Here is a 144,179-nt window from a genome sequence, read left to right as displayed (position 1 = left end):
TTATGTCATTAAATGAAAAAACACACTTATATTGTCCATATACTAGAGTCACTAGAATGAGCAATGGCCAATTCTCTTTAAATTGCAAATCTTGTGCAAAAAGTTACTATTTTCGCCTGTTTTGTCATACGGTTGTAAATTCAATGAACTATGACTTTTAAAAAGAGCGCTTACACTGCAAAAATTGTGTCTAGCATGGAGACATGTCCTCAGTAGACATGTCTTAATGTAGTGTCTTTGTGCAAGTCACATATCATAACCACATGTCTTGTGGTTAGTCATGACTTTATGCATATGAGTCATGTCTAGTTTAGAGACATTACATATGAAATTGCGATAAGACACGACTCGAAGAATTAGTGACTTGTTAGAAGTCACGTATTCGATAATGTGTCTTTAATTAGGACATGTCCCATTATGCTCTTAATTAAGACATGACTTAAGGCGAGCTACATACTTTGTTGATGTCTTGTAGCTAGTCATGATAAGCTCATATTTTTCTCATTACCGCAGTAAAATTGAACGCCCTAGATTTGTTTCGTTTGGACGGTGTGAACAAAAACGTGGTGAATTGTGGTTACCACACCGGAAGTGTGTGTACTATGCTATGGGGCATTGTAATTGTGGTTACCACACATTGTTATATACGTTTTTGCTTCTCATATCAAAACCGCTGGCGCAATACAACTCAAAATTTGGGAACATATTGTTTTAATGGTAGCTAAGTCTCAATGTGAGATAGAAAACAGAAAACCGGGATCACGCTTCTTTAAGGTCAAAAATGCCATTGCAAGACGCCATCATTACGACACAGTTACCACACAATCGTGTGATATTAAATCACATTTTGCGGCATAAACGCACGATTAAGAATTGTATTGATAATTATTGTATACGCTTCCGTACCATCGATATAACAGCATTTATGCTAAACGCTGATGCAACATGGACCGACATCCCATGATACATTTCGGCTGCACCTTTCGATAATGGTGAAAACACGCTTAAGTCCCGATGGAATGTATGAGAGACACACGAAGGCTTTAAATAAGAGGGAGAAGACTTATATACAGTATAGAAGGTTAAAACAAAAAGGTTTTGTCACGACAATGAAATTGAAGTAAGCGATCTTGCTTCAGTCGTTTGAGGAGTTTTCACACGCATTGTTTTGCTTCCAACTTATTCAATTATTATTGCCATTTGAATGTACATTTATCGACACGATTTTCCATGAAAATTAGTAAGTGAACTATCTTCCGGGGACTATCTTTTATCCAAACGAATACCACTTGGAACAACCAAATCTGTCAGCATATGGAAATGAAACTACATTCATTGACCATGTTCAAGAAAGGAGCAGTGAAGCCAACCTTATGTGGGTTGCTATCCAAAACCATTATCATGATTATGTTCAAAGATTGCCAGGCAACAAAGTTGGTCTTTTACAAGGATAGTGTTAAAGCGCAATGAATGCTGGGACAATTAAATATCGACCTCTTATGCGATAAGCTAGGATACGCACAATTAGCATTTATTTCACCTGTTTCACTGCAATATTAACCAAAATAATCGAAGTCTTGTTTTTTGCGGCATAAAAGAATACTCCATGCCACGCGCCATGTATGGCGTATATCACCTGCATTTAGGTTTTCTTGCGTCTTATTATAGATGCTTTGATGTGCACGCAAATCAGCTGGTCTTTCAGTTGTTTCATAAGGCGCATTATTCCGAGCAGAAAAAGAAGTCCTCGAAAAATAATATTCTCATTATTTCGAACGTCTGGGTTTCGAGTGATTGGGTGAGTGTTTAATTGAGTAAGTGAGCAATCAAACAAGCAAAACGTAAATAGTTAATTAGTCAATTAGTTATAGTCAGTCAGTTAGTCGGCCAGTTTATTATTAATAGGGTCCCAAATTTCACTTCCATGACCATTCTCTAGGCTAGTAAGGTTTGACGATTGCCTTTTAAAAAAATTAGCCCCATGTCCCTCACAAAAATCCCGGCATTTTTCGCTAGAGGCCAAAATCCAGCGCCTTTTCGAAAAATTAAGTTTTGAACCAGAGCACCTATAATCATGCACAAAGACACTTTTTCGGATAAGTCGACCACAAGGAATTCGATTCTGACATTATTTTGACATTAGGGCGTCATTTTAACCCAGAAATCCAAGATGGCTGCCGGCGCTATCTTGAAAATATTTAACAGTAACATTTTGAAAACATTTAAAAAATATTTTTGTAGTGGGTTTCAAAACGTTTTCATGACCTTTATATAACCCAACATTAAAGACCCATTCAGTGATTTCATTACCATTCAGTAATTTCAAAAATTAAAATTGTTTATAACTTGCTTTAAAAGTGAAGGACAAGTCATTCAAATTGTCATTTGGTATTTTTGAAGTGAAGAATTTGGCAAAAAACGAAGAAAACAGCAGTTTGGCGAAGTTGAAGCCCCATTCAAATACACATAGCTAATTTCGAGTAGGCCTATCTAAAGTACAGATTCATGTAAAATGTCTTATTTTGTCTTAACTACATGGCTTTCGACTGAACCACTAGCAGGCTATGTTAGCACATCTATGACAATGACAAAGGTACCAAAATCTGAATTTTGATGAATTTTACGATTTTCCGGATGAGCAAATCACTGAAGTTTTTATCAAAACCCAAACCCAAAATATAACCTTTTTTTAAATCGTTTTAAAAAGGGTTTGTGTTTGCTGGGAGGTAACGGTAAAAAGACATTGATTGACAATAATATCTCTTGTAACAGGTCTTCCCGTCTATCCCTCTCTATCTGTATGTCTCTCTTTCTTTCTCTCTCTCCTGCCCTCCCTCCCCCTCCCTCACTCCCTTCCTCCCTCCCTCCCTCTCACTCCTCTCTCTTTCTCTCTCTCCTCCCTCACTCCCCCACCCTCCCTCTCTCTCTCTCGCTCTCTCTCTCTCTCTCTCTTCTCTTTCTTGATAAAGAAGAACAAGAAGAACTGAATGAATGAAAGAAAGAAAGAAAGAAAGAAAGAAAGAAAGAAAGAAAGAAAGAAAGAAAGAAAGAAAGAAAGAAAGAAAGAAAGAAAGAAAGAAAGAAAGAAAAAGAAAGAAAGAAAGAAAGAAAGAAAGAAAGAAAGAAAGAAAGAAAGAAAGAAAGAAAGAAAGAAAGAAAGAAAGAAAGAAAGAAAGAAAGAAAGAAAGAAAGAAAGAAAGAAAGAAAAAGAAAGAAAGAAAGAAAGAAGAAAGAAGAAAGAAAGAAAAGAAAGAAAGAAATGAAAGAAAGAAAGAAAGAAAGAAAGAAGACTTAAAATGTGCTACGAACAGGCATCATATAATGTGAATTCAATATTGTTGAGGTATGACTAAAATTAAGTTATTTATTTTATAGTTTTGATTTATTTTTGGTCTGAACGTATGGGAAGTGAAAGATTAATTGCAAACATTAAAAAAGTAAAAGCCTTTGAAAAATTGACAACATCCGTGATGCTTTATGTATTGTTTGTACTAAAAGCTTGTTTTAAAAGATAGCGATAAATCAAACGAAATATTCATGCCAATTGCCAATCCAAGAACGTTTGAAATACATAAAATCACTTGACAAAATCAAAGTTAGAGTGGTCATGTTTGAAGAACAATGCGTTGATTATGAAATTAAAAAGAAGCAAGAAAGAAATGAAGGAGATACGCATGTGTATAAGTTTTTTTTAGGATAAGAAAATGTTCACAGGTGGTTTTGAAGTCATTGGTTGAAGCCACAAATTTTGACAATTTTTTAAACATTTGGCCCCCTCCCTATAGGAGTCACGTTAGGGGTCAAGAGGGGTCAAAAATGAAAAATTGTCCAATGTCGTCAAGAGACATTATCATACATTTTGAGCTCGGTTAAAGGTCAACTGAGGTCAAATTTTAAAACAACCTTCAAATTCAACAAACAAGATGTCAAATTGCTCGTCTTTGCACATAGATTACCAATATGGTTAAATATTTCCAACATCTGCATTCAGTTTTGAGTTATAAGCTTTTGTTTCAATCCGAGTCCAAAAATGATAAATCGATCAATATCGATCAATATTACAGATATTTACTTGGTTGATATTCAAAATGATTATTCTTGCCTATACCTATGTACCTGAGAAGTATCAATATTATGGCTCTTTTGGCTTCCAAATTATCTTATTTAAAAAAGTTTAAACGATCATATCTCAAAATGTCAAATATAGACTTGCGGTCTTCTTGCGCTCAGGTCTTTGTAAAAAATATGAAAGTTTTATCCTTCTACGGACTGTCTGCAACCTTAGTATGTCTTAGTTTTGATGTAGCTGGCGCTCTTCAATGTAATTGATGTAATTGATGTTAACAAATTCTGTTACTTGTGTCGTGTTTGAAAACTTGATTGGAACCCCTTGACCCTTAAAAAAGACCCCAAACATGCTCATATAGGGGGAAATTAAACATGCTTCAAATGCACTAAAAGACATGTCAAATTGTTCGTCTGCATGGCGTAAGGATCACAAAAATGTAACATATTTGCGCGTAGGACATATACCAAGTTATGAGGCTCAACAGGTCGAAGGTCAATTTTCATGTTATACAGGGTAAAAAATTAAAGTTGCTCCGATTTTCGTAAAAATGGATGCAAACTGTTCCTCAAGTTCAAGGGATTCAGAAAAAGAATAGTTTTTACTATCTGCGATGTCAAGTTCAGAAGATAGATGATAAATAAATGCCATTTCTTTTGAATCCTATGCAATCCTACATATATTTTGACTCTTTGCTGCAAAAAATGCTAACTAGACATCGCAGATAGTGCAAACTATTCTTTTTCTGAATCGACCTGTGACCTTTTGTGCCCCATAACTTCTCAACTATTAATAGGTCGTATACGCACAAACATTGGATTTCTGGGACCCGCTGGACCAGACGCACAATTTGACACGTTTGAAAGTATTATTGGAATAAAATTAATTTCCCCCCTATACGATCCTATGGGGTCATTTGGATTGGGGGGGTCTTTTTGAGGGTCACGATCTCACCGTCTCAAAATATTGCTTGGCAGACACCATATTCGAGTTCAGCATATCCAAATTAACAAAAAAAAGCTGGTTGCCAACTTTTACGCAAACTTACCGCTAGGGACAAGATTTGTCCAAAATAGAATTTCACATGATGATTCACTTTAATGTATTGAAGTTTATACTGGTGTGGTTGTTGGTGGTAGTGTCGCTGTTGGTGGTGGTGGTGGCTAATAGCGGTAATGGTTGGGGTTGGTGTTGAGGTTGTTTACTGGTATTGGATGGTGTGATAGTTTAGTGTTAGTGTTGGTGGGTAATGGTGGTTGGTGTTAGATGGGGTGATGGTGTTAGTGTTGGTGGGTAATAGTGGTTGGATGGGGGTGATGGTGTTAGTGTTGGTGGGTAATAGTGGTTGGTGTTGGATGGGGTGATGGTGTTAGTGTTGGTGGGTAATAGTGGTTGGTGTTAGATTGGGTGATAGTGTTAGTGTTTGTGGGTAATAGTGTTTGGTTCCCTTAACATGTTCTTATTGGTATTGTAATTTGTATTTTAAGATGCGCCTTCAAAATGTAGTTTTAAGTGGTAGTATTAAGGGATGGGGTATGAACGTTTGGACAGTATTTATTGTGGGACATTAGAGCACATCAGACATATCGAATTGCATTCTGAATACGAAGAATGTCCTTCTGATATCAAATAATTTTGATTTTTGAAATTCGCAATGTAATACACATTTTATGGCAAATGATTAAAATTGATATTTAACAGTACTAGAAGTAAACTTTATAAATCTGATGATTTATACTTAAATTGTATGTAGGTGAGATCCGGGATGAAATGCCGACGATCAATTGAAAAATTTGACCTTTCATATTGAAGATAAGGATTTTTTTTCCAAAACACCAACAAAAATTAGGTCTTTGGGGAAAAAAAATCCATATCTTCAATATGAAAGGCCAAAATTTTCAATTTATCGTCGGTTTTTCCTCCCAGCTACATACACTTTAAGAATATATCATTAGATTTATAAAATTTACTTCGAGGACTGTTATATATCAAAAATGTGCAAAATATAAAATTTTAATAATTTGTCATATATCGTGAATTTCAAAAAATTCGATATGTCTGATGTGCTCTCATGTCCCACAAAAAATACTGTCGAAACGCTCATTCCCGATTCCTTAAGCTATTTTGTAAGCGCTCTGAGCCTTATGGAAATTGCGCAAATGCTCTTTGTATTGTATTATTGTATATTGTTGGTGTTGGTTGGGGTGATGGTGTTAGTGTTGGTGGGTAATAGTGGTTGGTGTTGGATGGGGCGATGACGTTAGTATTGGCTGGTAAAAGTGGTTGCTGTTGGATGGTGATGGTGTTAGTGTTGGTGGGTAATAGTCGTTGGTGTTTGATGGGGTGATAGTGTTAGTGTTGGTGGGTAATAGTGGTTGGTGTTGGATGGGTGATGGTGTTAGCGTTGGTGGGTAATAGTGGTTGGTGTTAGATTGGGTGATAGTGTTAGTGTTGGTGGGTAATAGTGGTTGGTGTTAGATTGGGTGATAGTGTTAGTGTTTGTGGGTAATAGTGGTTGGTGTTGGATGGGGTGATGGTGTTAGTGTTGGTGGGTAATAGTGGTTGGTGTTGGATGGGGTGATGGTGTTAGTGTTGGTGGGTAATAGTCGTTGGTGTTTGATGGGGTGATAGTGTTCGTGGGTAATAGTGGTTGGTGTTGGATGGGGTGATGGTGTTAGTGTTGGTGGGTAATAGTGGTTGGTGTTGGATGGGGTGATGGTGTTAGTGTTGGTGGGTAATAGTGGTTGGTGTTGGATGGGGTGATGGTGTTAGTGTTGGTGGGTAATAGTGGTTGGTGTTGGATGGGGTGATGGTGTTAGTGTTGGTGGGTAATAGTGGTTGGTGTTGGATGGGGTGATGGTGATAGTGTTCGTGGGTAATAGTGGTTGGTGTTGGATGGGGTGGTAGTGTTAGTGTTGGTGGGTAATAGTGGTTGGTGTTGGATTGGGTGATGGTGTTAGCGTTGGTGGGTAATAGAGGTTTGTGTTGGATGGGGTGATGGTGTTAGTGTTGGTGGGTAATAGTGGTTGATGTTGGATGGGGTGATGGTGATAGTGTTCGTGGGTAATAGTGGTTGGTGTTGGATGGGGTGGTAGTGTTAGTGTTGGTGGGTAATAGTGGTTGGTGTTGGATTGGGTGATGGTGTTAGCGTTGGTGGGTAATAGAGGTTTGTGTTGGATGGGGTGATGGTGTTAGTGTTGGTGGGTAATAGTGGTTGGTGTTTGATGGGGTGATGGTGTTAGTGTTGGTGGGTAATAGTCGTTGGTGTTGGATGGGGTGATGGTGTTAGTGTTGGTGAGTAATAGTGGTTGGTGTTGGATGGATGACGGCGTTAGTGTTGGTGGGTAATAGTGGTTGGTGTTGGATTGGGTGATGGTGTTAGCGTTGGTGGGTAATAGAGGTTGGTGTTGGATGGGGTGATGGTGTTAGTGTTGGTGGGTAATAGTGGTTGGTGTTTGATGGGGTGATGGTGTTAGTGTTGGTGGGTAATAGTCGTTGGTGTTGGATGGGGTGATGGTGTTAGTGTTGGTGAGTAATAGTGGTTGGTGTTGGATGGATGACGGCGTTAGTGTTGGTGGGTAATAGTGGTTGGTGTTTGATGGGATGACGGCGTTAGTGTTGGTGGGTAATAGTGGTTGGTGTTTGATGGGGTGATGGTGTTAGTGTTGGTGGGTAATAGTGGTTGGTGTTGGATTGGGTGATGGTGTTAGCGTTGGTGGGTAATAGTGGTTGGTGTTGGATGGGGTGATGGTGTTAGCGTTGGTGGGTAATAGTGGTTTGTGTTGGATGGGATGACGGCGTTAGTGTTGGTGGGTAATAGTGGTTGGTGTTTGATGGGGTGATGGTGTTAGTGTTGGTGGGTAATAGTGGTTTGTGTTGGATGGGGTGATGGTGTTAGTGTTGGTGGGTAATAGTGGTTGGTGTTGGATTGGGTGATGGTGTTAGCGTTGGTGGGTAATAGAGGTTGGTGTTGGATGGGGTGATGGTGTTAGTGTTGGTGGGTAATAGTGGTTGGTGTTTGATGGGGTGATGGTGTTAGTGTTGGTGGATAATAGTGGTTTGTGTTGGATGGGATGACGGCGTTAGTGTTGGTGGGTAATAGTGGTTGGTGTTGGATGGTGATGGCGTTAGTGTTGGTGGGTAATAGTGGTTGGTGTTGGATGGGGTGATGGTGTTAGTGTTGGTGGATAATAGTGGTTGGTGTTTGATGGGATGACGGCGTTAGTGTTGGTGGGTAATAGTGGTTGGTGTTTGATGGGATGACGGCGTTAGTGTTGGTGGGTAATAGTGGTTGGTGTTAGATGGGGTGATGGTGTTAGTGTTGGTGGGTAATAGTGGTTGGTGTTGGATTGGGTGATGGTGTTAGCGTTGGTGGGTAATAGTGGTTTGTGTTGGATGGGGTGATGGTGTTAGCGTTGGTGGGTAATAGTGGTTTGTGTTGGATGGGATGACAGCGTTAGTGTTGGTGGGTAATAGTGGTTGGTGTTGGATTGGGTGATGGCGTTAGTGTTGGTGGGTAATAGTCGTTGGTGTTTGATGGGGTGATAGTGTTAGTGTTGGTGGGTAATAGTGGTTGGTGTTGGATGGGTGATGGTGTTAGCGTTGGTGGGTAATAGTGGTTGGTGTTAGATTGGGTGATAGTGTTAGTGTTGGTGGGTAATAGTGGTTGGTGTTAGATTGGGTGATAGTGTTAGTGTTTGTGGGTAATAGTGGTTGGTGTTTGATGGTGATGGCGTTAGTGTTGGTGGGTAATAGTGGTTGGTGTTGGATGGGGTGATGGTGTTAGTGTTGGTGGGTAATAGTGGTTGGTGTTGGATGGGGTGATGGTGTTAGTGTTGGTGGGTAATAGTGGTTGGTGTTGGATGGGGTGATGGTGATAGTGTTCGTGGGTAATAGTGGTTGGTGTTGGATGGGGTGGGTGTTAGTGTTGGTGGGTAATAGTGGTTGGTGTTGGATTGGGTGATGGTGTTAGCGTTGGTGGGTAATAGAGGTTGGTGTTGGATGGGGTGATGGTGTTAGTGTTGGTGGGTAATAGTGGTTGGTGTTGGATGGGGTGATGGTGATAGTGTTCGTGGGTAATAGTGGTTGGTGTTGGATGGGGTGGTAGTGTTAGTGTTGGTGGGTAATAGTGGTTGGTGTTGGATTGGGTGATGGTGTTAGCGTTGGTGGGTAATAGAGGTTTGTGTTGGATGGGGTGATGGTGTTAGTGTTGGTGGGTAATAGTGGTTGGTGTTTGATGGGGTGATGGTGTTAGTGTTGGTGGGTAATAGTCGTTGGTGTTGGATGGGGAGATGGTGTTAGTGTTGGTGAGTAATAGTGGTTGGTGTTGGATGGATGACGGCGTTAGTGTTGGTGGGTAATAGTGGTTGGTGTTGGATTGGGTGATGGTGTTAGCGTTGGTGGGTAATAGAGGTTGGTGTTGGATGGGGTGATGGTGTTAGTGTTGGTGGGTAATAGTGGTTGGTGTTTGATGGGGTGATGGTGTTAGTGTTGGTGGGTAATAGTCGTTGGTGTTGGATGGGGTGATGGTGTTAGTGTTGGTGAGTAATAGTGGTTGGTGTTGGATGGATGACGGCGTTAGTGTTGGTGGGTAATAGTGGTTGGTGTTTGATGGGATGACGGCGTTAGTGTTGGTGGGTAATAGTGGTTGGTGTTTGATGGGGTGATGGTGTTAGTGTTGGTGGGTAATAGTGGTTGGTGTTGGATTGGGTGATGGTGTTAGCGTTGGTGGGTAATAGTGGTTGGTGTTGGATGGGGTGATGGTGTTAGCGTTGGTGGGTAATAGTGGTTTGTGTTGGATGGGATGACGGCGTTAGTGTTGGTGGGTAATAGTGGTTGGTGTTTGATGGGGTGATGGTGTTAGTGTTGGTGGGTAATAGTGGTTTGTGTTGGATGGGGTGATGGTGTTAGTGTTGGTGGGTAATAGTGGTTGGTGTTGGATTGGGTGATGGTGTTAGCGTTGGTGGGTAATAGAGGTTGGTGTTGGATGGGGTGATGGTGTTAGTGTTGGTGGGTAATAGTGGTTGGTGTTTGATGGGGTGATGGTGTTAGTGTTGGTGGATAATAGTGGTTTGTGTTGGATGGGATGACGGCGTTAGTGTTGGTGGGTAATAGTGGTTGGTGTTGGATGGTGATGGCGTTAGTGTTGGTGGGTAATAGTGGTTGGTGTTGGATGGGGTGATGGTGTTAGTGTTGGTGGATAATAGTGGTTGGTGTTTGATGGGATGACGGCGTTAGTGTTGGTGGGTAATAGTGGTTGGTGTTTGATGGGATGACGGCGTTAGTGTTGGTGGGTAATAGTGGTTGGTGTTAGATGGGGTGATGGTGTTAGTGTTGGTGGGTAATAGTGGTTGGTGTTGGATTGGGTGATGGTGTTAGCGTTGGTGGGTAATAGTGGTTTGTGTTGGATGGGGTGATGGTGTTAGCGTTGGTGGGTAATAGTGGTTTGTGTTGGATGGGATGACGGCGTTAGTGTTGGTGGGTAATAGTGGTTGGTGTTGGATTGGGTGATGGTGTTAGCGTTGGTGGGTAATAGAGGTTGGTGTTGGATGGGGTGATGGTGTTAGTGTTGGTGGATAATAGTGGTTTGTGTTGGATGGGATGACGGCGTTAGTGTTGGTGGGTAATAGTGGTTGGTGTTGGATGGGGTGATGGTGTTAGTGTTGGTGGGTAATAGTGGTTGGTGTTGGATTGGGTGATGGTGTTAGCGTTGGTGGGTAATTATAGTGGTTGGTGTTGGATGGGGTGATGGTGTTAGTGTTGGTGGGTAATAGTGGTTTGTGTTGGATGGTGATGGCGTTAGTGTTGGTGGGTAATAGTGGTTGGTGTTGGATGGGGTGATGGTGTTAGTGTTGGTGGATAATAGTGGTTGGTGTTTGATGGGATGACGGCGTTAGTGTTGGTGAGTAATAGTGGTTGGTGTTGGATGGGGTGATGGTGTTAGCGTTGGTGGGTAATAGTGGTTTGTGTTGGATGGGATGACGGCGTTAGTGTTGGTGGGTAATAGTGGTTGGTGTTGGATGGGGTGATGGTGTTAGTGTTGGTGGGTAATAGTGGTTGGTGTTTGATGGGGTGATGGTGTTAGTGTTGGTGGGTAATAGTGGTTTGTGTTGGATGGGATGACGGCGTTAGTGTTGGTGGGTAATAGTGGTTGGTGTTGGATGGGGTGATGGTGTTAGTGTTGGTGGGTAATAGTGGTTGGTGTTTGATGGGATGACGGCGTTAGTGTTGGTGGGTAATAGTGGTTGGATGGGGGTGATGGTGTTAGCGTTGGTGGGTAATAGTGGTTTGTGTTGGATGGGATGACGGCGTTAGTGTTGGTGGATAATAGTGGTTGGTGTTTGATGGGATGACGGCGTTAGTGTTGGTGAGTAATAGTGGTTGGTGTTGGATGGGGTGATGGTGTTAGCGTTGGTGGGTAATAGTGGTTGGTGTTGGATTGGGTGATGGTGTTAGTGTTGATGGGTAATAGTCGTTGGTGTTTGATGGGGTGATAGTGTTCGTGGGTAATAGTGGTTGGTGTTGGATGGGGTGATGGTGTTAGTGTTTGTGGGTAATAGTGGTTGGTGTTGGATGGGGTGATGGTGTTAGTGTTGGTGGGTAATAGTGGTTGGTGTTGGATGGGGTGATGGTGATAGTGTTCGTGGGTAATAGTGGTTGGTGTTGGATGGGGTGGTAGTGTTAGTGTTGGTGGGTAATAGTGGTTGGTGTTGGATTGGGTGATGGTGTTAGCGTTGGTGGGTAATAGAGGTTGGTGTTGGATGGGGTGATGGTGTTAGTGTTGGTGGGTAATAGTGGTTGGTGTTTGATGGGGTGATGGTGTTAGTGTTGGTGGGTAATAGTCGTTGGTGTTGGATGGGGTGATGGTGTTAGTGTTGGTGAGTAATAGTGGTTGGTGTTGGATGGATGACGGCGTTAGTGTTGGTGGGTAATAGTGGTTGGTGTTTGATGGGATGACGGCGTTAGTGTTGGTGGGTAATAGTGGTTGGTGTTTGATGGGGTGATGGTGTTAGTGTTGGTGGGTAATAGTGGTTGGTGTTGGATTGGGTGATGGTGTTAGCGTTGGTGGGTAATAGTGGTTGGTGTTGGATGGGGTGATGGTGTTAGCGTTGGTGGGTAATAGTGGTTTGTGTTGGATGGGATGACGGCGTTAGTGTTGGTGGGTAATAGTGGTTGGTGTTTGATGGGGTGATGGTGTTAGTGTTGGTGGGTAATAGTGGTTTGTGTTGGATGGGGTGATGGTGTTAGTGTTGGTGGGTAATAGTGGTTGGTGTTGGATTGGGTGATGGTGTTAGCGTTGGTGGGTAATAGAGGTTGGTGTTGGATGGGGTGATGGTGTTAGTGTTGGTGGGTAATAGTGGTTGGTGTTTGATGGGGTGATGGTGTTAGTGTTGGTGGATAATAGTGGTTTGTGTTGGATGGGATGACGGCGTTAGTGTTGGTGGGTAATAGTGGTTGGTGTTGGATGGGGTGATGGTGTTAGTGTTGGTGGGTAATAGTGGTTGGTGTTTGATGGGGTGATGGTGTTAGTGTTGGTGGGTAATAGTGGTTTGTGTTGGATGGGATGACGGCGTTAGTGTTGGTGGGTAATAGTGGTTGGTGTTGGATGGGGTGATGGTGTTAGTGTTGGTGGGTAATAGTGGTTGGTGTTTGATGGGATGACGGCGTTAGTGTTGGTGGGTAATAGTGGTTGGATGGGGTGATGGTGTTAGTGTTGGTGGGTAATAGTGGTTTGTGTTGGATGGGATGACGGCGTTAGTGTTGGTGGATAATAGTGGTTGGTGTTTGATGGGATGACGGCGTTAGTGTTGGTGAGTAATAGTGGTTGGTGTTGGATGGGGTGATGGTGTTAGCGTTGGTGGGTAATAGTGGTTGGTGTTGGATTGGGTGATGGTGTTAGTGGGTTGATGGGTAATAGTCGTTGGTGTTTGATGGGGTGATAGTGTTCGTGGGTAATAGTGGTTGGTGTTGGATGGGGTGATGGTGTTAGTGTTTGTGGGTAATAGTGGTTGGTGTTGGATGGGGTGATGGTGTTAGTGTTGGTGGGTAATAGTGGTTGGTGTTGGATGGGGTGATGGTGATAGTGTTCGTGGGTAATAGTGGTTGGTGTTGGATGGGGTGGTAGTGTTAGTGTTGGTGGGTAATAGTGGTTGGTGTTGGATTGGGTGATGGTGTTAGCGTTGGTGGGTAATAGAGGTTGGTGTTGGATGGGGTGATGGTGTTAGTGTTGGTGGGTAATAGTGGTTGGTGTTTGATGGGGTGATGGTGTTAGTGTTGGTGGGTAATAGTCGTTGGTGTTGGATGGGGTGATGGTGTTAGTGTTGGTGAGTAATAGTGGTTGGTGTTGGATGGATGACGGCGTTAGTGTTGGTGGGTAATAGTGGTTGGTGTTTGATGGGATGACGGCGTTAGTGTTGGTGGGTAATAGTGGTTGGTGTTTGATGGGGTGATGGTGTTAGTGTTGGTGGGTAATAGTGGTTGGTGTTGGATTGGGTGATGGTGTTAGCGTTGGTGGGTAATAGTGGTTGGTGTTGGATGGGGTGATGGTGTTAGCGTTGGTGGGTAATAGTGGTTTGTGTTGGATGGGATGACGGCGTTAGTGTTGGTGGGTAATAGTGGTTGGTGTTTGATGGGGTGATGGTGTTAGTGTTGGTGGGTAATAGTGGTTTGTGTTGGATGGGGTGATGGTGTTAGTGTTGGTGGGTAATAGTGGTTGGTGTTGGATTGGGTGATGGTGTTAGCGTTGGTGGGTAATAGAGGTTGGTGTTGGATGGGGTGATGGTGTTAGTGTTGGTGGGTAATAGTGGTTGGTGTTTGATGGGGTGATGGTGTTAGTGTTGGTGGATAATAGTGGTTTGTGTTGGATGGGATGACGGCGTTAGTGTTGGTGGGTAATAGTGGTTGGTGTTGGATGGTGATGGCGTTAGTGTTGGTGGGTAATAGTGGTTGGTGTTGGATGGGGTGATGGTGTTAGTGTTGGTGGGTAATAGTGGTTGGTGTTTGATGGGATGACGGCGTTAGTGTTGGTGGGTAATAGTGGTTGGTGTTTGATGGGATGACGGCGTTAGTGTTGGTGGGTAATAGTGGTTGGTGTTTGATGGGGTGATGGTGTTAGTGTTGGTGGGTAATAGTGGTTGGTGTTGGATTGGGTGATGGTGTTAGCGTTGGTGGGTAATAGTGGTTGGTGTTGGATGGGGTGATGGTGTTAGCGTTGGTGGGTAATAGTGGTTTGTGTTGGATGGGATGACGGCGTTAGTGTTGGTGGGTAATAGTGGTTGGTGTTGGATTGGGTGATGGTGTTAGCGTTGGTGGGTAATAGAGGTTGGTGTTGGATGGGGTGATGGTGTTAGTGTTGGTGGATAATAGTGGTTTGTGTTGGATGGGATGACGGCGTTAGTGTTGGCTGGGTAATAGTGGTTGGTGTTGGATGGTGATGGCGTTAGTGTTGGTGGGTAATAGTGGTTGGTGTTGGATTGGGTGATGGTGTTAGCGTTGGTGGGTAATAGAGGTTGGTGTTGGATGGGGTGATGGTGTTAGTGTTGGTGGGTAATAGTGGTTGGTGTTTGATGGGGTGATGGTGTTAGTGTTGGTGGATAATAGTGGTTTGTGTTGGATGGGATGACGGCGTTAGTGTTGGTGGGTAATAGTGGTTGGTGTTGGATGGTGATGGCGTTAGTGTTGGTGGGTAATAGTGGTTGGTGTTGGATGGGGTGATGGTGTTAGTGTTGGTGGATAATAGTGGTTGGTGTTTGATGGGATGACGGCGTTAGTGTTGGTGGGTAATAGTGGTTGGTGTTTGATGGGATGACGGCGTTAGTGTTGGTGGGTAATAGTGGTTGGTGTTAGATGGGGTGATGGTGTTAGTGTTGGTGGGTAATAGTGGTTGGTGTTGGATTGGGTGATGGTGTTAGCGTTGGTGGGTAATAGTGGTTTGTGTTGGATGGGGTGATGGTGTTAGCGTTGGCGGGTAATAGTGGTTTGTGTTGGATGGGATGACGGCGTTAGTGTTGGTGGGTAATAGTGGTTGGTGTTGGATTGGGTGATGGTGTTAGCGTTGGTGGGTAATAGAGGTTGGTGTTGGATGGGGTGATGGTGTTAGTGTTGGTGGATAATAGTGGTTTGTGTTGGATGGGATGACGGCGTTAGTGTTGGTGGGTAATAGTGGTTGGTGTTGGATGGGGTGATGGTGTTAGTGTTGGTGGGTAATAGTGGTTGGTGTTGGATTGGGTGATGGTGTTAGCGTTGGTGGGTAATTATAGTGGTTGGTGTTGGATGGGGTGATGGTGTTAGTGTTGGTGGGTAATAGTGGTTTGTGTTGGATGGTGATGGCGTTAGTGTTGGTGGGTAATAGTGGTTGGTGTTGGATGGGGTGATGGTGTTAGTGTTGGTGGATAATAGTGGTTGGTGTTTGATGGGATGACGGCGTTAGTGTTGGTGAGTAATAGTGGTTGGTGTTGGATGGGGTGATGGTGGTGTTAGCGTTGGTGGGTAATAGTGGTTTGTGTTGGATGGGATGACGGCGTTAGTGTTGGTGGGTAATAGTGGTTGGTGTTGGATGGGGTGATGGTGTTAGTGTTGGTGGGTAATAGTGGTTGGTGTTTGATGGGGTGATGGTGTTAGTGTTGGTGGGTAATAGTGGTTTGTGTTGGATGGGATGACGGCGTTAGTGTTGGTGGGTAATAGTGGTTGGTGTTGGATGGGGTGATGGTGTTAGTGTTGGTGGGTAATAGTGGTTGGTGTTTGATGGGATGACGGCGTTAGTGTTGGTGGGTAATAGTGGTTGGATGGGGGTGATGGTGTTAGCGTTGGTGGGTAATAGTGGTTTGTGTTGGATGGGATGACGGCGTTAGTGTTGGTGGATAATAGTGGTTGGTGTTTGATGGGATGACGGCGTTAGTGTTGGTGAGTAATAGTGGTTGGTGTTGGATGGGGTGATGGTGTTAGCGTTGGTGGGTAATAGTGGTTGGTGTTGGATTGGGTGATGGTGTTAGTGTTGATGGGTAATAGTCGTTGGTGTTTGATGGGGTGATAGTGTTCGTGGGTAATAGTGGTTGGTGTTGGATGGGGTGATGGTGTTAGTGTTTGTGGGTAATAGTGGTTGGTGTTGGATGGGGTGATGGTGTTAGTGTTGGTGGGTAATAGTGGTTGGTGTTGGATGGGGTGATGGTGATAGTGTTCGTGGGTAATAGTGGTTGGTGTTGGATGGGGTGATGGTGTTAGTGTTGGTGGGTAATAGTGGTTGGTGTTGGATTGGGTGATGGTGTTAGCGTTGGTGGGTAATAGAGGTTGGTGTTGGATGGGGTGATGGTGTTAGTGTTGGTGGGTAATAGTGGTTGGTGTTTGATGGGGTGATGGTGTTAGTGTTGGTGGGTAATAGTCGTTGGTGTTGGATGGGGTGATGGTGTTAGTGTTGGTGAGTAATAGTGGTTGGTGTTGGATGGATGACGGCGTTAGTGTTGGTGGGTAATAGTGGTTGGTGTTTGATGGGATGACGGCGTTAGTGTTGGTGGGTAATAGTGGTTGGTGTTTGATGGGGTGATGGTGTTAGTGTTGGTGGGTAATAGTGGTTGGTGTTGGATTGGGTGATGGTGTTAGCGTTGGTGGGTAATAGTGGTTGGTGTTGGATGGGGTGATGGTGTTAGCGTTGGTGGGTAATAGTGGTTTGTGTTGGATGGGATGACGGCGTTAGTGTTGGTGGGTAATAGTGGTTGGTGTTTGATGGGGTGATGGTGTTAGTGTTGGTGGGTAATAGTGGTTTGTGTTGGATGGGGTGATGGTGTTAGTGTTGGTGGGTAATAGTGGTTGGTGTTGGATTGGGTGATGGTGTTAGCGTTGGTGGGTAATAGAGGTTGGTGTTGGATGGGGTGATGGTGTTAGTGTTGGTGGGTAATAGTGGTTGGTGTTAGTGATTGATGGGGTGATGGTGTTAGTGTTGGTGGATAATAGTGGTTTGTGTTGGATGGGATGACGGCGTTAGTGTTGGTGGGTAATAGTGGTTGGTGTTGGATGGGGTGATGGTGTTAGTGTTGGTGGGTAATAGTGGTTGGTGTTTGATGGGGTGATGGTGTTAGTGTTGGTGGGTAATAGTGGTTTGTGTTGGATGGGATGACGGCGTTAGTGTTGGTGGGTAATAGTGGTTGGTGTTGGATGGGGTGATGGTGTTAGTGTTGGTGGGTAATAGTGGTTGGTGTTTGATGGGATGACGGCGTTAGTGTTGGTGGGTAATAGTGGTTGGTGGATGGGGTGATGGTGTTAGTGTTGGTGGGTAATAGTGGTTTGTGTTGGATGGGATGACGGCGTTAGTGTTGGTGGATAATAGTGGTTGGTGTTTGATGGGATGACGGCGTTAGTGTTGGTGAGTAATAGTGGTTGGTGTTGGATGGGGTGATGGTGTTAGCGTTGGTGGGTAATAGTGGTTGGTGTTGGATTGGGTGATGGTGTTAGTGTTGATGGGTAATAGTCGTTGGTGTTTGATGGGGTGATAGTGTTCGTGGGTAATAGTGGTTGGTGTTGGATGGGGTGATGGTGTTAGTGTTTGTGGGTAATAGTGGTTGGTGTTGGATGGGGTGATGGTGTTAGTGTTGGTGGGTAATAGTGGTTGGTGTTGGATGGGGTGATGGTGATAGTGTTCGTGGGTAATAGTGGTTGGTGTTGGATGGGGTGGTAGTGTTAGTGTTGGTGGGTAATAGTGGTTGGTGTTGGATTGGGTGATGGTGTTAGCGTTGGTGGGTAATAGAGGTTGGTGTTGGATGGGGTGATGGTGTTAGTGTTGGTGGGTAATAGTGGTTGGTGTTTGATGGGGTGATGGTGTTAGTGTTGGTGGGTAATAGTCGTTGGTGTTGGATGGGGTGATGGTGTTAGTGTTGGTGAGTAATAGTGGTTGGTGTTGGATGGATGACGGCGTTAGTGTTGGTGGGTAATAGTGGTTGGTGTTTGATGGGATGACGGCGTTAGTGTTGGTGGGTAATAGTGGTTGGTGTTTGATGGGGTGATGGTGTTAGTGTTGGTGGGTAATAGTGGTTGGTGTTGGATTGGGTGATGGTGTTAGCGTTGGTGGGTAATAGTGGTTGGTGTTGGATGGGGTGATGGTGTTAGCGTTGGTGGGTAATAGTGGTTTGTGTTGGATGGGATGACGGCGTTAGTGTTGGTGGGTAATAGTGGTTGGTGTTTGATGGGGTGATGGTGTTAGTGTTGGTGGGTAATAGTGGTTTGTGTTGGATGGGGTGATGGTGTTAGTGTTGGTGGGTAATAGTGGTTGGTGTTGGATTGGGTGATGGTGTTAGCGTTGGTGGGTAATAGAGGTTGGTGTTGGATGGGGTGATGGTGTTAGTGTTGGTGGGTAATAGTGGTTGGTGTTTGATGGGGTGATGGTGTTAGTGTTGGTGGATAATAGTGGTTTGTGTTGGATGGGATGACGGCGTTAGTGTTGGTGGGTAATAGTGGTTGGTGTTGGATGGTGATGGCGTTAGTGTTGGTGGGTAATAGTGGTTGGTGTTGGATGGGGTGATGGTGTTAGTGTTGGTGGGTAATAGTGGTTGGTGTTTGATGGGATGACGGCGTTAGTGTTGGTGGGTAATAGTGGTTGGTGTTTGATGGGATGACGGCGTTAGTGTTGGTGGGTAATAGTGGTTGGTGTTTGATGGGGTGATGGTGTTAGTGTTGGTGGGTAATAGTGGTTGGTGTTGGATTGGGTGATGGTGTTAGCGTTGGTGGGTAATAGTGGTTGGTGTTGGATGGGGTGATGGTGTTAGCGTTGGTGGGTAATAGTGGTTTGTGTTGGATGGGATGACGGCGTTAGTGTTGGTGGGTAATAGTGGTTGGTGTTGGATTGGGTGATGGTGTTAGCGTTGGTGGGTAATAGAGGTTGGTGTTGGATGGGGTGATGGTGTTAGTGTTGGTGGATAATAGTGGTTTGTGTTGGATGGGATGACGGCGTTAGTGTTGGTGGGTAATAGTGGTTGGTGTTGGATGGGGTGATGGTGTTAGTGTTGGTGGGTAATAGTGGTTGGTGTTGGATTGGGTGATGGTGTTAGCGTTGGTGGGTAATTATAGTGGTTGGTGTTGGATGGGGTGATGGTGTTAGTGTTGGTGGGTAATAGTGGTTTGTGTTGGATGGTGATGGCGTTAGTGTTGGTGGGTAATAGTGGTTGGTGTTGGATGGGGTGATGGTGTTAGTGTTGGTGGATAATAGTGGTTGGTGTTTGATGGGATGACGGCGTTAGTGTTGGTGAGTAATAGTGGTTGGTGTTGGATGGGGTGATGGTGTTAGCGTTGGTGGGTAATAGTGGTTTGTGTTGGATGGGATGACGGCGTTAGTGTTGGTGGGTAATAGTGGTTGGTGTTGGATGGGGTGATGGTGTTAGTGTTGGTGGGTAATAGTGGTTGGTGTTTGATGGGGTGATGGTGTTAGTGGTTGGTGGGTAATAGTGGTTTGTGTTGGATGGGATGACGGCGTTAGTGTTGGTGGGTAATAGTGGTTGGTGTTGGATGGGGTGATGGTGTTAGTGTTGGTGGGTAATAGTGGTTGGTGTTTGATGGGATGACGGCGTTAGTGTTGGTGGGTAATAGTGGTTGGATGGGGGTGATGGTGTTAGTGTTGGTGGGTAATAGTGGTTTGTGTTGGATGGGATGACGGCGTTAGTGTTGGTGGATAATAGTGGTTGGTGTTTGATGGGATGACGGCGTTAGTGTTGGTGAGTAATAGTGGTTGGTGTTGGATGGGGTGATGGTGTTAGCGTTGGTGGGTAATAGTGGTTGGTGTTGGATTGGGTGATGGTGTTAGTGTTGATGGGTAATAGTCGTTGGTGTTTGATGGGGTGATAGTGTTCGTGGGTAATAGTGGTTGGTGTTGGATGGTGATGGCGTTAGTGTTGGTGGGTAATAGTGGTTGGTGTTGGATGGGGTGATGGTGTATAGTGTTGGTGGGTAATAGTGGTTTGTGTTGGATGGGGTGATGGTGTTAGTGTTGATGGGTAATAGTGGTTGGTGTTGGATGGGGTGATGGTGTTAGCGTTGGTGGGTAATAGTGGTTGGTGTTGGATGGGGTGATGGTGTTAGTGTTGGTGGGTAATAGTGGTTTGTGTTGGATGGTGATGGCGTTAGTGTTGGTGGGTAATAGTGGTTGGTGTTGGATGGGGTGATGGTGTTAGTGTTTGGTGGGTAATAGTGGTTGGTGTTTGATGGGATGACGGCGTTAGTGTTTGTGAGTAATAGTGGTTGGTGTTGGATGGGGTGATGGTGTTAGTGTTGGTGGGTAATAGTGGTTTGTGTTGGATGGGGTGATGGTGTTAGTGTTGATGGGTAATAGTCGTTGGTGTTTGATGGGGTGATGGTGTTAGTGTTGGTGGGTAATAGTGGTTGGTGTTGGATGGGGTGATGGTGTTAGTGTTGGTGGGTAATAGTGGTTTGTGTTGGATGGTGATGGCGTTAGTGTTGGTGGGTAATAGTGGTTGGTGTTGGATGGGGTGATGGTGTTAGTGTTGGTGGATAATAGTGGTTGGTGTTTGATGGGATGACGGCGTTAGTGTTTGTGAGTAATAGTGGTTGGTGTTGGATGGGGTGATGGTGTTAGTGTTGGTGGGTAATAGTGGTTTGTGTTGGATGGGGTGATGGTGTTAGTGTTGATGGGTAATAGTCGTTGGTGTTTGATGGGGTGATGGTGTTAGTGTTGGTGGGTAATAGTGGTTGGTGTTGGATGGGATGACGGCGTTAGTGTTGGTGGGTAATAGAGGTTGGTGTTTGATGGGGTGATAGTGTTAGTGTTGGTGGGTAATAGTGGTTGGTGTTGGATGGGGTGATGGTGTTAGTGTTGGTGGGTAGTAGTGGTTGGTGTTGGATGGGGTGATGGTGTTAGTGTTGGTGGGTAATAGTGGTTGGTGTTGGGGTGATGATGTTAGTGTTGGTGGGTAATAGTGGCTTGGTGTTGGATGGGGTGATGGTGTTGATGGGTAATAGTGGTTGGTGTTGTGGTTGTTTATTGGTGTTGGATCACAGAATTCTAATATACACAAGAACCGGTCATCCGTATACCGATGCGTGGCCGCAAACGTAACCGTCCCGGCTGAAAAATGACTCAAAAAAGGTACGGCAAGAATTTTTCGCATCACGTACGTCTAAGTTCACTTTTCAATGTGCAAGCTGTAGTTAGGATAATGAAAACGACTGGTAAGCAAGTCTACTAAATTACCTCAAAATCTGGAAAAAAATGGCCGACCATCGCCGGACCCTTTCCAGAACTAATACAGCACATTTAGCCATTGTCAACATGGCGGGTCATCGCCAGGAATATTTTCCTTATATAAAAAACTAACACCTCCGCTATATGGTATTTTACGATATAACATGAATTGAAAGAAAAGTGCAAACGTTTTTCGTGTTTCGAATCGGACGAGTGACAAAGCTCTAATGACGTCATGATGCATATAACGTAATCGTCATTAATAATTAATTAGGTAGACCCAAATATGGAGGTATCCAAAAGTATGCTAATTCGAAGTTTAACGAATCAGAATACGATCCTGGTATCCAATTCTATGCAAATGAGTTGAAGGAGGTTACGTGAACATGTACACTAATTCTCATCTAGCTTTACTAAAAGATCTTTGTGTTGGATGCGGTGATGGGCGGTGATGGTGTTAGTAATGGTGATGGTGATATTAACGTGTTTGGTGTTGGTGGTGGTTGTAATAATGTGGTGTTATTGATGGTGCGTATTGTTGTAGTTTTGTTGTTGGTGTCAAAGAAGAAGCCCCACCAGATCAGTTCTTCTAGGGTGAACCATGGGTGAACCAAACCTGCCTGATTATCAAATTAATCAGTGGCAATATTATCTCTGAATTTGACAAATGCTGATGGATGTTTTAATTTTATTGCATCAATTAGCACATGTCAAATTCAGATATAACTTTGTCACTGATTAATTTAATAACCAGGCAGGTTTGGTTCACCCCAGTAGAACTCTGTCGGGGCTACCTCTCTGGTGCGGTGTTGGTGGTTGCGGTTGTAGTGTTGGTGATGGTGGTGGTGATAGTGCTGTTTATGTTGGAGGTATAATCTATACTTTAAAAATCTGAAAATTTAAAAATCTAAATGTTTAAAAACCCTTTTTTAAAACAATGAGAAAATAAAAGAAAACTTCGTGAGACATTATTTTTGTACAAAATCTCTTTCTTTTGTATGAACTATTTAATGATCTGTGCTTTGTACAGGCAAATTATTAAAGTACACAAACAGACATAATAAACAAAGAGCTATACAATTATAATAATTAAGAAATGTTATATTAATATTTTTCCATTTCAAAGGTAATACTGCATTTGTGTACAGAGATAAGGTACAAATGAGAGGATATTGCTACCATAGGGCTTTCTACCAACCCGTCTTAGTTTCTACTCGGATTTAAGGCTATTCGGAAAATAGATGCCGTGTATCGATTTTGCTTCACTGAAGCAATTACACATTTTCTTTGTGCACACTGAAAACATCTTAATAATTTCTATAGATTAAGGGGTGGGGTATGAACGTTTGGACAGTATTTATTTTGGGACATTAGAGCACATCAGACATATCGAATTGCATTCTGAATATGATGAATGTCATTCTGATATCAAATAATTTTGATTTTTTGAAATTCGCAATTTAATATACATTTTATGGCAAATCATTAAAAATTGATATTTTTGATATTTAACAGTACTTGAAGTAAACTATATAAATCTGATGATTTATACTTAAAGTGTATGTAGGTGGGATGAAAAGCCGACGATCAATTGAAAATTTTGACCTTTCGTATTGAAGATATGGATTTTTTTTCCCAAAACACCAAAAACAATTAGGTCTTTTTGGGAAAAAATCCATATCTTCAATATGAAAGGTCAAAATTTTCAATTGACCGTCGGCTTTTCCTCCCTGCTACAATACTTTAAGAATATATCATTAGATTTATATAATTTACTTCGAGGACTGTTATATATCAAAAATTTGAAAAATATCAAATTTTATAATTTGTCATAAAATTTGTATTATATTGTGATTTTAAAAAATGAAAATTATTTGATATCAGAAAGACATGCTTCGTATTCAGAATGCAATTCGATAGGTCTGAGGTGCTCTCATGTCCCACAAAAAATACTGTCGAAACGCCATAAACGCTCATTTTAGATCCCTTAACATATCTCGTTATGATAATTAATGCTTTATTGTTTTAAATCGTTGATTTTTGATTTTTTGTTCATATCATGTTAAAATATGACAGGTCAATAAAATACATTGTTTCATAATTACCTACTTTTATCTAAAATAAGAAAATGTTACTTTTGCATTTGTTTTTAAGCGATGGGGTATGAACGTTGAACAGTATTTATTGTGGGACATTAGAGCACATCAGACATATCGAATCGCATTCTGAATACGAAGAATGTCCTTCTGATGTCAAATAATTTTGATTTTTGAAATTCGTAATGTAATTACACATTTTATGGCAAATTATGATTAAAAATTGATATTTTGATATTTAACAGTATTTTAAAGTAAACTTTATAAATCTGATGATTTATATTTAAAGTGTATGTAGGTGGGATGAAAAGCCGACGATCAATTGAAAATTTTGACCTTTCGTATTGAAGATATGGATTTTTTTCCCAAAACACCAAAATAAATTAGGTCTTTTTGGGAAAAAAATCCATAACTTCAATATGAAAGGTCAAAATTTCCAATTGATCGTCGGCTTTTCCTCCCAGCTACATACACTTTAAGAATATATCATTAGATTTATAAAATTTACTTCGAGGACTGTTATATATCAAAAATGTGAAAAATATCAAATTTTAATAATTTGTCATAAAATTTGTATTATATCGTGAATTTCAAAAAATGAAAATTATTTTATATCAGAAAGACGTTCTTCGTATTCAGAATGCAATTCGATATGTCTGATGTGCTCTCATGCCCCATAAAAAATACTGTCGAAACGCTCAAATCGCTCATTCCAGATCCCTTAAGTTGGACTAAAATAATATACATTGGCAATGCTATAAGGATATTCTCCAAGTAGTCTTAAATCCGATGTAAACTACAATCGCTTACACAGTAATTGTGGAAAAGACTGAATTGACTACGAAAGTGAAAGCTGTCCAAAAAAGGGAGGGCACGGTGTAAGAGATGACAGGGGATTGAAAAGCTGCCGGATAGTAATCATTGTAGAAATAAATCTAAGGAATCTTAAGGTGATTCTGACAGATTTTGCTGCATAAAAAGCATTTTCATTAATTAGTTTTAATCATTTATTTTTATATATCACACACACCGGTGTTAACAATTTCACCAAATAAAAAGGGAAAAGTACAGAATATAGACGAAGAACTCTAGAGAGTGTTATATAATTTAAAATCCCGGTAGCCATATTGCAACTCAATCAAGCCTTATAAATTACAAAATCTTTTAGAAAGCTACACAAAAATGAGCTCATTATTTTACAAAATACAGTTAATCGTGCGGAAATAATTACATATATTCAACTTTGAGACAAAAAAATATGGACATTTCAATTGTGGCCTTACTTCTTAAAATCGTGCAGAAGTAAAACATTAAAAAACCCCTTGGATATTTTTAGAGGGTTGTCATCTACAGCGTTTCTAGATTGGAAAGTAGCCTACGACTAAACCACATCAGTGTCAAATTAAAATGGATACTTAATAAGAACAAGGTAAACGTATACCGAGAATATTGCCAAAAATGTGGATTCATTTATTTATTTATTTAAAAAAAAATTAAATTACCGTAATATCTATTGGATCAATTTTAGAGCAGTAAACCTGGTAAATTGCTAATTGATTTTGTTTTTATAAATTAGTTAAAAAATAGTTACATTACAACATTTTTATTTAGCCACGCATATGTTTTCCTTTGAAAATCTTCAAATATGAACCATTTTAATTTGACTCTGATGACCACGTTTACAAAGTCAGGCTGCTGTATCCAAACTAGTGGAAAGACAATTGGAGATTTTATTTATATTTACAAACCTACTGCCCCCAATATTCTCATAATCAAGGACCCTTAATAATAATATAGTGTACAAAATACGTCGTCCCAGCTCACAGAGCATGGGTATATAATTGTATAAACAAGTCTTAATTGCCTCGATCTTGGACTTCAAGATGATGATTTACATAAAGCAATTGTTTGTTTTTTTCTTACTAGACTACAATAACAAAATCGATGAAAGTATGTATTAATTCAAATTCAAATCACTGGAACTTAATAACACTTGTTAATAATTATTTATGGAAAAATGAAACATTATCAACGTAATCAACGCTGTCCCAAATCATTCAAAACGTACTAAGACATTTCTACACTGGTGTAAACACGTTAGGATATCGCTTCTCACTGTTTTAAACTTAAAATAATTGATTGATTTTTCAAAGTACTTTAATTGTTATTGCTGTTGATTACTACATACTTTCATCTCTTAACTTTTTTCACCAAACTGAGAACCCAGCTTGATGTTTTATGCAGCAGTGTCCCGGCCTATTCAGTCAATAGGATAGACTCTTTTATCTTCTTATAGATAACCTAAAATCTACAAATTACAAGTTTTTAGTAATAACTTAAACATGTTAAATAATAAAAAATAACTTTTTACTTAACTGCGCTCTTTTGGCTGCACCAAATATAACACATATTACACATTAAACATATTCATCAAATAATTTGCATTTCAATAGATAATGTTGTACCCAAGATAGAGGGTATGATATTAAACACATAATATAATGATCATCATTGCAGCATCGACCTTTGACCTTATGATTTGCTTGACGCAACTTGGGAAGGATTTGATGTAATAACTGAGGATGGGGATTCGTCAATTATCCCGACTTAGAGGTAGATGCACGAAAAAATAACGAAATTATATTGGTAACTGATGAGACCAAACATGTTTTTGAAGGTAGCTAATAAGTAACATAACAAGTACATCGCGTGGTATTTGTTGGATAATCAATTCAATGCTAATTCGTTTGGTCAAAATCAAGTGTGGAATGTATCAATTTAAACCGCTCATTACAGTTTAAAGCACAGACACAAATAACCAACTTTGCTGCAAATTTAAAAAATAGGAAAAAAAAAGACATAAATATTGCAACTTTAGTGTTGACAAGACGATTTTACGCGGCGAACAATACCCGTATTAACATAATACTTTATAAACATAAACATAAACATCAAAATAAATAATGAAGGTGAATGCAAAGAACGCATATCACATAAAACGTGCTTTTTTTTAAAATACAAACACGTGAAGCCAGTTATGACATAAGTCTTCTGGCTCTCACCCATCGGTTGCAGAGATTAACAAACAAAATGCTTTAACTCGGACGTAATGTTGGAATGCTTTAAAAAAATCAAGAACGAACTCGAAGTAAGTAAACTAAAATAATTCGTTTACGATAAGACAAAATAAAAAACGGCAGCTAGTTTGTCTTTTCAATAATCCAACCAAGCCAGCTTTTGAAATAAATACAAAAGGAAGAAAAAATGTGATCGTGTTTTCCCCTTAAAACACGCTCGTAAAACGTGAAACACAGAAGATGAAAAACTAGATATGCTGCGGTCTTGAAAGACCACGAAGTCCAGTCGTGACCTTAAAATGACCCCTGATGACCTTGAAATGACTTTGGACAAAATTTTATTCTCGTGAAAAATGTAGGCACTAAGTTTAATAACAATATATCTACTAATATAATTTGACCTTCATTGACCTCTGATGACTTTGAAATGACCTCGGGATCACATATAATAGTTATCATTTAAAGTGGACAAACTTTAAAATTGTACCCCAAAACAGACCCCTCCCCATGTTTAAGCCAAATCTGATTATAACCATACATGCACCTATAATGCTAGGGCCTTTTTGGCATTATTCTGATGATCACAGCACTTAATATCCAGCAAATAATGAATTTTAAGGTAATTTTCAGTAATCAACCCTATTTGACCCCTGCATGACCTAAAACTCAAATTCTGTGTACACCCCATAGACACCAGCAAATGTCAATTCAAATGTGTCAGTCGTATCTCTGTACCATGTAATCTGCAGGAAAAGAAGCATTATTATTAAGGTTATGTACCGGAAATACCCTTAAATGACATTTGACCTCAAATTTGTGTACACCCTATAGGCCCGGCTATAGCCAAGGTCAATGTCCAAATCTCATTACTGTATCATATAATCTATTAGCCAAAATTACTCATCCGTGACGTTTGACCCCAAATGAGTTCCATTTAATAATACGGTATTTGACCACGATGCGCGAACCTGGAAGCTTTGCTCAGTGCAAGGTTCATCATTCTGCAGGATCTTGTTGTCCAACCTGGTCTCAAGCATGCGTTATTCAGTCCACCGTTATCGTAGACATGGTAGACCGTTCTCTTGTATTAATATAGGCAGTTTATTCCATCAAAAACATGAAAATGAAATTTTGTGGATGTGCTTAATATAGCATGACGACATATTCTTAAGGGACAGTGTAAGAGACCACGTTGTGAAGTACGTGTTTTCATCCAAAAATGAAGCACAAAAACAATAAAATACATAAAAAGAGTTTTCCAATAAAATTTCATCATATACAAAAGGTTTTCCATGGCACTTTTTTCAGTTCAAGAAAAAAATTGCCAAAGTTCAATGTAATGTCTGTTTTTATCCATAATAAGTGCCTATGTGTGACGGCACGTGACCGTGTGGATGTGCCACGTGACCGCTGGGGTAGATATTTGCGCTTGGTGATGACCAATAGGAACCATGTGATCCAAAAAGTCCAGCCCCGTTGGTTGATGGGATAGGTGTCCCAACAAAGTTCAGTTTGCTTGTGTGATGATACCCTTGTAGGTATGATAAGTCGGACTGATACCGGTAGACACTGGGGTCTGCCTGAACGGGTTGCATGGCCTGGGCAAGACCGGCAAAATCAAACTTGTACGCATATCGTTTTCCATGCACTTTCGTCATGATGTTCCTGTCATAGTAATATCGGAGAGCTCGGCTAAGCTTGTCGTAATTCATGCTTGATTTGCTTTTTCGTTCACCCCATTTTCTTGCTACTTCATCTGGATCTGTCATCTTAAATTCTCCATTGGTTCCTTCCCATGTAATGCAGTTTGAATTAGCACTGTCTGAGAGTAATTCAAGTAGAAATTGCCACAGTAGGATCTGACCACTCCCTGGAGAAAAGACAAAAGCAAATAAACGTATAATTTAGTTGCAAAATTCATATACACATTTATTGTATTTATACTACTCTTCTTCTTCCTCCTCCTTATCACTCATCATCATCATCATCAGCAACAGCAATTATGTATCATCAATACCACCAGCAGCTAATCAGCATCATCTTACGTCCTTTTGAAACATTAATTGTGATACAACAAACGTATACGGTCATCTATATATTGTTCAGTTTTTAGGATCATAACATACGTAATTAATTCTGTAAGAAAAAACAACAGTTACTTAATAAGTTAAGGTGGTACTACGCCACCTCTCAAAAAATAATAGCACGCTGGTAATAAAAGTTATGTATATTATAGGGGCAAGGAATCCAGTTACTACACTGGAATTTCAGTGACTCAAGACAAGCGGTACGTTATTTATGATAAGAAAAGAGGTACCGCTATAGAATGTACCTCATTTCTAAACATGTATTTAAGGATTCCAACTATACACACAAATAAACCTGCCTCGCGTAAAGAGACTGAGAGAAAAAAAAATATAGTAGCCACGCCTAACCTACTACGCCTAACTGCAACACCAACCCTATGCCCATGAATGAATTCCTAACCCCAACTCTAACCCTAACCCTATTTAAAACTGAAATATGTAGCATATGTGAGCAATGAAAACAAAGTTACAACATTAGCATCGATCACATACGTTTACTGTTAATGCATCAGTACTATCAGCAGTAGATAGCAAAATAATTCCGAAATAGTGTCAAGTTAATAACACGTTGTATATAGTTATTGATTTTGTTAAATATCTGATAAATTATTATTATCCCCATCAGAATCTAAAATGATGATATGCATAATAACATTAACATTAAAATATAACAGTTTTTAACGGACTGTCTGCAACCTTAGTATTTTTAAAGAAAGTTTTGATGTAGCTGTGCGCTCTTCAATGTAATTGATAGGCAAAATCTGTAACTTGTGCCATGTTTTGAAGTCTCGTTAATCTCAGGATGAACCACTTTAATGTTTATGTATCAAAGTTGTCATTGGGCTATTCCAGTTGAAATACACACTACCCCTGTGGAAGATTGTCGAAATATCTTCCACAGTGGGAGTATGTGTTTCAAATGTAATTGGTCAAACTTAATCATTTTGAAACCCATACTCCCTTGTATTATGGCATTACATATATCTTCTACAATTGGTGTAAGTTTTTCAAATGGAAGTTACCCAATTATCTATTGTATTTAGAATTTGTACTCCCTCTGTGGAAGACTTTAGCTAAATCTTCCACTGGGGTAGTGTGGAATTTAAACGGAACAGCCCATTTACTGGTTGTTTTTAGTGGTAGTGTGTTCGTGTCGCTGATGATGTTGGTGGTTGATAACGGTGGTGGTTGGGGTTGGTGTTTTTGATTGGTGTTGGATGGGGTGATGGTGATAGTGTTGGTGATGGTGGGTAATAGTGGTTGGTGTTGAGGTTGCTTACTGGTGTTGGATGATGATGTTAGTGTTGGTGATGGTATGGTGGGTAATAGTGGTTAGTTTTGAGGGCTTTTTATTGGTGTTGGATGGGGTGTTGGTTTTAGTGTTGGTGGGTAATAGTGGTTGGTGTTGGATGGGGTGATGGTGTTAGTGTTGGTGGGTAATGGTTGGTGTTGAGGTTGTTTATTGGTGTTGGATAAACACCAATAATGATATAAAATTGGATCAATTGAGCCCATATTTATTGGTCGAGCTATGAGTTTTAAAAATATTGGACGAGACGCAATCGAGTCCAATATTTTAAAAACTCATAGCGAGACCAATAAATATTGGGCGTAAAGCATCCAATTTTATCAATATTATGTGTTGGATCCAATATTTTCACACACTTGGATTCATCAAAACATAATATTGGTGCGTATTGTTGTAGTTTTGTTGTTGATGTTAAGGTTGAGGTTGATGTTGTTGTTGGTGGTGGGGTAGTGTTGGTGGATGCGGTTGTGGTGGTGTGAGCTGTTTGTGTTGGAGGTGTAATCTTTACTTAAGTTTAAAAATCACTCCTTTTAAAAACAAAACGATAACCAATGAGACAATAAAAGAAAACTTCGTGAGACATTTTTTTTGTACAAAATCTCTTTCTTTTGTATGAACTATTTAATGATCTGTGCTTTGTACAGGCAAATTATTAAAGTACACAAACAGACATAATAAACAAAGAGTTATACAATTATAATAATTAAGAAATTTTATATTAATATTTTTCCATTTCAAAGGTAATACTGCATTTGTGTACAGAGATAAGGTACAAATGAGAGGATATTGCTACCATAGGGCTTTCTACCAACCCGTCTTAGTTTCTACTCGGATTTAAGGCTATTCGGAAAATAGATGCCGTGTATCGATTTTGCTTCACTGAAACAATTACACATTTCTTTGTACAGACTGATAACATCTTAATGATTTCTATAGATTAACATATTAATTAATACTTTATTGTTTTAAATCGGTAATTTTTGGTTTTTGTCCAAATCATGTTAAAATACGACAGGTCATTAAAATACATTGTTTCATAATTACCTACTTTTATCTAAAATAAGAAAATGTTACTTTGCATTTATTTGTAAAGTTGGACTAAAATAATATACATTGGCAATGCTATAAGGATATTCTCCGAGTAGCCTTAAATCCGATGTAAACCACAATCGCTTACACAGCAATTGTGGAAGAGACTGAATTGACTACGAAAGTGAAAGCTGTCCAAAAAAGGGAGAGCACGGTGTAAGAGATGACAGGGGATTGAAAAGCTGCCGGATAGTAATCATTGTAGAAATAAATCTAAGGAATCTTAAATTCTGGCAGATTTTGCTGCATAAAAAGCATTTTCATTAATTAGTTTTAATCATTTATGTTTATATATCACACACACCGGTGTTAACAATTTCACCAAATAAAAAGGGAAAAGTACAGAATATAGACGAAGAAAGAGAGTGTTATATAATTTAAAATCCCGGTAGCCATATTGCAACTCAATCAAGCCTTATAAATTACAAAATCTTTTAGAAAGCTACACAAAATGAGCTCATTATTTTACAAAATACAGTTAATCGTGCGGAAATAATTACATATATTCAACTTTGAGACAAAAAAATATGGACATTTCAATTGTGGCATTACTTCTTAAAATCGTGCAGAAGTAAAACATTTTCCCTCTTTTAAAAACCCATTTGATATTTTTAGAGGGTTGTCATCTACAGCGTTTCTAGATTGGAAAGTAGCCTACGACTAAACCACATCAGTGTCAAATTAAAATGGATACTTAATAAGAACAAGGTAAACGTATACCGAGAATATTGCCAAAAATGTTGATTAATTAATTTATTTTTTTATATTAAATTACCGTAATATTTTCATCTATTGGATCTTGGCAATAATTTTAGATCAGTAAACCTGGTAAATTGCTCTCATTAATTGATTTTTTTTATAAATTGGTTTAAAAAATAGTTACATTACAACATTTTTTTTAGCCACGCACATGTTTTCCTTTGAAAATCTTCAAATATGAACCATTTTAATTTGACTCTGATGACCACGTTTACAAAGTCAGGCTGCTGTATCCAAACTAGTGGAAAGACAATTGGAGATTTTATTTATATTTACAAACCTACTGCCCCCCAATATCCTCATAATCAAGGACCCTTAATAATAATATAGTGTACAAAATACGTTGTCCCAGCTCACAGAGCATGGGTATATAATTGTATAAACAAGTCTTAATTGCCTCGATCTTGGACTTCAAGATGATGATTTACATAAAACAATTGTTTGTTTTTTCTTACTAGACTACAATAACAAAATCGATGAAAGTATGTATTAATTCAAATTCAAATCACTGGAACTTAATAACACTTGTTAATAATTATTTATGGAAAAAAATGAAACGTTATCAACGTAATCAACGCTGTCCCAAATCATTCAAAACGTACTAAGACATTTCTACACTGGTGTAAACACATTAGGATATCGCTTCTCACTGTTTTAAACTTAAAATAATTGATTGATTTTTCAAAGTACTTTAATTGTTATTGCTGTTGATTACTACATACTTTCATCTCTTAACTTTTTTCACCAAACTGAGAACCCAGCTTGATGTTTTATGCAGCAGTGTCCCGGCCTATTCAGTCAATAGGATAGACTATTTTATCTTCTTATAGATAACCTAAAATCTACAAATTACAAGTTTTTAGTAATAACTTAAACATGTTAAATAATAAAAAATAACTTTTTACTTAACTGCGCTCTTTTGGCTGCACCAAATATAACACATATTACACATTATACATATTCATCAAATAATTTGCATTTCAATAGATAATGTTGTACCCAAGATAGAGGGTATGACATTACACACATATAATGATCATCATTGCAGCATCGACCTTTGACCTTATGATTTGCTTGACGCAACTTGGGAAGGATTTGATGTAATAACTGAGGATGGGGATTCGTCAATTATCCCGACTGAGAGGTAGATGCACGAAAAAATAATGAAATTATATTGGTAACTGATGAGACCAAACATGTTTTTGAAGGTAGCTAATAAGTAACATAACAAGTACATCGCGTGGTATATGTTGGATAATTAATTCAATGCTAATTCGTTTGGTCAAAATCAAGTGTGGAATGTATAAATTTAAACCGCTCATTACAGTTTAAAGCACAGACACAGATAACCAACTTTGCTGCAAATTTAAAAACTAGGAAAAAAAAGGACATAAATATTGCAACTTTAGTGTAGACAAGACGATTTTACGCGGCGAACAATACCCGTATTAACATAATACTTTATAAACATAAACATAAACATCAAAATAAATAATGAAGGTGAATGCAAAGAACGCATACACATAAAACGTGCTTTTCTTTTTCTTTTTATACAAACACGTGAAGCCAGTTATGACATAAGTCTTCTGGCTCTCACCCATCGGTTGCAGAGATTAACAAACAAAATGCATTAACTCGGACGTAATGTTGGAATGCTTTTTTCAAAAACAATCAAGAACTAACTTGGAGTAAGTAGAACTAAAATAATTCGTTTACGATAAGACAAAATAATATTTAAAACGGCAGCTATTTTGTCTTTTCAATAATCCAACCAAGCCAGCTTTTGAAATAAATACAAAAGGAAGAAAAAAACTGATCGTGTTTTCCCCTTAAAACACGCTCGTAAAACGTGAAACATAGAAGATAAAAAACAAAGTGCTTCGCATTTCGGAAACTAGCGTATTGGCTAGGCCGTATGCTTAATAACTACACTTCCGTTGAGGAAATACCGCTCGTTCACTGCGATTTAGCCTATGATAATGAAAGACTATAACAGTCATAAAAAGCTCGCCTTTACCACATAGCTGCTTTGTAAAACTTTACTCCATTATGATTAAGATGATAATAATACCCTGATAATATTACATTATATTGGAGCTCATGTTGAAATTTAATATTCTTTTCACCGATATTTCTGCTTTGTGCTTCGTAAAAAAGAGGCTTTTAAATGCATGAACACATCGTGTTTATATTGAGTGACTGCGCGGTATTAGCGAGGAGCAGCTATGAATTGAATGATGTAAAGAAGGCATTTACGCGAGCAATTTCTGCCATGTCTGGACTTCTTTTTTCATTACGCTTTTCCATTTTAATGCACACGTCCTATCGACCGAGAGAAATGCTTTAAAAGCAAGCCAATTAATAAAAAAGGCGATCTTATTATTACTATTTTCCTCATATGTGATAATATAACTATAGTCCTGATTTGACGGCTCAAGTAAGTGTTTTTGTGTTTTTCATATGGATTATTTTACGCGTTAAACGGACAAATAGAGACGCTCCTATTTGATTGAATCGAAGATGCTCCTTTATTGGGCATATCAATTTGACAATGAGTAAGCGCGCTTGTTGGAATATCTTGTCATGATCAACCGATGAGTAGGTGTGCAAAATGGAATGGCCTGTCATAATAGTCATCGTTTAGCAGATCGTAGCATTTGCATTATAGAATCAATTTCAAGTGACTATGGCATTTAGAGGTGGTAGTCAAGCCAACAATAATAATACCATCATTTCTTTCGGATGGCGATGCCACATTACGCTAGCGGCAATTTGAACAAAAAAATGCCTCTGGTATACTCTAGATAACCCATTTGCATGAAAATCTCGGCGCCCGAGAAATTTATAACAATTTAAGTTTAATCATGACCCGTGCTACTTAATTATAACACAGAGTATATATACTCTGATCATTCGCTACGAGCTCAAATTATACTCATCTTAAGTACACAGTTCTCTCACCTTCATATGATTATGCATTCATAGAATGACCTTTGAATGCCTTGGGTACAAAACCTCACAGTCAACTTAGAAGTAAAGTGATTATAAAATTGATGTAATTGAACTCTGACGTTAGGTATGAGACATAATTTGGCTCATGTCATTATAAATTATAGAGGTCGATGAAATCAAATGTTGGATTGAATCGTTGCGCTTCTGGCTGAAATAAAAGTCAAGTGTTTTAAACACAGATTCCATTTTATAATACGGTATTTGACCACGATGCGCGAACCTGGAAGCTTTGCTCAGTGCAAGGTTCATCCTTCTGCAGGATCTTGTTGTCCAACCTGGTCTCAAGCATGCGTTATTCAGTCCACCGTTATCGTAGACCGTCCGTTCTCTATAGTATAGGCAGTTTATTTCATTAAAAATGAAACGGCATGTGTTTGATATAGGATGATACCATATTAGAGACCAGGTTGTGAAGTAGCCTACGTGGAAGGTTTTATGTTTTCATTCAACAAAATTAAGCACAAAAACAATAACATATACATAAAAGAGTTTTCCAATAAAATTTCATCATGTACAAAAGGTTTTCCATGGCACTTTTTTCAGTTCAAGAAAAAAATTGTCCAAGTTCGATATAATGTCTGTTTTTATCCATAATAAGTGCCTATGTGTGACGGCACGTGACCGTGTGGATGTGTCACGTGACCACTGGGGTAGATATTTGCGCTTGGTGATGACCAATAGGAACCATGTGATCCAAAAAGTCCAGCCCCGTTGGTTGATGGGATAGGTGTCCCAACAAAGTTCAGTTTGCTTGTATGATGATACCCTTGCAGGTATGATAAGTCGGACTGATACCGGTAGACACTGGGGTCTGCCTGAACGGGTTGCATGGCCTGGGCAAGACCGGCAAAATCAAACTTGTACGCATATCGTTTTCCATGCACTTTGGTCATGATGTTCTTGTCATAGTAATAGCGGAGAGCACGGCTAAGCTTGTCGTAATTCATGTTTGGTTTGCTTTTTCGTTCACCCCATCTTCTTGCTACTTCATCTGGATCTGTCATCTTAAATTCTCCATTGGTTCCTTCCCATGTAATGCAGTTTGAATTTCCACTGTCTGAGAGTAATTCAAGTAGAAATTGCCACAGTTGGATCTGACCACTCCCTGGAGAAAAGACAAAAGCAAATAAACATATATTTAGATGCAAAATTCATATACACATTTATCGTGTTTATACTACTCTTCTTCCTCCTTCTCCTCCTCCTTTTTCTCCTCCTCCTCCTCCCCCACAGCAACAGATAACAGATAAAGGATATTATCCGTATTTTGTATTTAATGATTTCAACTATACACAAAAATAAACCTGCCTCGCGTAAAGAGACAGACTCACAGAGAGAGAAAAAAATATTACTAGCCACAAAAATATTCAATATTTATACTCCTCGCAATTCGAAGTTAATTGTCACAGCACAAACGTTGACAGCTCGTGAAGTTTTATTTAATTTCCAATGTTTTCCTTTAATATGTGATGTTATGAGTATGATATTGGGAAGATGTCATGTCGGAATTGAGCGGCGGAAACGAGAGGAAACAAAGGCTGTTTGTTACAGCTACGGGATGTCATTGCGGTAAGGGTCTTCACTCTGCCATTATCTACGGGCAAATAACGGCAATGAATTAGCCTTCTGCAACCTGCACGAGGGAGGACTCATAATTTATCTGATGACGATATTAAGAATATTTTTTCTTTCGATTTTTTTCGTTTGATCTTTATTTAGAATCTTATAAAAGCTCTTGACTGTGTACAGACATGACAAGTATATGAAAACGTGGTATAGGGTTTAATAAACGCATGTTTCAAAGATTTCCATAATAGAGAAAATAAGCAGATTTAGACTATCAGTACTTTTGTAACAATATTTCAGGTGATTTTTTTTGTTAAAATTAAGAAATTCTAGAAATATATCTTAATCAATTCCGACGTTGGTCTTTAAAGGTTATATTCCCAAGAAAAGTAGAACCCAATTAGATATATGTCCGCAATGCGGCTCTTAACAATACGTAATGTATTGAAATCAGGTTGGTTGGCACGTACAGTTTTATCAACACTCCATACCCTTTAGCTTTCCTTGCGATTATTGGTATACTTAAGCCCCTAAGTCAGATTTGTGGGTAAATATCCTTTAACCCCATGAGAACTACCTGCCGATTGGTCAAAAAGAAGTTTTCATTATCAATTGGACCAATCAGCAACATTGTTAGAATAATTTCATCACGCAAAAAAATTGGGGTGAATTATTTTCAAAGCTCCATTCTGATTGGTGATTAAAGTGAAGATATCATGTAATTGACCAATCAGAGGCAATGTTAGATCGGCAGGTAGTGCTCAGGGGGTTATAGACTTATAACTCAAGAACAACTGAACCAAAAAAATATTCTTGAAGGTATTTATTAGCTTTGTATGATACAATTATATAGAATGTTCTTCTTGTCAAAACCAAATACAGTTACTGACCTGACAGTTTCGGCCATCATCGGAGTGATGGTACTTGGTCCTTCCTTCTGGTTGAAAGAATCCATATGGATTAGAAAGTGAGCTCCAAACACCATGAACAGAGATGAGGGGCCCATTTTCTCAGTCAAGTATATGATCCACATCTGAGTGCTAGTGTGCCCTCTGTTGGTGACCAATCAACCAGAAGGAAGGATCAAAATACTATCACTCCGATGATGGCCGAAACTGCCAGGTCAGTAAATTTATTTGATTTTGACAAGAAGATATTTTTACTCATTAGGACGCATTTTCCATGTAGATTTCAAATAAATAAATAAATTTCGGTATTTATAGCGCTTTATCACATACCTCGGAGTGTTCAAAGCGCTGTAAATATGACACATACAATGAGGAATTCTGAAAAAATAATGTCTTTTTTGATGTTTTCGGTTATCGCGGTTATGTTGACTAAAGAAGAGGTAATAAAAATAACACGAGATTCAACCATCGTCCTCTTAACCGGGTGAAGTAGTTGGTGACGTTAACGAACATACTTTCCAATCTCAAATATTTGATTCCTCTAAAATGGAATCAAACTCTATGTTTTTCTAACTCGACATTTACGATTGCCTATCGCCGCCGTGGATGATATAACTCTTATTGGCGCTCTATGTTGAAATAAGACAATTTTTATTTGACATGAATTCTCGATATTATATCGACTAGCGAGACAAGTCTAATATCTTCATAAGAAATATTGCGACAATAAATAACGCGGTGCAGCCTAGACATAAACTTCTATATCTCTGCCATAATGTAATATTATATAGTTGATTAATATAACGTTATGAAAGTTTTAAGATCAAAGATTTATTCAATATGCGAAAGGAAATGGCGGAAAGAAGCGACTTCTAGATTAAAATGTCATTGCACTCTGCCAATTATTTGTGCCATGAATAAGTCAAGATTGGAGCATCTTTACTTTTATATATTGTTTCTTATCTTAGACAAAAATACAACACTCACGTGGCTTCTTATAAATCCCTTGTGTTATAGTATCAGCTCAAGGCTCATCATGATGATTATCATATTGACTGATTATAAAATAAAATGCCTAATTGAGAGAGTTTGAAACTAAATTTAGGGACAATTCGACGAAACATGGGGCGATATAATGTAAATGTAAATTATTCTGGTATTCATGAAAACGATTTGGGGTATACTTAATATTTGTGGTAACATAGGTTATAATCTATATCTCAATCGATGTGCATTAAACGTTTTATTATATCTTCCTTTGTTTTTGTAATGCATTTGACCAATATTAATATAGGCCTAGTTAATTTTCAAAAGTTTATAAAGACAATAGCGTTATGGTATAAGTCAACACTGCCCCAAGGAGTATTAAGATCTATCATAGCACGTGCAATTACTTCACAAAACCATTTAATTTTTATGATAGAATATATAACTTGGTTAGACGCTGATATTATCACTGTATACACGTCTTTGTACAGAGTAATATTTTGGTTATAATTTCATCGAATATGCTATTGGTTAGCGCATTATGACTCCAAGCATTCTACTTGGTATAGCGATATATATTGCAACTTCGCTGTTATCATTTCTTAAATGAACGAACCTCTTAAATCAGCTCGCATCAGCATCACTCTACATACCGTACTGTATCTCCTAAAACAATGCTAAATGAAATTTTAATAACTTTGCTCACATTTTTATTAGATTTTACAACCCTAACTCGAGCCTGTAATTTAAAGCGATTAAGCATGTTAAGCAAGAACAATCGTAGCTAGTCAGAGCGCAATATACGTGTGTCCCGCAGGTATATGCCCCCATATTGTTGTCTCAAAGTCACTGCTGATATACAAAGCGCTAAAACTCATAGCTTTTACATTTTTTTCCTACTCCACCGAGTAAAAATACTTTTCTTACTTTCTATTATATTACTCCATCCCCACAGCCATGTTTTAATTCATAGAGTACAATGCAAACAGTAGTCCAAACATTGCATCCAAGCGAGTAAGTTTGCAAGAATTATAAGCGGCGTCTGGGCTAAAACACCCGCGTAGATATACGTGTAGTGCCTTTTCTAATTTCACCTGGGCTATATACAATTTTCACCATCGATATGATATATCAAAACTTACCAACATTACAAAAGAGTATCATGAGAACAACTGAATCATTACTAGGTATGTTTGTACTAATTTGTTTGTATTTTTTGTATAAAATTGCAAAAATGTAAAGGGAAATAGGAAGAAAGTGTCTGTTTGCCAATTATTTGCATTTTTGACTAGCGTCTAAAGGGTTAAAAGAAAACACAGAGCTCTTTGGCTCATATCAGCAGAAGATTTCGGGCTATTTGCAGGGATTACACCGACTATTTTCACGAATTTATGGCTACTGGGTCTATTACAATATGCTACAACGCGTTTTCAACGGTGTTTGTTGCCATAACACCTTAAGACCTGTTTTTTGAGCGATTTGGAGTCAGATTTCATGTCCTGTTTTACCAAAACTATTGATAGCAAATTATGCATCCATATGAAATTTATTTTGGCCATGATTGTGTCCAAGAACGCTTTAATTAATGTGGATACATAATTATTTATGTTACCTTTGGACACATTCTGTCTATCCCATGTTTTTTTTTATCGCAATCCTTGTATTGTATATATGGTAATACCAATATTTTTTATTTTGATTTTCTATGAGTTTAATTGATTTGATATGCTTTAATTTGAGAAACAAACAAAAAATAATAATAATGATGTTCTTGTGAAGTTCATGCACCATGCAATTTTACCATGCATGGATATATATACACCCAAATACCATAGAAACAAACCATAATCATCAATTACCATGAGTTTGGGGTAATTTCATCTACCACTCATTGCCGCTGAAGAAAACAATATGCTCACTCCCCGTGACCGACACAATGTAAATATATCTTGATTTTTATAAATGTTTTGGTTGATTTGTTGCAAGTTTGCAAACAAAAAAAGTAACAAAAAAAGGGTAAATCTGAATGAAAAGGCTAAATCCATTTTATGCTTGACTGGCGATGTATGGATTGGCGTGTTTTGTGGTTTAATTTGAAATGATGCTCGTGCCTGCCACGCGCAGTAACTATTTGGATCCGATTAAGAAGAAAATGTGCTTTTATTATCACTTTTGATTTTTCATTACAGTCTAGACCCCATTTTAATCCGAAGTCGTGAAATCTGACACCATCCGATGCATAACGGTGCACATTTAAAAGGATAAACCCCAAATCTAATTATCTTACATGGTTATTTTAAATGGACTCCAAATAGGACGTAATAAATGCTATTTTATATCACGGAACCCAAAGCAACATCCAATTTATGTTTTCTAAAAGCCCGAAAATTGCTTCAAATTTTATTGAAAGAAAATAATGCGTCAATTGTATGGTAGAATGCCGTAAGAATGTTACTTAAAATTGTTACTCTATCAGCCCAGAGCGTAACGTTCTATTTGCTTGTATTCTCTACAACGTGTCTAAAAAAAAGTAATGTTTTTATGCCATTGTTTCCAGTTAACATCACCATCACGAAAATGATAACCACGAAGCTGTTGAAACTGATCTGGGTATTAAAACACTGATTGGTATGGCGAACAAACGATAAATACATAAATTAGCATTCAGTTTCTTCGTGGGATTTCAACACTTATGTTTTTCATTATTACACTTTCTCTTTCTCCGTTTTTACGCCCGTCCCAAAATATTCTTCTCTTTCTATCTCTGTCAAGCGTCCTATGTAATCAGACAGAGCGTTTTCCCCTCAATCAGTTTTTTCCTTCATTTATTAGGAATCATTTAGTTTTTCCCCGTTTTTTCTGGGATATAGTATATACAGCCTTTAGAGTAACTAGCAATCACTGGTATATCTCTAGTTTTACATTATCCCAAAACCATATATAGAGCAAACCATTGGCAACCATGAGGATAATACACACACACATACGAAACGTGTGGGTAATAAACGAACCCCGAGGCACTATGGGATATATAGTGCCTGCCTGCCACCGAGCTTTTGATGTAATGAAAGTGAAAAGTCTCTTTTCTTTAATTCTTTGCAGACGAGATCAAAAGTAAAATGTTGAAAAAAAAGAACCGTAGATATTGAAGATATCTAAAGAAATTAATCTACAAATAACCATCTATTATACTTCTTCCGAAGTATTTTCATACTATATCAAAAATTGCTTAAAAATTAACAATTTAAATCATAATTTTCATTAAAATTTCAACTATAGATAATGGAGATCGTTTGCTCAATTTGTGTGATGCTATACGGTATGTGCTGCCGAAATGTACCAAATTCCTAATGTTTTACAAATAGGCCTGATTTTAAAAGGTCATATCTGTTGCTATCATTTTGGGGGTCATTTTGATGATTTCAAATAAATTATATTTACATGATATCGCAAATGTCTGACAAATGTTATTAATTTCGGGGCTGTATAGTATACATCCCCTGCATATAGAGGGTTAGTGTACATGGCAAGAAGACGGCGTATGGATGGGAGCGATATAAAAGTCAGCAAGATTGGCAGGGCCAAACGGGAAAGGGCGATAGTTAACTTCCTTCCTATATTAACTTGCCATTGTATACGCCAGGTCTCAAGCTATTCGCCAATGCTATGTGACCGTATAGTATACCATGTAGTAGAAACGCGCTGACAACTGCCTCATTGGCTTTTCAACAACTTGTTAAAAATACAAAGATTTGGCAAAAAAATACAAAAAATATCTAAAGTAGAAATGGTACGCAGAAATCGTGATATCGAGTCGAAATCTCCTTTTGAACATGAAGGGAAACGGCTCAGATTGGGACTTCAAGACAAAGACGAAGATATAAAGAAAGCCTTATACAATAAAGTACATCAAGGCAGGTTTGGGGTTAATGGTTGAATGAAAGCCGGTTCTTCGCATTTAGCCTTGGTTTGGTTATCAAACACCGTCTTTCTTATTTAGCTTCTCTTTTAACGACTCGAGTTGTCTCATAAACGTCTAGATTGAAGCCAATTTTGGGCTCACTGAAGGAGAAAGAGACGAAGTGAAAGTCGAAATACAGTCACAACAAAACCCAAGCAAATTGAAGTGCAAAATAGCAGAGGTATAGCTAATAATAACCCTCACTATGTAAAGAAAACGCACAAAATGCAAAATGGGATAAAAGAAAATGAGAACGGTACCTAGAATGATTGTATGCAAAGATTGGTATAACAAAATAAAAAATAAAATAAGCACAAACATGCTCAGTATTGGCTTAATAGCATTGTATGTTTACAATAGGTTATTTGCTGGACAAAATTGAGATTTGTAAGACTTTTATATGTGATGAAATTTATATAGTGATGCGTGAGCTAAGCATTAAGTGCGAAATAGTGAAGCTAATAAGTGGGTGCCCTTAAGCTTTGAGAAGCGCGGTAGTATAGAACTTGCTGCTCTGATTTTACTGTAGTGTTAAATGGAAGCGTAAGATGCAACGAGTTGTGTAATTTAGGAAAGAGGGAAAAAAGTGCGTGTCTTTGAGCAAATATCCGCTGTAGGAAAACCTATTGAAAATTGCGAATAAAGGAAAGCAGTGAAGAAGGCATGTCGACTCACGCATCAGGGCGGAATAAAATACTCTAATACGGGGTGTGAAGGAAGACGAAAACATAGGCCTACAATTTCCTACCCATGCCGTGTTGATCCGGTTTCAAATCAATCCATCCGAAATAAAATATTCTGATTGGTGTATTGTAAGATCATTGTTGTTAGGATATAGTGCAATTGCGTGTATTGCGCGTATTGTATAACACGTTCGGTACCAGACAGTGCATTTATATGTAATTTACTAGTTACGGCAAATTCTTCTTGTTTGAGTTCAAGAAAAAAAAATGAGGCCAAAACTTAATCGAGAGTAAAAGTAAATAAGGCCATCCTTTCCTTTTCTCATTTTGATTTAATCTTACTTAATCTAATCAAGAAAAACAGTCATTTGATTATAAAACAAAACACTAGTCTTGCAACTACACCAATTTTGGTGCACATCACAATTTTAATAACCATCAAAATGTGATTGCTGTTTTAATGAAAAGAAAACGCCGGGTTCCCGTCGGCGATAGTCAAAATCATTATAGCCTAGCCCGGTGTTTATCGGGAAAACATTTAGAATAATTTTGAAAGGGCAAATTCTCATATCCCTGCCATGAAAGCGAACAATCATATGTCAGACACAATAATGGGAAATGAAAACGAATTTCATCCAAAATTATATTTCCTCAGAGCCACTCATACCTATGATAACATGGTTAAGTTTAGAAGAACAGCAGTCAATGTTTACATATATTATTTGACGGTTATTGAAATTATCTACACCGTGTGTGTCATTGCAGTGTGGAGTTTTAATAAAGTCTATCTAGCTCTTCAACCTCTGGACCGAGAATGGGAATGTTTGTACTAATTTTAATGTCTTTTGTCACTGATTTCAGCTTCACTCATAAAGCTACTAAATGTAATTTTTGAAATAATTTTAGTTAAAAAATTACATTTCAATTACAGAGCGAAAAAGGTTATTTATTGGTAGTGCTGAGCTAATTGTTCACCAGTCATATTCATTTTTATTTGTTATTAGTAAACGCGGCGGCTTTTTCATTATTAAAATTTTCAAAGATGATATTAGATATTATTTAAAGCATGTTTTTATGAGATGCTGCAATGCTGTATATCCAGTCATTCACCGAGCCATATGTGTATTTATCATAAGCCAACTCAAGGATAACAAAAATGACTTTATGATTACCGCATTAAGTCATCATAAACGACTGTGTCATGAAACGACATCGTTAGTTTTTTTGACATTACAGTGTATGATAAATTGATATTTTCTGCTAACCCATTTAGGGAATAAAATACGAACGCGAGAAAAAAAGCCCGCTTTGTAAGTCACGATGGTGATGTTCTAATTCTCTCATCAGTGCCACGACTCGTAACATTATCACCATCTATTGAAGAACACATAAAGGCAATCGACTTGAATTCGTCACATTCGCCGTACATTATAGCACGTTTTCAAGTACTTTAAAAGCCCAGTCTCTTTGCTGCGACTTGATGCGCCCAGCCCCTTTTTTCTCTCTCCATTTCTCTCCATTTTTCAAATAGCCATCTTATATGTATATTCTATATACCATAGGTAGCTCGCAATGCCGTTGGCGAGAATGCCGCCACTTGTACCGCAGGCATAGTTGATATTTGACATGCGAAAGTCACACCGCAAAGCGCCGTGTGCATGTGTTAGCACTGCTTGCAGGCAGCTGTATGGGTATAAGGAAAGCGAGAGAATAGCACCTTAGTCAATCTATGCTATTTGGAACTCTCTTTTCCCCCCACCTTATGCCTCGGGGGAAAAGAAAGAAAATGCTATGTTATCTAGGAGCTCTGATTCCGTCTTTCAGTCCATACGCGCGGGATGTGTTATCATAGAGAAGTCATGCTAACCTTTTTATCACGTAGGTATGAGTCTTGAAGTGAATCGCTTAAGGACTGGTATGATTTGAGTGTAATAATGGTTTTATCTTTGTAGTAAGCCCACAGTAGAAAGGTTACAAATATGTTGGATTTCAAATGAATTTGTCGGAAAATACACAGAATTTTAAAAGAACGACAAGAAACAATTGCAGTTATTTTTTTACTAAATAAGGAGAGATAATTAGAGATGGAGAGAGGGGGAGAGGGAGAGGAGAGAAAGAGGAGTGGGGAGAGAAAAGAGAGGGAGGGGCAGATATGGGAGGGAGAGGGGGAGAGGAGGGGAGAGATAGAGAGAAGAGGGGAGGGATATAGAGAGAGCATTAACAACAAAGTCACGTTATAACAGTATAATGCCAACATTGATAGTAATGTAGTTTTACCACTTGTCGCACTACCATTGTTCAATACATTTCCTTTTTCCCAAACACTATAACACTGCATTTATGTATACACTCCATGCCTATTTGGTTCTAGAACGTACCCCCTCCCCCTCACCTCCATCCCACCCACCGACAAACAAACACCTCTGTGCATGATGTGGGAGAGTTGGAGAAAATAAAAGATTGAAAAAAGGAGAGGGAAAAGAGAGACTATGTGTACGGAGGGGAAGAGAGAGAGAGAGAGTGAGTGCAAGCAACAGTGAGGGGAAGAGAGGGAGAGAGAGCGAGAATAAGAGAGAGGGAGAGAGATAGAGAGTAACTCAAATCAGAGAGTATAAGCGAGAGCTATATAATATTGGTATAAAACATCAAAGGCACTGCGAGCGCGGTTGAGTGCCACATTAAATCCATGGAGGGATCCATCATTTGATGTACGCTTAGCTACACGCAACAGATAAGAGATAAATGGTTGGTTATAAGAGTTGGAAATAACCAACATGTCCGACTCATATCCATACCGGGGAACTTGAAATGAATTTCTCAAAGACCGTCGATTTCAATAAATTGGCTTAAATTGGAGTCAATGGTGGAGTGTGCTTGTGAGGCGTACAACTAGGAAAGCTAAACACGGGAAGTCCGTCCCGGATGCAAGGCTATGTACCATGTCGGCTTTTGACTTTATCTGCTACTGGGCCATATACCTACACGAGCATTTTATTTCTTTATTGACAAAAAAATAAAGCAATAAATTATCAATATAAATTTTCAATACGGCAACATTTTGCACAATTGTAGAAAGTAGTTTCCTTTAAAAGTATTTCAATATTTTTTTAGAGGTGTCCTGTTTTTATCATAATAAAAAAACTTGACATTTTCCATTTGTGTTTTTTTAAAATGGAAACACGCGATATGGACAGAAACCATTTATCATTCATTTTGCAATCTGCTCATATATCTTTTCAAAATGTGTTTATACAATTTTACCATTTGTCTCCAACTTTGAATTTGTTTTTAATATATTTTTCTTGGTAAATGTCAATCTGGAAACACCCAACATTAAAATTACTCTATTGTTAAAATATTGTTTCGAATAAAAATATCACATATCTCCAAGTGTAAGTGTTTTAATTTAAAACGTTGCTTTAACTTTTTTTTTATTCACTTTTAAAAAATGAAACTGACTCAATTCTTGAAATATACGACTCAAAATTAATTTTCGAAAAAAAACCCCAGAATCATCAAGTAACGCGGGATTTTTTCGCGAAGGTTAATTCACGCCATTGGAAAAACCAATACTGCCTAATAAACATAAAATGATTTTGATATAAATCGACACTTTAATGTGCTACACCAGGGCGTTTCACCCCTTTCTCCGAACGAACGATCGTGTATTATGAGTCTATATGCCGTACTATCTTCAGTAGATAGCATACACGCGTGCAAGTGTTTTAATACAATGGAGCGATTTTTATATATGGCAAGACAGGCTTGTAAGCATTGAAATCTGTCTTTGTCTTTACCATGAGTAAACATTGACCTCAATGAACACGATGAATGAATGAATGAAAGCTTTCTACTACATGCGCTGCACCGATTTGGGCTATAACTTGGTATAATGATTTAAGCTTAAATTATGGCATAGGGCTATGGAAATGTTGTTGTGCAATTGTAATAATTATGTTGAGTTCTGGGATATAAAACTATAGCAACTAGTACTAGTACTTTGAATTCACATTTACGGTTTATTATTATAGAAACTTCAATGTTTTGAAAATATAGATTGCAGTATTGTATTCGAGAAATGAAATGAAATGTGTATCTTCCTTCATTTTAAGATCCTGTTGTTTATACAAAAATATACTTTAATCGCGAATCCTAGCAAAGTCTGACTTTACAATTCTTTTGTAACATGTAATATTCAAAAGGTATTGTTAATTTATTAATTTTTCATGTTTGTTTGTGAAAAACTACCGATAAATGTTTTTGATTATCTAACCATGTCGTTGGCATTTGACCCTCATCCTCGTTCAGTGAAAGGGTTAATATAATATGGGTAATAATGCATGTCACAATATGGCGATGGGAGCTGGCTATTTGCTTACTGTAGTCACTTAGTAAATATAAGGTTCACTGGCTGCCTTACCGATTATAACATATATAACAGACAGAGGAGCAGAAAGGTTTAACCAACCAAGTTTTAGTTTGATTAACTACTATTTAAATATTATTCACATAATTTAGTACAAAGCAGAAAATTTACATTCTGTTTAAATAATCATTTTTAATGAAATTGTAAGGAATTGCATGGTGAAATTATTTCATAAAATAAACATGATAAAGTGTAGCAAGCTTCACGTTATTTGAGTGAAAGCAAGAACAAATCACAAAAGACTAGAATGCGGTATAGGATATTTCACTGTTTATATGAAAATACATTAACATCATCTATCAAATGAATAAAAAAAATGTCAGCCGGCAGCTTTTACTGAGACAGTTTTATGTCAATAACCTGTCAATGCAGAGTCATAAAGATAACAAAGAGACGATAATTAGAGCTGGGAGTTATTCAATAACATCACATCAATTTGCTCATCACTTGAAAGCTTTCGAGTAGATCATCAAATCAGTGATTTTATCATGTAAATTTAGTTTTAGATTTTATTGTGAGATTGATATTAATATTTGCGACATGCTTGAAATATATTATGTGTAGCTCTTTTTGTTTTAATATTGGTAATGACATAGTAATATATAGCAATTCTGAGCCACGTGTACAGATGCCAAAGAATGAATGGTAAAGATGATGTTGCAATATGAAGACAATAAGTGCTTAAAAATAAATTAACTTACAGTAATACCTGTAAGATTATATTAATTCAATTTAGAATGCTCCATATTGTACAATTCATTTTATAGATAATTAAAGCAAAAAGTTGCAAAATATATACAATCGTCAAAACCGTGTCATATTGGCTCAAATCAAAATTCAATCAATAAAGCCTCAAATAAGTATTTTTTTTCTTTAAATTTTCATAGTTTAAGTTTAAGAGGTGGATCAGTATTTTGCAAAGTAAATTGACCGAGGACTTAAAGGTTCCCCGTGGAATTGCCAGTCTACTGTGCTTATATCATCGTACTATGCCATGAAGTAGGTCGACGAGCAGATGACCCTTAACAAGTTGATAATGTTGTTTTATAGGATTGCAGGCTAAGGATGGTCAGGGCGGATCACATCATCAAAGATATCCAAAGAGAAAGATTTGGACATATTGTGTGGATAAGATTGCTGATATCGTTTTTTATTCACGTCTTAAAATGTTACTGAGTGTATTTGATAAGTGTGGAAAATGAGCATATACAAAAGAAGGGCAACATACTTTTGAGCAGATTGCTTAAAGTATAATCTCACGATATAATCTTGACAAACCATGTTAAAAGACAAACACCTGAACATCATGGATGCTTACGAACGTTCAAACAAAGCTCTTGGCAGCATGTCTTTAAGTAAGATGCTTGAAATTAGCGTCTTACACGAGCATGACGATCATGGTGAAAACCCAACATCTAAAGCCTCCTAACCTTTCTTTTAAAAATCCTCCTCTTATTTATAGAAACACTTTAGCATCCGTGACGATGAAGATGGGGCAATAGAACACGCAATGCATGGTCTCCTCTTGTAGACGACCGTAACTAAGATCTGCCCTGCTTTCTTCATCTTATGTTTTGATTATCGTTTCTATGGTTACGTGATGCTTGTTGTGTACACTTTAGATGCACGGGATGTGATTGATGATGCAATGGCGTTTTATAATGATCTTTCTTCTATAAGTCAATGGTTGACTTAATATATACCAGATTTAGAACATACAATCAGATTATGCAATTTGCAAACAGTCTGTATTAATATAAACATTTCATAATTGTACTGTTTCGTAATTTGGAGAGCAACCTACTGTTTCGGTTTTCTCTTATTTTAGAATGAAAGAAGAGAGTAAAGGAACATTAAAATTGCATAACGATTCATACATCATCCTCTTAATCACGTGCATCATTATCACTAGACACCATCCTTAAGAGGAGAAAACAAAAGTGTCATCAGCTGCGCGTTTAACATCAAATTTAGCACCGGGTCTTTTACGGGGAGAATCAACCACACCCTGCGGGTAGATGGCAAGAAAACACACCCGATAAAAACAGCCACCCTCTTTTTCTATCACTACTCCTCGCAACACACTTCTTCTCCGTAACACGAGCCGTAAAGAGTCGGAGCTGCGCGCATCAATGTACTCTCATTGAAAGGTCTGATGGGTTTATACGCCTTAAGGAAAATTAAACGCGAGATTTTACAAGACTTGAACAAAAATGACTCACCCCTAACCCGGCCGTTAAATAACCCGTAAGTGAATCAAAGATCTCTGCAATAATGTGAGCAAAGTCTTGACAATTGGCCTGATTCTTACACGGGGAATCAAGTAAGGCTATGAATTTAATTTTAACAGGAATGCTCAGAGACGAAGTCGTGTGAGAAAAAATCTATCGGAGGTTGTACAAGAGAAGTGAGCCGCGATCTTAGGGGTTTGTGTACGGTTTGTCCACGATAAAAGGTATATTTTTCAATATATTTTGCTCTCCCCCTTCAACATAATCGATCATGCTCGTTTTTTATATTATACTATACATGTATATGTTTTAGAGATGCCTTACGTTGGTAAAATAAACCGGATTAACTCAAAACACAGTTAATATTTTGGGGGTAAAATCTTTCTCAAAATATCTGCGCTTAGATTTCGAATTCGGTGGGAAAGGGTTTATAGATCCCTATTGCGTATACATACGATGACTATTGAGCTTACACATCGTGCACATGAAGAGTGGATGTACTAGCTATGCTATGGATAAGGAGGAGTTGAGACTTGAGTCTTCTTCAACAATAACCAAGATAACTCGGCCTAGTTTTTAAATGTTGTTAATGTCTTAAATAGTGTAATGATGCCAGCTTTTCAACAAGTGTTAGGGATTGGGTATGCGTCGAAGTAAACATAATCAATGGTAAACGTATGATTAATTTATTGCTATTATTTGGGTTTTTATTCTTTACTACAGATGACAAGGATGGAAATAATTCAAAAGGGAGTTGATAAAAGTCGACTAAGTTGGCCTCTGTAAGCCCATAACAAGTCAGGATCTTTTTAAAGTGGGTTCTTTTTCAGGAATATACCCACAGGCCTGCAAGCAGTGGGTCCTTGTTTTTCAGGAATTAAATACAGTATAACAGCTCAAACCAGGCCTGCAAGCAGCATATATTCTGAATAACGAAACACAAGATTTTTACTTACTTAAATCTGTGTTGTTAATAAGCAGACCAGGTCGTGCATCGGTGGTTCGTAGAAGAGGGATCCACAGAGACCTCATAAGACAAAAACATCACCCCACTTTAGGGTCTCAGGGATAGGGTTAAAAAGTTGAGACGTTTGTCTTAAATGTTTTATATCACTGAATGAAACCTCTGGCTACGATAATGTTTATGTACAAAATATTTCTGGCAGAGGAATTCGTTGAGCAAAGATATCGTGAAATTTGAATTTCGGTCTGGTGCACCAGAACGAAATTACAACGCAATCTATGGAGCAGTGTAATACACATAATCATGAATCCAATGTTAGAAAAGTGTCCACGGGCCAAATATAAAAGGCCTAAATAAAAATGTCTCCACATTTTTTTCCTCGCCTTATAGGAACCAAAAAACGCGAATAAAATCTAAAACAAATGGAATCAACTAGAAATTTTGCTAGCTCAACCAGAATACGCGCAATATGATTTTTCAATTTATGGATATGTTTACTGTATTTTAATTATCAAATGAGTATGTCATTGTATTAAAAGTAGGATGTTTTCAAGAATATTAGGATCATATACCTGACGCTTTATATAATGAAAAAGGTGAAGAAACCCGGATATTTAGGTAACATGACGATTTAACAATAATTTTGACATAAATGCAACATGAATTAATAAAATGGTAGTTTTAGATCTCTTTCAGAACAAATGCTCTTAGACCTTTTAACAAGATTTTGCTCATTTTGAGGCCAAGAGAATCTGTGTAATAAGAGTTTACCGCTTAAAGAAGTCCTGGTCTCATGTAGAAGCTGTAGGCATCAGTATTTGTAGGGTTGACATATTCTGAATAACGAAAAACAAAAAGATGTGCGTTTTTTGATACTTTAGCTTAGATTAAAAGCGTGATTTACAAACATTAATTTGGTTTAAACGTTATTGCCCTTAAGTTCGGGTAATTACAATGTATTAGGCTTATGCATAATAAGCAGACCAGGTCGTGCATGTGATCGGTGGTGCTCCGAGTAGAAGAGGGTTCTCCATCGTACTGTGGTTAATGTATAATGGAAGATGGAGACCAGTATTTGGGTAGATGTAGCATTTAAGACAAATCACCATTATGCAAATTATGTGAATTCGCAACTTTCATTGGGTCAGGGTTCGAGTATTATAGGGTCTTTTATTGTTGACATCTCAGGATAAACGGGTTGAAACTTGGGTTAGGTTTAGAGGACGTTTGGAAATCTTTTAAATGTCACATTTACAAGTACCTTTTGCATAATGAACTGAATGATGTTGAATGTGACTAGATGCATATCAAAGATGCAATATTGACCATTTTTAAAGATATAGCTAGTGCTATTTGTATTCGTAGGTAATAACATGCCACTCAAAAAATTATCACATCACAATATTGCAATCTTTTAATTATTTCAGGAAATCAATCAATCAATCATGACTTTTTTAAATGTTAGATGATGTACATACATTTGTTTTAATTTACACGGATACAATAAGTGGATATTTTTGATAATAGGATATCCCTCTACACAGATGCAACCCTTGCCATATATGCATATAATAAATCAAAGTCTTGTTACAGTATGCATCATATGATAAATATTGATAACAATACACTAAAATTCATCATATTTAACACTTAATAATGACAATTCTTTGAATAATAATTTGAACAATATACTTTCCGAAAAATCAATAGTATTAAAAGCACATTGGCAATACAAACAAAGAAGTAAGTTTAAAAATATATATTGGGGAAAAATGAAATGAAATAAAAAAAAATGGTCTGTCTGTCAATGTGACAATACACCCTAGGGCAAAGCGCTTTGTTGAGACTTCACTGGCAGTTCAAAAATACAATGAAAGCAATAACAACACAAATTATACAGCAACTATAGACATGAAACCATGCAGAACAAACTATACACAAAGTCACTCACCCACCCACTTTTTATTATCCAAAACCTTGCATATAGTGTTACTTACACGGCCAAATCAAATGGTAATTTCTGACAAAAATATTGAATGCAAACTATCCTGAGGTTTTCATTTTCCCCTTATGAATAGGTAAACACTGCGATGAATTGATTTAAAAGGCCTTTGTTTGCAAACAATGACTCCGCTAATAGCCTATGGTAAAAGCGCCCTCTGATGACGAATGGGCTAATATTGGTGCTGCGTGGTGCTCCCGGGCTTGTAAGACTACCTTAAACATGATTTGCCCAAATCGATGGATGCTCTTCAATATACACAAAAACTAAACCATGGGTTGCTCGTGGACAAGTGTGATTTTATCATACTTTCGGCAGGCGCAGATCTAAGCTTTAACTTTTTCCACATAATAATAATAATATTGGTAGTTACAACGGAATTTGGTGCCCGGCATTGATGCATTACTTTTGTAAGTTTAAAAAGAACATAGCCAATTTGATCTATGTATCCCGGGGATTAACAGAGGCTACATCTTCAGTCATATCATAGTTCATTTGATTTCAGTGAATCAGAGGTTGGTGCCCAGAATACATTGCCATGACAGCATGTTTGAGAAACACATGGTTATTTTCAGAAAACATCACGATGGGTTTATGGTCAAAGAACAAGATAAGCAAGCCAATTTGATCTTTTCCCAAGCATTTAAAATATCTATTGTTTAACACCGACTTTTTAACTTTCTTGGGATTACATTACCTGAGGCCAACATCTTCAGTCATATCATAGTTCATTTGATTGATTTCAGTGCTATATATGGTCATATTCATAATAATAGTCATGGCATAGGCCTACGGGCTACAACATGTATTTTTCTTACAACAGTACCATTCTATAGTCTATAATACCATATTACCAACATTATAAATTTCATTTTATAACATTCTTCACACGCTGTTTTCCCGTCATTGTGTAGTAAATTTTAGTCCCATCATTACACGATATACACTATAAATGCAACAGGTTCCATTCCTATAGGCAAGATAGTAAGCCTTCTGTTCTCATCCTATTATTAAATTATCATTGTAACAGTGTATACCCACACCAAATACAAATACCATAATTCTTCCCTCCAATTTGATTATAGCAGTCACGAAATCGCCCATAAATTCTTCGCAACACACATGATATGGGCTCTGATTCGATTAAAGAGTCCCGCGAGACACGCCACTAAATTGAATTAACTTCACTGATTTCTCAAACGCAATGCACCGTGACACAATGGGTTTTCCATTTACAGTGCTGGCGTTGAGTTGTGCGTGTTGTGTGTATGTGCGTAATACCGGTAGCTACTTGCTATCTACTGCTGATAGCAAAAATTGGTATCGTCCATGTAGTATTACCGGTTGTAAAATTAGCTTACTGCTGCATTTTTAAACACAAATCCTCAGTGGTGGATAGATGAATGAAAATAAATAAATGATTATATAAACAATAACAAAAACAAAATAAATAAATAAACAAACAAACAAACAAACAAACAAATAAATAAATAAATAAATAAATAAATAAATAAATAAATAAATAAATAAATAAATAAATAAATAAATAAATAAATAAATAAATAAATAAATAAATAAATAAATAAATAAATAGTTAATTTCAGCCTTGTACTTTAAGTAACATTCAAATAAAAAAAATAAAAAAAACCAAACTTACCGACACACCTATGATGACGGTAACTTAATAATAAAGAAGAAACTACACAGAAACTTAACTATACTTTTATGATATTACTTCACTTTCTTACCTGTATTTGCCAGTGTTCTGCTGGTTGGCCCGAAGACTTGATAAGGATCTGGAGAAACAGGCGGAGAATACAAAGCACACGATGAGTATAACTTATGACTATTGTAACCCATTGTAAGACAATATGATGCTAAACTGTATAAAAATGAATCTAGTTCCTGAGACTTGAAGCTTTTCTAAAGACGTCTTGACTAGCAGCAATCTTCCAACCAACTTGCCTTGGAGTCAACCATCTACTGAATCCTGGCTGGCTGACTGACTGAATGACCCACGTGTTTCATTGTGGTTTTCATTGTTAGTCAAAGTTAAGACGCAATTTTCTTCAAGCATCACCGACTACTTATTTAATATGCATCATCGTTTAGTGCGTTCAAAGAATAGGTGATTAAACTAATATGCTTAAGGTTTATTTACGTAAAAATAGGAGTTTCTATGGTATGATCTTATTGTCAATGATAGTGGTCGCTCGCGAGGCCAGCCTCCTTCGCGTGGCAAAGTAATAACCGGACCCTATTGTTAAATTCCAAATATTTACTTAAAACTTTTTTACATGAACACAAAGAAAAGAGAGCTAATAGACAAGGAAACAAAGATGTAACGCCCAGCCCTATAATTTCGGACAAGATTAAGGATATTGAAGGGATATTTTTGTATGATAGGAACCATTAAAATTGTAAATGATCTCAAAGCTGATTATCTCTGCAACTTTTCGATTAAGGCTTGATACTTGTCAATTTAATGTGATAAAGATGGAGTGACAATGATCCCCTTTGGGTACGAGGCTATTTAGGTGCCATAGTGCATATTGGAGCAGGTGGTTGAGATAGGGTTGCGACTGCTTGATGTTGGTATATTTTGATATGCACAGAAACAGGTGAAACTAACACAAGGACCTGTTCCAAGCGAGATGGCTTTTTATCTTTGAATCAAAATGGCTGCCGTCATCACTTTGTGTCAAATCACGAAAAATCGGAGTGAATCATGATCGTATGACAAGAAGAAAGAAGCAAAGTTAAGAAATTTGATGGGTCTGGTTTAAAAATCATTATCTTTAACTCTTATTCGTAAAAAAAAAAAAGAAGAAAAAAAAAAAGCAAAAAAGAAAAAAATTCTTTATTTATCTTGGAAAAGGGAAGATAACAAGTGAAGTTGTTACTGAGAAATTAGGAACCAGGTCAGAGTGTGTGTATTCAAAGTCGTCAAATGCCGATCTTTCTGTGCCTTTCTCAATAACAATATAAGTAAAAATCAGTTAAGCGTATTTTCTTTTTTAAAAGGAAAAGAAACATACAATATGCCTTTTAACACGTTCAAATACTGATTATAGAGCTTTTAAAACATGTTGAAAGTTTTCTTGGCAGTCCTTTCCCTTTCAGCCCCACAAGCAAGTGTTAATATGGTTTAGTGCCTCGATAGTATTTTGTCATAGCTTTCTCATCTGTCTCTCTCTCATGGGGTATGCGACAGCGGATTATACGCCAAGATGAAGATGCATTAAGTGGCCTTGACGGGAATGGACAGGAACACTCTGAAGTGCTGTAATATTATTGTTTGTACTCAGTGTGCCGGCCTAGCCTAAATAGAGGGATGCTGCTAAAAACGCTATTGCAAAGAGTTTTGTTGTTGTATACATGTATAGTATAGTTAGTTGTAATGCTTTCCATAATACATTCAATATAATTATATCTAACCACCGGCCTTCAAGCTTACTAAACAACCACTAACTCAACACGAGGCTTGCTTGTACTTATTTTAATGTACTTTTCATGCTTATTTCAAATATGATGATTAAAAGTTAACATTTTGAAATTTTTGATTAAAAATAGTTTCTTGCTATATAGATCCACATCAAATGGTTAACTTGTTTCTGCAGTAGTTGTAATAACAGTGAAAGCCAGGCTTGGCAATCTAATGATTAAATGAATCTAACGCATCAGTTTGTTGTAATGTTTAGTAGTATAGGGCTGATCACTTATTGCTCCGTACTCTACCCTGAGGGGGTTTTACTTTTGTTTTTATTGCATGTGTAAAAAGTGGGTAGGAGAGCGAGACATTCCATTTCAACGATAGAAGATTTTTTTCTCTCTTTCTCTCTTTTCCTTTCTTATCTTATTTTACTTGATTGACTTTTTTTCTTCAAGGATGCTTGGTTTGTTGAGACATGATGCTCTACATTTAGTGCCGTTACGGGCTCATACTTAACGTAAACTTAATGGAAATTGAACTAAAGAAGAAACATGGCAAAATTTGTTTTTCAAAGATTCCCTAACAATAGCGGCATTAACAGCCTCGACTCTGTCGTCACAGTTCACGTCTGTATATTTATATACATATCATGTTGTACTGACCCCGGTACTGACCTGCTGCTCTTAGCTGATGAGGGGATGTTTCCACTCCTGATTTAGGCACTGAAGGTGTTGTTTGTGTGAAACCTGAAAGACACAAAGAAAAAAGAAAAATGGAGAAGATAAATTAAAGTACATAAATACAAGAATTTATAGTGCCACCTTTTATCACAATCAATTACAATACTAGAGCATAATTATGCTAATTGTAATTAAAATATATCGTTTTAATCTTGATTTTTACATATTAAAACATTAAAATTTATTGCATACTTTGTTTAACATTTTACAGATTTGAATAATATACAAAAAATAACGCAAAATCACCTTTATATAAAGTGATCAATATTCATTACAATAACATAAGTAAACATAGTAAGAGGAGTCAATCGAAATAAAATTAAGCATTGATTATATTTCTGTGGTTCTAAGTTAACCACATGTATTTATTATGTTTATACGGTACTTAACTCCACTCAAACCTATCCCTTTATGGGCAATCATGCATATACACCAGACTTGAATTTGACGTGAACAAAGGTGCTATATAGCTACTATAATTTAGCCTACAAGTATTCGATATAAACCCAAATTAATGATACCCAATTGCTAATCATCCGGCTAAAAGTTTCGATTTAAATAGTTTGTCTTATCAGAACAATTGCAATCGTAAGTAATTACGATATATAACATCTTCTAAGCCCTACGACATAGCTATTATAACGACTTATATACGATTGATCCCCGCGCGTGCCCGACCCGATTAACTCATCTTAAGGAAAGAGGTTTTTAGGCCAATTCCTTCTCTATTTCCTGTAGATTCTTCTAAAATTGATTTTTCTCTAAAGGTGGGTGGTATTAACTTAATGCACGTATTCTTTCCTTTTGTAGTTTTCACATTTTATTTTATTGTAAAGCAGAGTTGTAAAAAAATTGTAACCGACATTTTTTGTTCAACAATGTTGGTACGTGCACCTGTTACGAGACTGGATTCAAAATGCGAAGTCATAACGAAAATATGTAAAGACCACATAAAACGTACAGAATACCATAGCCTCTACTATATTACAGTGTGCTTATCAGCATCATTTTGAAAGCTTGCTTTGTCTTGTTAAAAAGAGTACATTTTATAAATTACATGATGGGGTATATGCATTTTGATAAAGAAATAAAGAATAAAAGACCTAAATTTGAGGTCTTTTGGGAAACTTCATGTATATCTTCCATATGAAAGGGCAACATTTTCATATGATGGTCGTCTTTTCATCCCAGTTATACACTTTAAATACATATCATTAGATTTATAAAGTTTATTTCGAGGACTGCTAAATGTCAAAATTTTTTAATAAGTTGCCATAAAATTCGCGAATTAAAAAAAAAATCAAAATTATTTGATATCATCTGGACATTCCTCGTATTCAGAATGCAATTTGGTGTATCTGATGTGCTCTCAGGTCCCACAAAAATAATGTGCAAAGGTGGGTGACCGAGCCCTAAAAGTAGTTGGGTTTTTTGGAGCACATTGAATGTTATCAGAAATAGCATTTTAACAAAGAATACTTTGGCATTTAATAACATAAAAAGGCTCAATTTCCACGATTTATTGCATTTCAACAGGTTGCAATACCACTATAGATAAGTCAAGCTATTTCTGTTCCAATTTTTCAAATCAAATCTATAAAAATATCATGTTCGCGTGTCACAAGTCATTTCTTGAGGCCATGATCGTAGTGACAGTAATCCTTTACTGTTAGCACAAGATTTGTATGCTTGTTTCCTTGCCATGATCATGACAACAGACCGGCTTTAAGCTTATATACTTGCGCTAGGCAATGTCATGGCCAATGCTTAAAACACCAAGTTCTATACGATTTGGGGGAAGATATATTGGGTCAACATTTTAAAAATACTGAACCAATACTAGACAATTTTGTACTTCGGAAAGCATTTCTTTTTGTGTATGGTCATGAAGTTTGCAGTTAAATAGTTTTGTCCCTTAGTGTTTTGACCTGTGCATGCGCTCATGCCGAACATCACTTCAAAACGCAGTATCTAGAGCAAACGCTTTCTTTATCTTAAAACCCAAGTTAAAGATCTGAGTAAATTATAGCAGTCCGATCAACAATGTGGCAGAATACAGGTGTATCAATTGGAAGAAACATGATCATTTTAAATGAAGATGATGAAGAAGAAGAATTTTAAATAAAAAATAACTTATTTTTGGTACACACTGCTTCACCTCTGCGCACGTAGGGTTAAGACTACTGCTTTCCGTCACCCTTTGCCAGAGGCACAGAGGCAAACACTCAAACAGTCTTGTTTATTTGGCTTCTTCCCCTTACATCCACAAAAAGCCTAGGTACTCTTAAAACTTCCGCATCATCTGCCAGTATGAGAGTTAACTTTGTAACATTCACAACACACTAAAACAACATTATGTGGAATGAGACTCAGGCTATTTTGTTATTTTTAAGTTAAGCTTACGGATCTTAAAATGTACGCATCTGCGCACGTTCCCTGCTGACCATTAGAACCCTGGGACTATAGAACTAAAATAGAGGCGATGTTATTGGTATAGAATCTCGAAAGATTATTTTGATAGTTATTGATTTAAATGCTTTTTAACTATTTATTGTCCGAAAATTGCAGATGTTTTTAAAGATTAACAACATGATCAAAAACGGGCAATAAATTGAGCAGTCCATTTAGACACGAATATTGCATTTAATCGGATTATATTCCCCTACGTCTTGTATTATTAGTTTGGATTTTTCTTGTTTAACAACGTTGACTAAGTGAGGTAGTGTGTCTAACATATAGCTTGATCAACGCCAGGTGACCAAAATCTCGTTTTCTCTCACGGGATACTTGGGCGTAACTAAAGCGCATTAAAAACTGCAGCGCAGACGATAAAATAGAACGAAATAAAATGCAATAAAACACGTTTCACTGAAACCTACAGATTGCCTTGTCTTACACCCCCTGGGATGAAACAACCGATTTTGCAATATGTAAAAATCATAAGCGTAGTATATAGGATTGTTTTAAGTAGGTCTGTAATATAACATGTATGGTCATAATATTATGCTCAAGCGGTTTTAGCACGCAATATGTGATGAGATGTTAACACTATAGAGGAGCAAGTCTAGCGAATTAACGTATAAAGCATACCGCATAAGGGAAAAGGGTCTTAACGTTAAGACAAAAACCTCTTTAATGCAATAATGCCAAAATATCCCCAAGAAATCTCCATAAACTATCACCTCTCTCCTCTCTAAAAGTCGGCTAATATTAATGGCATCACAAAACCAGTGAGAATCTGATGAAGCGAGTGAAAATCACACAGTGAGTGCGGAATCGGCAGTGTATTAGCAATTTCTTGCAGTCTTTCCGCGATGCGAATTTTAACCAACTGCCTGCGACTATGAACACAGACAACTGACCAAAAATGACAGAAAACAACATAGCATGTCATTTTTAAAATTTTCATCGCCATATTTAGCTCCAGCATGAAAAATGTATTGAAACCTTTCCAATTGAAACAAGTGGTGCAATAGCAGATATAGCTTCAGATATGGCTAGATATTTGTACCAAAGAATGGCTTTCAAACTTTTGTGAGGGTGGTACATAAAACTGGCTGGCTGCACGAGCATTAACAAGTAGAGTGACATGCTTAATGCGATATTATCATTGAAGCAGAAGGAAATGAAAATCATATCTATCGTGACCTTTTAATTCCACTGATTTTACAGTAAGCTGAAGGTGAAAAACAAATAAGCATATTGCTATAATTAGCCCTTTAGCATTGCAGGACAGCGCCAAACGTCAATATTTGGCTGGACAGAGAACTCTGTCAAAGTGCTTGTTGAACAACAATGACGACGACGACGACAATGATGACAACGACGACGACAAGGTGGGATGGGGTACCGGAAGCCCGGATAACATTACATGCAACAATGCATGGCCTAATAACCGTGGACCAAAATGAGAGAGGGCGACATGTCAATAGGGCCAAATATGATAGTCCACAAATAAACAAATGATAAAGCAACATTTAGGCTATCGTGTATTTTGTCATCACAAAAAACATGTAACAAAAGCCTCATTCCCAGGGTTCGCATATACAAGAAGCAGATTTAGCATTTAGTTTTGACGAATGTTGACGCGAGGGTCGAGCAAACAGGTGCATGCGCAAAGCGGATGACAATATAATCCGACCAACTTTATGCATCTAAAGAATTCGGTAAAAATACGATTTTTTAAACATTTTGGTGACAGATGATGATACACCTTAATTTGAAACATATTTATGATACACGTTGATAAAAGGTGTAAAAATATATAGACATAAAGTGAACTCTGTATGATGATTGAAACGATTTTGCCATCTTCTTCAAAATTATTTGTGTAAATTAAGTATCCTGTATGTGTGTCAATGTAAACTTTGTCTCTCTTATTTGCTGTCATCATTTTTATAAAAAGTTGTTGAAATTGACCACAAGTGTAAAGTGATTCAGTTAGTGCCATGGCTTCCAATAACATGCATATGCACGGATTTTTCTAATGTTTGCACCCGTATTATTTCTTCTTGTGGTTCACATAAAGGGCTAGAGAGGTGATGACGATGATGATGATGTAAATTTCTTATCACGTTTTTGTCGCTATATTTTACGATTTAGTTTAAAAGCGAAGAGCCATTAAAGTGTAGCCTCATACCGTGATATAGAATTCACACAATGAACAAATGGTCGAGCATCGGATCGTGTTGATTATTGCCTTGCACGAAGCCAGTCATGACATCTTTGCTGCAATTCAAGCCATGCAAGTCAATTGTTCTCAAAAAGTACAGGGTCAATTTCAAGACTCACTTTGCCAATGGATGGCATGTTTGTACTCTTTCGAATTAATCTGCTGTTTTCATTATGTTTCAAATCAAGGGATGTAAATGTGAAATGGGCTTTTATGAAAAAAAATACAGTATTTTTGAAACTGACTAGATAGAGATGAGTGCACATGCAAAGGGTTAGATGAATAGCGTAATATAGTACATGGCTATTTAAAAAGGCACGACAATAAAGAGGTTTTATTGAGGAAAAAAGTCACATAAATGGGGAAATATATGAATGGAAAAAGGAAGACGATGTGTTATTTGCCGAACATGACAGCTTGGCTTGACGACAGTGATTATCCTATGCACTAAAAGTACTTTGTATGCCAATGATGCAATTGTCATTGTAAAACATGGCGGCCATTTTGATGCCCCATTCTGAAGGTTGCTCTTTGATATCAGTCTGTTGCAACGAACACCTTTGTTTATTTGAATGTTTGTTTTTCTTTTATTCAAAGACAAAGACAAAGATCAACCAAAGCATCGTTTTAATTTCACCAAAATTGAACTTCGTCGACAAAAACGCCTCGAACGCTTCGAATGAGGTACTTAAGTTGATAACAAAACAGAAACAACCAAAAGAAGAAGCGAATTTCATCAAATCCAGTTTTTTTATACCTAAAAGTCTTCCATTTCCAGCTTAAGTCAGTGGATTTATTGTATATTTTTCTAAAAGCTACACATGTGCTTCCCTAACCCGCACATAAGATGCGAGTTTTTGTATGCGGATGCTATTCTTGTATGATATGTATAAAGAATACAAAATTGAAATTTGTGATTATGGGCTATCCTTTGTATATAGCAAATTATCGGCAAGCGAATTAATGTTTTTAAGCTGACAAATGATTATGAACCAAGGACTCATGTGGGTAGCTTATAATGATATCAAATGTTATATCTAAAAGTCATACTTTTACACATTTTGAAGTCATTGCGCACAAACCACAATGCTGTTACGTTCACTTAAAGGCTGAATGAAACGGTTCTTACTCTCAATCAAAGATACACAAAAAAGTACTATTTTCCACAAGTCATGCGGTCCATGCTAAGTGGTACAGGGATTTATACTCTTGTGCATCGGGACAGCTAACTGTCTGATGTTATTTGATGGAGCAGTTAAACATAGCCATATTTCGTCTATCTCTAACACGCAGGTTTACTGGGGAAGGAAGTATCGACTAGCTCCGCATCCGTCGTCTTATCAGGCAAGATAAGGCAGGAGGAAATCTTTCTCTAGTCCCCTTTTCCTGTGGACCGTACGCATCTTTAGGTACTTGTACAGCACGTATTAACCAAACGTATGCTGTGGGATGAAGGCTTGTAGCAGAGATGTTTAAACATCCTTGGCTGCTGCATGAGTTAATATAACAATAATCAATATTTTAACAAGCAATGACTTTCTTGATTTTAAAGCATTGTTTATTAATATTATGAAGAAAAAAAACTTGATTTGACCGGATGACAGAAAATCAACTTGTTTTGATAAAAATAGTCATAACAGTAAAAGTGACTGAAATGAAGTTAAAATATCTGCGAAGTCGAGATACTTGACCTTTTGCAAAGCGCTTCGCCACACCAGGTTAACGAGACAAAGCTAGCGAAGACGACCCTTGACAAACTGCTCTAAGATCCTGTTACATTGCATCCGCTCATTGCATGTAGACATAAGCACGAGAGAGCTTAATCACTAGTAATTAATTTTAAGCTATGTCGTGTAATTAAATATGCCTTTTACAACTCGGGGAATCGACATGTACTATGAAAAAATGTAGTTTTATTTATTACTTTAGTTAGAGAAACCTATGGTGTGTATTTTGATATGTATGCATACGAGTCATGTTAAGATAGAGTTGGGAGTCAAGCTATGTTGTTGGGTGAGATGGTGACGGCTACATAAGTGGGTACTCAGCCGGAAGAAGCAGTTGGCTATATGTGGGGTTTTACGCCAAAATGAGCTACAGATTTATGATTTACACATCACTAAATATCATGAAAATTTGATGCTCAAAAATTATTTTTCAAACAAAAAATATTACCAGTATCAAGAAATGTTGGATCAACTCGAATTTCGTTTGCGTTTTATCAATTATACAACACTGATCTCTCCTGAGACTTATTTATATTAGTCTAAGATTTCACATATAAATTCATAAAATATGAAAATTGTACAATTCTATCTAAATTATAATGGCGAAAAATATTAAGCAATGTGAAACCTGTCATCATAAAGGGTTAATATGCAATGATGTTGTCTACGTGATATTTGATTTATCCAAATCAGCAATCAGTGAACTGAAATACCACTAAAACTAACCATCGAATGATTGTATATCATGTATACTGATGGTTATAAAATGCCTGTCTATTAATACTGATATCATGATTTATTAATATTTAAACTTCAGGTAATGCAATGTACCACTGCTTTGTTTTTAGTTATTGATCAATTTTAGATATTATTATTTTTATGGTTGTTGCAATTTTAGCAAATAACATTTTGTAACATTTCTGGATATGCTCATAAAATAACATTCTGTTACATATATTATTTGGGCACACATTTGAAAGTACCTTCTGTAAAATATTTGTAGTCAAAATGACTCTATGCAAGTGTTTCCAGTTATGTTTCTGTGCGCAAAATCGTGACAAGATATGCCTACAATGCAAAAACAGGAGAGCAACACTTAATAAACACTTGAACACTTAATAAACACTTGTTTGTACAGGAAGGTATAGGGGTGTTAATTTGTAAACACTAAAACACGTGAAAATATGAAGATGTTTAAGCACACTTTTATGTGTTAAAAACATAAACATCTTCATATTTTTATGTGTTTTAGTGTTATTTTAGTGTTTATAAATTAACGCCCCTATGACCTTCACTGTACAAACAAGTGTTTATTAAGTGTTGATCTGCTGTTTTTGCAGTGTATTGCCTACACTTGAACCTTTCATTGTAATTTATTGATAAATTGTTGATGATCCATCTCAATCTACAACCTGTGGATCCACGTGTTACATAATATTCGCACACTTCCAAATATTACTTTTGAATGACATACACTAAATTAACAAAGACACAAAGGCATCTATAGTCAGGCATTTTACAACGACACGGCCGATATTCTTAATTGCAATCTTTATATTAATAGTTTTCAAGGATTTCTCGTTATGTACATAAGTAATTAGCATAATTCATGATATTGATTCAATCCGGCAACATATTTTATCGCAATGCGTGTTGCTAATCACACACCGCCTTTAGCAGTCATCAATCGCGCCTAAATAGGCTGTCATAATGTTCTGTACACTAATGACGTATATATATTTTACCATGTACTGAAATCATCAAATTCCAGTTTCTCTCAAAAATTGTGTATATATAGAACTACTAAATCCAAGACTAAACATATTTCTGCTAATTTGGATTCATTACATAAACATTCCATATCTGACCATAAAAATGTGAAAAAAAATCGAATTTAGTCAAAAAAATTTAGTCAAATTGTTGACTGCATTTAGCGTAGAGAGGGAGTGATAAACACTAGCGTTTATATGCCAATGCTATATTATGTCTCATTCACTCCTCAACATAAGAGGCTCTTACAACCATCCGTGAATCATCAATGCTCTTAAATCAAAATGTTCTCTCTTCGTCTTTCGTTTATTCATTAAATACCAGTTTATTATTAACCAATTCCGTTCGATGTCAAGTGCAAACAAGCGTTCGTGTGTGATACTCATTTTGGAATGTCAACATTTTCCACATTTCATATTGGTAGGAAAACTAGCATCAGATTGGTACAAATAAGGCATTTTTTAGACTTTTGAGATATTATTTGTCATTTTAAGTAGAATATGAGAATGAAATTGAAGATGTTTACGTCTGAAAATTTGTACTGCAAACATTTTATTTGATTTAAAAAATAATAAATAAACAGTCAACCCCAAATAAGTGACATGCAATTCTATAATTGTGCAATTAAAGCTATTCAATTTACTTCTAACTTTTCACTCGTTATGTTTTGCACTTAAAATGGTGATAAAAAAATTTAGATGAAAACATGTCGAGATTTGTTGATCAGTATTTAACCACAATTTGTTCTACATAAAATCACTTCAAGCCCACTTCTGGGTAACCCAAGCCGTTCGCGTTGCCGATTATCAAAACCATTTTTGCAGTCCTTCATTGCATTACAGTATGAACAATTTGAGTGGCCTATTTGCGCGACGAATTTCCGTTGCTCGTGTGTTGTATGCGTACTACATGACACAGGATGCCTACTTATGAATTTCATTACAGCTAAATATTAGTAGAAGTCGATGAATATAATGGTTGATGATGATGATGGTGATGAGATGATGTCGTTAGTTGAATGCAAAAAGGTCGTAAGTACATTATAATAACAAAGTACTTACTAGCTTTTTGCATTAAACTAGTGATGTGGGTTGATGCATTCTTACTTTGTGAGATAAATGTTGTAAATTGAAGTGAAAAATCACAAAAATGGGAGTATCTATGAAAAATGTCACAGAATGCATAATTTTGTTTTAGTATATATATTCGAAAGAGCAATCGTTTGTCACGTATGCTGAAGCAGATTTGTGTGTAATGCAAGCATATCGTTCCAAAGTAAAGCAAATCAAAGTAAGCTTAATATGCCTTCTAAACAATCTTCAAAACAAAGTAAAGGCCAATTATAATCAATATAGGCATATTCATCTCTCTTTTAAAGCTTTGCAGTTATTACAAGTTATAGCTCTAAAATATATACATTGTCAATTTAGAAGGAGAGAACAACAATGACTGAAAACAATGTTATCAACAAACAAAAAACAAACAAATGCAATCTGATTTTGGCTATGTGGTGTATAAAATAATAAATTATATTTTTATATCAATACATCCCCTGTAGTATAGTCATAATGATATTGATATTATCTATGGAAACATATAACTTCTATAGCATGCAACGGGAGTTGTGATGAGACTCCTCTTAAGGCAGATGGTATTCGATCAAGATAAAGTCGAGGCAACAGGTGGTTACTATGCTAAACAGACTACATAGCAACCGAACACACACCAAATATACAATAAAAGGAGTCGTGATTTGATATTATGATTTGGGTTGATATTTGAGATGAATTGTGCAACTTATTGAGCTCAAAGTACAGTACGGACATGAGGTTATGAGCATAATAAAACTATAATTATATGGAAACGCATTATTGGTTTTAAACATGCATTAAATAATTGGAAGAGGCAATCGTACTTATATGACAAAGTGTGTATGTTAATTATATACCAGTATTCCCCAGTTATGGAATTCACATATTTAAAAAAAAGTAAAATATTGTGTACTCATCTCTGTTCAAAAATTAAATGTTATACTTCAGTCATAGTTATATCTCAACATAACGACACAAGACCATGAAGACCATAAACATTGGCATGTATACCACGTTGCGTGTCATGACTTTTTGAGATGTATTGTAACCTATTTTACTCTTTAGCATATGTTAACAATCACCCCAATCACGTTGAATTCAATTATTACAGGCAGAGTCTAACAAAATATACAAAGTCAAAGATCATGACGATGTTATGACACTGAAACAAGTATAGTCAATTGACGAAACCTGATCTTACTCATTGATCTTATCAATTGAATACATAATTGCCTATATCACGTCTACCGTAGATAGCAAATCAGATCAGTCTCAGTCACATAAACGTCCCTCGGTCTCTAGCGGCTAACTTAATGCAATTATGACGTACAGCTAACACGAAATGATGGTGTTTGGTAGTTTTATCAACTCAAGCATAAAATAATTGGTATAACTTGATAGAAGATACGTAAAATTGTTAAACACTAAGATGTATAGCTTAACCTATCTGTATATACGACTTTTTAAAACAACTTGCGGCGTTTGTATATACATGATATATACAAGCTCGTTTTGCCCGGAATGTAAGATATTCCATAGCCAATTTTTGTATATTCTGATCGGTCTGGCCAAGTGGTCACTTATAACAAAACTATTGTTTTCTTACCTTTTGAAGCAGGCACGGTTGCAGCCCAGCTGTTCGGTCGTCCCCTAACCAGCGACTCCGCACAGGATGGCTCTGCAATACAACAGGAGAATAACATTGGCATGATAAGTCACTGTGTCTAATATAACCTCTAACTGCAAAATGTCTCAATTGGATTTGATCAGACCGATTTTGACAACTTATGAATGGACTGTGAAATACAGCTAAATCGAGGAACGTGTATGTCGTAAAGGCAAGCAAATGAATGCAGGTTCTTTGCCTCGTAGCAGCATAGAGCGGGCGGCGCGGGTAAATAATTACAAGGGACATGCAAGCACTTCATGTAGAGGAGAGAGTTGTCTCTTCTTTTCCTTCCTTCCTTCCTTCCGGCGCGTGGAGCCCGTGCCACGATCACGCCAACTAACATATATACGTGTAGTAAACCAGAATAGGGGTAATCAAATGGGTAAACACAATAGTAAGAGGGCAAGTGTCAATAAATAACAAGACAGGTGACAGGGTTACGTGAACTCGTTAACATTTAGGAACTCGGCAGGTATGAAAAAATGGATAAAATGGGATATTGATAGGTGAATGTTTGTATTTACCCACCCGTTAAGAACATAGCGCTGTGGTTACTGTACGCAGCCGCTGCGACCGACATCGAATAACTCGAATAGGTACCCGTTGTAGCAGCAAAATTACAAAATGGTGATGAAGAAGATGACGATAAAATCCGTTTGTGCTGGTTATCAAATGGAGTAACTTCATCAACTTGGTGCATGCATTGAGTTTCCTTGACTTCAAGCTTCCCTGGATGATATGCTATGTTATTGTCCATACATCCGTGCAGGATACCTTGGATGGTACCGATGATGTGGACTATAAAGACGATGTTCCTCTTCCAATCAGTGAACTTTTACACTAACAAGCCTCCGACTTGGTCTTGTTGTAAAGGCTTCGTTTTCCGGATTCCGGGTTTACTTGTTCACCACCCATGTATATATCTCTCCAAATACACAATGTTAAGAACAGAATAGGGGGAGATAGTGATAGAAACAAGGATATAGGGGAAAAATGCCGTGTGAGCGCCGTCACAAATGACTTTGAAGATACTCTTAGCAACGCGAAATCACCGCTGCGCCATTGGCTGTGTCGTATTAATGGGCATCCGGCGAAAATCAAGACGACTGAAATGAGTGATTGCAAAAATCGACCAATCAGATTGCTCGTATGGTCATGTACTTGAGGTTGAGATTGCTCGTCTTGCATATAGCGAGCAGCGGGGCTGAATGCAGTGTGTGGTGTGCGAGCTACTGCCGCCGCAAGCGTGCATTAAAACCACACTTGGTCGGCGTGGTGACTTGAGTTTTGAGAGATGGGCTATGCATAGGAGCTCTTATGTCATGCTAATCGTAGTACACGGTGTATGCTTCCACTCAACAAAAACCATTTAAAAACCGTGATTTGGACATCAAAATGTATATTGCGGTAACCATAGTAACAATGTCCATTGGAAAGCTAATTGGCAATATTTGGATATGATATTGTTGAACTAAAATCGATATTGGTCTTTTCTTCGTCTATGCAGTATGCACTTAAAACAGAGTCGTAAAAATGATGAATATTGTTTAGAAGTTAATTAAATATTTTGTGCGTTTATCGAGACACATATTTGGGGGGTCATTAAAGATGCGGTGATTTCATTGTCAATCCGGGGATGCTTAATTACACAAACATTTACTGGCAAGTGAAATATATCAGACATGACAATATTGGTAAAAACCACAGTAAACCAGACTATGATATTACCCTTTTTAACATCAAATATAAAGTCCAGTTATAAGGGTATGCCTTAAGTATTTCAACAAATGAATTAAAAAAAGGCAATTTTGTGAGAATGTATCAAAACCATGTTAAACAATTCATTGCGCCTTCGTGTTATTTACACGACTTTTTATTATTGATATTACAGACATGCCAGTTATATTTTGGTTATTATGCCAAAATATGAAATCTACAGTAGATGAGTGTTTTAGAGGTAGGCTTCTATATCTACAATAAAGACATACAATTACATATCCAACATATAGTGTAATACAACATGATTTGCATGATAAATTCTGAATTGTATATAGATTTTATGATTTTTTTCACTCAATTTCATATTTATTTTCTTTACATTTGCTATCTACGGTAGACGTGCTATATATGTACTTCGGGCGTATGCATTTTACAATAAAATTAAGCACATAGGCATTACACGGCTATATACAGTAGACGTAACTCACTGCTCTATAATAAATGCTATCTTCAGTAGACGTAATTTACGCACGTAGGCATTATACACACTGTGTTATCTACAGTAGATGTAACCCATTGCTCTATGACAAATGATATCTTCAGCAGACGTAATTTATGCCCATATATGATACACTGACTGTGCTATTTACAATAGATGTAACTTTGATAATTGCTATCTTCAGTAGATGTAACATAATTATACACGTATATATAGGGATTATTACACACACTGTATTATCTACTGTATAGACGTAACTCATGCATTGCTCTAATAAATGCTATCTTCAGTAGACGTAATTTATCCACGTAGGCATTGCTACATACACTCTGCTATCTACAGTAGACGTAACTCACTGCTCTAACTAATGCTATCATCTGTAGACGTAATTTGTGCACATATATTCATTACACAAAGTGTGCTATGTACAACCATGGAAGAAAGAGATTCACTGCTTTATAATAAAATGCTATCTTCAGTAGATGTAATTTATACACGACGTAGGCATTAAATATACTGTAGGCATTACAAAACAGTGGATTATGTATACTGTATATATAGTAGAGGTAATTCACTGCTCTAATAAATGCTATCTTCATTAGACATAATTTATGCAAGTCGGCACTACACACACTGTGTTATCTACAGTAGGCCTATACGTAATTACTGCTCTAATCTAGAGCTCTAATAAATGCTATCTTCAGTAGACGTGATTTATGCACGTAGGCATTACACATACTGTGCTATCTTCAGTAGACGTAATTTATGCACGTAGTAGGCATTACACATACTGTGCTATCTTCAGTAGACGTGATTTATGCACGTATGTATTACACATACTGTGCCATCTTCAGTAGACGTAATCTATGCACGTAGGCATTACACATACTGTGCTATCTTCAGTAGACGTGATTTATGCACTTTAGGTATTACACATAATGTGCTATCTTCAGTAGACGTGATTTATGCACGTAGGCATTACACATACTGTGCTATCTTCAGTAGACGTGATTTATGCACGTAGGCATTACACATACTGTGCTATCTTCAGTAGACGTGATTTATGCACTTTAGGTATTACACATAATGTGCCATCTTCAGTAGACGTGATTTATGCACTTTAGGCATTACACATACTGTGCTATCTTCAGTAGACGTGATTTATGCACGTAGGTATTACACATAATGTGCTATCTTCAGTAGACGTGATTTATGCACGTAGGCATTACACATACTGTGCTATCTTCAGTAGACGTGATTTATGCACGTAGGTATTACATATACTGTGCTATCTTCAGTAGACGTAATTTATGCACGTAGGTATTACACATAATGTGCTATCTTCAATAGACGTGATTTATGCACGTAGGTATTACACATAATGTGCTATCTTCAGTAGACGTAACTCACTGCTTTAATAAAAGCTATCTTCATTAGACGTAATTTATGCAAGTCGGCACTACACACACTGTGTTATCTACAGTATACGCAATTACTGCTCTAATTTAGAGCTCTAATAAATGCTATCTTCAGTAGACGTAATTTGTGCACGTAGGTATTACATATACTGTGCTATCTTCAGTAGACGTAATCTATGCACGTAGGCATTACACATACTGTGCTATCTTCAGTAGACGTGATTTATGCACTTTAGGTATTACACATAATGTGCTATCTTCAGTAGACGTAATTTATGCACGTAGGTATTACACATAATGTGCCATCTTCAGTAGACGTGATTTATGCACGTAGGTATTACACATAATGTGCTATCTTCAGTAGACGTATATAAATTTATGCACGTAAGTATTACACATAATGTGCTATCTTCAGTAGACGTGATTTATGCACGTAGGTATTACACATAATGTGCTATCTTCAGTAGACGTATATAAATTTATGCACGTAAGTATTACACATAATGTGCTATCTTCAGTAGACGTGATTTATGCACGTAGGCATTACACATACTGTGCTATCTTCAGTAGACGTGATTTATGCACGTAGGTATTACACATAATGTGCTATCTTCAGTAGACGTAACTCACTGCTTTAATAAATGCTATCTTCAGTGTAAGTCGGCACTACACACACTGTGCTATCTTCAGTAGACGTGATTTATGCACGTATGTATTACACATAATGTGCTATCTTCAGTAGACGTAACTCACTGCTTTAATAAATGCTATCTTCATTAGACGTAATTTATGTAAGTCGGCACTACACACACTGTGTTATCTACAGTATACGTAATTACTGCTCTAATCTAGAGCTCTAATAAATGCTATCTTCAGTAGACGTGATTTATGCACGTAGGCATTACACATACTGTGCTATCTTCAGTAGACGTAATTTATGCACGTAGTAGGCATTACACATACTGTGCTATCTTCAGTAGACGTAATTTATGCACGTATGTATTACACATACTGTGCTATCTTCAGTAGACGTAACTCACTGCTTTAATAAATGCTATCTTCATTAGACGTAATTTATGTAAGTCGGCACTACACACACTGTGTTATCTACAGTATACGTAATTACTGCTCTAATCTAGAGCTCTAATAAATGCTATCTTCAGTAGACGTGATTTATGCACGTAGGCATTACACATACTGTGCTATCTTCAGTAGACGTAATTTATGCACGTAGGTATTACACATAATGTGCTATCTTCAGTAGACGTGATTTATGCACGTAGGCATTACACATAATACTGTGCTATCTTCAGTAGACGTAACTCACTGCTTTATTGGTATAGTGTTATCGCATATTCGAACGTCCTCGTAAAATCTCTCAAAGTCGGTTTACTTTTATAATTCATATAATAGATTTATTAGTTTCTAATTCCATAAATAATTTGTATTTTGTGCGGTATAGTTTCTCAATGTTTGATATAGTTTATACTGCATTCATTTTAATACTGATTTTCTGTGGTAAGGAGATGCCGTATCTGACGAAGTTATCCGATCAGCTTGTATCCTCAACACAATTAACATATAATACAACATCAAGCAACTTTCAATTGAAATGAAAAGCCATTTAAAAGACATTAAAAGCCAGTGTAGCTTTCAGGAACACAATTAATTATCATTGAATATATTTATTTATGACTTTTATTGATAATTCTTGGAATAAAAACACAAAGATGTATTTTTAACAACACAATATGCAGTAAAAATCACCTTATTTTTTGGTTAATTTCAAAAGCTTTTCTTGACCCACTAATGAAGAAAGAACACATTACATGAATACAAATTTTTAAAAATGACAATGACAAAATTAAGAGTAGAATTGACAGGAATTGAGTATAAGTTTAACAAAACCTCTTAAAGCAATGTTATACGCCTTTGTATATAGCTAACTAGCCGCTTGTCCCATTCTATATTTTGTACACACCTCATAGAGAGAAGTCATGACATGCATTTAGGCTGTATTTACCCTACATGTCGACGAATACTATATTCCCTTCACCCGGGGACCAAATCATGTCAGCAAACGTCGTAATATCGATCTTTATGTCTGTATCACCTCATCATGCTAAACCCCCTATGCAAGGTCGAGCTATAGGAGAGGGTGGTGGGCCGGCAAAATATAAAAGATCTCATCTTTAAAATCTCTACATTTCAACTGTTTATAATAACTTTTGAAATGAACTTGAACATGGATTCAAATAAGTGCCAACATGCTCAGCATTAGCTTAGAAAGCTCTTGCAAGGTTTACATCAATCAACCCTAAGACAGAACATTAGCTATTAAAGCAAATTGACATTTCGAGCTCGCTCATTCGAATCCCCCTCTGAGCTCTGGTGGTGGTTATATTAATGATGTTAAAAAAGATGGATTTTTTGTTGAGTGATGATATGGCTAATTTAAGACTTGTGGGAACTTTGTACGAGTACTATAATATTAATAATCAACAACGTAAAATTATATGATAGTCCGATAGTGTATACGATCATTCAGACACAAAAGCCTCAGCATTGATTTTAAAAGGCAGTCGTGTGTTTGGTTTGATGATTTTTATTAAGACTCGGGTTTTCACTCATAATTTGGCCATGTTTTAGTAGTCGAGTCTCGCGTAAACGCGTCAGACTCTACTGTTGTCTTTAGAGTAACGTGAGAGTGTTGTCAAAATGCGGGGAGCTTGCTCCGTCAAGAAGCGTGCGTCGCCGTGATACAACACTACACCGCTATGGTCGGCAGTCGGGTGTTACAGTTACCCCCGGGCTTATAAGCTTATTCGTTCGTTAGAACCTTTAAGCTTCTTCACGCAACAGGATTTAAAAAAAAAAAGAAGAAATATCATATACAAATTCTAAAACTTTACTTTCATAAGCAAATTAGAAATTGTATACAAATCAGTTCCAATGCGCACAAACTAGCCTGGTATTGTTCCAGTGGATCTTGAGATATGAATTTGAAGTTTGTGAAGAATGTAGACATGCCCAATGATTAGAAATCATATAGTATTCTGTGATTTGTGCACTGCCTTTATACTTGCAGCCGCATCAAGTGGGCGAATGACTGCAGGGTATACAGGGCATGCTATAGCTTTAAATGGATGCCAAGTGCTCGGGCTAATAAAAGGTTGGGAGCCAATATCGCATCCTGAAATGGGAATCAATTGAAACACAATCTCCAGAAACATAGACTCCCACTTTTTATAACCCTTAACTGCTCAAATACTGCACCATCTACAACTTTTTTGCCAAATTCCTACAAATTTCACCTAAATCATCATTAATATCAATGATCCTGTCATCCTCGATACAAATTTTAGAAAAGGTTTACAATTATATTTTTTATTTGTATAAAGATTTTTGAAACAATACGCGGTATTGAATTACATTTTACCCAGCATGCATTGCGTTAAATAAGAATCAAACCTCGAGTTGGGCCCGAATATTCATGGGTCTATAAAATAAAAGTCCTCTCGGGTATATTTAACGGCGTATGCTGGCATTGCCATGGTGTATAGAGTATAGAGAAAAAAAAAGATGCGCGGCAAAATAAGCTAAATAAAGTCATCAAACAAGCATGACATGTAAATTTGTCCCCGAGTAGATTCTAGCTCCATCAGTTGCTAGCTTGGTTTTTTCTGTCTTCATTTCTCGAAGCGATCTCGCTTCTTTTGCCTAGAGAAAAAACGTGATGAGAAAGAAGTAAGCGAAGGAAACAGCTCAGAAGGGTCTATATAAGCACAGGAGAAGCTTGAACATATTAAGAGACTAGCGATTGCTTTGATGTGAACTTTATTCTATATCATGGGACCGGAATCTACAGGATATGTTGAAAGAGGGTTGCTATTATTACCAATGTGTATTATCATGGTTTTCTTTTTCCGTTGAAAGTAGCAATTCATGCATCAGTTATTACTTTTGTAAAATGGAGATATCAACAGGGTAAAATGGGAAAAGGGAATAAGGAGAAGGCAGAAATCGGTAAAAATGAATGGAGAGAATGAGGATATCAACAGGGCAAAATGGGAAAAGGGAATAAGGAGAAGGCAGAAATCGGTAAAAATGAATGGAGAAAATGAAGATATCAACAGGGCAAAATGGAAAAAGTGAATAAGGAGATGGTAGAAATCGGTCAAATCAATGTAAAGAATAGAGAAATGCAGAAAAGGAATTAGAAAACACACAGAAAAAAGATCTTCTATAGAAGAAAGGAAAGAAGGAAGAAGTATAAATGAAAAAGAGGAAGGATTCAAGAAAGAAAGACATACAGACACGAAGATAGAGGAAATTAAAGGAAATGGAAAGATTGAAAATGATTAATTAGTATTCAAAAAGTAGAAAATCACTTTTAATAATCCGCGCTGCGTGTCACCTCATTACAAAACCAAGTTGATATTATAGCGCGTAGTTCATCAATAGCCCGATCTACGGTAGACGAAGAAATACATAACAAACGCATAGCCGATATATCAGCGTGTGCAATGAAATACAGAATCAAGTTTATGTTATCGTATCCCGTGTTATTCTTCCACATCATTTCTGTCAAATTCAATGCATTATCACTCCAAATACTAAAGCCATATCCAAAAACGACCCATCGGACGTTATCAAAAAGCCCGATGACCACGAATTATTAACCATACATCGTGTACATTGGCTTGGAAGATCACAGATTTATCAGTTATTGCATTTCGCACACGTTTTCTTTGTTATTCTAATAATGTTCAACTAATACGGATGCAAACATGCAATATTGGGTGTTCGCTAGTTCCTAGCTCAGAATAATATGATGAATGCCACTCCATCTTCGCTCAACAAGTGCTTTAATGATAAGTCAACCGAATGATCTCTCAGCGCCAAAAGATTCTCAGACCATTGCTGGCTCATCATTTTAGCCCTCACATTGCGCATACAAGACCAAAAATAAACCAAATAATTATAAACAGTTCCAAAAATGTTAGAATTGAACAATTTCGTACACATTTTAAAAATAAGTATTAAAAATATATTTAAATGAGAACAAACAAGACTAGTATTGGTTCAGTGGATCTTAGGGTAGCATTTGAATTTGGAAGAAAATTCACGGAATAAATTGGCATTTTGTGTCATTAAACATGGTAAAAATCTTGACTGGCGTGCAAAGTTTGATATAGAAGGCGCGTGATTTTTGTTAGCGCTCTAGATCACTGTACACACAACTCTTCTATATAGGTAATTACAGGTTTCTTTTCTACCTGGAACGCAGAGCAACGATCGACATTAATTGATCGAAGCTTTAAATTAAAGCTAGCTCACGTATGAGGTTTATTAAATCGTCTTGCCATGAGTCCCATGATACCGTCAAACCACATGCAGACGATATTATGTTGTAGTTTACACGTGCGTTTGCATGCGCGCCAAAAAGTGATGATGTATGTTTGTCTATTAATCCCCGTCAACTACGGCTTTTGCGAGCCAAGAATCCAGGGAGAAAATTGATGTGTTAATTAATTTGCACGGGTTTTATACTCACTCGGGTTCATTTTACTTTTAATAAGGATAAATCATTACCATTTCATTTCTTGATATTCAATCTATATTTAGGGAAGGAGTTAAAATCAGTAAAACATTTTTTATTGATCGTACCCCGACTTCTTTTGATGAAAATTGTAAAGCCTCAAATTTAATTTCGTACAACTTCCGACAAGTTTCTGCAGCACACTATTGCACTTGGCAACATCTTAACACGATACGATTGTTATCGACACAAATATCACACAATTTTTCGTTACAGGGCGAATTTCCCAAAAGATGCTATTCTTTTCTCTTCACCACCTGTATTTAACTGTTACATTGCGGCTGTAACTGACGAGCATCGTGATTAGTTAGGCAACGGAAAACGCTGAGGGAAAAGCCATTGAGTTAAGGATATCCTTATTTGCTGGTACCCGATCTTCTACAACTCCTTTTGATCAAACTCTAATGATAATACATTAACACTGACTATGGTTGAATTAGAGTAAATTTGGTGGCACTCGATGGTTGCCGGGTTGCACGGCGTTGTATTGAATCGGTGTATGCAGAATCTGCAGACAAAGTGGTCCTACAGGAAACGCACGCGGGAAAAATATTGCAAGTGAATCGATCATGTCAACTAACTTCCTTCCTACCAACCCGTGTCGCTATAGCGATGGAGGAGCAGCACTTTACTTGCCTGGATGCCGTCCTCACTCCGCCATGTTTGCTAGGCATTAAGGTGCATGATGGGATAGCTCGTAGGTTGACTTTATCATGTTTATGGTCTGTCAGAATACTTAGATAACAGTCTTGTCTGACTTCCACATTTGACTTCTCAGGCCACTAAGGGACAATTATAAACACCAACTGCATCACGGGATATTATCATGACAAATATAAGGTCCTCGATAATACTGAACGCGCAATGCATGCCGGTATGCGTAAACTCGAACCAATGTTTACAATTCGACTGAAAGCCTACGTGAAACGAATCATGCAGTAAGAGTCTTTTTTACGGCAATATATACCACGAAATCTTATTTTTTTCATCCGAGCCTTTTCTGAAGATTTGTGTATCTCAAATGAAGATAATTAACACACCATCAGTATCATGATTATTTGAGAACAATTCAGAGCTGCTATTGTACGCATATCTTTAATCGCCTACGTGAAGATGAAACATCGCAGCCGCTGACATTTGGGTCCCACAATTGCATGCATTTAAATCATATTAATCAACAGTGACTTCTTGTTCAAGGGATATTTGAGCCAGTTCAACCAGAGAAGATGAGAATATAAATTTGGGTATCGTTATACATGCTATAACATAACGTAACGTAACAACAAGTATTTATATGCGCCTTTGTCTATAGATTCAAGGCGCAAGAGAAAAGAAAACCAAAATTTAAAAAAACCACCAAAAAGCAATGGCAGCAAAAATTACGGAAAATAAGTGAGTTTTGATAAGGCTGATATAATTTTGCGTACGTGATGGACAAATCCGTTTCATTGTCGTCATTTTTTAGAAACAATGGACGCCCTTTGTTCACCTCTATCCTTGATTTAACTAAAATAATATATTGAATTCAAATCTAAAAATAATTCATTGAAACCAATTTTCGATACCGGGTAATACGTCTTTGCCAAAATGCTTTGATATACCATTATTTAAAGAAATAAATACAATAAGTATAAAGGCTCACACACAAGACTATGCGCGTAACAAAATTTCATTTTCAAGAATATAGCAATACTTTACCAAAAGTTGGTCTACTGAAGATGACTGTTGTTGATAAACTACGTGGCGATTTGAGACAGAACACTGCACGTACATAACTTGCTTTTAGACATACTTACTTCCTGCTTCCCCGATTATTACAAAGGAGACCTAAACAGCCTTTTTTTCTTTTAAAAAATCCGCAATTTTTAAAATTGATGTTTCCTGTTACATTTTTAGCACCTGAAGTATGGTCTCGACGACTACACAGAGCGGGATCTGACGAGTATTTACCGCACTCTATGCTAATAACACAATGACAGTATTCATTAACTGTAACGTACACTAATCTAAAATGATGCCAGCAAAATATACCTTCCGCGCTATTAACATTATACCCCTATTAGCGCTAGAGCTGAGTACACTCACCAGAATCATTCAAATGTTACCAATTTCTAAAACTCATCACATTGCACATTTTTATCACAAGAATGAATCGAAAAATGCTTCCAAATGAGTATGAACTGAACATGCCTAGTATGCATTCCAGTGGTTCTTGTGATGAGTTTTGATTTTTTGCAAAATATGTAATATAGTTTGGTTAGATTTCAGCGAGTAAATGTTCAAAGTGTTATTATTAGTACCTTACCACCACTATAGAGATATATTTATGTTTCAATTCTTCCAATAAGGCATGCATTATTATCCGCGGGTATATTTTGGTTTTACCTGCTCCATAATGTCATCAACAATTGTGTTTATATGCACAACTTACTCATTACACCAAGACTCGATTGTAGTAAATTGAAAACTTAAGTCAACAACTAAAAACTTCACATATTAAAATACGTTGTATAATTTTGATAGTTTATTAATAGTTTATCAAATCAGGTTGTTTTAACCTATAATTCCATGTGATATTAAGGACACAATCGTATTGTCTTCATTCACTGATGTGTTGATAGACTGTTACAAGTTAATTAGTGTATATACGGACGGTAGATTAACGGATTTACAATGTTTTCAATATCATGCTAGCTAAAAACAACAGTTTTATTCTAGCTTTAGAGTCGATATATAAACCTAAAAGATGTTAATATTGCTAGGTGTGTGTGCAGGTGTATGTTTACTGTGTACAGGATTAGTAATTATGAACGATAATTGTCTTTAAAATCCAAATTATCAAACCACGCTAAAAGATACTACTGAACGATGCTTGTCTTACGATTTTCGTCTTCAGTAGATAGCATAATACTTGCAATTAGAAGGAAGAACATATGCAAGGTTTTCAAAAACATTTCTCACAAAAGTGAAGTATTTTGTTTATCTTTTCCTTTTCCTTTGTATTTTCACTCTTCATTTTTGAATTGAAACATGTTTGCATCTTGTTTCACTTGAGCGAGGCATTCAAAAAAAGGAGAACGAGAAGGCCATTTAGAGGCCTCCGGTTATTTTAAAATAAATGGCATCATCGCCCAAATATAATGAGCAGTCGATGTTACCAGCAGTATGTGAAATACTTTTAAACCACCTCTTTCTCCTCTTGATGTTAAAGAGCTCAATTTTACAGAATTCCAAGATAGGAAAAAAATGAAGCTCCTTCAGTGGCGATGTAGTTTTCATGCTTTTATACATGCCCTAGCTCTACTCAAGTGCTGCTGGCGTACGTATAGCCCCAAGTCACTCTAACACGATATCTACTGATATACACTGATCCTAATTGCCTCAATACAACAAACGTCTCTTAGGAGAAAGGCTGAGAAAAATGCAAACCGACCAGTAATATCAAGCCCCGGGGTGTGCCGTAGGACGATGTAGTCAGACATACTCATATCTAGCTTAAATGTCGCCAATCGAATGGTAAAATTTTTGTTTGATAAGAAGTTCAAAATATGTAAATTTTTACTAACAAATTGCACATTTTACATTGAATATGTATTTCAAATATATGTAAAATATGCATAATTGATGTAATAAATCGCCATTATTGTTTTATGAAAATCACTGAAAACCTTGTGATTTAGTATATGTGTTCTTTGGGCATAAATCTCTGTACACCGCTTGTCACTTAACATTTGGTTTCAACAGTTCATACTTTTCAAGAAACCAATTATGATTTGTTTTTCTTCGACCATATCAATCACAATCAAGGATGATAAAGCTTGAAGTTTGATTTTCTAAAATTAGGCTTTATATTCACAGTTAATATCATTTTCACTGGGTAAGATTTGCTTGGTACAAGTAAACTCTCAGTCTATAATGATATTTCACAGTTTTAATTTTAACATTTTAGATTTTCATACCAAATTTGAAATGATAAAAAGTAACACAAATGCATTAAAAAGCAAAAAACAAGTCAAATTGATGCAATGATTCTACATTTTTCGCTTCATATTGTTCGTAAAAATACTAGTTGCACATATTTTGTCTATTACAGTAAACCAATATACAATCGAGCAGAAAGTCTTAACTGCTGCAGGGATTGCCTGAGGCTCCTTCTCCTGTAGGGTACTTGTCGCTCAACCGTTTTGTAGGGATACGCCTCTCAGTGCAATTTGAAGCGGTTTAAGAGACGGATGAGCTGAAAAGAAGGCCAAAGTTTAAGCGACTGGAATGAGAAGACTTGTCAGGGGACAAACTCGTCTTGTAGCGATTAACTGGGAATACTCAAGTATTATACTGACCACTTTCTATATCACATTTTTATGTTATATGGGCAAATCTTAAGTGGAACTTATGACGCGGGAAACATGTCCGACCGATCGGATATTTAATTCACATAATTATTATTTCTTTATAAAAATGCACTTCTTTTTGTAAAATGTTCATTGTTTAACTTAGAGGATTACAGCCTTCTCGTTTCAATGTTATATATTTTCACAAGTAAAGATTATATATTACTCCTGACTCATGCCCCCAATAATCCCATGGTTCATTCTCATAACTATATTTTTAAATATTGTCAACACTTCTAGTATAAATCACTCGTATATTAAGGGGGTACTACACCCCTGTGGTAAATTTGTGACTATTTTTGCATTTTTCTCAAAAAATAATAACGCACTGGTAACAAAAGTTTTGTATATTATTGGGGCAAGGAATCCAATTGCTACACTGAAATTTCAGTGACTCAAGACAAGCGGTTCAGTATATATGATAGAAAACGAGGTACATGCTAGCGGTACCTTATTTCTTATCATAAATAACAAACCGCTTGTCTTGGGTCACTGAAATTCCAGTGTAGTAATTGGATTCCTTGCCCCTATAATATTTATAACTTTTGTTACCACTGTGTTATTAGTTTTTGAGAAAAATGCAAAAATAGACACAAATTTATCGAGGGGTGTAGTACCCCCTTAAGACAAACGAACATCCTCCGGATTTCCTATGTAATGCTTATAACCGAGGAAGGAAATATTAAGACAATGGAATATGACCGCCCTTTCGCAAGATACAATGAAGCAATTTGTCTAAAAAATACATTTTTACTTAAATTACTTAGAATTGTTATCTAACCAAAGAAAAAACAAAAACAAACTTTAAAAATCTTCAAATCTGTTAAAAGCTTCCATATGCGTCAAATTGACAAAGCTTCAAGTGTAAATCAATCTTAATTTAGATAAACGAACATCCTTCGGATTTATTGATTTAATACTTAATCGAGGGAGGAAATATGATCAATTTTTCTTAAAAAACGCATTTTTCTTAAGAAAAAAAAGTATAAATAACATTGAATGTGTTGCACTTCCGTCCAAATTTTGTAAAAAAATTCTTATATAGAATTGGTATCAAACCAAAGAAAAAACCAAAACAAACTTCAAATCCTCAAATCTGTTGAATGTTTTATATGCTTATGTATACCAATCAATTAAAATACAATGACGAGAATCGAGCTTAAAGTGATCTAAGTAAAAGAACAAGTTTAGGAAATCGTCAAAGGAAATCTCTCCGCGAATTCGTTTGCAACAAATATTTATGTTTTGTTCCATGACGCGTAAATGGAGAGAGGCCCGTTCAAAACTTAACCTTCTCAAGATCTCGCAGATTGGTGCATGAAGGGAGACTTATTTTTTTCACAAATTGGCTTCAAAGTTCACGATTTAACATCTTCCCATGCCATCTTGAAAATATACTAAGATGAGGACAAACATTCCTAGTAGTGGTTTTACATACCTTAAAGAGCCTTTGTTTTTGCCAATCTGGTTTGTATCTGAGAACACATCACCCTATTGTTAACCTTTCTAGGCATACAAAGCATGTTAAAAAGCAAGCAAGAAGTAGCGGCAATATTAACTGTATGTAATCCGTCTTGGAGGAAAAGATGGATTTCCTTCATCTATTCTTTACTTATTGTCGTTTCTTGTCACGTCTACGCTTCTCTAAATTAGCCTCCTTAACCCTTATTTCGCTTGAACCACAAAGCGTATACTCATAATTTTGCTATAAATTGTATAATTAATCCTGTAAGTTGAAGTTAGTTCTTGAAATCTATAGCCAAAGATTGCACTAAAATGAGCATGCACAAACATCCCTAGTAGTGGCTTAATCGGATTTTTACTATATGTTCAAATCTCTTAAGAGTTTTAAGGCAACCTCCAATATACAAAGATGTACGTGGAAAACATCGTTAAGAAAGAAAGTCACATCCCACCGCGATGAATGCGTGCTCTTGGAGCTTCGCCGATAGGCTGCCTCAATGGGTGAATTTGAAATCGGGACTGTAAGCACACAGCGCCCTACGGAGACAAAAGCAAGCTCCAATCACACTGTCAAGTCATTATTCATTTCGCCACGTGCTTGGTTAAAAAGCCCTCAGAGGGGCCTAATACATTGAGCAAATTTACTTAGCCTAAAATTATTTATTACAGTAACTATTTTTATTAAAAGGATATAATGTCAGGGTTTTATGTATGCATATTTTAGCAGTCGCGCGCTAGGGTTATTATAAGCGTACATGTGAACCTCCGAATATATTGTCTTTGTTGATGGCTATTAGAGACTCTGTTCAGTGCTTTTTTCGTGCTGCAACTAATGTCATTTAATAGGGAACCAAATTGATTGCTTTAACAATATTCTATGTCGCAAAACAATATGTTTTTAGATTCATTAATTCCACCTTGCACTGGTTGATGAAACTCACTCTTTGGATTGGTTCGTGAAAGCATCAGTTGCATCAACCGGTGTATTAGGTGTACAACCGTCATGTTTTATGCTCTACAAGATGTATGACATATAAATGTAGATAAATTGTGGCAATGATGAAATGAAATAATTTGATTTCTTTTGTATGTGGAGGATATTGAGTCCAGCATTGCTATATTGGTAATATCATAGAATATTATTGGTGTTTCTAAATCAAATAAAGTTAATGATCATCGTGAAACTCTTTCTAAGAGCGTTTGCAACTTTGCATGCAGTGTTTATGTATAGGATAATGGCCAAGGATTAGAACGTGAGTGGCTAAGAATGGCCGTGGGCCGGAGGCCCTAGGCCATTCTTAGCCACTCACGTTCTAATCTGTGGCCATTGGCCATTAACCGACTTTAATATACACTTATGACGTCGCGCTATTGTTTTACCGCTCCATTATTTTCCACGAATGGAGTGTTATTGAAATTTGATGCTCTTTACAAATTGATCAATTGCTCACACTGAATACACTATCAAATACACTAATAGAATGATCGTACTAGTTGCAGGTGAAAAATACACGGACTCAGCTTTATGTAAAATTTCTATAGAATTACCCATCATATCACGATCCAGGTGTTTAGTTTAAATCATCCGTAACCACGTTCTTGAATTATAAAGATCTAAAATGTTTGTTACCCAAATTGAATAAACGTAGATTCGTAAAATCATTAAAGTGATTAGAAGTACAATCAATAGTTCTTTATGCCCACTTCTAATGTGTTAACTATTGACATGATTGAAGTAGTTGCGTTTAGGTCTGTATTTTGCATAATAAAGAAAATTGGCAAACTGGTCATAGGTTAATATGAAATAGTTAAATGCAGATCATTGCAGTTTTGTACCTCAAGAAAGGTAGACCTGCCGCTATCATGAGCAATGATATTCTTCTCTATGAATCGAGTGTTCGATTTTGGACAACCTTGCAATTATGGACACTATTTATTTATCTTGGATACTAGTAATTATAATTTGTGATGGAATCATTCCGAGGATATATATCGTTGATTCGCAGCAAGGACCTAAATCAGGTATGATTCTACTTTAAGCCGAAGTAAGGTACGAACATTTTAAATGTGTAAACTTTGTTTTATTTGGTTGGCCTTATTGCAACCCATTTTACCTAGGCCTATTATGTCCCTGAACTTCGGCGGCAAAAAAAACAACAAACAAACTTCGCCGCTTCCTACGCGAAATAAAAGCTCAACTTCCAGTCCCCCTCCCGAAATCAACTGGAGCGTCCCTAACATTATAATATTTAATTATCGGATAGGCCTACTGATCGATGTAAGTAAATATTCAAACATGCCAAAATACTATCAGATGAAACATCAGATGTACTAAAGTGAAATAAAATTATACCGAAAATAGACCTACTGTGGCTTTTATCATTATTAAACATGCCCAAAGCAAACGATTTAAAAATAAACAGATACATAGGCCTAAATACATGATACATAATGTGTATTATGTAGCAATGTTGCCCAAAATGTAACAAATTAAACGTTGGTCCCAAGCCACTGAAAACGTATAAAAATATAAAGAACAAAAAAATGATATAAAAACACTAAGCGTAGAAAGAAAGGTCCAAATAATTTAAAGTTACGGGCTTACTAAGTTAAGCCTAAATAAGCATTTTCCACCAAAGTGAGGGTAAAACACATCTTGCATAATAAGTATATACAACTTTTAACCTGCCCGTTTTGATCTTGCCTTACTTTTCACAGATTGCATTGTAAATTTATGTTTAAGGGCTCGGATAGCGACGTTTTCACGTGTAGGCCTATATAATATATTTGAGGGACCTGAGAGCAAATCAGACACATCGGATTGGACTTTGAACACGAGGAATGTCCTTCTGATATCAAATAATTCTGATTTTTATTAAATTCGCGATATATACATTACACATTTTATGGCAAATTATTAAAAATTGTAAATTGTAAAAAAGTAAATTGTATAAATCTAACGATATGCACCTAAAGATTATGAAGTTGGGATGAACAGCTGTCCATCATATGAAAATTTTGACCTTCATTATTACAGATTTTTTTCCTCAAAACACTAAAAATGTAGGTCTTTTTGGACAAAATGTTTATGTTCAATATGAAAGGTCAAAATTTTCAATTCGGCTTTTCATCCCAGCTAGGCCTACATAGGCCTACAGTTTCATTACATATCATTTATTAGATTTATAAAGTTTACTTCGAGGGCTGTTAAATCAAAAAATATGACATTTTAATAATTTGCCATAAAATTTGTATTATATCACGAATTTCACAAAATCAAAATTATTATTTTTTTTTTTTTTCAGAAGGACAATCCTCGTATTCAGCATGTAATTCGATATGTCTGATGTGCTCTCATGTCCCATAACAATAATGTGCAAATGTTGCTATCCGCTTCCTTAAGGGGGTACTACACCCATTGCATTTTTTTTGCGGTTTTTTGCATTTTGTGAAGAAATGAGAAAAAAAAAATGGACAAAGTGGTATGCAAAATGAAGGGGCAAATCTTCTCGTTATATTGGTGGCATCGGTATGAATGTAGCTTACATGCTTTTGAAGATAGAAGCCAAAAGGAGGTACATCACTCATGCTTTAAATTCACTTCATTTTGGAAAGCTTGCTATCAACGGATTTCGTTAAAATTTTGGATACGTGTTGCCAACGCATTAGAGAAATAATGTTGATATGTAAAATGGGAATAAGTGGTTCCTGATGGCTTCATGAACTTGGTGATTTTCAGAGCTCCACATCTATCAAAAACGAACTGGTTAAAATGCTTCTATTTTCAATGTTGAGCTATATTTTGTATTTGTAACTAGCGACATTATTTCACTGAAACTTACTTAAGCCATAGGTAACAGGTTACCACAACCATACTACAGCAATGTTGAAAAAAATTGCATTTCTCGTCACCTATACCCACCATATTCAATAAGACTCGTAAGCTTAGATTTGCTAATTTTGGTAACTATTTTGTCGTTATTTTCTAATCCATTTCAACTAGGAACTCCAAAATTGATACAGTGATATAATATTTTAAGTGGATTCATATTTTTTGTGTCTTACCTATCATTGTCGCTATCCAAGGCAAAAAAAAGCAAATGTATTCCATAGAATTCTGCACTCGCCACGGTATCCGAATTTTGACACGCGAATTTTGACTACATCACCCGTGCGTTATAATTACTTTTATAACGAGCTGTCTCCGGGCTGGTTATAACCAGTTGCCGTGTTTTATGCATGTATATATTTAGGTATTTTTAAGCTCAAATATTATTCTGGCGTATGGGGCAATCCCAATACGGAGCCATGGAGTATGAAAAAAAAAATTGGACAAGCCAAGACGGGCCGGGGAAAGAAATTTGGGAAAATTGGGCAGATCGAAGGGGGGAAAGCGATATTTGGTGCACATTAAATGGGACACGACTGATTTTTGAATAACACGCACTTTTGGAAGTCACGTCACGGGTAGGCCTATGCCTACAGTATTACGCAAAAAATCATGAAAAATTTCCTGCATGTTATCCGGCACGCTACGTAGGCCCTACGCTCGCATTTAGACATTCCCATCTATACAATTTTAAAGGCATATCCAGTAATCCCAGCAAAGTGTGAAAAATTAAAATTAATTATAATGTCTAAAAGTGAAGGATACCCCGGTAAGTCATTTAAATTGTCATTTGGTATTTTTGAAATGTAGGCCTAATATTTGGCACATAGGATCCTATCAGCAGTAGGCCAATTGATGTAGGTGGCCTATCATAGGCTTAGCTAGTAATCAGATTCGTGTAAAATGTCTGATGATTTTTTTCTCGGGATCATTTTGTCTTTAGTACTCGGTGTTTGGCTAATAAACCACTAATACTATAACAACAAACAGGGACAACAAAGGCGATTATGGCCGGGGAAGGAAGGGAATGCAAGAGGTAAGAAATTTCAGTTGGTAGGCCTACACCATTTGGAAATCCCCCAGTGAGCCCCTTATCATGCTTATTGAATATTTTAGTAGTGTTATGACCCCGGGCTAACTTTTATTTTTCCGTGTTATGTACGCCTAATTATTAAATTGCGGAATTGTAGGCCTATACTCGTGCTTTACACCGCTGATTCAGTTTATATTATCGCAACTCGCCATCTGGGGCGGTGAATTGCTTTCCCCATGCCAACAAATCTTTGCCCTCCCCACTTTGACATGCCAACCCCTCTATCGACATACCAAAACATTATCCACCTACACCTACATGGCAGCCGGTATTCAGTTTTAGGCAGCAGGCCGAGAAGGGCAAGCCGCGCGTTTTGGCACGTAGGCGAGTATATTATTGCAGAAGCCAAGTATTAATATACCCGGGGTATAATAGGTCTACTATTATTTAATATGTTCACGTTCTCTACTTACTTTATTAGGGCCTGTTAAAATGTCTTAAATTGCGGAATTGAGCAAATTTCTCATACGTCCAGTGCCGTAGGCCCATACATAAGGGGGCAATGGGGAAGCTACCCCACCCCTGTGGGAAGTCCGCCCCCTTGGATGCGGTCGCCCTGAAGAATTTTATTAGGGTCTTTTTGTACTTTTGAGCCTATTTTGTTTCGTCACAAATTCCCCTTGAATGAGGGTTTCTCCTTTCACTCCTTTCCCCCCCCCCCTTAAAAATTCCTAGCTACGCCCATGACCCCCCCAATGACGCCACTTCACGGGGAGGGAAGAGGTTTTAACATACATTTCTTGATTTTATCAGGGATTTTACCAAGAGAAGGTGCTAGGCATACATGCTCATGTTTGAATCTGGCAACACGAGAACTTTGAACTTCTGCGGTAGTCTTGTAGCCGTCCGGCCCTGTTCAGTTTTATACACGCATTTGAATAGGAATTGTTTTGCGCACTTACTTAATGTTTATGGAGCACATTTTCTTCATTAGTTTGTCAAGTTGATGTCAAATGTTCTATTCTATATTATTTGGCAATAGTGTTTTTTTGCCTACAGTATGTCCAAACATGGTCCAATGTTGTAATTTGTTGTTTTTGATCGCAAAGGTCGGATATTTTTATTCCCGATTTAACTGTGCACCCGCCCGAGGGCTTCGCAAGGGTGCAGAATTCGGCGAAAGTTTGACGGTAATTTTGCCTTTTTTGACACTAAAACGCATTCGATCCTTAATTTTATTTCAACAAATTTTTGATTAGGTAGCATATTAAATGAGGCGGCTACCAACTTTTTTACCAAATCTTAAAGAATTATTCTGAAATGTCTGACCTGTGTATTTCCTATTGGTAATACAAATTGACGTGTCAGCCCTAGTAGGCAGGTCGTATTTTGGACCGGTAGCGAGTCTAATAGGGAACCAAATTGATTGCTTTAACAATACAAACAATATACTGTATGTGAATATCGATGAATGTTAGAAACGGCAGAACCCGGTTGTGCAGAAGACTACGTGGATCGTATAAGCGTCCTTACCAACCAGCCAACTTTAAGACAAATGGGTGAAAAAGGACACTCTTTCGCGATGTTTTTCATATTTTTTTATTTCACATGATTCGTGCATATATCGCCTAGCTATATATGAAAAAATATTTTTTTAGACCAATCAAACCAATATATGGGTGTAGTACGCCCTTAATTTATTGTATTAATGAAAATCATAGTTTTGTTGTTTTTCGTATCATTGTTTTGCATGAATGAAGTGATGATAACAATACTGCACTTTACGCAAATACATGCTTTTCGAAAGTGCAATTGTTATTAACACTACATTCGTAAATGCCAATACTTTTTCCCTGAAAAGTATTTGCTTTTCAAAAAAAAGAGAAAGGCATTTACGAATGGCGTGTTATTGTAATCATCGCTCCATTCGTGGAAAATAATGGAGCGGTAAAACAATAGCGCGACGTCATAGGTGTGTATTAAAAAAAAAAAGACATGGGCCCAATTTTTCAAACAAACAAAAATAAGAATAGGTATTCGTTGCAGAAGGGGCAAAATTAACCAATTAAAGAAACATCAATTAATCAATCTTAAAAGTGTCCAAATCTATGTATCTCTTGATTTCTATATGTTATTTACTTCAGATACAACACCGTATGGTCCTTGCTCTTCGCAGGGTATTTTAATAGTTCATCAAAGTATATTGCGTAAAACTGTATCATTGAAGAAAAATTAGGGCCCACACTACTTATCTTGCAATATTGCTACAAATCAGCTGGTTGTTGAATTTTACATATTTATACAAATTTTGAATATTTGTTTTTGTTTTTGTTTTTCCTCGAAAGGCATCAATTAATCTACTCCTTTAACATGACGTTAAATGAACACGAATTAGCAATATATACGTCATGTGTCACGCAACCAATAAGGAAGCTTTCAGGAAAGATCAATTACAATATACTGCATGTTCATTAAAATGGTCTTAAGCCAAATTTTATTAATGTGGTAAAATCAATCGAAATATCGATAGCTGTAAAACAAATTTTAAAATCCCAATGCAAACCTATGTGCAGCTGGTCTCTGATAATGCCACATGGTTAAAGTAATCAGGGATCCCAACTTTTAATGTCGATTTTGAATAAAGCACAGATTCAAACAATATTTCAAAAGTGTAAAAATTCTTTAAAATAAGTTCTGAATTCAGTATTGATCCGATGGTTTTCTAAAATACCTTTTTAAATATTTTGTGTGAATATAGAAATCATTTATTTTTCTATGCAAGTATTTATATGGGCCTTCAAATACCAAGTTTAAGCATCCGGTTATTGTTTTTTTTTTTTGTCTTAGATGATGTCTTCTTAAAATTGCATGAAAATTATATATGAACATCTCATTGCACAATGTATCACTGAATGGTACCTTATTTCAAGCCCACCTATGTCAAATATCAGGTTGACTTTTCGGAAGTAGCAATTAGTTAAAACAATTAAATTGTTATCCAGTCAGCGAAAACAATCATTTTAGATAATTTTAGGCCAACGTCGAGAAACGTGTCTGACAGGAAATTTATAGAAATCATCATAACTGGTATTCTGTATACTTGAACCAATTTTACGTCTGCCTGCAGTGGGTTGTCTCAATTAAATCAAAATGTTAGTTTTGGTTAATTTAATTTCAATAGTGAGCTACGAAATCTACTGATGTGTACAGAGACTAACTTTCTTATTATTATCTAGGACCTATCTTTCAAATTTAGGAAATTTCTGAAAATTGACAAAATTAGGTCGCATCGGTCATCACCATCTATGAAATGACCTGGCAATATGGTGCACATCCTTAAACTGGTCTCCCATCCGCCCAGAACAGATGTGAAGTAAACTGTTCTTTATTTGCCCACACAGCCAAGCAAACACGCCCCAAAGGTCTCTCAAAAGACTCAAACAGCTTGTTCTTAAAGTGATCATGGTTATAGTTTTCACAAAATCTGTGTTATTCTTAAAAACCTGACACGCCATAGCATATGCTAAACGTCGAATTTGCAATCCACAATCGCCGGTATATCGCTTTTGCCGCAGTGGGCACCCTGAACGAACCCATCTTGAATTTGGGGTTAGCCTTTTCCAAACATAATATTTGTTATCAATACTTAACGTGTATTCAAATGAGTACAAACATGCCAATGCTTCTTGAGCTAGTTTGTGTGATTTCAATAGAAAATATATGGACTGACCTGACTTAGTATTTAAGGCCCTATTTCGACACGTGCTAGGCATTCAAAATCAAAATGAAGTGCATTGATGTATCTGGTTACGTTTAGTTTCCTTGGGTAATTGATGGAAGATTCGATTCCAAATCGGCTTCAATACCCAATATATTAATGCGTGCTTTATAGATACGGCTTAAGTAGTGTACCCGACCAAAAAAGTTCAAATTAATTAATTAAAAGAGGACTTTCTCAAGAACCACTGAAACAATACTACTGATCCACCCATTTTAGGCATGATTTATCAAGAAAGATTTGGTTAAAATATACAATTCTGAAAAAAAAAATCAACTTTGTAATTTTATGAATCGTCACCAGCACAGTCATCGCATTGAAAGGATTTAGGCATTTAGCACATCAGGGTCATCATTTTGTATTGAATATTGGTATAGCTCCATGCACGAACTGGGCCAAGGGGTGTGGTTATTTAACCGACTATTACAATTCAGACACAAATTGAACAGTTCCTGTATTTGTCAAATGAAAATAAAATTTGAAGGAAAAAAAAGTTTGAAGAGTTAGAAGATTTATATATCCATCAAAACAGCATATTTCAATCATTCTGATGGTATCATAACTTTTCATGTAAATAGACTAACTAATATCACATACCAAATGAATAATTCTTTATTAGCAAATATTATGTTTCAATCACCAATGCAGTGAGTTATAGGTCTTTGTTTTATAAGTTACGAGATAATAAGAATATAATTTTGATAATTGTTGCTTACTTTGTTGTATAATTAAGCGTTCATTTTGCTAAAGCAGCAATTATTCTCCAATTACAATAATTAACGTTTTAGCTTTTTCATTACGACCACAATTTCTTTCCCATTCTTCTCGTTTTAATTATTTTGTAAATATCATTATTTCAACTTTGGGCGAAACGGTAAACTATACTTACAGATAGGCCTTTTAATGATGACTAAATCATGTATCTCTGTGCCCTATACCAACCAGGCATGACTAATATACGTGTTGAGCGAATTTTATGGACCTTTTATTCCAATTATGATATACGATTCCCATTTGAAAATGAGTGATACCATTTTTATGATTTATAGGAAAAAATAACATCATCACTTCAATATCAGATGAACAGGTATATGACCTTCACGTTGCATTAGGCTCCTAAATGTATTTTCTTAAACTAATGTCACATTAAAACAAAGGGATGAATGATATTATTATAAAACAATTGGCCTTTCCATAATTTCTTGTCAATGAGATAAACAGAGGAAAGAAATAGTATGCCATACACGTGCAAGGTTCCGTCTTGTTTTTACACTCGGGGAAGCGAATGATGTCTAAAACGGATCCGACATCGACAGAATTTATTCATCACGGAGTGAAAAAGACAAACAAACGTTAAAGCGTCAGTCGCGATGGTTGAACCAAAAGTGGCTTGAATGTCATGCAGCGCTAAAGCTTTAAACAGTGACGAGAAGAGGAGTTTTAAAAGGGTTCAGACGCGCAGATAACGATCTTTAAGGACTGTTTAAAAACGCCCAATTTACGACAATTGTGAATTCATTCTCTCGCTATTTTGAGACCGATTACTCACGATAGTAGAGCATGATTTGTTTACTAGTGTGCACCGTTAAAAAGCTACCTCTTGTACTAGCTTTACATGCTGTAGTTTTACTCCTAAATTGTCAAGATTTCATGATTTAATTCCAAAAAATGGGAAGAGCTATTTTGAAGTCAACTGAATCAAGGCTGGACATGTTTGTATGCATTTAAACGTATTTTTCAATCTGATTCCAAATATGGTAATTAGATATAATAGTTTTAACTCTGATTTTTTTGACAATTTTAGCATTATTGTATGGCCTTAACAACCATGCAATGCCTCGGTTAACAGAATGGATAGCAGGCAGCAAGCTAGGCCGACTGAATTATTAGCTAGATTTGATGCTATCCAATGCATAGCGTGCTAGTGAAGGAAATACCTCATTAAGGGTCGATAACGGAGTGGTTGGTAGGCTGCTTCGCGGCGAGGAGAGTGAGTACTCAGTCCTCTACATTCCCGCCCTACATCCACGTACTTAGATGTTTAACGATCTTCACGCGGATGCCATGTCCACGTGAGTTCTCAAAAATATAATTTTTTTAAATAAGAACTTTGACCAAAATATCATCTTTCCATGATTATAATATGAGTTATGAAACGATGAAAGTCGCCATTCTAGACAGTATACAAATCTACAGTAAATTTAGGCTTTGTAAAAAAGAACTGTATAATTTTGTCGATTTTTGCGCGGCAGAACATGGCAACCGTGAAGCGTAGAGCTCAAAGTCAAGCCCCTAATGTTTGTTGATCAAGGGAAAATGGCCGAGTTAAATCACTTCAACTATCTAGCGAATATACACCGACTGCGCATGACCCTTTTAAGCGGCCCTAGTCATTTGACCAAGCTCAAATTCACCTCATAGGGAAGTAGTGGAAAGTGGTAGGAAGAGCTTGATTTTTCCGCAATTAATTTTAGAAAGAGTTTCCTTCCTTTGTAGTAGACTTTCACGCATTCTTCAATCTAGTCGTCGATTCATCATTGGATTATTGTGCATTCAACTTGGAGAAGGTTAGAGAGTTTACTGGCAATCCAGCATGGTATTTTCTATGGGTGCTTATGTTATAAGTACGAGTGGGAAATAAATACACTTGACGAGTCAAATATTGTTCTATATTTTGTCTCCCTTAACTACTTTGAGAAAAACAACCTGTGTTCCGCATCGCTCTTACAGGTTGTTGAGTTAACGGACCGTAGTTGAAGTAAGATGTACTTGATTGAAAAAAACCTCGTCGATTTATTCCTTCAAGTTTGTTAACTTAACAAAGCTTCTATACACCATTGATGCAATTGGATCACTAATCACAGTAATGCTTAGATTGGAAGCTTCCGATTAGCTCAACTTTAAACGCTTCCTCCGTCAGATAATTAGTTGCTACTGAGCTTGGTCCATGATTATTTGGAAGTGTTCAATAAAATTTAGAAGCTTTGTAAGGCAAGTTAGCACTTCGAAGCAAAATATGCGTCATAAATATACATGATGTACACTAAAACTTATTGCATAAAAAATATAGATCTAGAATCACGTGTCATCCTTTAATTAGCAATGTAGTGCATGTACAAACATGCCTAGTTATAGTTTTTAATCACTCCAGACCATTTCACTCATGAACGAAAAGTCCTCTGCGCGCCCCATACAGTGCTATATCAATAGTATTGCATTGTGCTATCTTCAGTAGATAGCACGCATTGTAATGGGCGTGTACCTAACCATGCGTAAACTTAGGCCATATCACAACAACATCACCCGATTATCCAAACACCTTGTAAATCACAGAGACCCTGGCTGCCCATCAGCAAGGCTACTTTCATCGCTTTACTCAACTACCTTAAATACACATCCTTCGGCTGCAAATTTTTTAGATTACCAAGCCGTGTTTAATATGATCATAACAAGACAAAAAGCGGAACTACAAAAACAACAACACCCTTATAGGTTTGCCTAGGCGAATACAAACACATCAAGCCCCTATATCCGTACAAAGCCCTCTTTGTGAAATAGAGCTTTCAAGTGAGGTATTTTTACGCCCAGTACTCTATCAAAATAACCAAGACAACAACGTGAAGCAATGAATGATTGTCAGTTTAAAGCGAAACGCATCGATATAGAATACACTTTTTTCTAACTCAAAATGTATAAATAATTGGGATTGTCAGAAATTTTAGTACAAACAAAGGTAGAAAAATCGAATGTATTGTTGTTCAGTTAACAGCATGTCGCAGTTTTTAAAAGCCAATTTGCGTGTTTTGTCTTGTTTTTGTTGCACTGTATCCATAGATTTTAATCTTCCATTTTTATTATTTGGCATGATTTGTATGTCGTCTGTATTTCATGTTTACAGTATGTTATAGCTTATACCATCTATATCGCATTACCAGATTATATAGTAATAAATTCAGTTCTGTAGTAGCAAAAGTTCAGTTACACAGTGATTCTTGATTTGGTTCGTATAATGTGGAACCTCAAAGGGTTCTGCACATAATCAAATAAGATTATGCGATAGTGTTTCTTGCTTTTGTCTAACTGTATATTGACAATTTGATTGAGATTCTAAATAGGCAGTAAAGATTTCTGAAACTTTTCATAGAATACATACATTTCATACAGCACATGTGATTTGGCTTCTAAAGAATAAAAAGTCCACTCGCCATCACAACACACTCCCGCGTGTCTATGATCATGTTGTACAATTTTACATTTCTCCATTGTAAATAATTGACTTAACTTCATTTTTTAAATCTTTTCAATGCCCATGCATGATTTGACTATTAATCACATGACTGTCTCGCTATATCTATTTATTTACATTCTGCAATGCTCAATAAGAGTAAACTCAACAAATTCTCGCACTGTCTCGAGCCTACCCAAAAGTTTGTCCGGAACAAAGGCAGATTTTCCGTCGCTTCATTTGCATAAATTATTGAAGTCCTTCTAAAATTGATATGACTGCGCTACTATATTGGCAATCCTAGTGAAAAGCCTTACGCACGTGCAATGATTGGACCCACGTGCGTCTTGTAAAGCCTTAGCCCCGGGGAACATGCAGCACTCCGTAAGGCATTTAAAAGCCCTTTAATCACGGCATCTTTCTTTTACTACATTGACTTATCACAATACGATCTGAAAACTCTACGAAGAGAGAGAAAAAATGAGGAGAAATTTTTGACACGTGCCATAAGGTTGTAGGGTGACAATAAAGCCTATAATGTAGTTATATTGAAAACGGATAAGTGGCGTGCTCTATCAATGTCCGGTATTGCTTGCCATACATTGATAGTAAAAGACGCGACACTTGACGAGTAGGTAGATGCGTAAATTGACAACAAAGTTTGCCCTGATTTATCCGGTATGCAAGAGATGATATTCCGCTTCACCACTTCCTTTCATTCTTTCTTTCACTTTCTTCTATTCAATACAATGTCTCATAATGAGCAAGTGATGAAGATTGCCTCAATTCGTTAGAGGCTATGTAAACCTTAAGCTTCATAGCATCTTTTATCTTATTCTTTCATATAGTAAATGGCAATCAGATATAAATGCGTGAAGTTTGCAAGTGTTTTCTTTGTTGTCACTATGTGGATTATTTAGATGAATGCAATAACTTGATCTCTTACACTCACCTGTTCGTGACATTCGGTTGTTTGTGTCGACATGTGAACTTGGGGGATAAGGGAAGGCGGTGGATCCTGTAAAAGAGATGGAAAGGAAAACAAACATGAGACAGAGATTTAGTAAATAAAAATCCCTTTAAAAAGGGATGTGCTGGGACATGGTTGTTCACATTGAGTAACTTTATATTTCTTTTTATAAAAAAAGTCAAAATAATTTGAAGTGCAAAAATTCGGTTGGTAAAGCAAATAATTATAACTGTGCACTTTTATTTTAAACATTTCTCTTTATTCTCATAACATGTGTGTCAGTTTGGTAAAATTAAGAGCATAATTATATTAAAATAAACATATGATATATGAATATGATGTTTATGAAAATACCAGTACAATATTGAGAGGTAAGTTGGTTAAATATTTCCCGTAGTATTCCTCATTCAAACCAATTCAATGGACGACCTCGGAGTTACCTGCATGACTTTGGCGGGCTATTTTGAAACAGTCAAGGTTGCACATGCAGGTAATTCTTTTGAAAGTCCTAAACAAGGTATAGCTGTCGCTGATAGGATATGCAGCTTATAGAACACGGATAACCTCTATACCCGTAGCTTTATGAGGAAATATATCTTAATTTGCGTCTTATGTTTACCTTTAATACACTTGAGTGATTCTTTACTTTTGAGTTCAACCTGACTTAAGTTAGATCATCTTACAAAATACTTTTCTCAAAGTAGCGTCCGTGATTACAGATAGGGCCTATTTTTTTTCCAAAAAGTTGTTTCTTTTATTCTTTCATTGCAAAAAACCAATACATAATACACGACTCACCACTGATGCAATACCGTAGAAACCCGTCTATAAGGAATAGAAGCGACTGTGATGATAGCATATTTCACGCTAGCGCCCTCCACAATATTATATCATTATGGAATTTGAGCAAATCATTTACCGACACAAGCAGGTATACAATGTATTATTTTATCTTTATTTCGCATCTCACGAGCATAGCTCACTTGGCAAGGCATAAGACTTTGGTTCTTTAGATCGGAAGATGGTGAGTTCGAGCCTCATCGCGGTCACACAAACTTTTATAAACAAAATATTGTTCAAACTTTTCATTTATATTTTCTTGCATTTTCTAAAGACTCCTTTCGTGATCATTTTTTTTCATATTTAGTTTAATTTATTCTATTGTTTTTCTTTTATTGTTTCTTTTCTTTGTCTTTTTTCTTGTTTAATTTTATTTTTTCTTTTATTTTTCTTTGATTCATATAATATTGGCAGGATAAGGAGAGGAGGAACTAAAGACCCATTCAGTGATTTGCTCATCCGGACGATCGTAAAATCATCAAAATTCACCTTTGTCATTGTCATAGATGTGGTAACATAGCCTGCTAGTGGTTCAGCAGAAAACCGTGTGACACATAATATACATTTGGCTACATTTTATTATACGATAAATACGAATTTATTAAACATGGTAACAAATATTCTCTAGCAGATCGGTTATACGATGGAACTGGTAGGCATAGGCCTATTATAAATTCGGGATATTAAATATCTTCCTGACGAGACAGATCTGCGCATGTGGTCAAAGACGATTCCTTACTAGCCACAGACCGTCCGCTGGAATTAGTTGAACATGAACCATTCGCTATGGCTGTTGGTCGGACCTCTCATCTCTCCACATCGATTGTGACCTATAATCCCCGACATTGCCCTTATGAACTCACATCCTCCTGTTTTATTCCAATACGCTGGCGAAGTTACGTAATAATCGGATTAACTACCATAGCAATAGGTGAAAACAATTTTGAATATACCGCGTTATACACTGATACGTTCAGGCGGTACCTCTTCATTGAACCATATCATGCTGCACCTGTAAGATCTTTGAAAAGACCAGTATTGTATTCAATCTATGATTGCAGACATACACAGTACAGGTGATGAGTGTAACCTGCTTGTAGCGCAGCGCGATATGTTCAAAATTGTTTTCACCTATTGCTATGGTAATTATTCCGATTAATTACGCAACTTCACCAGCGTATAATGGCCGAATAAATTCTGACCATCACTTGGCTTGTTGGATTCGTCTATACTACAATTCGCTGTCGAAGTGACGTAATAATCGCAATAACTACCATCAAGCAGATTGCACTAATCACCCGCGTATGTCACCAAACATAGATTGAATACCACTCTTTTCATAAATACTAATCTTACATGGCGAGTGATTAGCATTTCTTTGACAACTATGGTTTAATGCATAGGTGCCACGTGAACGATGAAGTGCAGGGCTATATATTCGAAATTGTATTCATCAATTGCTATGGTAGTTAATCCGATTAATTACGTCACATCGACAGCGAATAGCCTATAGTATGGGTTCAAGTGGAACAAAAATAGTGTATGTCCATTGCTAGCTATGGTAATTAATCATGTTAGTGTTTACATCACTACTTCGGTGAAGACAAGAGAAGTGTGCCTTCTCTACCAACGCCTGTGATATAACAGGTGCAAGCGAAACAAAATTGAATGACCAGAATAGTTTCCTTTGTCAGATGAATTGATTGAAGTTTTTGAAGACACTCTATTCTTGATGGGACAATAGATTCAAATATGGAATAATTATTATTCCTCATCTATTTTTTTTTATTGAAAAAACTGCAATTGTGGCAACAGAACAATATTTATTTTGATTTCATTTCAAGTAGAAACAAAAGCCAAAAACGCACCCTACCTACCATTCCTCAAGAATTGGGATGGCACAAAGGTGCAACATAGGTTTTTATTGCAAAGACGAGGACAGACAAGTAGTTACAACACATCTGTCTAACCGTGGGTTTCGCTATTATTTAGAATAAATGCTTTTACTAGTTTCTATAAAACCACAAAATTACTAAAAAAAACTATAAAAAAACTAAAAAAACACAAAAAAAACACACAAAAAACACACCTAAAATTAAAAGTAGAAAGGTAGATTTGAAGAAAGATAAAAAGAACATGTCAAAAAGTTAAACGAGAATGAAAAAACGGAACCGGTGCCCGGACCATGCTCTCTTCAGCATGTCTTCAGTTCAAAGTCTGACGCTCTATCACTTGAGCTATACGATCCTGATATACGAAACAGTCGTTATTATGTCAATACAATTGATTGGTGTTACAACATACTTAGATGGAATGCATAGCCACCCAGTGCCAGTATATATTTGCTCAAACTCCAAATACAACAAGCAACCAATTTTATTGAGGGCGTTTCTTAGGTATATCCTTGTAGACGGGGTTTTACGGTACCTTTATTATACTTGTGATATTGCTTTAATATCGCTCGCCTCTTTATTAAAACCAGTCAAATGATGTTATATGTTTCATTCTAAAATTAGGCATTTTGACTGCATTCCGGCAATAACGCCGCGATTGGCAAGATTGTATTCCGTTGCACGCTTGAATTGAAAAACTATTCAAAACAGCGGATGAGGTAATAAGTTCGGAAAAACAAGACCACACAATACAGACATGTTTTTACGCGGGAAAATTGATCGATAAATCGATACCAAGTTGTTGGGAGAAAAGAGCTCGTGGAAATCAAGTCGAAAGAAAAGGAAACAATATACATAGCCTGTGCGTCGCTCGACTCGCTCCCTGGACCGGGGATTCAAACACCGGGTTTTCATCAAGACTAAATCATGCGTACTTCTACTAATAAATGCTTCAATGTAACAAGCAAATTTAACCCTAACTCTGCCAATAACAAGCGACCAAATCAAAGACAAATTATTTGCTTAAATCGCAAATTACTTATAGTTTGCATTTTCATGGGAAAATGTGACTTCTTTAAACACACCCTAAAAAGAGTGAGTACAGATTGTCTATGGCTGGATTAGAGGCTCTTAAGACAAAGGGAAGAATTTAAACAAAATGTGTGTTTTATACGATACAAATGAAATATAAGCACTGCCCTAACTCATTGTAAGACAGCACAAAAGGAAAATGACTTTGATATTCACTTTCAATATGATTTATCAAGCGTATTATATAAAAATGGATGAAATTTTGAAAAGGATATTTTAATATGTCCTATAGGCGAACTGAAAACGTTGGTGACTAGTTCTGAAAGGAAGACTATAAAAGAAACGGTGTACTTATTTTATTATTATTAAAGTTGGATTCACGGAATATTTAATATCTGCAATTCAACTTCTTTTTAAAAAGTCTGGAAATTTGTGATCATTGGTGGATGTTCATGAAATTAACTGACAAATTCCATAACAGAACTTTTCCACTTTCTTTCTTGTACCGTTTCTAATTAATTTATCATCAATTAACGAAACCATTATATTTTTGTCCTATTGTGCAGTTCCATAAATAAAATATTCGTGACAATTACGGATTCCATGCAATATATCTTTTTTAATAAAAGACGCAAAAGAGGGAGAGGAGTGAAAATCACTCCAAAAGATTGAATAATACTCCTAAAAGAGTTAAAACTACTCTTTCAAGGTATAAGGGACATTACCCTTTTTCGAGTAATATCCCTATATATCATACCTTAAAAGAGTAGGTTCAACTCTTTTAGGAGTGATTTTCGCTCTTCTCGAGCAAGTTATTTACTCTTTTACTTATAGGTGATTGTGAATTATTAAACTCTGCACATGTACATGTATATTGTACATTGTATAATATAAGTAATAAAATAATTGTTACATAAAAATACTGTCTAAGCGAATTTTAACAGTTGATGTTAAATGTTAGAATGACTCTTTTAGATGAAAGACGACGAAGCGTCATTACTTCGGTAATAAAAATTCTATAAATACAAAGTTTCCTTCTTCATTGATAAATCGATTGCATTTAATGGGAAATCACTTTTTAAAGTTCCTTCATGCAATCCCCAAAGTATGATACAAGTAATAACTGATTGGATTTTAACAAGAGATGGCGCTCTCACCAATTTCCCCAATCCTCCTGAGCCCAGATTCATGAGCTCTCATCGAAACTCATATCTGCACACTTTGCTAGTCATCTTTTACTCATTCCTGCTTTTTTTTCCAACTCTCAAAAATCTAGCTCTATAAGTCACAATCACACAGACTACTTATATGAAATACTGATAAAATTCTAGTAGAAACAATGGGGTCCCTAAACGACACTTGAGGCGAAGCGCGGGTTTACCATCTAACTTCAGGAAACGGTGAGCGTAGAAAATATTTTCATTTCTCGGCGAAGAATAATAAAATGCGATCTCTGTATGAGAGTGGTTTCTTTGCACAGCTTCCATAGGGAACGAGAGAATATTGTATGATTTCCGGGCGCTCCGTACGTCAGCCATTTTGTAGTTTTTCTAGTCGATTTTCTAGAGCAACATATCGGGGATTTTACAGTGTAGCTCTGTTGGATGATTGGGGAAAAGGGGAAAGGATCAGAAAGTTTCGTTTACCCATAGGGGGCGTACTGACTACCCCAGGAGAGTACCTCACTCAACGAGTTGGCCATTTATTTTCTATATCTGTGATTTTAGGGGTATTTAATCGATTGTAAGCCGTCAAAAATGTTTTTGTTTCTTGACTCTCAATCCCTGGTCGTCAGGGATTTGACGGAATGCTGGGATAGAACTCAGGGACATGACCGAAGGAACAATTTGATGAACGTTATCACTTCATTTTGTTGGATATATGCCACATCTCAAAAGGCTTCAGAAGAATACATCGATGTGATTGCAATCAAAAAATATTCTTTCATTTTTATAGAAATGTTGAACTACCTAACGTTTGTTTTACTATTCAGTGATTTCAAACATGTTCTATGGAATTTGAATTCTAAATATAAGTTGTTGTTTTCACAATCATAAGATATATTTATTATACATTTCATGTTCTATATTGGCCAAACTGGCTGGACAATTCGCAATTCTTATTACCGTTACTATCAGCTAAACTCTTCTAAAGTTCTCTGACCTAGCGCCCTCTATGCATAAATTTTCTTAGAGATTTATTTCAACTTTGAACTACTGACCTTGTGTGCTGGCAGTGGCCCCACGAGGAGACGGTTGAAGGGCCTTGTCTACGTCATCCGACGTCAGGTTTGGTAGTGGGGCTGCAGGAAGGTGAAAGGTCAAAAGACAAAGGTCAATTGACTGTGTACGTAGATCAAGTACATGGGGTCAAAAGGTCGTTAGTTCAAGGTGTTTTTGGGTTAACAGAAAACGGACACTGCCAGCTTAAACTGTGTTATCTTTTTGGTTTCGGGATTGAAATGACGAATTAGTAGGAGTTTCTACAGGATCAGTTAATGGATGATAGAGGGCGCTATTTCAGCACAAGCTAAAGTTAATAACCTAATCAGCCAAGTTTAACTTGAAAAAATAGCATTCACAGTACCACCAACCAGGCCTACCATACTCCATAGTTATCATGGTAACATCTTGAGAAAGCTGACTGCGTCCGTTTGCTGTTCATCAAACAATGTTCTTGCCTGACCCCGGATGGGTGACCTTAGCTAAGGTCAAAGGTTATTCCCAGAAATGTTAGTAAAGTGACATGCATGGTGATACAATGATGTGGATAAAAGAGTACATACATTTTTGTTATAGTAACTTTAACTTTACTATTTACATTCGTGTGCAATTCTTCACATAAACTCGTGCTCAAATGTAAAGAAAGAAAAAGAAAAGAAAGAAAGAAAGAAAGAAAGAAAGAAAAAGAAAGAAAGAAAGAAAGAAAGAAAGAAAGAAAGAAAGAAAGAAAGAAAGAAAGAAAGAAAGAAAGAAAGAAAGAAAGAAAGAAAGAAAGAAAGAAAGAAAGAAAGAAAAAGAAAGAAAGAAAGAAAGAAAGAAAGAAAGAAAGAAAGAAAGAAAGAAAGAAAGAAAGAAAGAAAGAAAGAAAGAAAAAGAAAAAGAAAGAAAAAGAAAGAAAGAAAGAAAGAAAGAAAGAAAGAAAGAAAAAGAAAGAAAGAAAGAAAGAAAGAAAGAAAGAAAGAAAGAAAAAGAAAGAAAAGAAAGAAAGAAAGAAAAAGAAAGAAAGAAAGAAAGAAAGAAAGAAAGAAAGAAAGAAAGAAAGAAAGAAAGAAGAACGACGAAAGAAAGAATAAGAATAGAAAAGAAAGAAAGAAAGAAGAGAAAGAAGCAAAGTGAACATAAATTGACAAAGAAAAACAAGCTTATAATATTAATACTTTACAGCATATTGTGTGAAACTATTTCTGTGTTAAAACGTGTAAAATTAATGTATGCCATATCTTGCAGAATAAGAGTTATGCTAAACTTGAGACAAACCAAAAACAACCTCAAAACAGTAGCCACAAATGTTTGAGTTGAAAGGAAATAGCAAGCTTAGCAGCTACAGTGTATGCCCTCTATTCAGGTGTTTTGCACGGAACGGATACTTCGCCAAATTGAGGCTTCCCCAAATTTGAAGAAAATATAATCAAGTGTTTCCTGGACAGTGTTTTGATGAAAAATGTCTTATTTATCCCTAGCTCTAGCTCTCTCAGCGTATACTATAGGATCTCAATCACTCGCATCTATCACTATAATACTAAAGTATAGTTCCTTAACCCAAATATGATTGTGGCATTACAGAATTACCTTTCAATGTGTTGTTGGGTACAAAAACTCATACCCCATATCTGAAGGTCAACTTTTGACCTGTAGTGCTAAATGGAAGTGATTGGACGATGCCATCGGAAGTGAGACATTTTTTGGCTCAATTTTGATGAAAAGTTGTTGAAGATTATATCATGACGTCACAGGCTTCTATTGTGATTTAACCCAGAATTGCTCAAGAACTGCAAGTCCAGTTTGAGTGGAAACGTATTATTTGAAATGGTTGCTTTAAGGTGCTACTTCACAAAGAATAAACAATTTGAACCCTTCATTACAGTGTTACCTTAATGTAATATATAGGCCGATGAATTTGCAGTTTGATGATTTGGCGGGATTTTGTTCTGAAAACGAACGGCGGATTTCCTGGGAACAAGAATGACATGTGTTGGCAAAATATTATGACGTTCGTTCTTGATCATGTTGATATGATTTTAGTTGTATTAAATGGCTGGTTTTCAGCAGTAAACGTCGCCTAGTTTGTTTTCGTAAGAGTCTTCTGCAATTCTTGTGAAATTAAAAGATTTTAGGACAATTAACGTATGTATCTAAAGCAAAGTGCAACAATATTTTTAACCCCATGAGAACTACCTGCTGATTGGCCAAAAAAAGTTTTCATTATCGATTGGACCAATCAGCAACATCGTTAGAATAATTTCAACACGCAAAAAAATTAGGGTGAATTATTTGCAAAGCTCCATTCTGATTGGTGATTAAAGTGAAGATATCACGTAATTGACCAATCAGAGGCATTATGTTAGATCGGCAGGTAGTGCTCAGGGGGTTAACATACATGACATAGCATCACAACTATTGACATTATCATTATTTTTATTTTTTTTTAGCTATTTTTTATTATCTTAGCTATCTTGAAGTTGTCATGAAATAAAATTGATAACAAAAAGACCATCGACACCATTTACATCCAACAATTTGCTATGGCTTTAAGCGGGACTATAGTTATTATACGATCTCTTGAAGTTCATGATCTGATCTAAATCAAAGCGTGGTGTAAAACAAATTTTTATTTACATCGTTTTGCGCTGTCACACTCAACTTGATATTAAATCTCACAATCATACAACGTGAAATCATAACTGTTACAAGTACGTGCCCATACATTAAAACATATTTTTTATTAGCATTTCATATAGGTAAATTTTGCTAGTTCAAAAGTCTGCTACGTGAACGGAATACATTTACAGAGACTCATCGATAGTTAATAAGCATCGCAGCTTTTAATAAATAAATTTCTCTTCATCTTGCCTCTTCATTAATAGATTAAGTTTAAGTGCGCCCTCATGTGAAAATACAAAATGGCATTTTGTTGTTGGCTTCATGGAATCATGGTCTTGTGTTTATAATGCATGTAAAACACGAAACTTTATGAATGTGAACACAATTCCCTTAATTAATTATTACAACCCTGTTATTTTATTTCGATAGAGCATGAAAGTTAATTGATACATAAAGTGACAACTTGTTAAAAGAGTTCTGCAATATTAAATTGGAGATATGATCTGTGGTAAAGACAAAACTCTTTGTGGTTTGAAATAATATATATTTCTTCATAATCACTATAAGACGAGGATTGAATTAATAAATATAAACTATCTATTTAAGTAGTTTGCTTTTAAAAGCATGTTTGTATAATAGCGATCTCAAAACGCAAGCATGCAAGGTGAAAAGGAAACGGCGGGTTAAGGCGGGAAATCATCTAAATGGTAGTCTGCAAACTTGATTAGTGCCCTGCACGCGGCGGTTGTACAAAACCCAATTGGACTTGCCAAAAACTCAACTTAAAAAACCAGACTAGTAAACCAAGACTCGGCATGTTTGTATTCATTTGGACGATTTTAATCAATATAAATTTTAAACACGATCATATGCGTTGCCAGAGTTCGGACACAGACTTGCCATCTGAAGGACCTGACACATGTCCATACTTTAGAAGCAAACAGCAAGCATAGAGTTAGAATAGAGCTAGAACGTGAACACAACCCACCAAGTGATCCCCTGTGTCTTTTGCTCTTTTACGGCAATTCTAAATTGGTTACAGGTATAGCCAGCAAGACAAGTCCCAAGAGGGAACCAGTTAATTTGCAAGAATTGCTTTTTTTGCCAATCCATGCCCGCTCTTTAATGTGTGTTGACGGCTTGTGTATTTTTAGTAAACTTTTTAAAGTGGTTTTCACAAGGGGGTTTTAAATTGAGCGTTTCATATTTTTCAAAAAGTATATAGGTGTTTGTTAACGATGGTGTATTTGAGTCAGCCCAGGGTAACAGTTTGAATGTCATAAAGCGTTTTTATTATACCTTGACCTGTTCTCTATCACATGCAAAGAACGGAGGGTATTTAGGCTAATTGTGTGTGGGCTTACAAAGAAGGTTTATAAAGTTGTTTGAAGGTTTAAATTGGTGTTTGAATGTTTAAACAATTGTTTGAAGGTTTAAACAGATGCTTGGAGGTTTAAACATTATTGGAAGGTTTAAACAGTTGTTTGAAGGTTTAAACAGTTTCTTGAAGGTTTAAACAGTTGCTTGGAAGGTTTAAACAGTTGTTTGAAGGTTTAAACAATCAATTGATAATTAAATTTCGTGTGAGCTTACAACGAAGGTTTAAAAAGTTGTTTGAAAGTTTAAATAGATGTTTGAATGATTAAACAATTGTTTGAAGGTTTAAACAGATGCTTGGATGTTTAAACATTATTGGAAGGTTTAAACAGTTGTTTGAAGGTTTAAACAGTTTCTTGAAGGTTTAAACAGTTGCTTGGAAGGTTTAAACAGTTGTTTGAAGGTTTAAACAATCAATTGATTGTTAAATTTCGTGTGAGCTTACAAAGAAGGTTTAAAAAGTTGTTTGAAAGTTTAAATAGATGTTTGAATGATTAAACAATTGTTTGAAGGTTTAAACAGTCGCTTGAAGGTTTAAATATTTATTGGAAGGTTTAAACAGTTTCTTGAATGTTTAAACAGTTGTTTGAAGTTTTAAACAGTTGTTTGAAGGGTTAAACATTTTTTCTTGAAGGTTTAAACAATTGTTTGAATGATCAAGTGTTGAAATAAATCAATTTCCTATGTATTGGTTTATAAAATGACGGAGTCATATTATTTGTTAATTAGCAGTTAAGTCCCAATGTTTGGTATGTCTTAGTGGTGTCAGAGACTGGAATAAGTTAGTCTTTTCTCTTACCAAAAAGGCTAGCTAGATCATATATTGTACCATCCGAAACGGATTGTCAAGACGTAAAACTTACAAATGAAATTTCCAAAAAGACTTAGAAATTGGCCCGGGATAGTGCGAGCCGTAACCCTCTTCTACATGCCTATATTATGAGTCGTTGTTGAGTTCCTGCGAGGAGCACATACAAACGTTTTTTGAAGAGTTTCTATGAACACCATTGTATGACATTTTGTACCATGATCTGTTGAAACTATCATCGCATGAATGATGATATTCGGATCGCATGTATTTGAGGCGCCCCATTTCGTGTCCAGCTCTCTGTCTATATGTTGTCACATATTTATGGACACATTCTCGCCTAAGACGATGAAATAACCTCATATAGGATTATGCTGAATAAAGATTAAACAAGACGGAGATAGATAATAAGCATACTTGTTGTTGTTGCATGCTCATCTAATATTTCTACTTACAAAACAGATAATCATATTACTTTTTCTATTGTTTGATTTGTGTGAAAAAAATGATAACAAATTAGGCTGTTTATAAAAATAGGCTGACAAAGCGCGAAGATACACAGACAGCTTACACGCGTGCTGACTTGCTCATCACAGACTTATTTAGCAGCACACAGTTCTGTAAGGCGGTGACCCAACTTTGTTTCTATATTCATAAAATGACCTTTCAAAACGTTACATACAAAAATCTCATACTTCAGAAGTGTAGATCAAATTTTGAGGCATTAGTGTTGACTGGCGGTTGATGAACCGTCCCGTGGAAATGAGATTGACTGAGAATCAAGTGATAACAGCGACAGGTTGTTCTGACAGATTACCAGTTGTAATGTTTCAATTATTGTTACTCATTCTTACAAACACTAATAATATTGATATCACGGACGAATGTTCAAGTGTTGACAGAATCAAAACAAACTGCGTGAGAAGTAGAAGATGGTACATATCCAGTCAATGACATCGCCTCACTATCTAGTCTACGCGAAACGGGACAAGAATGTTCAAATGGATACTTATTTCATTGTTTTATAACACTATTTAACTTAGTTTTGGCTTGAAATGTCCTGAGATATATACAAGGTCATTTAAGGATTTCAATCAAGACAAGAGGATACTGCGACAGTAAGTGGATGGAGCAAAAAAAACTCCAAATTTTTGGTCACTTTGGGTAGAGATTTTTATTTCTTCTTTAGCAAACAATGTAGCAGATTGAATTCAAATTTGAAGGGTATGCATTTTCTGTAGGGTTTATGTTTATGGTTATGGGTTATTTTTAGGGCACATACGGATTAGCGTGTTAGGGTTTATGTTTAGGGTTAGGGGTTAGTCTTAGGGCACGTAAGGATTAGTGTGTATCACAATTAACCAGTCCAATCGGATGTGGTTAGATTCTTAAATTTGTCTATTCCGAAATTGTCATGTCAGAGAGGAGGCCCATGTGAGGCTTGAACTTGTTAATTATGAAATGCCACATGCAGGAAGTCATATTTTGACATCAGTAGTTTGACCTAAAATTTACCTTTGTAATCTTTGCAATAATTTTATCGATCTATAAGAAATGGCATATCTAAACACTTGTACTTGTAGTAGACGTGACTTCTTAAATGACCAATGACCTTGAACATATTGAAAAACATATTGCTTTCAGAAATGGACTCGTACGTGCTTGCTCCAAGGATTACTTCTAACTTTGAAGTATTATTTTCAAAGAAATAATCAAAATCAAAATTAAAGTGATACATTTGTTATTTTGTATCTAAAATTCTATCATCTGAGCTAATAAAATCACAAGATAATTTAATAAGCGTATCTATTGTTTTCATTCACAAGGTTACTAAGGGTTACCTGTTATTAACCTTAACTCTATACAGTGTAAGACACATATTACAAATACTTCACATTTTTTGTAAAATTCTTTTGAATAAGCACAAATATGCCCAGTTACTGGTCAGTGGTTCATCATGATAGGCTTCCAAATACAGGGACAAATTTTAAGACAAATCTAGGATGTTTTACTGAAAAAGAAACCTCTTCTACGGCGTGCATTAAGTCTGCAACTACTTTATCGAACGTGCCAAGTTGCGTTGCTCACAACGGAAGTACTTTAATCTGTTCGTGGTCGCGTTACATCACCTTTCTGCCAATGGTCGTGACAGGGCAGAGGTGATTGACACGCATTTTATCGTCGATACCCATCCGCACCTGTTGCCGATAATGTTAACCGGAACTATATTCAACATATCGATGGCTTACTTCAATTAGTACGATTGGCTTATTATTAGTCGTTGAGTTAGATTTCTGATTATGCTTAGTCAGGGCTAATTAGAATTTAAGTCTGAGTATGTTTGATGCGCTGGAACAGACAACATGAAATGACAGAAGCTGACAAGCAGTTGTAGGAAAAGATGCTGACACGGTTCTGATTGGTTAATTTAATAAATGTCAAATTAAGAACACATATAACAAAATAAAGTAAAGTTACCGAATTGCACCATGTCATCTTACAAGGGATTGCTGAAATTCTTTCTCTCGTGTCTTCTTCTCATGATGAAATAACACATAGTTTGGATAACATAAAAAGTGTATCCACTTCTTAACTGTCAAGCAAAATCTACAAATAAACCTGGACTATTTTCCTTGCAGATTTTATGAAATAAAAGAGATCTCATAAACATTCGTCATTTCAATTTCTGCCTCTATTCAATTCAACTACTGCTGTTAATCACGTGTCGTAAAATACGATAATTATCTCAACCCTATGCATCTTTCATTGTGTTTACTGACAAAGAGAGATCTCAAATTAAGGTATGAAATTATAGATTTCATAATTTGTTTAATATTTATGTCAAATCTTAAGGGTATTCGTGCCACTTGTCATATTATTATCGATGAGCCTCATATGTCGACAGGTGATATTCGCAACACTAATTTTTATTATAAAAGATAACAATTATTATAAATTATAGAGGCCAATTTTGGCAGGTGATTTATCTTTTGTTAAATAATTCTTGTAAGATAATAACGTAAGTATATTGCATGGGAAAATCTGTCATTTGTCTATTGTTCTAGAAATACTTGACCTTGAGACAACTGCGCACGCGTAGAATGTATTTGTGAGTTTCGGAAAGTTGAGACGGAAGACAAAGATCTACAGACCTTGTGGCTCATGAAGATTTTACTTAATTAATTACATCGATAGCAATTCAATTGTTGCTGATTTTCTTCATTATTTTTTTTACATCAGATAAGTTGTAAAAGTCAAAACAAACAAATTAAATTAGGTACAAATATTATTTGTTGACAACTAGCGAAATTGGCGATTGGTGTTCACATATGAAGGTGTATTTGAATTATAGTCTTACTGATATGAAATATTTGGGTTAATAACAATGTTGAAATCGGTTTAGTATTACATTTTAGTATTACTCGCAATGCTTTGTGCTTTTATTACTAACTCATGTTCAAATGTGTTGTACAAAACCAGTGATATATCCTTACCAATATAATTCAATCACTGGAATATTTTCAAATATTGGACTATTTGATTACAACTGCCGGTCTAGCTGGCAAATACAAGCTACGCCCATAGGCTCAACTCGGGGTTGCCCATCAAATTGCATTATATACAAACTATCTGCATTATTTCCTCTTGAGGAAATCCCATCATGTAGTGTAATGTCAATCTGACAGAGCAGTTCAATTCAAATAGAAGATGTCCTGTTTCCACTGCACTGATGACATACAGTAGAAATGCATGGACGTACGTGAGGCACTAGTGCCACTATACAGAGGTTTAAGGGTACGTTGAGATGTGATGTCAATCTTTCTGTCAATTCTTTCTTTCTTTCTTTCTTATTTTTTTCTGTAATTTTTAGCATCTACCACGAATGACGTCATAACAATGGTTTGGACTATTTCAAGCTTGAGACATTCGCATTTGCAGCATTTCTAACTGATTTATTTTCACTTTATCAACGTTGCTATTTATAATTATTAATACGTTTTTGATTCCAAACCATGTCCCATGCCGCATATTAGGATGTTAACACTTCCAAAAGATTTAGACAGCAATTCAATGTCATTTTATAACTGTCAGATAGTGATTGCACGCAGATACACCTCTGACATGTCTGAAATCGATCAACCTTTGAAGCTCTTTGAAACGCTCTCAAACTTGTTCTGACCCAGATCAGATTATAACTGAGTCGATTCTAAGTTGACATTCGTCTTTATCACATCATAATTAATTTCTTGTTCAAAACATGAAATGATTGTTTACAAAAATTATAGCTTTATTTAAAATGAGGAAACACACATCTTGGTAAGGGAAATTAGTGTCTAGTCACGTGACTTGTTTTTTCAATGACGTCATTAGGTTGTTTAGCCTTAATTAACCTATACATGTGGTATATGTCATAATTACATAATTACAGTTTTTGAGTCAAGTTCAAGAAAATGGTTGTCCCACAAGACGTTGCCTGTGAGTATTCTGTAGCCCTCTGTATGAAACACGTGACATCAGGGTGATATTGATGAAAATATTCAGAAATATGAAGTATTAGAATTTCACAACTTTTTTGTCACCATAATTGTATTCTACATGAGCAATACATTGAAATGAGTACAAACAATGTCAATTGTTAGTTTTGTGGTGTTGGAGATAGCGGGAGGGTTGTAAGATTATATTATTCTTGTTTTCATCCATTGTTTATGTTTTTGCCTTAGTGTTTTGGTTTTTGGCGCGGTATTAAATTTCAATTAGTAGTAGTAGTAGTAGTAGTAGTAAGATGTGAATTTGTTGATATTGGCACACAAAAACCATTTCTGATGGGTATGTTTAGTATCAAATATATAGCATAATGTGATTATAAACGTTTCATGATTTTCCTTTTGATAATTTTATTAAAGTATGATAACCTTATTACATATTAATATATTTGACATGATTAGCATCAAGGCTGACATTGGCACGGAACATGGGATTTGACCAATTCATGTTCAACTTTGTCTGAAGCCAACATTTGATATACACATTGATGTAATCTATTAAATCAACATGAAATACGTCATAACTTTTTAGTTTGAGCAAAAGTTTATTATTTTATTGAAATTTAAATAAGGGTATTAATAGAGGGGTACTAATAGTGGTATACTTCAAATGAGCATGCTGCAAGTCTTTATATCTAATTTCTAAATACTTCGGCAGATCGAAAACGAAAATTCGAAAGTTGGGAATTAAAAAAAAGATTTTATTGGAAATAAGGGATATGAGACAAACGTTATAATTTAAGATAACTTTTAAATTATATACTGTTGAAATCGAATTCTAAAGATAACCTTGTTGTCAAATCAGTAATCTTTAATCAATAATCAGCTTTTCCCTCCTACACTTAATTTTTGAAAACTGATGCAGCATTTATGTTGTGCAATAATTTGTTTTCAACTTAGTTGTTTAAATCCCACGAGTAACATGTTGAGTGTGATAACTCGAAATAGGTGGGTTGCCTGTTAAAGCATCAAGGAAGTTATACAAATTCCAGGATTAGTATCAATCTTCCTCGCTCACCTTATCTCCCGCATCATTCTAATCACCACACGTGCATAAGGGACTTAGGCTAAATTATGCGATTCCTGGATAATTTTGACTGAAAAGAGTTCAACATATCATTGCTAATTAATTGACGAGTTGAGTTAATTTCCGTAAGTTAATTAATCTTGGGACTAGACGAAAATTAATGCCAGATTAAATATTTTTAAAGTCATGCTATTCAAGAACTATTTATAAATACATTTATATATGGTTTTGACGTGTGTTTTATAATATTCTGTGAGATCTTTAACTTCTTTGAACACAACTTCGTGCGAACATTTTCACCATGCTTTATAGCTTTTGATTTGCCGTATCAAACAGGAGTTTGTAAAACAACCAACAGCACTGAAAGATGTTCATTAAAACGATGGCGCGATATGCTATGTCTGCCAGTAAACCCTCATCTCATTTATCAATGGGTAAACTAGTCTCAGGGTATAGGAACATGTTTTGACAACAGATGACTTGTAAATTTAAAGATACATACACCTGCAGGGAGCTATTTAAAGACATATCTCAATATCCAATAAACTAGTTTTCGTGTCATTGGTTGTTGATAACACAATTAACTGAACACCGGGTATTAGCATGCAAACTCATGTGTTGTACTATTAATAATTTTACTGGCTATTCGAAATTACCTGTATAATTCTCAAATTAATTTTGTTCACAACTTGCTGTTTTAAAAACAGAGAAATAATCCATGATATCGTCGCATGCACGTGATTGTTTGAGAGGTGTTTGCTAAAGAAAGATTTAACCCATACATACATTTGTATACATTCAGATTAAAGTACATTAATGTTAGAGAATCAAATGGATTAGAAGGATTTATTGTATAATGTATGTAATTAGTTTGAAGTCAATTCCTAATGAGATGCATTTGTAGGATTAGTGATATGACGATCAATGTTATTATATTGGTTAGTCAAATTCAATACAATTATGATTGATCAAATTTCTCATAACTCCTCATGATGTTAAAATGTTAATGTTAAATGATAAAAATAAAAAGAGGAAACAGACAAGTAACATTCCAGGACATAACATTGCAGTTATCTTGATTGTTAGTTTCAGCAGAGGTAGCATGCCATTATTAGAATGAATCTTTATGCTATAAGCTGCTATAGATTTAATACAAACATGATAAAGTATTTCTTATTTCCAATTCTTAAAAGGGTCGACTTTCTAAATCTAAGTTACCATACGCTCAATGCTAATTCACACAACTTTTTTGTTAGGATAATTTTGTTCTAAATGTACAATGTAATTGTCATTTTAACTTTAAATCGACCGTTACAAATTACACGCTAAATCATAGAACTGAGAATTATAGAGATACAGCGAATCCCTTCGACAGGTCTCATTAACTTATGGGAATCCGTAGTTGAGGGCAGTATGGTATCCAAGGCATACATGCCTTTGCAATAGCCACTGGATACTATACTACCCAATGGAAGGGCTACGCAGGATGATTGAATACCCACGTAAGGCTGATTATGTATCTCGGCTGTTTCTTTTATCATCACAAGAACGTCTAATAGTGCCTTCTTGTCATATACTTGGCAGTAATGTATCGAGACAAATATGCTTGATTCAGATGATATTGTCAGAATGTATGTTGAGGTGTCTATTGCTATGATAGGCCTAATGAACATCAATTTGAATACATTGATTTATGTACATGTATGTATTCGGCCCTGGGTATTTTTTATTATTCCTCAACCGAAGAACATGCTACCTCTCCTTGTTTGCTTGTCAATATTAAATATAATATTGTTAGAATTATTAGTTGAAAGTTGCAAAATGGCAAAGCACATAATTATGTGCATAAGATGAAATAGTCTTAAATAGATACATTTACAGGTAAATTCAAGTTGGGCAATTCCATTTGTAAGTCACACCCCCTTTGGGAAGATTTTGGAATTCCAACCAAAATTCAACATTTTCAGTCATCCCAGATAAAACAGTGGAAATGTTACGTTGGTGAAGATTTTTGGACAATCCATTTAGATTTCACAATTTTCCCGTTTTCAGCTGGAATTAAACAGGCCAAAAAGTCCAGCTGGATTAATAGAATGATGCAACTGGAACTTTCCAAATGGATGTGGATTTCAAATGGAATAGTCTATGACGTCATGTCTTACCTTGTTTGAGGAAGTTTAAATGTGAAAGCAGGACATCAGCATTATATGAATTTGTTAGCCTTGTGAAATCTTCTCTTGTCATTTTACACAACTGTTTTCCGTCCATTGTAAACCTGGACACTTGTACATCGGCGAGGGTATACTCCCTGACGGCCCATTGTACCCATTGTTGTACGTGGTCCACTGTCCACATGTTAGGATCTGTGGATATCAAAATAAACAAATTAATAAGTAATTAGTTTTCCTGTTACCTCTAACTGTGAACGACATATTGACTTGACGTTGTGACAAGAAAAATAGCACACCAAATACAGCTTATGATTGGTATCAATGTATTCGTGTTTTTAGGCATTGTGTTGGACTGGCTTATAATTGAAAATAACATCAACAGAAAACAATACGTCTCGTAGATTGTTCATCTGATATATATCATTACTGGTGTTCCACAAGGATCAAAATTTGGTCCACTACTTTTTTTAAACTTCGTGTTAATGGATAGAACCCATACATAGTACTTGCTTTCATTCTATTTGGAGGATGATACCATTATTGTTGGAATAACACTATTTGGTGAATGATACTGATTGTCATGGAGACCATTACTTCCAGATGCATAATTGCATGCACTCGAATCGCACATGATACGAAGCTATTGTTTCTGGTATTTAACTGGATAAAATGTGATATTTATATAAGTACATTGTAAGTGTTTGGAATAACTGTTGGTTACCAATAATTTCGTTGGTTCTAACTAAACATGATAATGGATATGCCTAGTGGTCTTTGGTGAAGAATTTACCCACACTAGTAACTAGGGGCGCAAATTTTTTTCAAGGTTAACCACTAATATATTGTGGTTTTTTTGTCGGATGTGAAAAAACTTGAAATTCATTCGTACCTGAGATTTGAATTAGCATAACATTTCAAAATAGGACTCCCGATTCTTGAACTGCTGTTGTTGAAAGGGTGCTTTATTCAACAGTTCAAGGAAAAGTAACTTCAAACTGCTGACTATGTAGGTTGGAACTGATCGCAGCCGCTCACTTACGTGATAATGAAGTGTAACTGGTTATCATCTTTAAGCATTTTGCCAAATGAAATCAGAAGATCTCAATTTACGCTGCAAATCCACTTTTTGATACTCTTTCAATAACACTTAAATAGTCTAAAAAGTGACGTGAATAAACCTATTAGAAATGACTTCCAGCCCAGGTCAATAACACGAACGGTGAATTAGCATACTGGACAGGCTCGCCAGTAAAGGGCGCACTTCCTGGATCGTAGAATTCAGCTAATGTTCACTTCTTGCACAGGTAAATAATATAATTTGTACATTTGAAACTAATTTAGTCCTGTTAACCTGTATCCGCCTTGAGATTGCTGTGAAAGACGACGAGGAAATTAAAGCTAATACCATCTCTGCTATTACAAGACTAAAAACTGTCAAAATTGGTTTGTTTAACGGGGTTTAATCCAATCAATCCGGTTTAATTTTATTTGTTAGGACAAATAATGTAAGGTAGGGTGAGCGAGGTCAAACAAACAGGTTGCGATTTGAGAATGAATAGAAATTGCCTATCACTGAAGTAAACACAGTTGTCATTTTTATGTGATTTTTAGTTGCATTAATAATAAACTGTTTGTTCTTGAAAACTTGATTATGTTATTGTCCGGTTTAGTTATACATGCAACTTGTTTATCTGATACTCGAACCACAAGGGTATTTCATCAAGTTAAAACAAATGTTCTTAATCATACATTGGTTCCTTTGCAAACAACATTTCAATGCTCAACATTGTCGATTCGAATGATTCTCTAAATTGGATTAAACAATGCGAGATTTCAGAATCAAACCTTTCCAGTTTTGTGGGGTCATTTTTCTAGTTCAAATCCATGAAATGCTTCTATTTCCCATAGTTATGTATAGCGTAATCATGGCGAGCATTTGGTGCTATTTTGGGACTTACATAAGTTGTTCAATATTGTGCATTGGTTCAAAAGTGTTGATTCCATCAGTAGAAGTATCGCTATGTACGTGCAGCAATGCGGTTAAAGGGGCAATTAATTAAAATAAATACATACACAATATTTTAACATAAAACAGAAACATTGCAACTTGTTGAAAGTACTCAGGCTAGACAGGAAACAGACTCTTCCACACACCTATACTACTACATTGAACAACTTCCTCCATAGATGCACGTTGATTAAAATTAAAACTTAATAGGTTGAGTAGCAGAGATTTTCAAGAGGAAGTTCAAATTTGTGCTATCGCATTTGCACGTTTCCGTTGTGGCTATGGTTCCCTGTGTATAGATGCTTATCATAAACCACCCTGTTTTCCGCATGTCCCCTTGCAATGTTTGTCTGTTTTAGTATATGCTTCTGCCATTTCTGAACACGCGATAGCTAGGTTGGACAAATCTATGATTTCAAAAGTGTTAAAAATTATCAAGATATAATTTTTTTTTCCAAGTGGGAGTGACACATTATGTTATTGCGATGAATGTGACGATATAATATGACGGTGGTCTGTAACTCTTGGTCTCTTAGTGTACGTTTGTTCCAATGAATTTCTAAGAAAAATGAAACCCACGAAGAAACAAGCAAACACAAAGGAACATACCCACTACTTTGTGGCGTTTATGAATGTTATAATGTATACCGTTTCTTTTTGTGTCACTTGCTTAATTTGTATTGCATCATGGGAAATGCATACCTATATACATGAAATTGTGAAATTCAAAATCATTTGCTGTAAAAATGGTCAAAGTTATGACCAATTTGTGTGGTATCAGGATCATTTGATATTTTACTTAATCCTTTTTGGTTCTTAGTTAATAGAGAGTAAAACCTGTTTAAAATAGGAAAATATCTCATTATAAGTGGGCGATAGGTTGTCAAATTGTTGCACTTAAGGCTTCAAGACAACTCGCACTTAATTTACAATTCTATTCCAGGATAACCGCAAAAAAATGAACAATTTCCAATTGCCAATAGGCAGTGTAGATCTGTATTTCTCTAAATATAGGGGGCTACGTGTATTTGAAACCTAGTATGCAAAATAGGGAATTAAGGTTAACCGGGATAGTTCCTCAGCAACCATACTATAACATGAATGATTTACTTAGACCTTTATGCGGTGTTATTTTCCAAACTACATTCGCAGAAGTAAGCTGTCTTCCTTAGAACCACTAAATAATAATTTCAAAATTTCGATAAAAAACATTTATAACGTTAATACATGTTCATCAATTTTGATTACGACGCACATTTAATCATGGATGGTTTAATGTAGAAATAATTTGCTATCTAATAATGCCACAAAAACGGAAAAAGATAAATACTCAACTTCAATGTTTATACTATTCCGCTATACCTGTATATTTACACTGTAATGAACTATGATGACACGTATAAAGACCTTTACAGGTAAATCTGTTAGATCTAGTCCAGAGTTAGCGGAAACTCACTATTTTCCAGAAACAGGATAATCTGGATGTAAACCGGACCTTATTTCTCGTAACATCTCCGTGCCAGTGATCATTGGACAAGCCCTAGGTCTCCCGCATAGAATGCAACAACGCACAGTTTACCATATCCATGCCGATATCATCTTCATATACCACATGACCGAAAATTTACTAAAATTGCACAAAAGCTTCATATTTTACATTTAAAAAACACATTTGATATTAAATTTCATATTTCAAATTAGTACAAATATGTCTAATCTTTGTTTAGTAATTCTTGAGATGGGTCGTCCTATTTTTGGGTTAAATTGTATATAAAATGTTGTGTCATTTTAGGAATTTTACAACCGCACACATATGGATACGATTCAAAAAGGCATCTTTTGAATAGACTCATTACAGCGGCAGAGATAGGCTATAGACCTGCCGGGGTAACCCCTGAAGTCAATCGAATTATGGTTCCAGCATGCGGAAAGCTTATAGACGGGGTGTATGTGAGACTACTAACGCTGCCGTATATTGCGTCTGATAAAAGATACGTGAGATTTATTTTGATAAAATATTAAAAGTGCATATTTTATAATCATTGACATTTCTAAAGATTTTCTAATATTTTTTGTATTGACACCTAAATTATTATATTAAGGCTCGGGTATAAAGGTGAACTTCCTTTCAATCATTGTGTACAATATCATTGTGATCAGAGGACAATTCATATTTAGATATAAGGAACGTGTATTCGCTAGCTCTATGTGCGGGAGAGCCTCGAAGAGCCATGAATGGGAATTGAACATCACGTTCTGTGTAAGGAATGCCAGTTTTCCATTGATTGGGAAAATTGCAATCTTTCCTTGATTGGGAAGAAAATAATCTTTCCAGTTTTGAAAATATATATTAATACTGTACAAAAACATATTACAAACTATCGAAACATAATAATTCTTATGATGCGATATATGAAACGGTTGTGCGGCAACATGCTAATGCAATAAACTCTGTGCCATCTATCTATATCAAAATAACATGACTTATGTGAAATACATGGTTTAATTAAGTCACACAAACATATTTGGCTCATTCAGAGTATGACCAGGGCAGCTATAGTGTGTCATGATATCTTAAAGCTTGATGTAGCCTCTCCGCGTATCACTTGTGAGTCCATTATCCCAATATTGTTTACCATCTTAATTTGACGATTAAAAAAATGAAAGTTTTGATAAATTAAGTATCAAAGTTCATATGAAAATTATGACATTTAAATTTTGAACTTGAAGTTGACAGCAACTCTATAATATTTTAATAAGTTTTGTGGGAATCGAATTGATGCAAATATAGCTATAAGATCGTGTAAAAAATAACAAGCGATAATTAAACTAATTTTGACCGATTTTTAAATGGCAAACTGTCAGATATGTGGCACTATTTTCGTATACTGCGGACCACTTTCATAGCCTATTTACTTAGTATTTAATTGTGGCAGAACTATGCCTAGTTTCGCTTTCTGGTCGAATCACGTAAACAACAACAAAAGCAACAACAATGAAACACTTTTCCAAGTAAACTCTTTGATTATGATATAATATAATTATAATGTAACATTGTAACTAAATTTCTAAATTTTTTACTTTTCCAATGAGTGGCTGAATGCGGCAGCTATCTGTATATTTGATGGTAGACGCGTGCCTAGTTGAGCTCTCCGTGCCCTTAGCAGGTGTTTTGCGCAGTGATTGCTTTTCACGCCGAGTTATGTGCATTGATCGCAGCATCTTATTCAGTAACTCCTCATTAATACATCCATAACAACAAAGAATGGAAAACCTCCAGAAATGACAGAAAGAAAATACCAACTCGATCCATTTATGAATTTTATATACATCGATATGACAGTTTTAGACAGCAGATACCTAAGGCAAGATTTCAAAGTACGCATAGGGGTCCGAAAGATACAGCTATGTGGCATTACGCGAACACTAAACCCTTCCCCTCGCACATACCAAACTGCAAACGAATAGTCCCAAAAATATATAAATTTTCATAAAAAAATATCAGAAACTTGGAATTTGATTAATATACTTGAATTTAGCATCAAAAATGCATTTAAATGAGTACAATCATGCCTAGTAATGGTTCGGCGTTTCTCGAGATATTCGGTCGTAACTGAAAGAAAATGTATAATTTTGAGACTTTAGTAGGGTAAATCCGATACATATGAGCCTAGCGCGAAGTATTAATCTAACATAATAAATCTATAGACATAGTATAGGGTCGTATATAGTAATAATACTTGTGTAGTGACTGGAGGGGTTGCCTTTCTGGCTTATATTAGTAATTGTGAACATGTTAGTTTGCTTGAACTGCTCTGCCGGACGTTTTTGTAGCACTAGTCATGGGTTTGTTTGTTTTAATGTGCTATGTAACTAAAACCAAAGGGGGAAAATAATACATTTTTGGATATTCTATTTTATGCTAATAACTTATCAATGAATGCACCAAATATTTACAACGAAAATATTACATTATGCGTGTATTTAATTTCCTTTTAATCGTAATACACGACAGTATGTATTCACTGTATGAAGGTAAAAACTAAACGCTGTATTTGTGTAGCATTTGTGGGGACAACAAACAGGGAGTGGGAGGGAGCAGAGAAGAAAGGGAGAGAGGGGAGGGAGAGCAAGAGAGGGATAGGGAGAAAGGGGTAACGAGAGCGAAAGAAAAGAAAGACATATAGGCTACATAATTATGTACAGACAGAGCGAGATAGAGAAAGAGAGTCGGAGGAATTGATAATAGTGTTGATTTTCCTGCGCCGGGGTGTACACGTACAATTAATACATGTACATTTGCCATGACTGCACCGATAAACCCTTCCGAGTCCCGAAGTATACCACTCATAAAAAAATGAGAAATCGATTTTATGTGATTTAAATGAAAATAGATATAAGGGAAAATAAGAATGAAAGCATTGTTTCTAAATGAAGAATACCTTATATGTTTACAATCATAATTAGTTTGGTGGTAGTTGCTGGTGTTTTTGTATAGGTTGTTGTTCACGTTTTTAGTCTCTGTTGCATCGTCTAAAACCTCAACTTGCATTAACGTTGTAGGGTACATTCTGTAAAGGGCATACAATGCTTTACTGACATGCCAAAAGGATGAAAAATGACAGCAAGTGACTTGAGTGTGATGAGGTAACTAGACCATCATAAAGAAACTTATCAAAGTCATTTTTCCTTCGATTCCGGACGGTGGGTACAATCGCCCAAAGCTTGAAAAGGAATCACGTACTTTATAATTGAATGCCCTATATCTACTATAGATAATACGGTAATTTTTCTTATAGCTTTTATGCAGTGTGAGCTCAAAAGATGCCTTGCAAGTCGTAACCCTCAAACCGCGAGCAGGCAACAAAAAAGTTAACAATAAGGTTTTGTACCTTTATAAACAAAATGAAAGTTTTCAAAAATTGTAATGTCGTCACTTTGTTTTAAATTTCCATAAGAAATGCATTTAAACATTTAGATAAGTACAAACATGACTAGTTTTGGTTCAGTAGCTTTTGAGTTATTTTTGTTATCGGGGGATCTAAGAGGCTGTCATGTCTGCAAAGTGAATTGAATAGCCGCGTACACAGTACTAAGGACACCTGCTTTGACGACGCATTGCGCCTATTTTTGTTTATCTGTACCTTAAGGGCAAAGTCCCCTGTACTTTGACAGTTTAGAGTCATTTTGCAGGATGGTGATGAAGCAAGGTTATGTATAGAGCTGCTGAAGAATAAAACAATCACTGACACATATTGGCAAAGGTTTAGCAGCTATCTGGATGCCAAAGAATGAAAAGGCGGTCTCATGTTTTATGTATATATCATGGAGATGTGTTTCTTAAAACTGTCTCATACAAACAACTGTATTCTGTACAATCGTGTCTGAGACATTTGTCTTTTATTCATTTATTTGTTTCCTATTCTTCAAAATGTTTCATGCATATTTGATATGTTAGAGCTTGTTTCTTACCAACAACTACATTTTCAAGTGTCTCGAAAGTTTTTAACTTTGTCACTTTTATATCGGTTGTCATTTTTGTTATGTTCTTTGCATTTTAAACTAAAAACATATCGCAATTGAAGTTCGTAGTGTCTCCTGCATTATTTTGAAACTGGGTCTCATCCTTTTCATGTTTTGCATTTTATCTTTTTATTTATCATAATTATTGATTGATGAGTTACAATGATTTCGAAAATGAAAGCGGCTATCAATTGGCCTATATCATATAGCCTACATGCCAAAGGTGTTTTTCTAATTCCTTTTAAACATATATATGAATTATCAAATATGCAAACAACTGGCATACATATACTGACCAAGAAAATAATTAAAACATATAAAACCATATGATTTAATGAATAAATATTATTCTATATCTGCACTGAAATATTGATATATCGTATTCAAATATATTTATTTTACATCATAAACAACAAAATATACAAGAAAAATAAATATTCCAAATAATAATTAATTGTATTTACATGTATCTTTGGTTTACTTATTATTTATATTAACTATTTCTGATTTGATCAAAACAAAACACACACATGAAGAGTAAGAGCAGAATAAACACCAGAGCGCAGGGGCACCCTGTTGAAGTTGTGTATGAAACTTACATCATTTACATGATTATGCATACAATGATTTTATGAATAATAAAAAAATGCGAAGCAATATTTCGTATTCTTAACTATGATAAAGTATTGCACTTAAAACAAAACTCCAATTTCTCATAACAATGAACAATGTGACAAGTCTTTCAACGTAATTGAAAATTGTATCGCATATTGCTTTTTGATGTAGCATAAAACCCTCTACATCATATTGTGAGCGCCATTTTACTCCATGAATCCTGCATCAAATCGCGACATCAATCATCCTTACACACCGTGCTGACACCTTAAAATGGATCACTTTGAAAAGGTGATGAGATTAAAGGTCTTTCACTCGGTATTTCATTGAATTTGAATCAGAAAAATATACACAGTTTATATTTAGGTCTTTGTTAATGAGATTTGAAGGTAAAGAAACATTCTTTTGTTTTACAATTATAAGTTAATTTAAGTATCATGATTGTGTGTAGCGTGGAATGAATGAAAAAAGTGATTATTGGTACTTAACTTGCCATGTACTTTTTAATTATGCATATTAATAACCTGTTATCTTTAGGTGTGATGTTTAAGGTACTTTCTTAATGTTAACTTTATAGCGCAAAATGAAATGTTTAATCACACACCGTATATGAATATAATTATTACAAAACTTTGTATATGCGTCAGGATGAGTAGATGGTGAACCATATCGTAAGCATGGTAAGTGTTGTAAGACCGAAAGTAGGACCAGGTCCTTCGGCCAGAAAAGGATGAAATTGTATCGGCCAGACGTTTAACACAACTCCACACAAAGCCTGTCCTCAAAAATAGAAACATGGGCACTTTGCAATTTTGCTAGAATATAAATCAAAAACTTGCCATAATGCCACGAGTTCGATTCTTTCGCGATTTTGGACCATTTCTTGCATAATACGACCGCGGCCGCGATACTTCAATACCAAGTATTCTTGTACCTACACTTTGAATGGATATTTAGGAAATATTTCAAAATACAACCTAAGTGTGTTACATGTTTGAATTAATGGTAGCAGAGCAGAGGTTATTCCACAGCAAGGCAGGTGCTAGCCTAGTATATCCCTCCATATTTTATGATGATCTAAGTTAAGATACAACTACCGTAGTTTTTCAAAACGACGCTTTGGCTTTAACACACACACTATTGCTGATGTCACATACGTACATACAATTCGTATAATGTGGTCTTCTATTTCATTAATTATGAAACTATTTTTCAACAGTGAATAGAAAAACACTTTTATCGCACATTTTAGTTGAATTTATTTTTAGTATATTTCTGATCTTATACACAAAAATAATAAGAAAAAACAAACTTGCATTGCCCTGATCAGTGGTCGTTATCTGAATCGAATGTGAAACGGAAAATTCTCTTATAATTGTACTATCATATAATTTGACGGTGTCTCTGGTTTGTATCAAAAATGTGTCCAATCATTTTAGGAAACTACGTGTACCTTCTTATATCTTTCTTTAATGGAGCACATTATTATTTTAAAACTTGACTTCTGACGAGGACCCGATTAACTCTATGGGCTAAATCAAGAGTATATGGGGGCACGGCGTTATACCATTCCAAATAATTTATAAATAAGTGTGTTTCAAGAACAAAATAATATAGAATTGAATTTGAATGGTTTTGTTCATTTTTAGGCTTTGACATTAAATTGCATAGATGCACTTCAAATGTAAAGATCGGTCTAGATTGATTAAATTTCATTATTTTCAAAAAAAACGCTCGGTTGCACTAATGAGGTATATACTTGAATCATCAAGTCTACGTGAACATATGAATGCTAATTGGCAGATTCATCATTGCTTCAAGTGATTTGGTTCGCAATTCCACCTGTTTCTCTGACTCCTGTCTTTCGTAAGATGAACTCAAGTATACATATTCAGGTTCATGTGTAAATGCACCAATATCATTAGCACAATGACTGATACTTTGATAATGATAACGACAAAACTATAGTATTCACCTAAGATAATAATATATAAACATTAATGAGTGAAAAGGAGGAGGACCAATTCATGTTATATCTTTGTTTTGTAGTTACCAAACTACTCTAACAAATCATCATAAAGCTATGCCTTACATATGGTTGTATAGGGGTTACGATAGAATTAGGGTAAAGGTTATTTAGGAGGAGTATTACTGTATACTGATAGTAATATATATTTTTTATCATTATTAGCATGTGGACTTTTTAAAATGCTTTTGTTTCGAAAGAATAATGCACAATTTTTCCAGAAATGTTTTTACTAAGCAACAGCTATTTCTTATTCAATTTTCATACATGGAAGTTAACTATTAATTATGATGTTACCTTTTGGAATTTTAATCACTAATAATTTTACATGATTTTGTTTTACATTCTGTTGAAATAGTGTAATAATAATTGTGTATTTATTTCATTAACAAAAGCTTTGAAAGTCATTCAGTTGTCTTGCTAAACTTAATATACAACATTATGTTTACATTTGGACCCCATGGGCGAGGCAATTGAAGGCTGGGTTAGACGAAGTATACCGTATTATGTATACATAACCCTTATTGAAGGTTTCTTCATTTGTAACAATGTAATATCAAATAGGGTTTAGGGCAAGAAGGTCCTATCTGCAATAGCTGCCCTATAGACATGTTGACAATTTCTACTTACTATATTGTATGCATCTAAAAATATGAGACCTGGCAGCTTTTGCAAATAGGGCTTTCTGGTCTTAAACCCTCGATTGTGTCAAGTGTGTTTGTTGCACTGTGTCATTTCAAAATGGCCGCCAAGGAGGTATCAAGGCACATTTACGAATTTATGCGACAGCATTAAGAAATGAGATATTCTGTTGTATTTTATTAAGCTTATTTCCCATTGTCTTTTTGAAATTATATAACTTTTAACAATGAAGGGTTCATACGACATTAAACACATTTGATTACCACCTTTCCATCGGAAGCATATAATAATTCTTGGAGTTATATTAACTTAACAATAAAATAATATTAATTCTGTACTTAAGTAAAATGCTTTATGGTTACATTTATATATCTTTTAATGTGTAAAAGGAGTCATATATCTGAATTTCGTTCAACTTTAGGAACGTTTATTTTATCTAAGTAATCTATAGCTCAAAAATCAAGAAATTGACAGAAAGCAATAGTCTTAATGAATAAAAATGGCGAACTGTACTTATTTTGACTCTTGCTGACGTGCTATTAGTATTTTTATAAATTGCTCATAAAACACCTTGAAATCATATATGTGTTTTGTCATTTGTTTATTTAAAGTAGTTGTTTCTCAGAATCACAAATGCCTTTGATGATTTCAATGAGATTTCAATATATTTATTCTTGAAAAGTGGATTTTTTTGACAATTTAGGAGGGGGTTGCGTAGCACCAAACCCCCCTGGCTACGGGCTTGTGACTTTAGTTGTGTTTTGATTATCAAATTTAACAAGGTCATCGTCAATGTAAAATGCAATTTCAGAATAATTAAAAAGGAACCGAACATTATATTTGAATATCACCGTCAGACCTCTGGACATTTTAAATTTAAAACCGGCTGAATGGACATAATTCACATACATTTCATTATTATCACGCTGCTACAAGCTGCATTTGAAATGTTCTACAGAAACAGGTGTTTTCTAGACATGTAATTTTCATCTTTCATGCGCTTGACTTTTAAGTGAAAAACACCATTTAATATGAATTGACCATAAAAACGTTGAACAAAAATATCTATTTTGAATTATTTTAGTTTTGGTCGTAATTGATCAGTTGATATTAATAATATATATATATATTGGTTGTGTCCAAGAACATGACCAATGATAATAATTAATATGATCAAACTGCAACACCCACAGTGTGGTATTTAAAAACAACATGAACTTGGTTTATGCTCTCTTGTTTTTGTGTCAAATTTTAATTCATTAACATTTTGGAGTATAATTTCTCGTTATTGATTCTTTAATGTCAGATCGAATGACGTGATGCGTTTTATATTGCTTACATGAAAGGTCGTTCTGTGATCTAAACCTGGTAGGCAAAAATATTGGAATGAGAATAGTAAGACATTATGTGACCTATTTTGACATGCTAAATACGAACATGAACTAATGAGGCAAAATATACGAAGTTTCCAGAGCCACTAAGTCAAAAACGTAACTATTATTTTTGGTATATGATGTACACAAATGTGTAATTAAAATTACGTCATTATAGATATGCAATAATGATTATATTGAAAATATTAACGCGTAATTAGGGCGTAACTTTACACAATGGATATTTGTACAAGAAAGAAAACTACCGTTAAGGCTCTTCTATGGTAGAATGGGCAAGTTCATTCTCAACAGCCAACTAGTTTGGTCAACGAATAAACAAACAAATAAACAAACAGAACAACAAACATAAAAACACGAAGATGGACATGGCACTTACCTGCAGGTACAATGACTCTCTTCTCATTTGTGGTGACATTAGGGGGAGCTGGTGACGTTCTCGTCCTCTCTGGTTCTGCTCCAGGGTAAGGCGGACATTGGTAAGGGGGTGCTGCCTGAGTCGCTTCCGCTAATCCGGGCTGACCCCGTTTGTTTACACTACAGTCCAAAGGTGATTCTGCCGGTTCGACTCTCGTCACCGCCTGTTGCACACTTTCGTGTCCGTGATCTACCTCTTGTTTCATTCTGGCAATATGATCCTGACACTGGTTCCAATCGTGTTGTTGGTGTTGTTGAGGTTGTGGCGTCGTCGGATGTTGTTGCGACGCGTTTGCGCCGTTTCCTTGCTGCTGTTGGTGCCCCGGCTGCTGCGGTGCTCCAAGCGGCGGGGTCGTGCTACAATGTGGCGATGGTACACCGGGCGATAGCTTAGGCTTTGATACAGCCTGTGCTATATGGACGGCTGCTGACGGAGACACGGCACTCGTCGTTTTCGGTGGTTCTTGATGATATGTGTTATCAAACAACGACTGGTCCTCGGAGACTACCGATAACGCTTCCTGTAAGAGTATTAAGAGAAGAAACGGAAGAAATATGATGTCACTTGAAGATATTCCGGAAAACGGCGCATAATTATCAAATACAATGATATGTATCTAACATTGAAATTAAGGACCTTGCTTTTAGCGATACGATTACTTCAAGATTGTAATAAGTGAATATGAGCACCAAAAATGGCCCCTCTTACCGTACTTGGAGATAGTGTTTGCTCACAACAACGTACAACATTACACTGATACAATGAGTCTCTGTATCAACCCCCAGGGGTACATGCACTTCAAACAATTAAAATAAGTCCATTGTCAATTGGGTGTCAATGGGTAACTTTGAGGTGGGTACGGGGCTAAGTGGATGATCACTCCGGCGGCTCAGCCTCCACTTTACTAATTCTATTGTAAGAAACAAAAGGGATAATTAAAAAAGGAAGCGACCGTGAGACCCAAAGATCGTGCCGATGCAATGTCTGAGAAAAAAGATGAGTCGATGGTAAATTGTGAGTTTTCCCATAGACAGGTTAATGAAATGATGTGTTTAGACAACCTTAAATATAGTTTGTTTGTTTATGCGTGTTCATTTGTTTGTTTATCATTGATTGAATATAATTTTTGCATTTCATGTAAAGTTGTGGAAATGGCAGTTATTATCTGTTCTCATGTACGGACATGTTTCCCACTAAAAAGAGTATCATGATGAAAGGTATATGGATAGAGATAAATATTAAATGTAAAAATGAACCAAGGACGTCTTCTTTTATTTATTTATTTTTTATTTATTTATTTATTTATTTATTTATTTATTTATTTATTTATTTATTTATTTATTTATCTGTTTATTTGTTTTGTTTATGTATTTATTTATTTATTTATTTATTTATTTATTTATTTATTTATTTATTTATTTATTTATTTATTTATTTATTTATTTATTTATTTATTTATTTATTTATTTATTTATTTATTTATACATTTTGCATATGTTTACAGTATTTTTAAAACTATGATATTTTGAATAATATTATTATTCATGTTTTTCAACCAGACATCAAGGTTGACCATTGATGAACAATTTTTTGTTTGTTTCAAACAGTAATATAATAAATAAATGAAAGTAAAAACGTACAGTGGTTTGCCCATGTGCAGGATATGCATTTTTTACTCCTGCTTAAAAATCCCGACACATCCCAACACAGTTTCAAGCCATGAAATACGATTTTGGTCAAATTTTCATTCTTTTTGGTCAAAATGTATGAATTAATATTAGTAACAACTGCCAAGAAGATTTTTTGGTCCTTTTAAGCTGAAATGATGCGTTACTGTGGAGCTCTATGGGGGTTAATTTGGCTCATTCCAATTAAATGTAGGCTAAGCTTTGGACATGTGAAAACATTACAAATATGCCAACACATTTTGAAACAAAAATCTACCAAATTGATTTAAAATAAGATCGTACATTGTGGCTTTAACGGAAATGCTACGTTATCGCGTTATTTCATCTTCCACTGCCTTATCGTCGTTACCTATCAATTTAAGCGACTATCGCTCGCGACAAACCTTTCAACCGAGCCCAATCATGATCATCATACACCACCAGTGGACCTTATCGTGACCTGCTGACGAATAATTGGCCTATTATAGGCACGTGCCATGGGTAGATTAGCGATATGAGTCGCGTGGCGCACAGCTTGAAGTTGTCTTTGGACTTCACTTCTCAGCAATTGAAACAGTGACAAGGATTTCACACAATAATGTCAGTCTGTGACTTTTCTTATGTATAGATTGATTATTTATGATAGAAATAATAAATTCAACTGTACGCCGCCCATGGAAAGTGAAATCGTAATTTCAGAATAATTCCTTTCATTATTTAATATAAAAAAGGAAGGGACGAGGTATAATTTATAACTCAAATTTAAAAAATGGTTAATAAAGAAAATTAAAAAAATGTCTGTGAGATTGCAAGTTAGTAATACAAAATGCTATTTTGAGGGACCTTAATAAAGCCGTAAAGTTCAATCAAAAAACTGCCGACGCATCGTACCCAAACATGATGAAAAGTACCCATCAAAATACCCATCAAAAATAACTCTAAGTCATGTAACTAATAAATCCAAAACTTGGTTCAAAATCCGGCAACACCGCTATTGAGCTTCCCTGTGCCAAACCTGTATGTTGATATATCCAACTCCCATCATGCAATGCTGTTTTAGCACGCGGTACAAGTACCATAAATAATAGCAAAATAATACCCCAATTTTGGGGCCCACTTTGATTAAAACTGTAATTTAATGTGATAAATGTATTAAAAGAATCCACCATAAGAAAGAATTTTTGCCAAAAATTAGAAACAAATATCAATATTTTCCCGTTATTTACCCAGTTATTTAATTAATACTTCCGATCTAGATATTTAGGTCAACTCCGGGGGTCAACTTAGGTATTTTAGTCTCAGTTTCTGCGACGGTAATGAACACCAATTAGTGATAGGTGGTCAGCTATAAGCTTCCAAGAACTTTACGTGAAATTTATCATAATCGTGTGTGAAATAGAAAAGCAATATAATATAGACAATAGAAAAAGTACAATTTATTTTTACAGATCTGGTGGAATATCGCTATGGCATTGTGGGAATGCACTGATATTGTCCCATGCCAAACATCGAGCATGAAGCGGAAACCAGTGTTCCTTATCGGTTGCGAACACCGGGGGAAGTTAGTAAGGAAACTGTCATTGCAAAGAATCCAGGAAACTGAAGAGAAACCGGCATATACCATGACCCAGCGTATGTCAGGCCAAACCGTTATGCTGCTAGCTGTCTAAATGTTGGTTGCATTCACAAAAATAGTCCACTTTTCTCAAATAACAAATCTATCCTCTATTGAACATAATTACAGACAAAGATAAATAAAATGGATGTCCATAACAAGTAATGTTAGTGCATGGACATCCCGGTGTCTAAAAAGCCCAGATTTCACGTAGAGTTCTTTAATGAAAACCCAAATAAACTTGTACTAATATTGACCGATCCCTGAATAAATTGCGTGACAAAATCCCTCATATTTCATAGTAGCGAAATTGTTGATGCAACAATTTTTAATGGAGGTATTATGAACTATGTTATCGAAAATGAAACCATTTCTGACGTGACCAACTATATAATTGAAGACAGAATTAAAAAGACTATTTTGCGTATGACGTCCTGTCAACCAGAAAATCAACAATATAGGCTTATAAATGAGAGCCCAATAAATCATATTAAATTGCTCATCGTATAAAACTCAACATTTTCCCAAAAATGACACAAAACAATAACGGTATACCTAGAAGTGAAAGCAAAAAATATTTCATCTGAATAAATTAAAAAGTATGGAGGAAAATAAGTATGTGGCTATCACTGAAGCAAAGTTGATGACCTGAAGTCTTATAGCATTCTATATACCAGACACATATTAAGGTAGCTCGGAATAATATCTCATTCCATGTCATGCCCATGGTCATAGCATATGAGAGCGTTTTCCTTCTGATGATAGGAAATTTAATTGGCAAGATGAAAAGCGTCAATACCCGTTCATTATAACTGACCTATATCATTTAATTCATGGTTAAATATTGCCAAGTCCTTTCTACAAATGTCATTTGTTGAAAACAATGATCAGCATTTCTTGCAATCAGCTGTTTTGTAGCCCCCGTGAAATGGCAGACGTCGTACATAATATACCTCTCATTCCCACTGATGAATGAACGTCGAGAACAAGCAAAGTTTAAATGAAATTTGCAAAACTTTAAAATTTTACCTATTCATCATGTTCATTGGCAAATTTGAAATCTCTACCAACACTACAAATGCGCATGAGCATACCTTGGAAATTAATAGTTCAGAAATAACGGAAATTAAGTTACAAAGCCTCCTAAAGTTTTTTGAAGTTTTATTTACCGAACTCGTCACTATTGACAACCATAATAAGTCAAAGACACCTCGTAACAATTGTTCTCAATACCAGATGACCAATATGTGCTCTGTTATCACAATGTCTAGTAAAATGGTTAATAATTATAGCATTCGACAAGAAAGCTATTTTAACTGATGTAAATGATGAAACATATAACAAACTATGGTAAAGCCAAGCAAAGGACCTTAAGAAACAAACCGTTTAACAGACATATATAAGCTGAGGTTGATATCAGCTGCATTACTGCCGGCTTTGTACAGTTGTAATGCCAACTAATTTATCGCGGAAATGTTAGGAAGAATTGCAACAAAAAATGTATGGTCGGGACAGGATTTACACTGTGTTAACATGCCTGGCTCCGGGGCTAGTATTTTGAGATGTGTAGGAACACAGTATAAAGTGGCTGATGGGCCACATTTATACATGTTATTTGTCCTGAGAGGGAAAAAACTATAAATATAACACAAACAGACATATACATCTTATTGTTGAGTACATAATTTTAAAAAGATACAACTTTGAAGCTTAGAGTCCTAGTACATGTATATTGAGATATGCTTAGACCTCGAAATTGACTTGATGCCCATTTTGTCGACAATGCAACAATATTGTCTTCGTGAAAAGCGAGACTATAAGTGTGGAATATGTTGAAATTTGAATGCCCTAATTAAAATTTTAAAAAAAATTGTGTAAAGTTGAAATTTGAATGTCCTAATGAAAAAAAAAGGATTTCTTATTGCTCAATAATATTCGTTTTCTTATAGAATAAAATAATTTGATTGCAAACATACTGCATGCATTTTGTATCATTATGCAAACAGGACATGTTATCGGAAACCAATATCTAATTTGAAAACATCAAATGGAATATTCTATATTTCTCTACATTAAGAATTTGCACGCTTACAGCATTATTTTAAACATTTGAAGACAGTATGTGCAATTTGACCTAGATCGTCCCAGTTATGTTGCCATGGTTATCATAAACACATGACAACAAAATGGTTGGATTTATTACTATTACAAAAAGTGATTTCTAATTTGGAAAATATCCAGAAAATTTCTATAGTTTCTATAATGTCAGAATGCAATTTATATGTTGAATGCGGACAAAATATGAAGAGTATATACCAAGGGCTTTGTCAACAACATGATTGTAAGCTTTTTAGCCGTAAGAAATTTGTGCAGAAGGAATCGAAGGTACATCGTTATCATGGTTATGTCAATGATATACTCCCATCGTCAGCGATGAACACATTTAGAATAACAACCGACCAACCAATGAGATGCAGTCATTTCTCAGGTGCGAATCAGTTCATTGGCAAATATTTGATAGTTCATATGTACGGCGATTGAAGTATAAACGAGACTTCACACCGATGCCAGGTTTGCGACACCTCAGATATTCTTCAGGCAGGTATTCTTTGTCTTTATTTAAAATCTTTAGGTCGGGTCATTGCGAAGATTGAACTTTGTACAAATATCGCACGAGGCTGTAGTTTACAGCATACACATGATTGATACAGGAGTCGCTGGATTTGTGTAACGTTCAAAAGAAACCAGTGACAATATCCGAGGGCTGAAGAACATAATAATTGGTCGATGTTGTTCTTTTGATGTCAAGTTCTTTTGCAAAAGTTAAAAAAAAATCAAATTTGCTGAATTAAGTACGAAGATGAAATGACTATAATTAAAATTGATTAAAAAAATGTACTTGAGTTGAAATGTTGCGAGATTGTTATTTTTTATTGTATACTAATAATGTAAGCGAAAAGTGTGTCATAAAAGGAGTTGTCTAATTTTGACCTATACTTGTTTTAAAAGGTAACTTTACTATTTCAATTTCCTTGATACATGCAGACGTGTTACTTTCCAACAGAATTTGAAATAACATAACATAGTGGTGATTGCATCGAACACCTAAAGAAGACCTGGTATTGATTCACATAATTAATGAAAGCAGTTCTAAGTTTTACAAGCCTTTATTTTAAGACTGAAAAGTTAATCATAAATAAGAGGGAATCATGTTTTTAAACCTTTGCATTAACGGCTTAACCTTTGAAAATATTGCCGCTACTTTTCTGATCACTGCAATCTTGGCCATGCAGGAAACGGTCCGATTATGAAGGTCAATAATGATGATTTCCGTCTTTTTGTTGTCAGATTGTTAAAGATAATTAAGAAGCGTTGATTTCTTCCTAGTAATATTGGTAACACAATCATGTTACGTGAAATTTCATTTTAATTCACTTGCTCAAAGGTGGAAAATGTAAACATAGAGTCATATTCATAAAAGTGAAAACATAAAACTCACGCTCGTATTACAACAAACTCAAGTGGGCCATGGAATATAGGTACCGTATAGGTACTAATATTTTCCCTTTCATTATGTCAATGCAGATATTAAACTGTGATTTACACCATTATAACGAGGTGGATCTGTTCACATTAGAAGTTATGTCTTATTTTATGTAAATCTCAAAACACATAATAATGATCATGATGATTATAATATTGCCCTAATTTGACATTGTCGGAAACGGAATTACAATTATTACAACTTGAACGACACGGTCTACGAGATAACTGAGTGTCTGTGCCATGCAGACCTTTAACATGGGAAGACCCCGGGGAAGACTAGCATAGGGTACAGCAACGGGGAGAAAGCGCAGTTAGACCACTGCCAACCCCCCTGTACGTTACAAGAGTTTCAGGTGAAAAGAAGCTTATCGCTGCTATGCAATGTTAACAATTAATAGCCTTTACAGGTGAATCGGGTTACTTGTGTAAGTCTCGATTGCCTTTCAGATAGGAAACGAACGCACACTAAACACACACGCAAACCAAAGATTCATGGTATTGAATAATCGGTGTCCATCATGGAAGAATCTGAATAAGTTCTGAGCAAAATGTTCCAATCTGTATAGACAAGGTTCAAGCACATTTGAGAAGTGAACACGGATACGCGAAGACGCAAACAGACACCTGTTAGCGCAAGTGTACTCAAACTACATAAAATTAGTGTTCCTATAAAAGAGCCATGAATGCATCATTGTGGAAGGAACCTAAAATCAACTCGTCAGGCAAAATTGATATTCCTGGGGATTTACCTGAATGCAAATTGTATGCATATGCATTAAGATCAATCTTGCATTGTCTTTCCTGAAAAAAAAAATAATACCAACACAAAAAGGAAGTAAAACTTACAGATATCGGATTCTTCCCTGGCATCCTGGCGATACAGTTCGCTCCCTGCATCGCTGAATCCATCCCGCTAGTAGAAATATTATATCACCACTCAAATATGAAATCACTGTATGATAACCTTAGATATACATAAACACAGACACAAACAATTCCTTCAAGTCCAAGTCACTGTTGTATAAAAGTCCACAAGTTAACTAGAGCGAGTCAAAAGTGTGATGTCGCTGTGCAAGTCAAGAACCAACTACTTCACTACTATCAAAGAGTCCCCATAACTGAACAGGATGAATAATTTAACCGGCATTTCCGTGGCCTATCACTTGAAGAGTCGAAACACCTTGCTTATGTATGTCCATCATAATCTAAGCTGTGTCTAGGGGGATAATTCAATTAATTGCCGTTCAAGCAACAAGGGTTATGACAGATCCAATACTAACTGAGTAGCAGTCCCTGGCTTCTTTGGTTTACCCCCTGAACAACCTAGTTGCCCCAGCCCACTATCAGCTGGACCTTTATTTCTTAACCCTTAATCTTATCCGTGACTTCATATTGCCTTAGCATGCATGATCAGACTTTCTGCACCTGCGCAAGAGGGTTGAGTGGGAGAAAGTTTCCAAAAGTTTCCAAAAGAGTGGTAGATTGAAAGATTGCAGATTTTTGGTTCAAATATAAATTAATTTCTGGTGGGACAGTGGACATCAACATGGAATTTGAATAGCCTGATGTTTGAAGACCTATAAAATGACATCAAATTTGTGTTATCTCTATAAATAGAATTCCGCCCAAAATGTATCTTACAGTCCCCTTAAAAGACAGTGGTCAACCGACTTTTCTATCACAAATTTTACCAAACCTTCTTATATCATGTGCAGAATCAGATTTGAATGCTTTAGGTCATAGCCAGGGTCTCTCCATATCGGGGGAAAGGATCAAGCATAGCAGCCTAATTAGCTACGAGGCAGAAATCCGACTAGTACTTGAACAGTTTCCTCAATGACATGGCGGTTTTTAGCCCGCATATAACCTGCTACATCAGATCAATTCTCAATCATAATGCGGCTGTTCCTCATTCATTTACCCTTTACGGCACCCAAAACTCGCATGTGGGTGTCTGTTTGCAGACACAGAAAATTTGCCGACATTTTGTTTCAAAATTATTTTATTTAAAGTGTTTCACCTAGCACTATGGACCACAAGAGCCTCATCCCAATGTCATAGTCCAATAATCTCAATTACATAATCATAGTGCAAAATTTGACCTCAACTTGCAGAGTATGAGTTTTTGTACCCAAATCTTCAAAGGTCATTCAATGAATGTACAAATGTATTGGGGTTTAAGAACTGTTCCCCTGATAGATGAGCATGTTGTGGATCCTAGTGTAGGTTAACCACTTTTGTTTGTTAAGCCTATTACCATGATTACGATTAACAAAAAGATGGTGTTTTGTTGGAACTGACTGTCCTTGTCATCCATGTATGCAATGGAAAAGCAGAAGATGGGTAATTATGTTATTGTCCTGAACGAGGCCATCTGGATGCGAAATGTACTACGATGGAGACTCCTCATGATGAACAGGACTGTATCATAATGTGACTTTGCTCCTAAGAAGTTAAGGCAAAACATCCACTGAAGGACTTAAACCTTCAACACAACTTGCTATCTACACCCTATACGCACTAGGCCACAAGAGAGTTTACAACATAAATTTGATATTTCCTATTTACCAAATATTGATCAACAATTCATGTCAAAAATCGCAACTGTTTAGTATTTAAAAAGCTGAGATTATGGTAACAACACCCCGAGTTGCACAAAGAAATCTACAGACTTTCGGTTGTCTTGGAAACGGTCACATCATATAACACTATGACTGGAGACAAGAAGGGGTTCATTTGATAAAAGTCAGCAACTTTTAATCAACAAATTAGCATAAAATAATACATGTAGTACCCAAAGAACCACGGATTGATACAAATCATGTGTATACTCATCTGATCTCAATGGTGATTATCAAATGTTACAAATTTGACATCGCATGTTGTCTGTGCTTTAAATATCATGCGCTTCAGGGCCGAAATACCCTTGGCATCAACTACTTGAGGATACCAGCACGGAACTATGGGATATCCATGCAATCCTATTAACAAGTAATTGTTCCTGTGTAATCACTGTTCCCCTAAAATGAGACACAATATCAAACTTCACTGCTACCTTTTGTTATTCTTTATAAAAAATAAAAACATAAAGAGAAGAATTAATTATTTCTCTCTTTTTGACATGGATATTAATAAAAGGAAAGAGTATGAACCGGTAAAACGGTGTTCTCTCTAATGGCCCAGTGAATATTTAAAACAACATCTTGTCAATAATTGTTCATTTTCTTCTCAATTTTACTGGATTATTAATTTCTCAATAATTTATGTTGGGTCAAATTCGGGCAATATAACCTCGGGTAATAGTTTTGTTATTATTTTAGTTGGTATTTGGCGGAAGTATTTTTGTGTGTTTGTTGGTGTGATGTTTAGCATTGCACAAAAACACTTTAAAAACACTTAATTTTGTATTCGATTTGTGAACGTGATGTCTGGTAATTTGACATTTGTGTTTATGTTTTACATGTTTTTACAAATTGGTGTTTATGTTTTAAACGTGACTTACAAATCGATTACAAAAGTGTTTAATCTCTAAACACTGTCTTTGCAGTGAAGTCCTTTGTTTGTACATAGTACATGTTTTAACATGTAAATAAAATAAAAATGATATTATAATAACCTCGTTTAAAATAGGGAGAGAGTGGCCTAATGGTTAGGGTACTTGCCTTTAGTGCATGAGGTCCTGGGTTCAATTCCCAGCGGTGGAGATTTGCTGGGATATTGACTCGGAAAAAAAGTATGAAATTGATTGGCAACATCTGTAGACGCATTCCCCCATATTTCATAAATGAGTCGTGAAAGTACTCTGTCCTTCGGAGTGGATGTTAACGTTAAGCCGTCGGTCATGGAGCCATATAAATTATACATGTACAAATATCTCGCAGTCAGTTTCGAGAAGAGTATAGAGTGTTAACCCCTGACTGTTTCATGCCGGTGTTCCAGTGGACCCCATAACTGAAGTAAGCTTCATAAGAGAGGATTTCTTTGGTTAAATCTAGGGTTATCAAACCCGAACAAAACAAATCAACTATCAAATCAAATTAAAGTACTAACAAGCGAACCTCAAAAGCGTTAAATGCCGACTCGGAAAAGAAAAATGTTTACACAGATCTGTTGTAGTTCTTAAAAAGACAATCAATAATTTATTATAGATTTTATTTCCATAATCAAAATTAAGAAATGTTCTCTTGCAGTATGATTTTACATAAAAAAACAAAAGGTAGTCTATATAGTGAAAATTGATATTGTGTCTCATTTGAGGTGATCAGTGATTACACAGGAACAATTACTTGTTAATAGGATTGCATGGATATCCCATAGTTCCGTGCTGGTATCCTCAAGTAGTTGATGCCAAGGGTATTTCGGCCCTGAAGCGCATGCTATTTAAAACACAGACAACATGTGATACGTCTCTTTATACTTCAAGTTAAGAAAAGTGTATTAAGTTTTCATATTTCAAATTAATGCTTAAACTTGATTTCAAATCACATCTTACTTCACCCACTTCAACAAAAATGATTATAGTCTGTAAACCTTCCTCGAGTCAGTAATTTAGATATTGTTTTTCATTGTATCTCTTAATGTAGTGATGAGAAGTTAATAAAAGTATCCATTTTTAGAAAGGAAATGATGCAAGGAGTCTAACAGGCACAACAGATTTCTGCAAAAATTAACGGTTTTTGAAGAAATCTTAAAATTATATTTTATTCTACTGAGTACTGACTCGAGGAAGGTATACGAACTATTAAAAAAGGTCATTTTGTAGAAAGTATATGTTTGATTATTCTGTGTACATGTATATTAGGTGTCATGTCATGTTATCATAAGCATATTAAATGAGCCATGCAACACTATTTCTGGGTTACTGTAGTTTATGTTTTCTTTTTATAGACCATTCGTGTAAATTTATGCTAATGTGTTGATTTAACAAGTTTAAAACTTTACTTCCGCCTTGTTGTCATAACGCGCATTGTCTTGAGCTACTTATCCCATTGCACATCTGCGTTATACTTAATTATTATAATTATTGCAAAAATGACTCTCATTTTAATTATGCATACATGAAGCATTCACATATGTGTAAATGTTTCTGTTGTGAAATGTGAATCAAAGTAAAACTTTTTTTTTTTTTTCTTTTTTTTCTTTTTCTTTCTTTCTTTCTTTCTTTCTTTTTTCCTTTCTTTCCTTCCTTCTTTCTTTCTTTCTTTCTTTCTTTTTCTTTCTTTCTTTCTTTCTTTCTTTCTTTCTTTCTTTCTTTCTTTCCTTCTTTCTTCTTTCTTTCTTTCTTTCTTTCTTTCTTAGTCTTTCTTTCTTTCTTTCTTTCTTTCTTTTGTTCCTTTCTTCTTTTGTTTGTTTGTTTGTTTCTTTCTTTCCTTTGTTTATATCTTTCTTCTTTTCTTTCCCCATTTCCTTCTTTCTATCTCTCGTTCGTCAGTTCTTTATTCATTTATTAGTCTTATTTATCTTCTTCTTACTTTCTTCATTTAGTTCATAATCCTCCATGTCTTTAAATAAATCCGCAAATCATTCTCAAATCTTCAGTTGTTACGTCAGTTTTCAAAATTCATCAACACCATTGCGGCAATATTGCTTGAAATTGTGTACACCATTTGTCGCTCATATCATTATCCCACACAATATTATAGTGTGTTGACAAGTGCCTTAGTGATTGGCTACAATAGACTGCTTCCAGTGTCAATAAGAGTATAGTAGATTTAGTATGGCCAGATATATTGCTGAGTCAGACATGGCCAGACAAACAAGTTTTTAAAAATTTTGCTATGTTTTTTATGTTTCAATATTTTGACCAAGTTCTTATTCTCTGTGCTCGAGGTATTGTGTGTTTGGGGTGTTACTTTCCTATATAATAGTAGAACCATTTTTGGCATCCTTGCACCTCAAATATTAAAACTAGAATTGGTTCCATCTTTCTATATGATCCGTGACCAAATCTTTAGAATTTGAAAGTGTCTTTAGTATGCCTGATAAGGCATGGAAGGGTACTGAACAAATTGTTAAAGTGCCAGGCATTTTTGGTAGGGGTCAATTAAGGTCAAAAAGGGGTCAACATTATAAATTATCCTAATTCTTTTCAAAAGCATACCAATTATTGCTTGTGTGGTCAAAAGGAATCCAAAAAGGTATAGTTTGCTTTACCTACAATCTTTAGTTATGCGCTATGCATGGGTAGAAATGTGATAATACACAACGCACCTTTGACTAATGCTTGTAGTAATACGGTTGAGACTGCATTAATTTGGTATCTAGTTAGGCCCTATATGTTTTCTAACGTGACATGACAAATTGAACTGATCAACTTTGAACCCGGGCTTTAAACTGCTTGAGATTTAGCCTACCCTTAACAATCTTTTCAGGGTAAATTTGGCCTTTGGGTGACAGATCCAAGGACTAAAGGAGAAATAATGGGCAACAGATTCGTTGTTCTATATAAAAATATATCTGGGTGACAATGATGTTGAAAAAGGGCAAAGCATACCAGTCACGTGACTCTTGTCTATTGAAATGCCATAACCATAACCTAACTCCGTCAGGCCCTATTGGCGGCGCCCTTCTATTGTCCCACAATCCTATTCGGCGACGGCCGGGACCGCGATCGGCGCGGCGCGGCGTTCAAAAAACTCATGAGCGGAGGTAGATGATGAGATACAAAGGAAACGGTCTGTAGGCAGATGTAAAGAATTGAAATCAAGTCAAATCCCAGACTGAACATTTTGATATATCAACTACACTATAGTGACTGTACAACAAAGCACAACCCAAAGGCATGTAAGTGGCATTAGACATGCTAATGTCTACAGCTCTCTGACTCAAACCAGTATGTTTACACAGTGCTATCATCAATATTTTCATAACAAGCACACAATAACATTATGAATAATATTGAATAAGACACAACTCATCAACGCACCGAACATCAGACGCAAATACCCGGAAAATAGTTGAAAAGTGGCCGAGTTCCTCTCCTGCTAAATAATCTAACTTAATTTAAACCGTTACTGAATAGAACGAAGAGTTTCCGAAGAGGAAGTCACCGATCAAACCACTAGGTTAGAAACAGGCACTTGATTCCCTAGTGATGAAAGGTCAAGGGTCAATTAAGTTGGGATGTTTTCTTAGGTGTCAGGATCCTTATTTGGTAATATCTGTTTTTACAAAATTCTTATAATAGTTTCTTATGACAATGTAGTTGAACATCATTGAAGTAAGATTTTCTGGGCCATGATCTTGTTCCTTTGAACGTTTCGGACCTGTAGCGTAGGCCTATATTTCAGTCCATTCAAAGTTAAAATAGTTCAAAAAGGTCCGAATGATATACCAGTTACCACGGAGTTGTATTAGGAAAATGAAATAAGATAAATTTGTTAGTCCCAATATGTTTGCATAAATAGACATACTTTGGGCCAAATTAATTAACCTTATCAGACTTACCAATTTAATGAAAAAATGTTAATACTATATAGCAGTCACCCGTCTTTCGCGGTCACCGTATTTCGCGGTCACTGTACGGATCAGAACAATCAAAATAAATTTACGATTTTGTAGGACACTTTCGTTCAACATGGGCCTAAATATTTTGCACAGTGCAGTTCCTTAGTTGAATAAATGATGGCCTTCAAGACATCCAAATGCTTAGCCTTACCAGACTTGCACCTGCATTGCTGAAAAGTCACCCAATTGTTTTCTTAACCATCTGTTCCTATGGGACAGAAAATTGTCGAAAGTCTCAGGGAAAATCTTCAAAAGTCACCCATTTGGGCTACCAAACCACGGGTTTGGCAACCCTGATTAATTTGTCCTTCAACACAAAAGCATCAAACACTTGGACTAATTCAATAAACAAACACTCTACTGTCTCCATAAAAACAGTTACTTTGAATGCTAATGTTGACAAATTAGTTGAATAAACAATACATGTTAATGAGTTTCTGTGTCGTAATAGTTGATGGAGTGGCGGAGCATGAGACAAAAAAAAGAGTATGCGAGTGAAAAATATGGCATTGTTATTTTAGGCTGAAAGGCCTTTTCAGTGCTTTTGGAACTAATTAACTTAATTTGACCCCCTTAACGTAAACAAAAACAAAATTTGACGTTTTATTGGGATGCGCACAACCTTGTTCTTCGCATCGCGAAAGTCTGTTTTCCGAAATAATGTAAACCGTAAAAGTTTTTAGCCTTACCAATTCGCCAGTTAGAGTAATTTATTATAGATGTTTCTTCTAAGGCCCTATAAAATTAATGATTTGGTTCTCTTCCGGAGGCTTTTCATGACGGAGCGAGTATTTTTTTTTTGACATTTTTTTTTAGTTAATGTGTTCAGTATTGACCTAGTAGTGTTTAAAAAGTGCATACTACTTAGGCATGGAAATAGTGCCAACGTTTCTTTCCACAAACAGCTTGTTGATCAATATGAACTTGATGTTTCATTTGGTGTTTTATAAACATTGACAATGGAAAGTGTTCTTGAATACTGTGGTTATATTTTGAACATGTACGCTGTAGAAAGTGTTAATGTTTGAAAAATAAATACATTGAAAAGTTTAAAAAAAGTGTATAAAGGAACACACTTATACGCATCGAAGTGTTTAGTCAAGCAATCTCAGACGTCAAAAGCCTTAATCATGTTATTTCAGCAAAATATTTACCAGCCATGAAATAAAACTTGCGATTAACTAGACAGAGTTAACATCGTGACTGGATAATCGGTAGATCAGAAAGGTTTTAAGGATATAGCATAATCCCTTGAGTCGAAGCTTATTTACCAAATGAAATAACAATATTAATTCTATGATCGTGCACATTTATAACATTTAAAGCAGTTTTAAGATGCCTAGATCGGAGTTAATAATCATGGAAGTGTCATAATACACGGTTTGTAGATATAGTGCTATTTTCTGACGTGCGATACAGCCAAGCAGGAAATACGCGCCGTTTCATTTTTTATGTATATATAATTATTTTGAATTTTGATAGTTTCATCTAAAACATGATTGACATCCTAAGTATGAATTGCAATTTCTTAAAGATTAACTTCCTTAAAAGTGCGTTATTTTAAATGTTGATAAAATCGTATTTAAAACTGGTTATTATAGCAAACCTCGCCGATTAACGATTTTAATGCCAAGAAATAGTCAACAGTGACAGTTTGGGTTCCACGAGTTGATCCTTGTTATGCTGTTTTCATCAGATTTTCTTCTGTTCATTAATATACTGTTCCATTTAGATTTGTACCTTTTCACAATAGTGTTTTCCAGATTGCTTCTTAATTTATTTGAACCTAGCTTCATATTCTTAATGACGTTGAAATGGAGAGTGGCTTTTGTTATGGCTTTTATCGTTTTCTTTCGATATGAAATATGTCTATCGTTTTCCAGTCCTCTTTCTTCAACTTTGTCATTTTACGCCTTGAAGTTCATGCATTGCTTATTTGGATTGTGTGAAAGCCCACTCCCTTATGTCTCAATAGCATCCACAGCTTATTTGCCATTATTTGTTTCGTCCGTTTTTTTCTTAAAATGTAAAAAAGGACGAACAACTCATTCATGTATAATTATTCAATTGAATATAAAATATTAAAGAAAAGAACCAATCAAGGCTCTTCCAAGAACTTGACAATACTTTTATTATTCCTTTGTTTGTTAGTAAAACTATCTTCCACCATTAGTTAGGGTACTTTTAAAGACCTATAGAATCTGCCGGTAGGCTTGTTC

At 36.0% G+C, this 144,179-nt stretch overlaps 2 protein-coding genes across 2 annotated transcripts; both read right to left on the bottom strand.

The window, feature by feature from the left end:
- Positions 1-23,577: 23,577 nt before the first annotated feature.
- LOC140170481 (transcriptional regulator ERG homolog) lies at positions 23,578-28,316 on the bottom strand (the record flags this gene model as incomplete). Its single annotated transcript, XM_072193842.1, has 1 exon — positions 23,578-28,316. A coding segment is annotated over one exon (552 nt), but the record flags the coding sequence as incomplete, so codon positions are not given.
- A 4,877-nt stretch (positions 28,317-33,193) lies between these two features.
- LOC140170480 (transcriptional regulator Erg-like) lies at positions 33,194-135,781 on the bottom strand. Its single transcript, XM_072193841.1, has 11 exons — positions 135,301-135,781; positions 127,588-128,146; positions 114,995-115,195; positions 102,475-102,555; positions 96,472-96,537; positions 74,224-74,330; positions 68,030-68,333; positions 67,439-67,510; positions 56,495-56,578; positions 54,148-54,195; positions 33,194-35,785 (listed from the first exon to the last, which is right to left on the bottom strand). The coding sequence occupies exons 1-11, from the start codon at positions 135,361-135,363 to the stop codon at positions 35,256-35,258; spliced, it is 2,115 nt and encodes a 704-aa protein (XP_072049942.1). The 5' UTR covers positions 135,364-135,781; the 3' UTR covers positions 33,194-35,255.
- Positions 135,782-144,179: the final 8,398 nt, after the last annotated feature.

Source organism: Amphiura filiformis, chromosome 14 (genome assembly GCF_039555335.1).
Source record: "Amphiura filiformis chromosome 14, Afil_fr2py, whole genome shotgun sequence".
Lineage (NCBI taxonomy): Eukaryota > Metazoa > Echinodermata > Ophiuroidea > Amphilepidida > Amphiuridae > Amphiura > Amphiura filiformis.
This window is presented reverse-complemented; position numbering and strand designations above follow the sequence as displayed.

What these genes read in the sequence shown, in the direction of transcription:
- LOC140170480 (XM_072193841.1), bottom strand. Translation starts at nt 135,363, where the DNA reads ATGGATTCAGCGATGCAGGGAGCGAACTGTATCGCCAGGATGCCAGGG. An exon ending in TTTAAACTTCCTCAAACAAG is followed by an intron (nt 102,556 to 114,994) that starts GTAAGACATGAC and finishes ACCTTCCTGCAG; the next exon opens with CCCCACTACCAAACCTGACG. An exon ending in CAGCGCTATGTTCTTAACGG is followed by an intron (nt 67,511 to 68,029) that starts GTGGGTAAATAC and finishes GTTGTATTGCAG; the next exon opens with AGCCATCCTGTGCGGAGTCG.